This window comes from Rattus norvegicus, chromosome 12 (assembly GCF_021556685.1).
Source record: "Rattus norvegicus strain SHRSP/BbbUtx chromosome 12, alternate assembly SHRSP_T2T, whole genome shotgun sequence".
Taxonomy (NCBI): domain Eukaryota; kingdom Metazoa; phylum Chordata; class Mammalia; order Rodentia; family Muridae; genus Rattus; species Rattus norvegicus.
In genome coordinates this window covers 45,455,088-45,597,324 of record NC_141545.1, presented here as the reverse complement: position 1 = coordinate 45,597,324, position 142,237 = coordinate 45,455,088, and the positions used below count along the sequence as shown (strand labels likewise).

General features: G+C 51.4%; 2 protein-coding genes and 1 non-coding gene across 6 annotated transcripts; 1 reads left to right on the top strand and 2 right to left on the bottom strand.

The window, feature by feature from the left end:
• Positions 1 to 245: 245 nt before the first annotated feature.
• Positions 246 to 34,058, top strand: Tesc (tescalcin). Of its 4 annotated transcripts, none has more exons than XM_087578116.1 (9): positions 246 to 406; positions 18,159 to 18,228; positions 25,453 to 25,551; positions 25,672 to 25,752; positions 26,784 to 26,923; positions 28,341 to 28,402; positions 28,501 to 28,608; positions 31,482 to 31,529; positions 33,817 to 34,050. In XM_087578116.1, the coding sequence occupies exons 1-9, from the start codon at positions 349 to 351 to the stop codon at positions 33,892 to 33,894; spliced, it is 744 nt and encodes a 247-aa protein (XP_087434242.1). In that variant the 5' UTR covers positions 246 to 348; the 3' UTR covers positions 33,895 to 34,050. The 4 variants fall into 4 exon arrangements, with proteins under 4 accessions (XP_087434242.1, NP_001385541.1, XP_087434244.1 ...); XM_087578117.1 differs by lacking the exon at positions 246 to 406 and adding an exon at positions 17,853 to 17,967; NM_001398612.1 differs by lacking the exon at positions 25,453 to 25,551 and having other exon boundaries at positions 258 to 406; positions 33,817 to 34,058.
• A 4,755-nt stretch (positions 34,059 to 38,813) lies between these two features.
• Positions 38,814 to 129,421, bottom strand: Fbxw8 (F-box and WD repeat domain containing 8). The gene is made up of 11 exons (NM_001107145.2): positions 129,055 to 129,421; positions 116,336 to 116,440; positions 102,921 to 103,085; positions 99,067 to 99,155; positions 87,991 to 88,148; positions 71,832 to 72,028; positions 68,827 to 69,033; positions 52,912 to 53,039; positions 42,909 to 43,082; positions 41,214 to 41,324; positions 38,814 to 40,796 (listed from the first exon to the last, which is right to left on the bottom strand). The coding sequence occupies exons 1-11, from the start codon at positions 129,364 to 129,366 to the stop codon at positions 40,652 to 40,654; spliced, it is 1,791 nt and encodes a 596-aa protein (NP_001100615.2). The 5' UTR covers positions 129,367 to 129,421; the 3' UTR covers positions 38,814 to 40,651.
• Positions 123,283 to 123,388, bottom strand: LOC120096099 (U6 spliceosomal RNA). The gene has a single exon (XR_015634994.1). It is a non-coding gene; the product is annotated as a U6 spliceosomal RNA (small nuclear RNA).
• Positions 129,422 to 142,237: the final 12,816 nt, after the last annotated feature.

The window sequence follows — 142,237 nt, the reverse complement described above, 5'->3', positions numbered from 1 at the left end:
CACGCCCTTCCTCTGTCCGGGTCGCCGGGGCTCCGCCTCTGGACCCGGTAAAATGGACTGAAGGATGCCGATCTCCCTGCTCGCAAGCTTATCCCGTGGGGTTGCGGCAGGGGCATAACTGCGTCGTCTACCCCCACCCCACCCCCCGCTTCCCGCCCCCGCGGCCGCGAGGGAAGCGGGCGAGCGCTAGGACCGCGCCGCTCCGCCTCCCGCCGCTATAAGAGGCCGCTCGAGCCCCACGCGGAACCGGCTCCGTGCCGCTGTCCCCGCGTCTCCACCGGGCTCGAGCTCAGCGCAGCCCAGGCAGTCCCCGTCCTGCGTGGGGCGCCCGGGGCCCCGCGGCGCACCATGGGCGCTGCCCACTCGGCGTCCGAGGAGGTGCGGGAGCTCGAGGGCAAGACCGGTTGTGAGTACCATACGGTGGCTGGGCACCTTCGCCGGCGGGGACCGTCGCTTTCATGGCCCCGCTTCGCGCCGCCGCGCTGTGTGACCTTGGGCTAGTGGCTGGCCCTCTCTGTGCCTCTTTCTCCGGCTGCTTCAGATGGGTTCCCGCCAGCCGCTGTGCGGGCGACGCCGCCGGGAGGGGTTGGCGGGGACCCCGGCCTTGGTGGGAGGGTGGCCCGGGAGGCGACATGACCCAAGACTCTCCCGGGCCAGGGCGGAGCCGGGCAGGTGGCGCGGCTACCAGGGCTGGCAGCCCGGGAGAGCGCCGAGCGCGCGGTGCACCCGCAAGTCTGCGGCTGGGGATGAGCGGGGAGGAAAGTTTGGAAGTGGCGGGACCCGGAGGAGCCGCGCGGTCCGCGGTGACCTTAGGCGGGGGTCACCCTGCCGCCTCCCCGTGTGTCCCCGCTCCCCGGCTGCAGGCTTGGGCACTCTGCCCAGAGTCCTCCGTGCTAGCCCGCACTCCCCGGACCGCAGAGGCCGGGCGGGGCGCGCGTGGGGGAAGCGCCGGTCCGCCCCGCGCTTGACCCTGGGCTCGGAAGCGACGGGGGGACCTGGACTTGCGCGTGGGCGCAGCTTGCTTCGGTGGCCGGACAGAGCCGGTTGTTAGTTCTGCCAGGGCTGTGTGACCTTGGGCCCGTCAGTTCTGGTCTCAGTTTGCCTCCTCTGAGGAATGGGAGGCTGGCGCTGCCCCGGGAATGCTGCGGCAGGAGGTTGCTGCTGAGTTGAAAGACCCCGGTCAGCCCCACCCGAGAGGGGATCCGGCTGGCACCCGCCTCCCCAAAGCCCGGTGAAGTCATAGAAAGTCCCCAGCTGCTGAGTGTCTACACCGCGCACACGGTATGTGAAGTGTGCAGCGGATCCGCGAGAGTCGTTTGTTCGGCCCGCTAAGGGCGCGCGCCGTTGGGGCGGTCCCGGCGAGCGCCGACTGTAGGTGCGCTGCCGCGAGTGTGTGCGCACCGGGTGCAAGAGGAACGGTGTGCAAGCCCGGAGTGTGTGCACACTGTGTGCAAGCGGTGAGCGTGCACACTGTGTGGGAGACCAGCAGGTGTGTGTGCAGTGTGTGAAAGCTGGGAGTGTATACACACTGTGTGCGAGGTAAACAGAAGTGTGTGCACGATATGTACAGGCATGACTATGTGTGCACACTGTGTAAAAACCGGGAGTGTATACACACTGTGTGCAAGGCAAGCAGGAGTGTGTGCGCACCGTGTAAAAGCCGGAAGTATATACACATTGTGTGGGAGGCAAGCAGTGTGAGCACTGTGTTGAAGGCAACAGAAGTGTGTGCACGCTGTGTGATCGCGTATGCACAGTGTGCACTGCTGTTTGAAGCACGGTTTCACGTTGGGGCTCAGGCTGCTGTGATCTGGGACACGCCCTGCCTCAGTCTCCCCAGTTCTGGGACTGCAGGGCAGCGTCTTCCCCCTCCCCCTTTTGTATTTTCTCTCTGAATTCATTTTACTGACCACAAACCAAAAGTTTCATAAACCTGTCCCGAGGCCCACGTGATGGAGGACGGCAGGAGTCCCCGCCCACTTCTGACTCAGTTTGACCTATTGCCAGTTGCTGTCCCAGCTGGTGTGGGGAGAGCTGGGATTCTGGCCGCAGATTGGGTCCCCACCGGAGCAGCACCCAGGGCCTTCTGGGGGAATTCCAGCGGGCTGTGGGTTTGACAGTGACGGGCTGCAAGGCATGCTGGGAGCCTTGTCAGTTTCCTGGGCCCAGCCTCCCACGGTGACAGATGCTCAGGCTCAGTGGCTGCCTGGAGGTGGCTGGGGTGGCTTCTTCACTTGCTGCCTGGGCTCAGAATTCATTTCTAAAAGGAGTTGGAGGGGAGAATCCCAGGTCCCCACAACCCCAGGAACAGTGTTTCCTAGGGTCCCACAGGCCCTGAAGGTGGCAGGTATGGTTTGAGCACTTTCACCCATTTGGCAAATCTTTATGGACTAGAGTTTTTCAGGATTTTAGAGGATGTGGAGGTGACCCAGAGAAGTCAATATTCCCAAACAGGATGCACAGCACACAGATCCACCTCATTGGCATTAAGTTTCCAGGAACAGAAAACGGGGGGGGGGGGGGGGGGGGGAGAGCGAGGCGGGGAGGGATAGGCCGGTAACTAAGGAGCCAGTCATGTGACAGTGACCAGAACACTGGAGTAGCAGGTGCCAAGGCCCTGTGGCAGGAGGCAGTTGGTCAGTGAGATTGGCCGATGACACAGCAGTCCTTCAGGCTCAGGCTGCACTGCAGCCCAACATCAGGGGTCCCTTGTGTTCCTGTGTCTCAGTTTCCTCTCCTGTCAGATGGACGTAGCAAGAGTGCTTCCCAGCTCTCAGAGCCATATTGAGCTCTTGGTCCCTGTATCCCTGCTGTGTGACATTCAGCAGGTCACTGCCTCTCTGAGCCTCAGTGCCCCACCTGAGCGTCGTCTCTGAGCAGTTGTGTGGACCTGGGAGGTGACATTAGCGAGGAAGCTACTGGACGTGGCGTGGGATTGGACAGGATCATGATGTGAGAACTTTCGGACGGCCAGTTGGACACCACTGCTCTTGGGCTCGCGTGTACAGGAACCTAGAACTTTACACAACACCCAGTAGGTCTTCACCCACATCTTCCAGGAAGCAGATAAGGCCGTTTCCTCTCCTGAGGGGAACTGAGGCTCAGAGAGGGACAGCGTTTTGCTCACAGCACCACAGCTGGGAGTGGCGGGTTGGGAGAGGGAGAGTTGTCCACCATGTTGTGACCTCTGGGGCAGGAACCGCTGCCCATGATGCATTGCTCTAACTTTCCTCACCCCAGGACCTTTGCACAAGCTTTTCGCTGCCCCTCCACTCTGCACCATCTTGATCAATGTTTGCTATTTATATGGGAGAATCCTCCTGTTACCTCCTCTTGGGTTAAGATTTCAGGGCAGAGTTCCCACCACCATCTAGGGCCCTGAGAGAATTTGCCTCCTTCCAGAAAACTTCCCTGCTTGGCCGCTCCCATGCAGCTTCGGTGGATACCCTCAGACCTGGTCTCCCTTATCCCACGCATTCCTCCGCTCCCACCTCAGACCATCACCTGCCTCCCCCTAAAATGTGCCTGCCCCCACGGAGTTGCTGGCAATGAGACCGCGGGAGGCTCACGTGAGGGGAGGGGGTTTCTGAGCTCTTTATATTCCAGAAAGCATCGCTGAGACCAGGGTTGCCTCCCGCTACAGGCCTTGTCCCCGCCAGCCTGAGTCACCCCAGGGAAAACCTGAAGGGAGCTCAGGAGCTTGCCTGCCCCCACAGGGCACACCCAAGGCTCCGCCCCGCCTCCCTCCACAGTGAGAACTGGTTGACTCTTGTCTCAGGCCTCCCTCTGAGCACCCACCTAGATTGTTCCAGAGCAACTGAGGACCTCAGCCTCTTTCCATCTAGGAGGGACATCAGGTCAGGGCTGTGACCCTCGGGATTCTGAGCTGGCCTGGTGCTCCCTGCCCCCCCCCCCCGCCCCGCTCTACTCCAGAGCTCCTGATTGAAGGCAGACAGGAGGATGCTGGGAAAGGCAGGGGGTCCATCCTTCAGTCTCCAGACCTGCAGTGAGGCCAAGAAGCTGTCAGAAGAAGCAGAACCTTGGGCCGGAGCTCAGCCCTTATGGCAACATTGGCAACGCCATGCTGTTTGCCCAGCGCCAAGAGTAGCCCGGGAGTCAATAACTAGGACTTGTTCCAGGGCCCTGTGGGGATGCTGCTGGCCCATTGCATGGATGAGGTCATAGAGGCTCTGCAGATGGATGGGTGGGGGAGAGGAGGAGGACGGAGTGGGGAGAGGGAATGGGAGAGGGAGAGAGAGAGAGCTCGAGCGGGAGAGCCTCCTCTCCAGGGGAGAGCCAAGGACCAAGGACCACTGGGGGGCCTGGATCCTGCTTTTTTTTTTTCTATTGAGTTCTACCCTTGAGGAGGCCATAATCCTCTTTGTCTTGTAGAACTCTGGCTGGAACCCGGGGTCCTCACACGTGCTAGGCAAGTGCTTCACCAGTTAGCTGCATCCCTGACTCACCATTTTAAAATTTTTTGAGGGGCTGGGGATTTAGCTCAGTGGTAGAGCGCTTACCTAGGAAGCGCAAGGCCCTGGGTTCGGTCCCCAGCTCCGAAAAAAAGAACCAGGGTTGGGGATTTAGCTCAGTGGTAGAGCGCTTGCCTAGGAAGCGCAAGGCCCTGGGTTCGGTCCCCAGCTCCGAAAAAGAAAAAGAAAAAAGAAAAAAAGAACCAAAAAAAAATTTTTTTTGAGACGTTGTAGACTGGCCTTGAACTCAGGACCCTCCTGCTTCAGCCTCCCAGCAATGGCACCTGCAGCTTCTTCACTGCCTAGGAGCCCTATGTGTACAGACCTTGGATGGGGGGTGGGGGATGGGCGGGACCTCTGTCCCACAGAAGCTCGAGAGTCTGAGGTGCAGGGGGTAAGCTGGCACGGGTGGGGCTGGCATTTCCTGTGTTCTGCCCCCCACTAAGGCATGAGAGCGTCAGCCAAAGCCTCCTTCCTCAGCAGCAGACCCTCCCAGGGAGCCTCACAAAAGGGGGCTAACCCCACAGCTCTCTAAGTTCCAGTACAAGAACATGGGAATCCATCTGTGTCTAGGAGGTAACAACAAGCAGGCACCTGTTATCCCAACAGAAGGAGCATGAGTTTGAGACTGGGCTGTCTCTAGAAAATGGAGGAAGAGATTAGATGAGTTACTTTGTTTGTTTGTTTGTTTGTTTGTTTGTTTGTTTTTCTGGGACAGAGTTTCTCTGTGTAGCCCTGGCTGTCTTGGGAAGGTCTTTATAGACCAGGCTGACCTGGAACTCACAGACATCCTCCTGCATCTGCTTCCTGAGTGCAGGGACCAAAGGAGTTCCCCACCACACCCAGCAGCTTCTCTCCCTCCCCTTCCCCCTCCCTCCTCCCCCTCCCCCTCCTGGAAAAGTTCATGGAGGGTCGGGTCGGGATCCTAGTGTGACAGCCCATGGTCACATAGATGCTGAGTTGGAGTCCAAAGCAGCCCCTCTAGTGAGGTTTCAAATGCAGGGGTAGGGTGCAGCGGAAGGAAGGGAGGGAGGCAGAGACCCCAGAGGTAAAGGACAGAGCCTGCAACCACAGGGGTCCCTGGCATGCCCAGGAGAGACCTGCATGTTACAGCCACAGGCTGGTGTACTGAGTTATTCTGGGCCTCAGGGATGATAGCACCGGTTCTGAGGGATACGGAATGTTCAAGCGTGTTTAGTGCTGGGCAGTTAGGTTGGAGTGGGAGTCGCCCCCTCTGTCTCCTGGAGGCTTCCTGGGTGGCTTACATCTGCTTCAAACTTGTGTTGTCTGTGAGAGAGCAGGTGGCAATTGCTGGAGTTAGGGACCTGCAGTAATGAGTTTCCCGGTGTTCCTTCCCACACGGCCTACACACCCAGCCCAGTACAGGCATGCTATTTTGTTTTGAGCTGATGCCCCCACCCCCGGATGTAGCAGGGAGGTTAATCAGAGCTCAGGCATACAGCCGGCTGGGTGACACAGACCAGACGGCTAGATGACAGGCCAGACAGTGCCGTGAGCACAGATGAGCTCCAATATCCCCAAAGTACTTTGGTCTCTGGTGCCTTAAGCTAAGGGATGTGGGGTTTGCGCATCTCAGAAGGACCTGCTGCTCTAGGAAGAAGGCAGGCTAGGGCCAGAGGGAGGAGCAGGGGTACCAGACAGCTTGTCACTTCCTCCAACTTCATCATTAATTCATGAAGCCAGAAGGTCGACTGGGCATTTCCATCGGTGGCAGCCATTACCTTCCGCACTAGGACAAAAAGGTTCTTTGTTGTCCCCGCAACATGACCTTTGCAGACAGACGTGCTGTCAGCAGTGGCCTTCCACTTGCGAGGTGACAGGAAGTGTTCGAGGCCATGCCAGGGCCTCGGGTCCTCTAGAAGAGGAGGCAGGAGGCAGAGACACTGCTGCTGAGGCTGAGCCTCCCAGAGCCCCTTCATGAGGAGTCTAGCTGTGCCTCAAGGCCCTCTGTGGAGTATATCTTACCACAAGGGCCACAGCTGGAATAGGCAAGTGTGGGCTAAGTATCCATCTCAAATCTAGTGGGCTCCCGAATACAAACTTTCTGAGCACTGGTGTGATACCCCAAGTGGAAAATTCCTCCCCATCTCATGTGATAGATGAGCTCAAGACACATCAGGGAGACTTCATGGGGGAGCGCAGTGGGAGGGCACGTGCCTAACGTGGGAGAGAGTTTTGGATCAGTCCCCAACACCACAAAAAACAAAGTAGATGCCTTAAAAATAAATGCTGGCAGTGGTGGTGCATGCTGCTAATCCCAGTACTACAGAGGCATAGGCAGGGGGATCTCTGTGAGTTTGAGGCCAACCTGGTCTACAGAGTGAATTCCAGGACAACCAGGGCTACACAGAGAAACCCTGTCTTGAAAACCCAAGTATGGGCTGGAGAGATGGCTCAGAGGTTAAGAGCACTGACTGCTCTTCCAGAGGTCCTGAGTTCAAATCCCAGCAACCACATGGTGGCTCACAAACATCTGTAATGAAATCTTCTGGCCTGCAGGTATACATGCAGGCAGGATGCTATATACATAATAAATAAATAAACCTTTTAAAAAAAAAAAGAAAACCCAAATATAAACACACACACACACACACACACACACACACACACACACACACACACACACACAGTCTCAGCCTATGGCATGCCTGCTGAGCATGTATGGAACCCCTGGGTCCAATAACCCAGCACCAAATAAAACCAGTGTGGCGATTCCAGGATTTGAGAGGTGAAGGCAGGAAGATTAGAAGTTCAAGGTCATCCTCAACTACATAAGGAGTCTGAGGCTAGCCTGGGCTACATAAGACCCTGCCTGGAAACAAACTATTACATAAAATAACTTTCGTGTCTCCACTTGGGCCCCATCTCTAAGATACCTCACCCTTTCACAAAGTAGCACCTGAAACATGCACCTGAAAAAGGACGCTAAGGCTTTTAAATCATTGTAATTACAGGGTGATTACCTCTGCAGCTGGCCACATTCCAACATAAATTATATTTGCCTGTGCAGGTCAGTGCTTGTGTGGGTGCATACCCCACAGCACAGCTTTGGTGGCAAGAACCTCTACCCTCTGAGCCATCTCGCTAGCCCTGCGTGGCAGTTTTTACATCCAAACTCCATAATGTCCTCTTATCTTCAGCGTGCCAAAAGTGAGATATTATCTCTCCCATTGTGCTTAATTTAGTCTGGCTACCTGGTTTTATTTCTGAAGCCTGCAAGCTAGCTAATTATCCTTTTGGGCAAACATCTCATTCAATACATTTTTCCATAGATTTCCCAGCAAGGGTCTTATAAACTGAACTCTCCTCTGCTGGTGTCTATGAATGAACATTGGGCTGGGTATAAAATTTTAGCTTTCTAGGCGGTCCCCTGCTCCCAGTGTTCTGTTTTGGATTACTGTTGAGGTTTTGTCTAGTGGGTTTTTGTTGTTTGTTGTTATTGTTAAGACTTATTCTTGCTCTGTTTTAAAATTTGTGTCAGTGTTTTTTATACAATCGTGCCTGGGAATGGATTATGCTGTTCCAATCTAAAAAGGATTCATATCTTCATATCACAAAAATTATTGCTTCTCTATGAGTGATCTTACAGTGGTTCTTGTTACAAATATGTTGGATCTAGTTGTTGTCTTCTGAACACCTCTTGACCTTTTTACCTTTTTTTTTTCATGTTTTCTTTATTGCTCTGAGCCATAGCGAGCTTCGTTTTCTTTTCTTTTTTAATATTTATTTATTTATTTGTAAGTACACTGTAGCTGTCTTCAGACACACCAGAAGAATGCACCAGATCTCATTACAGATGGTTGTGAGCCACCATGTGGTTGCTGGGAATTGAACTCAGGACCTCTGAAAGAGCAATCAGTGCTCTTAACCACTGAGCCATCTCTCCAGCCCGAGCTTCGTTTTCTTAGGTTACCTTCTTCTCTCCAGCTAAGTTGTAGCCTTTACTCATTGTGCTGGCTAGTTTTAAATCAATGTGATACAAATCAGAGTCCTCCGTGAGATCTTGCTGTAAGGCATTTTCTTAATTAGTGATTGATGGGGGAGGGTCCCGCCCACTATGGGTGGAGCCATCCCTGGCCTGATCGTCCTGGGTTCTGTAAGAAAACAGACTGGTCAACCCCTGAGGTTGTACTGAAGCCAGTAAGCAGCACCCCTCCATGGCCTCTGCATCAGCTCCTGCCTCCAGGTTCCAGCCCTGTTTGAGTTCCTGTCCTGACTTCCTACGGTGATGAAGAGGGGTGTTGAAATGTAAGCTGAATAAACCCTTTCCTCCTCAAGTTGTTTTGGGCAGTAATAACTAACCCTAAGATGCCCACTAAAGTTTTAAAACTCTAATTACAAATCGTCTGCAGGCTCACTCTGTAGAGTTTGAATATCCTGCTTTGATTTGTGTGGTTTGGCCTGATCTTGAGTTCAGGTCCTGCTGGGCTTTCCTTCCCTCTCACAGGGCTCCTGTGTGTCCTGAGCCACAGAAGTAATTTCCAGGGTGCTCTGCACCTGTTAAGTTTCTCGGGGTTCTCACCAGTCTGCAAACATTCCCTATGTAGACTCAGTTTGGGACTGAGGTTGGGAGGTTCAGTGGAAAGTGCTTTGCTGCGTGTGCGCATGTGCGTACGTGCCCGCGTGCAGTCCGGGAATGTTTTCCAGCACTGTGCATTTTTTGACCTGCGTGCGGCACCGGCTTTGGAGTGGCGGAAACATTGTCCTCCGACCCCCTGGGTGTGGATGGCTACCTTTTGCATGTCAGTGTTTTGTGGGGTCCTTAAGTTTACCCAGACCCAAGGCCAGGTGGGTCTCTCAGTGGGTTTAAAGCCTCCATTTTCGGCATCAGAGCTTGTAGCCATTCTAACACTGTCCGGCAACTTCAGCTCATGACCCTGTGCGGTCTCAGTCTCTCCTTGCTTCTGGCCTTTGGGTATGTCCTCCTCCCTCCCTGTGACCGGTTCTTGACTGGCATCCTGAGCTGTCCTTGAACTGGAGATACTCCTGCCTCAGCCTCAGCTTCCTAAATGCCGGATTTATAGATATGTACAACCAGGCCCTGCCCAGGGAAAGCCGTTCCTTCTAAGCTTAGCGGGTTATGTAGGTGGGTACTGGTTTCCTCCAGTGGCCACGTGTTTGGAGTGTCAGGTGAAGCCTGTGCAGCTCTCATAAGCCCGGCCTGGTTCTCTGACTTCACTCTGGTTTAGGTTGCATGTGAGGTAAGTTACTGCCGCTTGATTCAGCCTCAGATAAGTTAGCTGAGAGAGTTCTGAGGGCGGGGCGCGGCTGTCTCCTGGGTGCTGTCACATTCCGCCCACTTTCTGAATGTCTGCATGGATGGAGGTTGCCCCCACCCTTCTGAATGGCTCCTTCGTAATGCAGAAATGTAATGTGCCCCTCGCTCTGGTGCTCTCAGCTTTTGGATACAGAGCGCAGCAAGCGGCAGGAAGAACAAGCCCTACCTGTGGTGTTCGGAGTCCTGTGACCCTCAGGGAGCCTCACTGCCTCTGGGACCCTGTCTCCTCAGCGGTGAAGTGGGTGTGCTGCCTGCACTTTGAGGAGAGCTTGCCTAGCCCTGGCTCAGCTCCTGCCTGAGTCAGGCTGTCACTCTCTTTATTCCTGCTATAAGGCAAAAAGTAAAGAGCAGAGTAGAGCTGGGGGGAGGCGGGCACACCCCAACTGTGGTGCTCGGAGCCGCGCTTTCCCACTCTTACAGCGTCTTGCATTGCTTCATCCGCTCAGCACGCAGCGAGCTCACCGGGCACGTGGCAGGACCAAGGCGGTCCACCCATCGTGTCTACTCCCCACCTCCCACCCCCAGGGATGTGTTCTGTACAGAAGAAGCCCACAGTGTCCCCAGCAGGACCCTTGGTGCCCAGAGTGACAGTGGAGGGCGTATCAGAGACGTCGTAGGCTAGGCCGGCTCTGCCCCGGGGAGTTGGTAGCTTTTGCACGGGCCCGAAGTCTCTATGAAAAGGGTCTGTGCTCCCGGTTGGATTTGAAAAACCATTTTCAAAAGGCCAGGTGCATCCTTGGTAGAATTTTGAGTCCATGGCAACTGGGTGGGCGCGACCGAGGCGTGGTTGCCAAGGCAGCAGGTGGAGGAGGGGTGCTCACAAGAGAGGGCAGCTGGCACAGGATCCCCTGCGAGGAGGCTCCGGAAGCCCAGTCTCCGTTCCTCCCTCCCTAGCTTCGAATTAGTCACTGCTGTGTCTGGAGCCCCAGGTGGCCTCCCTGTAGCGCTCCGAGCTGCTCAGCAGAACAGCCCTGAAGATTGGGGTTGTAGGGCACCGCAAGCCAATCATGGCCAGGCTAATGACTTGTTTCTCTAACCAGCTACATAGACGCTGATTTTTTTTTGTTGTTGTTGTTGTTCGTTTGTTTTTCAATTGGAGCCAAGGTTCATGTGACATAAAATTTGCCATTTTAGGCCCGGGGAGATGGCCCAGTCAGTAAAGTGACACCTGTGAGCACAAGGCTCTGAATTGAATCCTTGGTACTCATGTAAAATGCGGTAAAAACCTACATCTATCCGCAGCACTGGGGATGCAGAGGGGGAGGGGCCCTGGGGCTCCACGGCCAGTCCTCCGCTGACTGAATCTGTGAACTCAGGTGCAGTGAGGGACCCTGGCTCAAAACCCAAGGTTGACAGTGACAGAGGAAGACACCAGATGTTGACCTCACCCTTCCCACAGGCCCCCATGTAAACACACAAGCACACCCACATACACACATAAACACACGTACACACACACATACACACATGTACCTGCATATACACACACTCGCGCACACACAAGCACACCCATGTATACACATGCACACAGTTACGTATACACACGTGTGCACACACATACAGGCACATACACACAAACACGTACACACATATGTAAAGACAAGTACATACATGTGCACACAGTTATGTATACACATGTGTGCACACACATACAGGCACATACACACAAACACGTACACACATATATAAAGACAAGTACATACATGTGCACACAGTTATGAATACACATGTGTGCTTACACATACAGGTACATACACACAAACACACATATACACATGTATGTAAAGACAAGTACATGTGCACACAAGTACACCCTCTTGTATATGTACACACACATACATATATACATACTTACACACATATACACATACACACTCACCATTTTAACTACTGTGAACAGAATTCAATGCATTCAGTGTTCTAAACTACCATCTCGGTTTCCAGAACATTCCATCACCCCACCACCACCACCAATTAAACTCTGTACCCACCCATTACCCATCTTTATCCTCTCCTCCTGCCCCTTGCCCAGCAAGAGTCCTGCTCCATTCCCATGGAGTCACCTGGTACATCACTTGACATGTAGACCGGGTGTGGACCAGGTGGCTTTGGTGCTGGCTATGATGTTGTCAATGCTCTGTGTGCCAGTGAGGGTCCCCATGGCCTCTCTTGACTGTGAACAGCCCAATGCATTTCTCCTTTCATGCAGTCATCCACAGGAGACAAGGCTGTTGCCACCTTGGAGAGCTGTGAATAGTGTTTGTGACTGAGAGGGCATGTCACCACGGAGCCACTTCCCAGGAGGTGGGAGGTGTTATTGTTTTCTCAGAGGAGGCGGCGGCAGGCAGATCGGCAGAACGGAGCCTGCTTAAGGAAGGGGCTCAGAGCTGCCTCTCCTTGCTGCTGGCCTGGGCCTGGGCTGATCTCTACGTTCATGGAGAGTTCTGTGTGGGCAGAGTCCTAGCCTGTCTATGAGATACTGAATCACACAGCTCCTCGTACCCTGAGAGTCCCCCCTCGGTGTCAAACATCCATATATAGGTGGTGTGGCTGCTGGGCACAGCGGGAGGTAGGGAAGCTTAGGGAGCCTCTGAGGAGAGCAGGGTCAGGCCCCTCTGGCTGACTTGCCTCTCAGTGTTTGGCCCTTTGCTTCTCTCTGGGTCCGCTGCACCTGCTGCTCCCACAGTTCCTGGCCCTTTCTGGTTCTATACAGGTCTTGCCAGGAATCCTACCTTCCCTGAAGGTGAAGGTTCTAAAACTTATCTAATGGATGAAGCCAGCAAAACTCCCCCTGCCATCTCCCCACCCCCATGCCCTCATGTCTCAGGCTGCAGGGATCCCCATCAAATGATCCCTCCCACCCCACCCCCAGAGCTGGAAATACCTTTCCCATCACTCTTGTGAGGAGCAGAATGCACATGGCCTCCTGAGGCCTTGTTATTACGTTATGTGGGTCACATGTCGACTTGGTAGTATTTCAGATATCGTGAACTAAAGAAAATGTAATCCTAAAATTAATTTCACCCGCACGTGGGTCAGCTGTTATTAGAAACTCTAGGAAGCACGATTTACCACAAGCATGGTGGCCACACCTTTGAACCCAGCCCTTGGGAGGCAGAGGCAGGTGGATCTCTGTGAGTTTGTGGCCAGCGTGGTATGAGTTACATAGTGAGACCCTGTGTAGAGGGATTTATTTATTTATTTATTTATTTATTTGTTATGTATATGAGTACACTGTAGCTGTCTGCAGACACACCAGAAGAGGGGATCAGATCCCATTACAGATGGTTGTGAGCCACCATGTGGTTGCTGGGATTTGAACTCAGGACCTCTGGAAGAGCAGTCGGTGCTCTAACCACTGAGCCATCTCCCTAGCCCCAGTGTAGAGGGATTTTAATCCAGCAATTTGGCTGCTCTGGCCAGGGATCACACCCAAAGGCAGCCTAGGTCTGTGTGTTCAGGCTGGAGTACAGACACACCCTTAGTACATAGCTTTAATCCCTTTGACTAGAATACAGACACGGCTTTAACCCCTCTGGCTGGAATACAGACGTGCACACACCTTTAATCCCAAACAGTGAAGGTAAAGTTAGTTTGTAGAAGGAAGCAGCCAGCATGCATGTTTGAAAGTAATGTCTGATTGAGAGGCAAAGTGATGAATTGGAGAAAGATTTGACAGGATGAGTCAGAATACACCCAACTCTCATGAGAAGGGCACAGGAAAGAGAGGCTACTGAAAAGTGAGAGCGAGAGCGAGAGCGAGAGCGAGAGCGAGAGAGAGAGAGAAAGAGAGAGAGAAAGGAGAAGAGGAGAAGAGGAGAAGAGGAGGAGGAGAAGGAGGGGGGGAGGAGGAGAAGGAGAAGAAAGAGGAGAGAGGAGCAGGCATTGGGGGAAGAGGAGGCAGTTTTCCTGAGACAGTTTTACACTGACAGGTTGTAGGTAAAGAATGAGCCAGACACTGAGGAGGAGCCAGAAGTTCAGAACAGATTGCCAGACTTGTTTGAGGCCAAGCAGAGAGAAGCTAGGTTGAGTTCATCAGCTTGGAGAGGAGTTTTGAGCCAGAGCGGCTGAGTTTAACCAGCCAACCAGAGTTCAGAAAGAACTAGAAAGGGTGAGCTTATTCAGCAGCAAGTCTTCGAGGTGAAGATTACATCTAGCGAATACAAGTTACTGTTACAACCCTGTCTCAAATAGTCCAGGATGAAGAGCTGGGGCTATAGGTCCGTTGGAGAGCATTTCCCTAGCATGCATGAAGCTCTGAGTTCAGTGCCCAGCACAGCATTAACAGGCTTGGCAGCTCATGCCTGTAATCCCTGCTCTCAGGTACAGATGGGGGTTCTAGGTCATCTTTGGCTATGTAAGTGAGTTGGGGGCTAGCCTGGGTTTCCTGAGAGCCTGTCTCAAAGTGGGAGAGAGAAAAGGAAGGGAGGCATGTCCTTTACAAGACTACGTGTGCCCAGACAATGGCACTGAGCCAAGGATGACTTATTAATATTTTTGTGAGCGTCTGCTGTCCCATATGCCAGGTGCCAGGTGCCAGGAAATGTCATCACGGCTGATGCCTACGCACTGTACGGAGAGAAACTGGGAAACACAGGGAGGCTAAAGACAAGTCTCAAGTCCCAGCACCATGAGCTCCGTCACGCTTTTTTTCTGTGCACTTATGTGCATTATCCTCTTGGCTAGTTGGACTGTCCCCTTGGCACACTGGGAACATTAAATATTGACTCTTGATACTTTAGAATAGTTTTTCAAGGGCTGGAGAGGTCTCTCAGTTCGTAGAGTGCTTGCTTAGCATGCAGGAGGCACTGGGTTCCATCCCCAGAAGTACACAAGCCAGGTGTGGAGATGTGTGCTTGTAGTCCCAGCACTTGGAGGGTGAAGGCAGGAGTATTATCCTCAACCAAGGAGAGAGTTCAAGGCAGCCTGAGATACATAAGATTCTGTCTCAAGTTAAATTTTCAAGGCTGTATAGTATTCTAGATCAAGTGTCTCAAGTAAGTTTTCAAGGCTGTATAGTATTCCAAATCAAGGATGATGCAGGGTGACCGTGGTTTCCTGGGGTTTGGTACTTTCTCCATCGTATGGTTGTTACTAGCTTTTGTTACTGGGCAGGCAAGCTTCTGTGGCTGGCTCTGTATACTCATCCTTGCTCCTTGGGTTTGTTCTGCTCAGAAGAATGTGTACACCATCACCTGGTACAGATGCCACGCGGCACAGAATAAGCCTGAGTTTCTGGTAATTGCGGTGCAGCCCAGTTCTGCCCTTTTCAGTATGAGTGCTGAAGAAATGGCTGAAGATGCAGCTGAGGCAGGGGGATTATAGCCATGGGCTTTTCAACCCGTGCCCCAGTTCTCAAAATAACGACCCTGAGACTCTATATTTACAAACAAATGCCTAGGCCAGAAGTTTGGGCTTGTTCCCTGACTCGCTGTTCCTGGGCCTGACTCTATCCCAGGGTTCCTTTCTCCTTATGGAAACTCCCGCCTCCTATTTCCTGCGTCAGCTGAAGGCCATCGGCTTTTTATTGACAGGTGAAGCTTCCACACAGAACACAAGAGATTCTCTCTAAAGAGGACTGCGTGGACACAGTTCAGGGCACCCAGCACAGCAATAGACCACCGGGTAAAAGACGTAGCAAGTACAGATTTGGTACAGAAAGACATGTTGAAAACAGTCCCAGGTCAGAAGCACTTCCGGTTCTTCCCAAGCGTTTGGGCCAGAACGGTTGCAGGGTTGCCAGGGATGCTGGGACGAAGCAGGGATACACATGCGCATGCTCCATACTTGTTGGGAGTCTCACTTTCGGGACCCACACCTCCCTCCGCAGGGGAGTTCTGGATGGATTAAGGTTTTGATTGACTCATGGGCATCAGAAAACACACAGAGCATTGGGTTTGGGCCCCAGCTCCTATTAAATTTGGACGTGGTGGCACACACTTGTAATCCCCGTGCTCAGGAAGTGGAGGCAGGGGGATCAGGGACTTTGTCGTCATCTCTTGCTACAATAGTAAGTTTAAAGCTATCTTGGGAGAAATCGGACCCTGTCAAAAAAAGTGTCACCTTTTTTTAAAAAAAAGATTTATTTTCATGTATATGAGCACACTGTAGCTGTCTTCAGACACACCAAAAGAGGGTATCAGATTTCATTACAGATGGTTATGAGCCACCATGTGGTTGCTGGGAATTGAACTCAGGACTTATGGAAGAGCAGTCAGCGCTCTTAACCACTGAGCCATCTCTTCAGCCCCATACTCATCCAAGGAGACCCCTGAGTCACTCATACCCATATCAAGATATAGAATATTCTCTGCTCCCAAGGTCCCTCACACTCAATCACAGTACTCTGTGCCCTGGGGCAGACACTGCCCTGACTCCTAACCCCATAGGCAAGGGTTTCCCTAATATGAGTTTTGCTCGGGTAGAAACATAAACCCATGCCCTTTCATGTCCAGTTTTCATTGGTTCCACATCACATCTGGCACCAGTTTCATTACCAAATACAGTGCCATCCGCTAGGTTCAGAAACCTTTTGTACTTCAGTTGTTTACTGTGGCTGGGCATCGGGGTGGTTTACAGTTTATGACACTTTCCACAGCACAGCCACAAGCATCCTGTGTCCATCCTCCCCTCTGTTAGGTGCTCACTGGCTGGAGGACCCTGATCAGTTTGCTTGCTCTCTTGTGAGTGATACACATGGTTACATTTTTCTCCAGAAAGGAGAAATTGTCCTGAATGTTGCTTAGCCTTTCTGATCATTGGTGATGACATGTATCGTGTGGGGGCGCATCCCTGATGCCTGTGCTGTGTGAGACAGATGAGGTAATCCCTGGAGAGATGCCTGGCCCACACTGGCAGGATTCTGTCGTCTTCCCTGGTGAGCTGCAGCTGCTGGGGCAGCTTGAGAACTCTGGGATGAGTTCTTGAGTAGTCTAAGACCTGGGGTGGAAGGAAGGGAGGCTCCAAGATGAGGACCGTTAGGTCTCCGGTGTCTGCCTCTTCTAGAACGGCAGTTCTTAGCCCATGGGTTGAACCAACCTTTGCTAGGTATCACTGGAAAAGATCACAGCAGAAACCACAGATATTTATATTATCATTTGTAACAGTAAAAGATTACAGTTACAAAGTAGCAAGGAAAATAAACGGGACTGGAGAGATGGCTCAGCCATTAAGAGCACTGACTGCTCTTCAGAGGTCCTGAGTTCCATTCCCAGCAACCATGTGGTGGCTCGAAACCATCTGTAATGGGATCTGATGCCCTCTTCTGGTGTGTCTGAAGACAGCAACACTGTACTCATACATAAAATAAATAAATCTTTAAAAACAAAAAGAAGGGTTTGGGGATTTAGCTCAGTGGTAGAGCGCTTGCCTAGCAAGCGTAAGGCCCTGGGTTCGGTCCCCAGCTCCGAAAAAAAGAAAAAAAAAAAAACGAAAAGAAATAACCTTGTGGTTGAGGGTCACTACTACACAAGGAGCTGAATTAAAGGGTCGCAGAGTGAGGAAGTTGAGAACCACTGTTGTAGAATAAGAGGTAGGGGCAGGGAGGGGCGGGGCCGGGGATGAAGTGATCGCAGGTGTCCCGTCGTCACTGTTTGACTGACTGGAGTTGAACACGGTCCCTAGGAGGACTCGAAGGCCCTGAGCCTCAAGCATCTGGGGTACATTGGTGATGCCCTGTGTGGGAAGGACATGCTTTTATCTGGCTTGCTGTGGCCTCCAGCCTCTGAGTGTTTGGTAAAGTCAGAGGTGACCATAAGGACCACCTCTGGTCACTCAGCACTCTCTCTAAAGTGGGGGGCATTGGGTGTCTTCGGGGCTCCCTCTTTCTTCCACGCCCACCCTCTCTCCTGTTTCTTCCTGCTTTCCCACCCTGCCTTCCCGGACAAGACAAGTCCCCACAGGCCAGTGTGGGGAAGAAGGGTGGGGGAGGGGTGGGGAGTGGGGGAGGGGTCGGGGAGGGGTGGGCAAACTAGCAAGTCCAAGTTCCTCTTTCATGGGGGGTAGAAGGACCTGGGCGAGTGGCTGGTCCCTCGCTCATCATCATCAGCTCTGACTAATGGCTGCCCTCTTGCTAAGGTGAAAGCCCTGGAACTGTCCCCAGCAGGCAGAAAGCGAAGCTCTCCTGTGTCCCTCAGTCATGGTTTGGTGTGGTCAAGGGAGACGTCACCATGTCACAAGAAGGATGGCGGTGGGCAAGTGAGGAGGGGGGGTCACAAGAACACTGCATCCTTCGACCACTTCAAGTTCAATGTCGATGACCGATCTCTCTCTCTTTCTCTCTCTCTCTCTCTCTCTCTCTCTCTCTCTCTCTCTCTCTCTCTCTCCCTCTCTCTCTCCCTCCCTCTCCCTCTCCCTCTCCCTCTCCCATTTCCCCTCCCCCTCTTTAGTCTCCTCGGACCAGATAGAGCAACTGCACCGGAGGTTCAAGCAGCTAAGCGGAGACCAGCCCACCATTCGGTGAGACACGCAGCCAGCCTTGGGCTTCCAGTCACTTTCTGTCTCTTTATCGCTTACCCTGGGTATGTGTGGCTCTGGGCCGGCTCCAAAGTCTGTCCCAGTTTCTGAAGCAAACCTGTTGTTTGAATTCTCCTGGGTCTTGTCTGGTAAGACAAGAGGTGGAGGGAGGAAGGGGCCCTATCTAGTTTTACAGGAACAGACACCTGCAGGGATAGCCAGGGAAGAGACAACCAGCCGCCCGGCCCTGCCCCAACCTCTTTATGTCATGTGTGTGATCTGGACTTGTCCTGAAATTCCCCCCACATTGAGCGCCTGCTGGATCCTCCCTGATGCTGGGAGGTTGAGGGTCAACTGATAAGAGCTCTGTGCGGGATGCTGGTGTCACTCTGATGGGCCTATCTTTAGACTTTACTTCCTCTGGGTCATTCCAGCCTTGGGCAAGTCGAGCCTGTCAACAAGGAGGGGTCAACTTCCTGTTAGGGAAGTAGATAATTTTCTTCTCTGGGTCTCATGTTTACTTTTTTTTTTTTTTTTTTTTTTGGTACTGGGGTTAAATGTGACCGCATATATGCTAGGCAGGTATCTTGCCTTTTTCCCTTGAGTGTACCACACTACGTTGCCCAGGCTGGCCTTGGACTCACTCTTTAGCCCAGGCTAGCCTTGGGCTCACTTGTCATGGCCCTACCTGCTGAGCAGTTGAAATGGCAGGTGGGAGCCTGCAAAGCAGAAAGACTCCTGTCACACACTTTCTAGCAGACAGCAGTGTCCTCAAACCCACACGGGGTCTCTAGGTGACCTCTCACTGTAACACAGTTGCAAACCTTGTACAGACTGCAAGAAAGCTTCCTTCTTTACAGGCCGGCTTCGTTCTGCCCTTTGAGGGAACCATGTTCACACACACGTTTCCTCGGGTCCTACACAAAGGCACACTGTTAACTAGAGCATCACCCGGAAAGTTTCCCCGTCTCCATTTGCCTCACACACTATCAAAAACAGGATCGATCTGTGCAGAGCCAGCCGTCCTACCCTTGAAGGCCAAAGGAAAAAGCTTGGGCACCTCTCGAAGTTGCCTGGCTTCTTACTGGCTCTCATGGGCTCAGGTGTCATGGCCAGCAGCCAGAAACAAACTGTTTGCCTTATGCACTGTGAAGGCCGCACTGTGGAGGCGTAGATTCTGGAGTCAGACTCAGTCTTACCTGGCTTTGGGTCAGATTCCTTCTCTTTGGACTTGAGGTGCAAGCGAAAAGCCTGAGAGACAAACTTCATGAACCTCAAGCCGTTGGCTGTGTGGCTTTGGGCCAGCACCCACCCCACCCCATTTCTTAGAGCCAGCCTTCCGTGTAAAGCAGGCCATTTCTTTGGGCTTGGATCTGCGCATTAAGCCTCAGATGTGTACCATTGGTCCCCAGGTACTTGTCAAATGGGCCAGGTTATTGTGCCCTGCCTGAGATGGGCAACAGAGGCTGGTGATTGTGTTTGGAGGGTGGAGTCATCCTGTGGGGGAAAGGAATGCCTGAGAGGTCCCATCTGCACAGAAGTGATCAGAGGAAGGGGGATCGTTAAACGGTAAGGTGCGAGTGGGTGCTGAAGAACTCCCATGCTGTGGGCTGCACGCTGCCTCTTAGCATGGTCAATAGCTATGGTTGGTGGTCTCAACCCATGAGTGTGCTCACACAGCAGGTGTCCAGGGCCTCTCCAAGAAGGCTATAGTATTGTCTTAGGGTTTTACTGCTGTGAGCAGACACCATGACCAAGGCAACTCTTATAAGGACAACATTTAATTAGGGCTGGCTTACAGGTTCAGAGGTTCAGTCCATTATCATGAAGGTGGGAACATGGCAGCATCCAGGCAGGCATGGTGCAGGAGGAGCTGAGAGTTCTACATCTTCATCTGAAGGCTGCTAGGAAAAGACTGGCCCCTAGACAGCTAGGATGAGGGTCTTAAAGCCCATACCCACAGTGACACACCTACTCCAACAGGGCCACACCCACTCCAATAGGACCCCGCCTACTCCAACAGGGCCACACCCACTCTACTAGGGCCACGCCTACTCCAGTGGGACCACACCTGCTAACAGTGCCACTCCCTGGGCCGAGCATATACAAATCTTCACAAGCATCTAAACCAACCCGTGTGTATCATGAACAGGGTGAACAAGTTGAGTTCTGTGGTGCTGTAGTGCGGACAGTAGCCTCAGGCTGTGTTGTCAGGAGAGAGGTTCTCACCCTCAACTTCCCTAGAGGAAGCTGTGGCTTGAAATGTTTCCTGTGTGCCTCACCAGGGCCTCAGCCCAAATGTTAGGACACATGGCAGCTTCTCGGTGTCCCAAGGTCAGACCTCAACCCTCCCAGATGCTCCTTGGTCGTAATGAATGGGGCCTGCCCTTCTGTTGACCTCTCCCTCCTCTGTCCCCACCCAGAGCTGCCCTGTCCTCTCTATCTCACTTGCTTCTGGGCTATCAGAAAGTGCTCGACTCTCGAGTCTGGGGTTGCTGTCCTGTCCTCCTGTCCTCCTGTCCCTCTGTCCATCTCACTCAGCTGTCGCCCTCATGGTCCTCTCCCATCCTCCAGGCCTGTGTCGAGCACTGTCTAGGAAGACATTTGTTCTGTGAGACCTGGTTCCTTCCCTAAAGAGTCCCAAAGAGGCCAACCCTGGGTGCTGGGAGGACTTGGCAGAGCTGTGCACGTGAAGAGGAGAGACCACAACAGCCTTTCAGGACGGCCCCTCAGAAACCAGAGTCAGGCAGTGTGTGACACAGGGCTCACCGTAAGTTCTGCTCTGAGGCCTGACAGAGTGACTTTGGCAGCTGAGCTGAGCCTCAGAAGCCACCGGAAACTAGCCCACAGCCCTGCGCTTGCAGAAGGGGCCAGCCCAGCCCTCTGAGGTTTTCTTGGTTTTGTGTGTCCTTTGTGGGCTGAATGCTTGTCCCTCTTTGTGAGTCCCCAGAGGGGTTCAGGGTAAACCTGGGAAGGATTTGGGTTCTAATTCTCTCTCTCTAAAGCTAAAAGGTACAACCTGGAGAAAGGGAGCGGGGCTCCCTGGTGCCTGAGCCCTTCTGCTAGCCCGCTGTGTGACTACAGCTTACTGGCTAGTCCTCTCTGGGCTTCAGGCTCTTGTCTATGAAAGCGGGCCCACTGCTGCTGTCACCATTTGTGGGTGTGAGGTTCATTGAGCCTCACAGTGTGTGGTCTGGCATGGGGAAGACAGAATTTAGGGGAGATGGCTTAAACACCCCTCACCACAGGCTTCAAGCTGCCCTGGAGGAGGCAGGGAAGGTGGGATGTCTCTTGGGGCTTTCTAGTGGCCCTTCTTGCTGGCCACTAGGGTGGCAACACTGACCTGATGGTAAGTGGGTCACTTGGTCCCAAGGGCAATGATCTGCAAGCAGCCATGGCCCGGGGTGGAGAAGGGCTGGTTGCTCCTAGAGCTGAGCCCTAGCAACAAAACTCAGAAAGGATGTGGCGGGCATAAGACCCTGCGGTCACGCCACTTGGCCTGGCCCAGCATTGGCCACAAGACTTGCCTTCTATTCGTCAGAGTAGGGGGCAACAGAAGTCAGAGGTCTCTGGGTATCAAATGGCTAGACCTTCCTCTTGTGAGTGACTGCTTCCAGACCAAGACCTTTGGGGCAGTAGCGTTATCCCTCCTTCTCTCCCTCTCCCTTTTTTGGGGCTTTCCACAAATGCTCTATACTGAGCCACATCCCAGTCCCCTTTCTACTTTTGAGACAGGGGCTTGCTAAGCTATGTAGGCTGGTTTCAAATTTACAATCCTCCTGCCTCAGCTCCCTAAGTACCTGGGATAACAGGTGCTACCATTCTGGCTAGGGGGCAGTTTCTCTTCCGACTCCCAACCTGTTTGTCTAAAATAGGCTAAGTGCCTTCCCAGTGGGTGTTGTCCTGGGGGTGGGTTCTTCCTCCTTGGGAGGCCATCACTAATAAATATGATCTCTGTCATTAGTCTACGCTGCCATGGCGTCCCAGTTCCCATCAGTGTTCATGTGTGACATTCTTATTCCAGTGTCCTGAGTATTCCCACAATCCCTATCTTACAAGTGGGACATCTGATGCTAGGGGCAGGGATGCCCCCTTTCCCCTAGACCATGTGCTGCAGAGGGCTGAGCCCCACTCAGCACCCACAGTCTCTCTATTCCGCCTATCTCATGGGCCAGGATCACAGAACAAGGCGTCTGAGGTGAGGGGGCGGGTAGGATAGTAGAGTGGAGGTGGAGGAGAGTGGAGAGGGAGGTGCCAGGGGCATGAACGTGACTTTGCCCTGCCTGGGTTCCAGCGTGATTTGCCACAGCTGGGTGAGCCTGGGCAGGTGACTGGCCCTCCGTGTCACATTTACTTCAGGGATCACAGGAGCCCCATCAAGCTTCTCTCAGGTGAGGTACAAGCTTCGGGCTTCAGAGCTCACACAGCTACTGTGACCGTGACTGTCATCCGAGCAGTGGCCAGGAAAGAAGAGGGCTTCCGATGATCTGATGGTGTCCGTGGTAACCTTGGCTCTGTCTGTCCAGGGTTCTGGTTTCCCTTGCTTCTTCCTATGGTTGCTACGGGGCTAGCCACTGTGTGGGGGTGGGACAGAGCCCTGTGTGTCTGGCCCGAGGCTCGTGTGTTCTCTTAGTTGCCGGTTGCAAGGGCTGTTAGTGGTTATCCTGTGTGGAAACTCCCTTTGTGGAAATGATGGCGTTGTGCTTCTTATTGCAAGGAAACCAGAGGGAGAGTTTTTAGTAGTTTGGGGGAAGAGGTCATACCCGTGAACAATCTAGCCATTAAAACCGCACTGCCACTTTAAGTGTCCCAGAAAGAAACCCTCTCCTGTCACCCACCCGCATCACCCTGGAAACCAGACTCCGTGTGTGCACGCTTCATCCTGAACTCGATGTTCTGGATGCTCAGTAGCACAGTGTGTCCTTGTCTAGTTAGGGTCTCGTCAGACAGAGCCTGCGTGGGTCTGGAATGGCCTGGAACTTATGATCCTCCAGCCTCAGCCTCCTCTTCTCTAGGATCCCAGGCATGTACCACCACCACGATGTTGTTGTTGTTATTATTATTAGCTTTGTTTTTGAGACATGGTTTCTCCATATAGTCCTGGCTGTCCTAGAGCTCACTCTGTAGACCAGGCTGGTCCCAAACTCAGAGATCCACCTGCCTCTGCCTCCTGAGTGCTGGGATTAAAGGCATGCACCACCACACTTGCCTGGATATTTTTTTTTTCTTTGTTTTTGAGACTCTCTGTGTTCCCCAGGCTGGCCTCAAAATCCTGGGCTCGGCTTCTCGAGTCCCCGGGACTTTGGGTTGAACCGCTCTGCCCACTCGACTGGATTCCTTTTTAAAGATGTTACCGTGTGTTCCAACAACCTTGTGGAGTTGGTTCTCTCCTTCCACATTTATTCGACTTCCGGGAATTGAACTCGGGTCACCAGGCTTACACAGCAAGTGTCTTCACCCTCTTGGTCATCTCATTAGCCCCACAACTCCATTCCTTGTGCCAACTCCACCCTGTCCCAAAGCTTGCTTGCTTTTTTCTCTCTTCTCTTTGCTTCTCTTTCTCCCTCCCCCACCCCTCTCTCTCATGGTGGCACCCAGCACACTCGGACAACTGTCCTAAATGTGTCCTTCCAAACTGGGCTCTGGTGAATGTAGAGCTGTGACTTGGCTATGCCCAGTCACCAGCTCCTGTCTGGCTAGATGCCACCAGTCCAGCCATGAGGGAAGGGCAGGAAGCCGCCCAGGGGCATCGGGAACAGGAGAGATCCGGTCACCTGGTCCTGCTCCAGTCTGGAGCCTGAGGCTCCTCCTGTGAGGTAAAGCCAGCCAGGGCAGGATAAGGGACTGTTTGTAGACCTCCCAAGTCAAACAGCCTTGACTCGCCTGGCTCTCGCCCAGGTCTAGTCCAGTGTCACAACTCTCCCTAATGTCCTCTTTTTTTTTTTAAATCAGCCAACCCCTCCCCCTCCTGAGCATTCATTTTTGTCTCCTGGAGTACCAGACTAGGACGGAGGTCCCTCAGAAGGTCATTGCTATAGGACAGGCGCAGGCAGCCTTAATGGAGGCTTTGGTCCTCCTCCGAGGATGGGCAGCTGAGACTGTGTCTGCATCCCCTCTGCTGGGACCCATAGCTGCTGGTAGGATGAATGCCTTTTCTGAATTAAAACTCACACACCTTACAGCCCAATTGTAAAAATGCACAGCAGTGCCAGTGTCTCTGCAGAGCGAATATACAGAATATTTGTCACCTAAGAGAAGCTTGTCCCCTTAGGTGTCTGTCTTCTGGCTCCCTGAGCCCTGGGCCATCCCCCTCCTGCTTTTTGCTTCAGCCGCTCAGCCTGTTCTGGACACATTTAAATAGAGTCATGTGACTTTTCACTGCCAATGCCTTTCCAACACTGTCAGTTTTCAGGTTCATCCTCCTGCAGTGGGTATCAGTGTCCAGTTAGTTCTTTTCCTGGCTGTATAATGTTCCCCTGGGTGGACAGTCCTCAGTTCAGCTATTGATTTACCTGGGAGCAGGCACTGTTGGCCTTTCTGCAGTTCTTACGAGCCTTGCTCCCATGGAGACTGCCTGTGTGTGCTGCAGTCTCTTGGGTGCATGCTAGGAGGCACCATGTCATGAGAGTCCATTTCCTTGAGGCCTGTCTTAGGGTTTTACTGCTGTGAGCAGACACCATGACCAATGTTAGTTTTATAAAGGACAACATTCAGTTGGGGCTGGCTTACAGGTTCAGAGGTTCAGTCCATTATCAACAAGGTGGGAGCATGGCAGTGTCCAGGCAGGCCTGGTGCAGGAGGAGCTGAGAGTTCTACATCTTCATCTGAAGGCTGCTAGCAGAATACTGGCTTCCAGGCAGCTAGGGTGAGGGTCTTAAAGTCCACACTCACAATGACACACCTCCTCCAACAAGGCCACACCTCCTACGACAGGGCCACACCTCCTCCAACAAAGTCACACCTCCTCCAACAAGGCCACACCTCCTACGACAGGGCCACACCTCCTCCAACAAGGCCACACCTCCTCTGACAGGGCCACACCTCCTCTAAGGCCACACCTCCTCCAACAAGGCCACACCTCCTACGACAGGGCCACACCTTCTAATAGTGCCACTCCCTGGGCCGAGCACATACAAACCATAACAAGGCCCTTCTGGCTTGTATCCTGCTGGTGGGAGCCCAGTGCAGCCACTGCAGGGCTCCCCTTTCCACTTTCCCCCTTTCCAGACTCTGCAGCTCTCGTCTCTGCAGTGTGAGGAGTGTGAGTGTGCCACCCACCTCTCAGCTTCCTCTAAGTGTCAAGCTCCAGTGGCGCCCAGTCTGTAGGCAAGAGGCCTGAGGAGAGGGTGGGGCTGTCGGGGATGAAGGGATACCTCATGGCCTGTGTCAGATGGCACTGATGACTGTCGTCTTGTGCTTTCTCTCTGTGTGTGTCCTGGAATACAGCAAGGAGAACTTTAACAATGTACCTGACCTGGAGCTCAACCCGATCCGATCCAAAATCGTCCGTGCCTTCTTCGACAACAGGTGCGCCCCCTCTCCTGGTCAGGCTGAGGTGGCCCACCTCTTCTGTCCTCAAGCGCAGAGAATGGGTGGGGGTGGACGGTTCTCCTGGGCTCCGTTCACTTCTCTGTGAGTCACTGCTGGCTGCGTGACAGACGGCTCCCAACCCAGCAGATGCTTTGGGTTTTCTTCACATTTGCCCGTGCGCACATGCCCGTGTGCATGCAGGTACACATGTATGTTTGTGTATTCGTGGGTGCCGGAAGTCAACCTCAGCTGGCGTATCTCAGGTTGTCGGTCTCATGGGCCTAGAGCTTGCCAATTTGGCTAGGCGGGCTGGCCAAGGGAGCCCTGGGGATCCTCCTGCCTCAACCTCCCCAGAACGGAGATGACAAGCACATGATCCCCCTGCACCCCAGTCCTTATGCTGGCTGGACAAGCATCACACCTGCTGGGCTAGCTCCTAGCCCCACTTTTTGCATTTTATCCGTGACTCTGGAATGGAACCCAGGGCCTCAGGTGGGCAAGGCAGGCAGGGGCTCTACCTCTAGGATCTGCTCCAAGCTCAGCATGGACTTCTTGTGGCTTCTGTGGGCTGGAGAGTTCAGTTTCTCCTCCCACCTGTGGCCAAGGCAAAGAACAGGAGGTACAGTGGCGCTCATGGGCTTGCGTGCAGAAGGCATCATTCCAACCCCTGGGCTCTAGAGAGCTGATTGGATGATAAGGGCAGTGGCCTCTGAACTGGTGGGTCTGTCATGGGTAACTAAGGAAGTAACTAAGTAACTAAGCTAGGCTGAGGTCTAGTTGGAGGAGCCAGGAACACCATGGGGTAGGGGATGGAGGGCTCAGGCACAGATTCTTGGGAACATGTACCCAGAGGGCCATGTTGTCTTGAGATTGTCTGTGTGTGTGTATGTGTGTGTGTGTGTGTGTGTGTGTGTGTGTGTGTGTGTCTGTCTGTCTGTCTGTCTGTCTGTGTAGCACTCTGTACATGCGGAGCCATCTCAAGAGATGTTTTATGTACTGAGGCCCTCCCTCCCCCTGCTGCCCCTTAGGAACCTGCGTAAGGGGTCCAGCGGCCTGGCCGATGAGATCAACTTCGAGGACTTCCTGACTATCATGTCCTACTTCCGGCCCATTGACACTACCCTGGGTGAGGAACAAGTGGAGCTGTCTCGGAAGGAGAAGCTGAAATGTACGTGCCGAGTCTCCGGTTCTCCAAATGCGGGGGATCCCCAACAGCAGGAGGCTAGGCCATCTGCCAGAGGGAGGAAGACAGTCAGGGGACATAGCCTGTGTCCTTACACCATGAGCCCTTTAACAACAGTGTTGGGGTGGCGTCTCTGAAGTTGCACCTTGGCAGCAGTCTCATTAAAAAGCCCAGCAGCTTCTGACCTCTCCAGACAGGAGGGGTGGGATGGATGGAGATACGGGGTGTGGGGTGATGTATTTTGAAGACCTGGGTTTCTCTTGAAGTCGGACACTCAGCTGCGTGACCTTGAACCTGGGGATGGTGTATGGACTGTGGGGCTGAGGACTCTGTTGCAGACGGAACCTTGCATCCAGAGCTGGGGAGCCCCTGAGTCTGGGTCCCATGCCTGTTCCCCCCATGGCATGCTTGGAAGCACAGTCTATGGCAGCCTTCTCCTGAGGCCCCACCTTAGGTTGTCAGCTCTAGAAAACATTCAGTGGCCATCTTTGCTAGATGGCAGCACAGAGCAGTGGTCCTAGTCACGTCTCCTTTTTCCCCAGTGGTCCTTTCCTGACCTTCCTGACATCCCACCCCACCTCCTCAGGCTCTGACTGCTTGGCTATGTTTAGCTCTGGAGTGTATGTGAGGAGCTGGTGAGAACAACCGTCCTGAGTATCCCCTGGGCCTCCTGCGTCACTGTTTAGGACATACAGTCCCAGTGTTCACTCTGAGGGCTGGGGTGAGGATAGTGAGATCAGAAGAGTACAGGTCTGAACCAGTTCAGGACCGATGTCTTAGCACTTAGGGGCCTTGACAGCCCATCTGTGAGGTGGGTGTGGCCACCCTGATCTCATGGGGTCAGTCAGGACATTGTGACCAGGAAGTACTTTGCATGGTTCTGGGCACTTATTTCCTGACAGACGCCAGAACAGAGTGCTGGGCTGGTGGGGAAGGGCCACTCTGCACTTCATCTTTGTGGACTGTTGCTAATCCTGAGAGAGGCAGCCAGGCCTTTCCACCCTCTGGATCCACCTAGGACCAGCCAGCCATCAGGATGTGGGCATTGTGGTTCAAGACCTGGCATTTTAACGTGATACCTGAGAAGCTCTGTGCTCACAAGATACCCGGTCCCGTCACACGTGTCTGAAGTGTAGTGGGGTTGCCTCCAATTTATGTCTTAAGAGATGGGAGACTGAGGCTTAGAGAAGTCATTCACTCAACGCATCCGACTAGCTAGAGAACAGTTAGGTCCTGTGCCCCAGGCCCTTCTGCCCCAAGGCTGTGGTATCTGGATCTCGCCATGATGTTTTGCTTTTCGTTTGGTATAGCTTCAGAGTGGGGATCTCGGGGAGGATGGGACCCGGGTCCCACTCCTGGCTTGGCCTAACCGGCTCCTACCTACATCCTCTGTCGCCCGCAGTTCTGTTCCATATGTATGACTCGGACAGTGACGGCCGCATCACCCTGGAAGAGTATCGAAATGTAAAGTATCCTCTCTTGGCCCTGCCTGGGGCTCCTGGCGTCTCCCCCTTCTCGGACTGTCGAGTCCCAAGATCACCAAGTGTCTGCCCCACTGGCAGGTGGTGGAGGAACTGCTCTCTGGAAATCCTCACATCGAGAAGGAGTCAGCTCGGTCCATCGCCGACGGAGCCATGATGGAGGCTGCCAGCGTGTGCGTGGGACAGATGGTAAGAGCCCCTGGGGTGCAGGGAGGGAAGGGTGGCCAGTAGCAGTTACACCAGCAGACACAGCCCATTCTGCGGCTCCCCAGTGCCTTCCCTGTGGCTGGAGTCTGTGCCACAAGAAAGGGCTTAGTGGCAGGAGCCAGGTGACCTGCTCGCTGCTCTCACCACAGCCTGTCGTAGAGCGAGCAGAGGTCATAACCCAGTGCAGGTTCTTCTGCCTCTGGGAGACTGCAGGTCTGGAGATCTGTGGACCTAAGGAGTACCACTGTGCCTTCCTTACCCCTGTCCTTACCCCTGAGGGCAGCACCGAACACAGGACCCCCATGTGCTCTGCGTCCTCACTGAGTGAAGTGGAGGTGTTCTCAAGCCTGGACACTGGGGCCAGCACCTTGCGTTTGTGAAGACCATTGGTGTCGAGGGTGGGGTGGCAGCTGAAGGACTTGAGTGGGGGACTGCAGAACAGGCATTTTCTATATGTGTCAGACATGTGTGACAGGACTGGATATCTCATGAGCTCAGAGCTTCTCTGGTATCACCTTCAAATGCCAGGCAGTAGGTGTACACTGTTTCCTGGCTTCTGCCTCGTTCTACTGTTGGGGAAACTGAGGCTCAGCTCTGAAGATTTCTTTGGAGCATGTGACTTCCCTGTGTGGGGTCTCTCTTGCAGGATGGGGTTGTAGCCCATCAGCCCCTAGGGTGGGTAGGTGGCCACCTCCACGGACAGGCCTTCCAGCAAAGCTCTAGCCTCCTTGTCTCCTTGTACCTGGCTCATATCTCTCTGTGCTTTTCTCTCAGAGAGGCGACTGGCCCTGGTTTGGGGTGGGGGGCGGGGAAGCCACATTGTGCATGCATGTGAAGTGCCTTAGGGCCCTGACCTGGTGGAGAATGGAGCTCCCCTTGTAACTTGTGGTGAGCTAAACACCCATTGGGCTTAATTAAACTCTCCTTCCCTCAGTGATACCCAGCCCGCTTCACTTTCAATTGGTGGTGACTTTCCCTAATTTGCTGTAGTAAAATTGCTGGCAGCTGGTGCCTGCTGATTTAAATCAAATCTGCTCTGCCTCCGAGGTGGGGGCATCCCCAGTGCAGATCCCTGGTGCTGTGGGGACAGAGCCACCGGGGGAGCTTGTCGTGTGTGTTTACCTGTGGAGTGCACACTGCCTATCAGCCAGATTAACACAGACCCCAATCTGCCCGCCCCCCGGGGGGGGGGCTGAGCTGTGGGTCAGGGTAGCCACTGGCTTCTGGCGCTGGCTAACACTTCTGACCACACCTCTCACCAGAGAGCCACCCGCCTTCTCTACTTTGATGCTGTTCCAGAGCCACTTCCTGACTTGGGCGGTGACTCTCCAAGCACCATCTTCAGGTTCTGTCTGTGCAGGGCTTCTGGGTGGGTGAGGGTGGGGTTGCTGGGTTAGCTCCATCCTGGGCGCTCTCCCACTCCCGGCCTTCTGTCCTTGCCAGCACACACCCTCCTGTTCCACTCCTCACAGTGGGGCCCGAGTCTATAATTAGCTCCCCTCACCCAGCCTGGGAGTCTGGTGCCCTGGAGAGGCAGGGACAGAGGAAAAGCCCTGGGGACAGACAGGGCAGGCCCAGGCCAGTGGAAAACTTGGGGGCTTTTGTGAAACATTTTAAGAAACAAAGGGACATTAAAAGGGCATTGACCCTTGCCTCCAAGAGCAGCAACAGGGAGAGAGTGAAAGGTCACTCCCTCTCCATCCCCATTTTAGGTCCTGCCCTGTGGAACCACCCTTGGGGTCCTTTTCCATGACGCCAGCAGTGTGTGTCTTTGTTTTGTTGGGTCTGGTCACTTGCATTGTTTTGAGTTGTGTGTGTTTGGGTTTTGAACCCAGGATGTGCTAAGCTCAGGTTGTACCCACCGAGCTCTAGCCTAGTCTAACTCCAATCGCAGTTACACCAGCCGGCCTTGATTGGCCATGGCCTTCTTTCCCCCTGGCAGAGACATGTGTCCAACAGGTGGGTGACACTGCCTCAAGCAAGGAGCTGCACACACTTGCTCCTGTGTGTCTCCTAGTCTTGGCTTTGTGTACATCTCAGGGCCTTTCCACACTTAAGAGGCTAGCCCCTTGATAACCATGAAGGGCAGGATCCTGGTGAAGGACTCTGAGGCAGGGCAGGGGGCCCTGCACTGCTGGTCACTGTCACAGTGAGCTGCTGGGTGAACTGTTTTTGAAGACTTGTTTGGCAGTGTGTGTGCGATGCCTTCTGTCCCCATGGTAGGAAGGATACGGCTGGAGACTCGCTTGGTCAAACATGCTAGGCCCCTGGCTGAAGCCACACTGTTCCCTTGTTATCATGGTGACTCATGGGCACGAGGGTGGACACAGAGGGCCCTCCATGCCCCTCCCTTTACCCTAGTGTAGATTAGCCCAGAATAGTTCTGTTATCAGGACCTGGGCTGACAGGAGGTATCTTGGTGGCCAGATTTCTAGAGACAGGGTAGGGTGGGCTGTACTAGGAAGGAAGGCCCATGTCTGGAGGTCCCACTGTTTCTTCCCCTGACATGTCCTGGGGGAGTTCGGTGGGAGACACACAAGGAGCGAGTGCTGTGCCTTAGTGTTGGGGTTCCAAGAAACTGGCCTTGGCTAGAAGCAAATGACACCGCTTTTGTTTTTTGTTTTTTTTTTTTCTTTTCTTTTCTTTTTCCCAGAGCTGGGGACCGAACCCAGGGCCTTGCGCTTGCTAGGCAAGCGCTCTACCACTGAGCTAAATCCCCAGCCTGACCCTGCTTTTCTAACTCTGCCTCAAAAATGCTACCTCTGTGTGCTCTGGGTGTTGGAAGGAGAGGTGGACTGTCTCACAAGACCCCGGGAGACTCTCTGGCCATACACTAACTGCAGTCTTGTCCTTAGGAACCGGACCAGGTGTACGAGGGGATCACCTTTGAGGACTTCCTGAAGGTGGGTGCCAGAGGGGCAAGATGGGGACTCTGGGCCACCATGAGGATCTTGTGGAGCTGTGGCCATTGGCAGATCCCCAGTGCTCACCAGGGCTGTTCTATAGGAAGAAGGCCTTGCGAGCCATACTGACTGACTTGCTTGGGTTTGTGGAAAGGGTGGTGTTGCTGTGTGGTCTGTGACTGAGTGACATACAGGTAGATGGGAGAAGTGAGTATCTCCTATCCTGGGACACTGGCAACCCTTCTTGGGAGCAGTTGCTTTTTCACGGTAGAACAGAGATTCTGTAACATCCTGAAAAATTCCTGCACCAGGACGAACACCAGGATTCTGCAAACGGACTGGAGCAGGCGGCATGCTGCTGAGTTCTGCTGGGGGTCATGAGTGGTCACCCACTCGTCTGTCCCCACTCCAGCAGTGGCATCTGCAGCCAACCTGGTGGACAGCGGTTACTGTCACCAACACACTCTAGGGCTGGGAGTTAAGGCTGACTCCTGGTGGATGCAGTGACCAAGGTATCTGGAAGCAGGAAGAGGAAAACCCTAAAGTCATGTCTCCGAGGCCTCCTGGGGATGGAGGTCAGGACGTAGGAAGACCTATGAACTCCCGGTCCAGTTTCCCAGCACACAGGCCTCGCTAAGGCCTGTGCATGGGGGAGGCCTGGAGCGTCTAGGTTGTTTGCAGAGCCTCTGCCCACCAGGGGGACGCCGACTGCAGGCAGGCAGGCAGCATAGCTCCAGCCTCTCAGGGAAGGAGGCAGAGGTCAGCTGCTGCCCGTCACACCCAAGGCTACACAGGGTGTGTGGAGGGGGAAGCCAGGAGCTGTTAGTGGACAGATCTGCTTCGGCATGACTGGGGCCTGTTCATCTGGGAACACGATGCAGGATACCAGGACAGCAGGAGCATCGGGAAGAGATGCAGTTGCCCTGAGCATGTCTCGATGGCACACAAATGCAATGTTTGCCCAGGAGGCTGAGGCAGGGATGTCATGAGTTCAAAGCCAGCCTGGGCTAGAGTAAGACTCTTTTTTTTTTTTTTTTGGCTCTTTTTTTCGGAGCTGGGGACCGAACCCAGGGCCTTGCGCTTCCTAGGTAAGCGCTCTACCACTGAGCTAAATCCCCAGCCCCCTAGAGTAAGACTCTTAAGACAAACTAACCCCGCTGCTTCCCTCTGGGCTCTTCAGAAGCTAGCTCCCCACTTTGTCTCTTCTGGTGCCCCAGTGTCTATGCTCTCTCCCAGAACTTGACTGAACTCATCATGGAGCCTAGGATCTTTCTCAGAGAGCATCTTGACCTCCCAATAGTTGGGGCTGCTCTTTGCGAAGTGGAATAGGACCAGGGCAGGGGACAGTGGGTAGGAAGCCCAGCTCCTAGGTCTGTCTCACCCTGAGAAGCTCAGGAAGGGCATCTCTGTAGATGATTGGCAGCCTGGCAGTGTGACACCCCAACATCACAGAGACACACGAGGCACCTGCCTGTTAGATCCCTGTCCTTGCTTCTATTCTGACTCCCTACTTGTAACCCCTGCCCTGCTCATAGCCAAGGAGCTGGAGAAAGGGTGATCTTGGGAGGGACAAGGCCTTGTCCTGTAGGCCAGTGGCCTCATGACCTGAATGTCCAGGCCCTAACTGGCTAGGGTTGACAGTTCACAGCAGCATCACTCTATTTGAGCATAAGTTGGAAGCAGATGAACTCTTGTTTTGTTTGTTTATTTGTTTTTTCCTCTTTGAAGCTGAGGACCAAACCCAGGGCCTTGTGCTTTCGAGGCAAGCACTCTACCACTGAGCTAAATCCCCAGCCCTGCAGATGAACTCTTATCCCACCAAGGTTATGGTGACCAAGCTGGCAGGTCATTTAATGATGGCTGTCTAGTGACACCTGCCATGGGACGGCCCCCAGGCATCTACACTGTGCTCTGTTGGCCCATTCTGAGTCTGGAAAGTGGGCAGCATGATGAGGAAACCCTGGAATTGCACTGGGGAGAAGTGGCTGGAACTCGTAGAATCCATGGGAGTGGGTGGGGGAGTGAGATCGTGGAGCCCATTGAGCCCTCGCTTGGATTCAGGACTTCATCCTTACTCCACGGTGACCATCTCAGCGAGAGCCTGAGGGTCATAGCCAGGGTAACCAGCAGACACAGGGGCTCACTTAGCTCGGCCTCAGAACCATCCTTCTTGTGAGCAAACAGTGGTTCAGTCTGTGGCAGGGGCAATGGGTGGGCAGGCTGAGGACCTGGTTGGGGCATCTGGCAGTGGTGGGGACGCCTGCTGATGCCACTCCCTCCATTCCAGATCTGGCAGGGCATCGACATCGAGACCAAGATGCACATCCGCTTCCTCAACATGGAGACCATTGCCCTCTGCCACTGATCGTGCAGGGGAGGGGGTGGCTAAGGACCGAGGTTCAGCCCTTTGTCTGGGCTGCTGTGACAATCAGTAACCCTTCAGTTAGCCTCCTTGTGTGGTGTGGCGTGTGGGACTCCGATGTTTTTATCTCTAATGGTGACAATAAAGGTTTCCTAATGAGCCCGGCATCCCCATCTGTCCCTCACACCCCTTAAAGGAGCCTGGTCTCCAGTGACCTAAGACTGATTCCGAGGGGCAGGCAGACTGGTGAGGAAGACCCTCTGTCCTTTCTGCTGGTCCTCCTGTATCATCTGTTTCCTCCTTGAAGGACCAGGCATCCACCTGTGGTCTCCACCCAGGGGAAGCCAGGAAGTGTCTGTCTGTCTGGGCAGGCTTCTGGAGACCTGGCATGTAGGTAATGGGGTTTTCTCAGCACCATCACGGCTGGCTGGCTGCTGACACCAGCTCCTGATGGTGGGTACCTGCAGCTGGGGCTACCATGGTTCCTGACAGCATGGACCCAGATGTGAGCCCAGAACACTCCAGCCCCCAGCACAGCCAGCAGTGGAGACCAGAGGAGCCTCCGGCAGGTAAGCAGCTTGTGCGGCTTGGCTGGTCATTTCAGGATGGGTGGGTGCGGGGCCCATAGAGCAGAGCCCCTCACAGCCTGTGGCTCAGTGGTGTTTTGCTCTCCAGCTCTCTCAGGTGTTGCTCTGCAGTGCGTTGTTCCCTCTGTTGACACGGAGAGGTGCTTTTCTAGGCTCCAGAAAGTTCTTTGGGTAACTGGCGACTGCTGCTGTTGGCACACTTAGACATCTTGTTCTGAGCACGTTTGATCTCATTTGTGTAGTCTGTGAATGGCCACATCATAGGTACCTACAGCCGGGGCTCCCTTAGGCCCAGAGAGCAGTCATGATGTATCCCCACTCAGTCCCCTGCCATGTGTGTGTAGGTGGATGCGGCTAAACATGTTTTCTTTAAATTTTATTGTTACTTGTGTGTGCATGCATCTGAGCATAGGAGTGCATGTTGGCTGGTGGGGGGCGTGTGTCAGAGCCTTTGGAGCTGGAGTTAGAGGTGTGGCTTGTTCTGTGGGTACCAAGAGCCAAACTCTGGTTCTCGTGTTCTTAAACACTGAGCCACCCCTCTAGCCCCCCCATTGTATACATTTTAAGTTGTTACTATCAGTGCGTGACCATGGGTGTGCACATGCTATGGTGTGTGTGGAGGTCAGAGGACAGCAGGCCATTCTTGCCTTCACCACACTGAGGCACTGTGGCCCAGGGCTTTCCCAACATCTGTGTACTCCAGGCTTCTGGCAAATTGTTCTGTCTCCACTCCCATCTCACTGGAGTTCTGGGATTATAGATGTGGGTTACCACATCAACCTTTTGATGTGAAGACAAAAGGTATATGTGCCTTTGTACACAGGAGTGTGGGTGCCCCAAGCTGAGGCTGTCGCCTCTGGAGCTCATTACAGGCAGCTGTGAGCTGCCCGATGTGGGTGCTAGGAACTCAACTGTCTCTTCGGCCCCTCCCCCCCTCGTCCACTGGGCTCTAGGGTTCAAACTCAGGCTGTCAGGCTCTTGCAGCAAATGCTTTGACCTTCTGAGCCATCATGCCGGCCTGGCACGTGCATCTTAGCTCTGCTGGTTTGGTGAATTGTGCTGTCTGCCATCAGTACTACTGCCCAGGGGACGGTGACTCACGCCTGAACAAACAATCTCGTTGCCAGAACAGAGCGGATTGTTCTGGTCTCAGCAGAGACCCCTGCAGCCTCCTCTTTGCCTGTGGGTGCTTGTCATGACTGATGGCAGGCTCTGTCTCCATGGTGATGTGCCAGATTCAGTGGCTTCTTCTATGGGTCCCCTCCATGCGGCCATCCCCAAGCAGGCTGACTGGGGTGGTTCTGAGTGGTGGATGGATCTTCTCATCAACACGTGTTCTCCCTGATGTGCATGGATTGGGGGAAGGTAGCCTGACTAGAGTCCTGGGTTACTGCCAGGGATGGGCTCAAGCTAGTAGTATGCATTACTTAAAAGCAAAACACGCTATGTGGCCATTACAGGAGTGTGCAGGGGCTGCTCGGGGGATGTACACACGTGAGAACGTGTGTATGTGTGTGAGGGTGCTAGATTGGTTACTGTGTCGGACCCCAGGGCAAGTGAGGAGCGTAGGGGTCTGCAGGTGTTCTGGGCAACCACTTGGCAGGCAGGGCCGGCCTGTGTTCGGCCTGCGATGGATGCTGGCCCACAGGGCCACCCACCACCCGCTCTTCTGGACTGGTGAGGAAGAGAGGTCTGAAGGCACTGCCAGGGCCGTGCTTCCCAATGCAGGCCTCAGTTTGGCGAAGGCTTCAGGAAAGCAGCAGGCAGGAGCAGATGTTGGGGCTCCCACCTCCCTGCTCAGAGCCAAGCAAACTGCCAGCTTTGGAGAGAACCCCACAAAGGTAACCCCCACAACTTGGGAACTTCCTGGCTTCTAGGTTTCTCCTGGCTCTAGGGCTCTAGAAAGCCAGCAGGTCAGCACGGGGACTCAATGTGTAAAGTATCTGAAGCTTGGCTTCCTGGACTTCCTGGTGCTCCCTGGCATGGGGAGGAGGGGGCTGCAGACTCTGGGCAGCCGGCACCATGGCATCTCCCGGGCCTGGGTCTCGTGAGACTCCCAGTTTGTTTCAGTTGTGTCCTTCTCAACAAAGGCAGTTCATGAATGTAAAATGTTTTTATAAATAATGGATCGCCTTCCCTCGGCTGAGCCCGGAGGTCTAGCTGGGGAGATGCTGGGATGGGCCCACATCAAGCGTGCTGGCTTGTGCTCCCCTTTGAGGGCCTGCTAATGTCTTTGAAGCTCTGGGCAGGGCTAATCCAAACAGCTAATTAAAACGAGATTGACTCACTGGGAGCCCAGTCCTCCAGGCCCAGAAGCAAGCTGGTTTGAGCCCAATGGCTACGCCAGGCTGCGTTCCCACTGTAGAAATCACCTGGAGCACCTACTGCTGGGCTCCCAGCATGCTCTGCAGCGGGCAGGCAGGATAAGGACCATGAACTGGTGCAAACCTGCTCCCAAGGAGTACAGACTATTTCCTTAGTTTCCCGTGGGGCTTCTGGCCTTGGAGCAACAAGGGCTGAAGGCTACTGCCCTGGGCAGCCCCAGCTGGGCTGTGTGACCTGCAGGGCAGGGAGGAAGCAGGTATTGTTTCTTACAGGGCTGTGTGTAGGTGGGTGGTACTCCACACGGTGCAGCCAGGCCTCCCGTGTGTGTGACATGAGCCAGATGAGGTGCCTGTCAGCAGCGTGAAGCAGGGTTTGTGCTAACACTTATTGTGGGACAGGTAAGTAAGGCTCTCCACCGGTCACACTGGATAGTGACCTTCAGAGACCCAAGCTGACCAGGTGGCACCTAAGGCTGCTGAGGAGCTCTGAGGCCCCAGGGGTGTGGGTGAGAAGCAGGTGGAGTCGGGTTCTCAGCAGCTGGGTGGAGGTCAGGAGTGCTCTGTATTCTATAGCAAGTTGACGGTGGGATCTACCCTATATTATCGTCCTGTTGCCACCTTTTGTTTCTAGAGACAGGTCCTCCAACTTAAAGTCCTCTTAAGTGGTGGGATAGCAGGTGGGAGAAACTATGTTCTACTTATAAAGATGCCCCCACTCTTCTCCCTCCCCCTCCCCTACCCAGTTTGGAGGTGGTTTGAGGCTGATGTTTAACCTGGCACATTTCCCAGAGGGCTGTGTGATACAAACCTCATGGCCCGATGGATTCCTGCAGCCTAGTGACACATAAGTCATGGGTAAGAAACGGCAAGAGCAGAGCAGCCTGCAAGTCTGACCCTTGGCAAACCAGGTTCTTCAAGGCTTGAACAAACCCACTCTGTGAGGCTCTGGTTCATACTCCTGTGCGCTGTGCTAAATGGGGGAGAGAGGGCTGGTCCTGGATCCTGCAGCTGACCAGGCCAAGTTCCACTGTGCTGGAAGAGGCCCAGGTTGGTGAACAGAGAGGCAGAGTGCAAGTCACCTTGAGCTTTGGCAAACACCTGCCATAAAGACTGTCCTTGTATGCCGTAACCTTGAGGGAGCCAGTGCCGGAACTGGGCCACTCCCAAAGGCATCAGTGGCACCTTTGTCTTCACTGTGAGCTGGGCAAATGCCAACGGGGATTGAGGCAGGAACATGGCCACAGGGGGCTCAGAACTCTGGCTAGGGAAGGGTGGCAACACAGTGATGCCAAGCCAGCAAGGGACAAGCTTGTCCCCACAGGGAAAGTGGGGGTACTGCAAGGGCCCCTGCAGCCGTGAGGCAGTTTGTTTGTCCTAGGAGGGGCAGCTGCCATAGCACAGGCTCAGCTGGGCACAGGCTAGAGCTCCCCCGTTCCAGGGAGAAGTTCCCCAGTGCACAGCAGCAGCGGAGGCTGAGCGCAGGCTGCTGCCCAGGAGGGACTCGGCTACCGCGCACACGGGCAATGCTGGCCAAGTCGCCGCAGGCCTGCTGCAGTAGCCAGGTAACCATCTGGCCTGGCTGTGTGGCTACAATGCCACGGCCCATGCCATCTGCTGCTTCAAGCAAGAGCTCATGGGTAGTGGTGTCTCCATCAGAGGCACTGGCGTGGGGCAGTTATCACCTGAAGCCCCTCACCAGGGGAGACCGTTCTGAACTCCAAGCAAACAGTGTGTGCTGCTGCCCTGACAAGTGGACTGGGGCACCCACCTCATACAGGGAACCAAGTGCTTCCTCCTTCGGCTGCGGGGTTTCCCATTCAGGAAGAACTCAAAGGCCCCTGCTGGGAAGGCTGGCAGTTCTGTGCCCAGCTGTAAGCCGCACAGTAACCTAGAGACTCTTTCCACGGGAGCTGTCTGAGCTTCAGAAGCATGTCACCTCCGTGGACAGACAGCCAGTTGTCATGTTGTGCCCCCGCACCCCCAGCTGTGAGAAACAAACCAGAGCTACACGTGGCGGAGGAAGACTTCATTGAGTCCAGGATCAGCCCTGTGCACCTTACAGGAGCAGCAAACAAGGCCGTAAGTCCAGAACTTTTAATAATACAGCAGACGTGGCCGCTTAAGGCAAAAGGCAAGCTGTAGATGTGTGACCACTTCTGGCTCCCAGGGACACACCCTGGTGTCTTGTCTTTAGAGGCAGCACAGGGAGCTAACGGAGACCACCTGTCCCCGACCCTGTGAGCAGGTGCAGCGGCAGCAACCTCAGGAGTCAGTGAGGACAGATCTTGGGGGTAGATCGGATGCTCTGTGGGGAAGGGGTGTCTTCCCGGAGGCTGACAGCAGAGAAGCTCGGTGCTTTCCTAATCGGGGCAGGGGCTGAGGGGCTAGGAGGGCACATATGCTTAAACTACTCTAGTCACCTCTGCATCTGCTCTTAAAGCTCTTCAGTGGCCTTTCATGGCTGTGAAGGCCAGAAGGGAGCTGACCGCACAGCTGATTTCTCTGACAGAAGTCTCTCCAGTGACCTAGCTCCAGGGTTGGGAGAGCTCTAGGGAAGATGTAGCGAGACCAGGCCAGCAGGGGGCGCCAGCACAGCAAGAGGGAGGCGGGCTGCTCTGGGCATTTCCAAGTGCTGAGGAAGGGTTCTGCAAGGGGAGAGGCCTCAGCCTCAGCCCGCTCTGTGTCCTGTGTAGCAGCAGACTGTGGACCTCTGAGGCCTCAATGCTGTGATCTGAGAAACCCTCATGCCACAAAACCACACCCTGGTTGGTGGTGTGGCTCAGTGGCAGAGGCCTCAGACCCCATCCCAGCACTGGAAATGAGCAGGCCACTGAGGATGATTTTCTGCTGGCTCCCAGCTCACTGCAGCTAAGAGCGGTCAGCCCCTTCCCTCGGAAGGTGCACACCCTCTCAGGCCCCCCAGCACCTTTGTTTTGTTACCAACTTGGTCTCCACACCGTGGAGCCCACCCCCCATCCCCCTTCTTTGGGCTCTCTGCAGACCAATGTGGGGTTTCCCGGCCCACTTGTGTTTTGAGCTGGTATTTGCCGGGAGGAAGACTCTGCTTCCTGAGACCTGGTGGCCTGTGCTCTGTGCAGGCCTGTGAGGGGCCTGGTCTGTGGGGATTTTGAGGAGCTCTGACTGGGCCTCCTGGCACTGTGTGGGGCAGACTGGGTGAGCTACACTGCCTCAGTGTGTGTCAAGAGCCCAGCAGCTGCTGAGGGAAGAGACACCACCAGCTCGGAAACTGACCCAACCCCATCCCTGTGGAATGGCCCTTCCGCTCTGCAGGGAAGAATGGCTGTCTCCTTCATAGCACATGTACAGGACAGAACAGCAAGTGATGCAGGACACTCCTCACACAGGTAAGGGTGCTCTATAATTATCAACAGTGTGGACTGGGGCGGGGTCAGGAGACCACTGTGAGCTGGAAAGCAGCTTGGAGGCTGAGCCTTGCCTGCATGTGCGAGACTCTGGGTTCCGCCCTCAGCACCATACCCAGCAGAGCAGCAGGAGTGAAGGCCTGGGTGTCCCCAGGCTGAGGGGGGTTGAAGCCACCCCTGGAAAGGTTAACTCTGAGTCATCAGCCAGTCCTACCAAAGCCCTAGGAGGGAGGAGGAGGAGGAGGAGGAGGAGGAGGAGGAGGAGGAGGAGGAGGAGGAGGAGGAGGAGGAGGAGACGGCAGTGGGCTCTGGCTCAGGCTCTGTACAGGTGCTGCACGGGGTGACAAGGCTGTAGGGCCGCAGGCACACAGGGCACTGCCCCCACACTTCCACTATGTACTGCAGAGCCTCCCTCCAGCTCTGATATTTGTAGGTCGCCCTTCCCACTTCTACATGAGGTGACACCCTAAATACTGTCATAGGGGAAAGACAGGGCTAGGTCATAGCTGTATCCAGCCACGGTGTCACGGGGTAAGCGGCAGATAGGAAGAGGGCTCTGAAAGGCCAGCTGGTCCACAGCAAATTCATAGGCATGGATCAGGCCGCGGTGTCTAGAGGAAGCAGAGATAAGCACAGTCACCAAGGCTGCTGTGGGAGGAGATGCAAAGTCTAGGCTAGCCCTCCACTGTGCTCACGTGCTCTGAGGCCATAGTGTGTCAGATATGCAGACCCCAGGGCTGAGGCGAGTAGGGACGCCCAAAAGACAGTGCTTATGAAGAAGCATCTGAACGGACCTCAGCGCAGTCTTTTCTTGTCAACTGACATTGTATCTCTGTGTCCCCAATGCCAGGAGCAGCTGCAGAACACTGCAGGCACTCAGCATATGCTCCTGCTATAGCAGTCACTGTGCTCCAAATCTCTACAAAACCAGGACAAGGCTCATACCCTGAGAGGACGATGTGGCTGGGACGGAGCAGGGAAAAGTCATTTCTCAGACGCGTGCGGACTCCACCCAACCCCACACTGACCTCCTGTGACAGGCAAAGTTGTCCAGGTCGGAGTTTCGCAGCACCTTCTCGTAGGGCACATTGGCGGTGATCAGGCTGTGGCTGTTGAAGGAGATATAGCGCACGGGGTGCCTGCGGAGGTAGGAAGAGCACTGTAAGGCGGGAGCAGCCTTCCTTCCACGCTGTGTGCGGCAGAACCTTCTGGGCACTTTGCACTATGGAGGACTGGGCCCAGCTTCAGCTCCCAGAGCAGTCGCAAGCACGGTCTCCTCTGGCAGCGTGCCATTCTGCAGACACACTCCAGCTGACTGCTTCAACAAGCTGGTGTGGGCTATAAGAACACTCAACCTGAGACAAACCTATGACGTGGCATAAAGATCTGACAAGCCGCACGGGCGACCTCTCATCCTCATGAGGGGTGAGGCCCCAGTCTTGATGGCCACAGATGACAGCTCCTGTGCTGTGAGCCAGGGGACAGCAGAGAGCAGAGCTGGGTGCTCCCTCTCAGAGGCTCCAAACTAGTGGGACGGTAAGGTGCTCACCTCTGCGAGGAGGAGGAATGCCACACCATACTAAGTGGGGCTGGCTGAGGCCACTAGGAAGGGAGGCAGCGGCCTGTAGCAAGAACGGGCTTTTGGGCAAAAGGACACAAAAAGGAGGGAGCCTGTGAGGGGAGACGGGTGGTCAGACAGCAGCTGTCCTAGACAGAGCTTGGGACAGGCACGGGGCACCTATGAGAGAGGGCCTGGGGGGAGGGGCTGGGCTGGACCTCACTTCCTTAGCCTCCCCTTGGTGGTGAGAAGGTGTGAGCCCTGCAGAGGCCCAGAAAGGCTGGCGCTGTCTTGGACTCCAAGTACCAGCTGCTCTGAAAGCTCAGGCCAACACTTTTCCGAGTGGAGCTTTTGCTTTGCCCTGTGGCACCACCTGGTGGCAGCATGGTGTATCATCGGGGAAGTTAGGGAAGGGCAAAGACACAGAGTGTGGTAGGACAGGGGGTTCTGATCTGATAAAAGTTGCTAACCGAGTACTCACTACGCTGAAGGCCACGAGAGAAACTAATTTTACTTTGCTGCCTTTGGAAATGTCTGTGGAGCTGTCTTGACTTTGTATAACAGCTCCCGAAGCTTCGTACCCTTGTCACAGAGGAGCCAGCGTTCAGCTTAGAGGGCAGACTCTGCCACTGAAGGCATACGACCAAGGTGGGAACTCCTGGCGGATTCTAAATTCAAAAGTGAGGCAGTCTCACACGAACAACTTCACAGGATTGCTCCAGCTCGAGAAGCCTGGGCCTGGGTCAGGATCCGCACCTCAACACTCCTGCTCCGGTTGAGATGAGCTCCCCTTAGCTGAGGCTTGCCCGTCTCCATACTTAGGTGAGGTGCGAGCCACACAGAGCACACGAGGACACAGAGTCTGGCACATAGAGTGGGGCTGTGCCAACCCTTCCACCCGCACACTGGGGATCCGTCTCCCCACGCTGGCTTCTTCCTTCTGGGAATTAAGGTAAAGGAGTTCACACAGTAACCTGCACAGTAGTTGTGAAGCATTCAGTGATCCTAAGAACTGGCTGTGTGTTACTGAGGGCAGCATTACTGGAAGAGAGGAGCTCAGGTCTCCAGATTGGTGCCTTTCCAAGCCGAGGTCACCTCCCCTGCAAAGTGCTTTCAGGAAGGCGCAGCAAGGGCACAGGTGGCCTGTATCCAGGAGCCAGCTTACCTGGAGTGCACCTCCCACAGCTTCTGGTTCATGCGGTAATCCCACACAGACACCAGCCCCTCCTCGCCTCCACTAACAATCTTCCAGTCATCCATCTGGACTGCAGACACCCCCAGCTGATGGGCGGACAGCGACAGGGCAATCTTATCGGTGCGGAGGTCATGAAGCCTCACTCTGGAAGAAGAGCACGAGGAGAAGGGGGTAACTGAGGACGCCTGCAGGCACCAGCACCGCAGCCCCTAGAATGTCCCAGTGGGATTCCCCCATGGGGAACTCAGAGAAGCAACTCGGAAAAGCTTTGTCTTGTGATCAGAAACAAATCTGACAAAAAGCCAGGGTGAGGCAGGAGCAAGCATGTGCTGTCCCAGACTGCACCCACACAGGAGCCCTAGCCGCGTCCAGGGGCCTGGGATGACTTGAACCTGGAGATTATGCCTCACTCACTCCCCAGGCCCTGTCACTGTGTAGTCGGTCACCAGGCACACACGGGACAAGGATGGATGTTGCAGCTCTGAGCCGAAGAGCTGGATTTTAGGGCAAATTTTACCAAAAGTTTGGCAAACTTGCCCATGGGGAGCCAGAGCCAACACTATGGAGGACTAAGTTAGTCTAAGTTAGGTGTTTGACTCCATGTCTCTCCTGGTCTATGCCCTCTCCAGGTTCCTGGGTCCCTAGTTCTGCCCAGGTTTGCCGCTTGAGCTCTGCTGTTGTTCAGTTTCCAAAATCAGAACTTTGATGAGTAAGTGACGTTTTAGGGAAAGAGAAAACCCAAAGAGCTTAAACAATAAACAATAGTCACTCCCTACACAGCAACAGGCATGGCCAGCCACGTGCAGAGCAGCCCTGCTGGCTCGGACCTCAGGAAGGGAGGGCAGCTCCATGCCCAGAAAGGTAGGTTGGTAACGTCAGGCTGACAACAGGAGCAGGAGGAGCCCCTGGAGACTGGTCAGTCTCTCATGCACTGTCCATGGAGGAAAACTGCCGTCAGCTCCAGGGGGCTGAAGTAAGCCCCTGCTCTAACAGGACCCTCCAAACAGCCAGACACCTAGCAGCACTGTTTCTGCCAACTGTCAATCAAAAAGGATACCAGATTTAAGAGAAACAGAGCAATTTATCAATAATACGCCCAAATCAACAATGACATTTAAAAGTATGTTTATGTGTGTTTATCTGCAAACCCGGGGGAGGCCTCAGATGGATCCTGGGGACCTGGAGTGGCAGCTGTGAGCTGCCATGTGAGCGCTGGGCTTGTGCTCGGAACCCATGAGCCACTTCTTCAGCCCCAACTGCTCCAGTTTGTGTAAACGACCACTGATTGTAAGACACACACTCGGGGCTGGAGCCAGGATCCACAGGTAAAAAAACATGGACTACTCTTGGAGAGGATCTGAGTTTAGGTCCCAGTACCCACATCAGACAGACCACAAATACCGTACCTCCAGCTCCTGGGTGGGGATCCAGATGCCTCCTGGGCTACGTGGGCACAATCTGATCTTAAATGCATCTTTAGTTTTATGATAGCAGTTAATGTTAGTGTATGCTGTGCTTTCTCAACTTGGAGCCAAGTTACATATAACACCAGGTACCTGAGAGGCTGAGGTAGGAGGGTGGCAAGTTCTAGGCCACCCTCAACAGCTCTAATCACATTCTGTGTCACATAAAAATGGGCCTGTGATATAGTGTGGTGGTAGAGCCCTTGCCTAACATGGGCAGGATTCTGGGTTTACTCAGGAAGCTGAAGTAGGAGGACTGCTGAGAGTTTGAGGCTAGCCTGGGCTACATAGCAAGACCTTGTTTCTAATAAAGAAAAACCCACAGGCTGCCCTAAAAAGACTACACAAGTCTGTCAGATGATGAGCAGCGAGCAAGTCTGAGCAGCAGCTCCTCCTCCATAACAGGTCCCTCCAAGTGAGGACACAGAGAAAGGGCAAGAAAACCCCACGGGAATGCCTTAGGCACACCGCATCCAGTTATAAACACTGTAACGCCCCAGGTGGGGAGGCGCATGACTGCTGCACCTGCAGACCCTCTGCAGGGACTGAGCTCAGGCTCCCCAGTGTGAGGCGTGGGCTGGCAAGGCAGAGAAGGCACTGCTGCTGCATGCTTCTGGAGTGGACAGGAAAGGCGTCCAGCTGCAGCATGCACCCTTTCTCCTGACTGCAGATGCAGCGTGATCACGGTCTCCTCACATTCCAGCCTTCAGTGACGCCCACGATGAGGGAAACTCGCTCACCTGCCTGCTTGGTGGACAGTCAGGCTATCAGCCACAGGGCTGCATCAGTAGCACAAGACAAGCACAGAGCCTGATTCAGAAACCTGGGCAGCTTTCTACCACACACCATCCCCCCTGTCCTGCAGGAGCACAGACCTTTTAGACTCATCTTTTAGACTCAGAGCAGGGCGGCTGCCCTCTATTCTCGGTGCAGGGGCAGTGAGGAGCCATGACCACCTTAACCCCTGCTCACAAAGATGGTTATCCACCTTCCAGAATAAACACAAACTTCATGAAAAAGCAGCAAGGATTCCAGCATGGCAGACAGCAAGAGGTGTGGAGGGCAGGGGCATCACACCGAAAGGCGGTCCTGGTGATGTCCTGGGCTTAGTGATCGGTGAACACTGGCCAGAATAAAATACACACACTGCAGAATGTCCCCTTAGAAATGGAAGCATACAAGAAGCCTTTGGCGCCTAAGGGAGAAGGGAGTGCCAGTTAAGGAGTAATCATTAGGCTGAAAGGGAAATTAGAGGCAGCTTAAAGATGCTATGCGTGTGAGTGACTGGAGGGGAGGGGATGTCATTATCTGTGCACCACTTCAGGCAACCGTAGGACATGCCAACGGTGGACCGTGGACTCCCAGGAGCCGATGAGTGGGTGCAGATGGAACCATAGGGACAAGAACTGCCCAGCTGTGACAGTGATCATGCACTAGGGTCAGGGATGAGTCCTCAGGAAGAGAGCAGTGTGTGGGGACAGCCAGCCAACACAAGGCTGCGTACAGGACACTGCACTGGCTTCTGGGTGCACAGTTTAGAAGTTAAATGCTAACAGCAGTTCCTTGGGAGGGGAAATGTAACCAGAGCCCTAAGGGAGGTTTTTACTTTACTCAAGGTTCTGCCATGCTGTTTAAAAATCAGGCCTCAGGGCATGCTGGCTTGACCCTGGCATGCACGCACCCAACTGTTTCAGACAGTTTACAAGGTTCATGGCCAGTGTGAAGTGGGTATAATGTGGGAGAGTGGGACCTGGGATCCCAGCACAAGGGAGTGAAGGCAGGAGGACCAAGAGTTCAAGGTCATTCTTGGCTATGAGAAGTTTTAAGAAATCCTGGTGTAAAAACACACGAACAACAAAATAACACATGACCACATGGCAAGATGGGGGAGAGTGTAGACTCACCCCCAGCCTCACTCAGTGAGACAGCCTGCCTGTCTTCAGGCCCCTATAGACAGAGACCCAAGGTCGTGGGGGAACCAGGAGGGATCCTCCAGCTGGAGCCCTGAATGAGATCTCCTTCATGCTGTTAGTCGGATCTACCAGAAACCCTCTGTGGGTGTTTAGTGTGGCTGTTAGGAATACAAGGGCAAACCTTTGGTCCATTAGTTCAAAGTTTGTCGTCTGTTTCTGTGCTTACAACAGCACAGCACGCCAAACAAGACAACACACAGCAGAGACACAGCGGCTCAGGTTTGCTAATGACTCAGAAACCAGCCAATCAGTAGAACCCAGTTTTGAGACATCTGGCTTGTCTCAGGCAGAACTGCATATACTGCAGTGTCCTGTCCACTCAAAGCATCAAATTCATATTAGGAAGCAGGTATCGATCATCCCAGAGCATCTGACAGTGTGCTGTACTAACCCACAATGCTGCAGCTCTGGCAGAGCCGGCAGCCTCAGCACCCAGCTAAATCGCACACTCCGCACTGGGAAACAGGTAGCCCAGCAGATGGGCAGAGGCACATGCCAGGTTCACTGATTCCAGGGACAAGCAGGGGCCAACAGTAGGAACTGCGAATCCTCATCTAGTGAGTGTCACCACTTTGCCTGCTGAAAGAAAAGTAATTGGTCTGAAAGCTATAATTGTCCTATGTTTAATATTCATGGATGGGCTTGGAGGACAGCCCCAATGCTCCCTTCTCTGCAGCCCTTGCTAATGAAAACCGAACCATAGGAGGCGGCTTTAGCCCGCCAATTAAAACAAAAGACACCAGAACCTTCCAAAGACTCCAGCAGAGGAGCATCCATCTGATGGGCAGGGAAACGCGCTGGAACAGAGAGGGAGGCACGCTCTGGTTGGTCCTGTGTAGAGCTTTGAATAACTCATTATAACACTTGCTCGTTCACACCCTGCACGCTCCCTGGCAGCAGGCAGCACTCATGAGCACACTACAACTCTCTGTGTGCTGGGCTGGAAGGAAGCGAGAAGACTCTTTAATTGGGGGGTCACACCTTGGGGCGTGCTTCCTGTTGGTTTGAATTCAACAGTGCTGCATGGTAACAAGCAGACTGAGGCAAAGCTGGCAGGGTTTGGATGCTGGGCTGGCTGCATTTCTATCCAGGAACTAAAGGTGATGTACAGAAATGTACGTGGGAAACGTGTTTTGAAAGGGTCAGCACACACTGCCATTTGACCAGGCTGTACCAAGCTGTGGAGCTGCACACAGTGCATGCGGAACCCACACCTCACCCACACAGCACCCCAGCCTTCCCAGAAGGCTCAAGTCCATAGCAACCAAACACTGTGTGTGCAGGTGGACCTCGCCAGCTCTGTCCGGCTGGGCTAAGCTGCAACCCAAGGGGTGATCCTAAGCTCTGAGCACCTGATTGCTCAGGGACTCTACTAACCCCCAAACTCCATGGCTCAGGAAAAGCCAGCCTGGGACACTGCCCAGGACAGCACTGCTGGACAAAGCAGCAAAACGGGAAGCATGGACGCTTTTAGCTTGGAAATGGTGCTTTAAGCACACGAGCTCAGCAAGCTGGCTCGGCAAGGGCAAAGACTGCAGCAGCCTGGTGACCTGAGTTTCGTCCCTAGAGGCTTGGTAAGGGTGGAAGGAGAGAACCAACTCCACAGTTGTCCTGGGACCTCCAAATGCCCACTGTGGCCGTGCACCCTCACCAGCATGCATGCACACATTTAAAAACAATAAATTTGAGACTATAGATAGTTTGCATACCTATGTAGCACATTTTTGTCTTGTTCTTCTTAAGATTTTAGTTCTGATTGTGTGTCTATGTGCATTTATGTGCACATGTGAGTGCAGGTGCCTACAGAGGCCAGAGGAGGGCATCTGGTCCCCTGAGCTGGAGTTGCCTTTTGTGGCTGCTGAGAATCACACTGAGGGCCTCTGGAAGGGCAGTGCATGCTCTGAACAGCTGGCCCTCCTTGCGGCCCACTCTCACAGACAGCCTCACTGTACAGCCCAGCTGTCCTGAGACTTGCCTCGTCCTCCAGGTGACTCTCACACCCAAGCAGTCCACGTCCATCCCCAGTGACCGAGCACTGAGCAAGGCTGGCTTTAGAAGGTACCTCTCCAGTCCACCTTAAACAATCTGTGCAGGAAGCCCACCCAGCTGGGGAGACGTCGACGGGCGGAGCGAGAGCTGGCCCACACTGGTTTACAGTCAGTTCAGGTAAGGACAGAAAGAGCAGTCTTGTCAACAAACCGCACCGAGACAACTGAGTGCAAAGCTAGGCTCCGCCTCACACTGAACCCAAATCACCTGACAGCTAGGTCATGCATTTTAAATATAAGATTAAATTTTTTTTCTTTTTTTCTTTTTTCTTTTTTTTTTTTTTAATTCCCCCCCAAGATTAAATTTTAAAAGTCAAAAAACCAGACTGACAACCCTGGACTAAGGAACTGTTTCTTATAAATAAATGCTAGCACAAGCAACAAAAGGAAAATCAGATAAATCACACTGAACTAGCATTTAAAGCCTATGCTGTGGAGAAACTGTTAGCAGTGAGAACACCCTTCACACAAGGGGAGGAAAGGCTTGCAGAGGACTCATCTGACAAGAGATTTGCACCCAGAGAAGCGAAAAACCTGCTACAACTCAACAATAAAAACCTCCATTGAAAATAGGATTTGGAGCAGGGCAGTGGGGCGGGGCGGGGGGGGGGAATGGACACACCTTTAATCCTAGCAGGCAGAGACAGGAGGCTCTGAGTTTGAGGCCAGCCTAGTCTACAGAGTTCCAGGGCAGCCAGGGCTACCAGAGAAACCCTGTTTTAAGAAACAAAAACAAAACAAAAAACAAAATTCGTACCAAATGTTACACAGCAGGCGCTAAGCCAGTCGGCTACACAGTGAAACCATGCCTTACCCTTCCATATACCCACAGTAGGATTTGGACAGACACATCTCCATGGAATGTATAGACGGGTTCAGGAATTGGGTCCTTAGACATCAGCACCAGGGCAATGCAGATCAAAGCACAAGGAGACCAGTTGCCTGCCACAGAAACTGAGGACTGCCCGGGGCCAAGGACAAGGAGAAACTGGGCCAGGGCAGGCAGGATGAGCAGCTACTCCAGAAAGGCGTGACAATTACCACTGAAGCCAGCAACTCAATTTCCAGGTGTCTACATTCATACGAGAACTGAAGATACACAAAACATTACACATGAATTACTATAATGGTCAAAACTATTAAGAGATTTAATTAACTAAAGCACCCACATGTCCACTGGCTTAGAGATGGACGGATGCTGTCTGTCCAGTGATGGGCACTACCCGGCCATAAAAAGGGCAGTGTTATGATGCACACTAACACATAGCTCACCCTGAAAACATGAGACTACATGGCAATCAGTCATAGGAGGCCTCGTGTCAAGCATGTACATAGATGTCTACAGGTAAGTGCACACTGAAGGAAAGTCAGCTAGTGCTACTCAGAGTGCAGAGCCTGGGCGGACAGGGACTGCTCATGGCGCGGGGCTTCTGTCTGGGGCACTATTCTGAAATTGTCTGTGCGTTTAAATTGGCGGGTTACACAGCACATGAACTCCACCTCAAGGAAGAGTTTCCAAAAGTGAACTTCTGGTGGAGATGACTTCGTGAAAATGCTTGACAGACAAGAATAAGGACCTGAGTTTGGGCTCACAAGGCCCAGGTAAAGCTGGACACAGGAGCACACATCTGTAATGTGGTAGTCGCATGATGAGATGAGAGGTAGAGTTGGGGGGGTCCCCACAAGCTCCCAGACTAGCTAGTCTGTACACACAGCCAACATGGAGGAGGCAAGGCCTGAGATGATGCTGTCCTCTGATCCCCGCGTATGTTCTGCAACATGCACTCTCGCTCTGTGTCAAACAAATGAAATCTAGGAGGGTGAGAGCGCGTGGTCCAAGCAGTGTATTAGCATCCCAACAGCTGCGCTCAGCTCCACATGAGTCTCTGGCAGCACGTGAGAGTGCCCTACTCTGGTCCCTGGCTGTCACTGGCAAGGGACTAAGGCACACAGGGAAGGGCTCACTGGACACAGCCCTGAGCCAACAGCTACAAGCGTCTTCCACTCACCGACAGACATGGAGGCTCTGGTTGTAGTTTGCTGCCCTCAGTCTCACCACCAGCAAACCCACAGATGAAATAAGAAAACCAAGCCCCGAGCTGTGACGGAAGTCAGCCTGATGGACTGCAGCAGACACTGGGGAAGTGGCTGTGCCAGGCTTCACACCATCCCGGTGTTTTCTTGTGGCCCTGCCCTGAACAGGGATTCCCACTACAGAACTGTAGGGTGGGGCAGGAGGCTGTAACCACTCTCCTGGAACTGAGTGAGCCTAAAATACCCTGCTCTTCCTCAGGAGAAAAGAGCAGACTAGTGACTAATGGGAACAGTGTGTCCATGTTGTATGCCTAGCTGTTGGGCAGGCTGCCCTAGCAGGGGCTAGCCTGGGAATGTACCAATAGGGGCTTACATATGTTTCAATTCTTCCATAGAGGGAGGGATTGAGGATCTTGACTTTTAGGTGAAGCAAGTCTTGGCTTTTCCTCCAAAGGCTAACTGTAAGCCCTCACTTGGGATGCAAGCCCAGGCCTGTAGTCTGGGTTTACTGTCTGGGTTTATTCTAAAGGGTAGGGGTATCCAGGGCTCTAACTCTGAGGAGCTCTGCCCCTGCCTGTCATCTATTGACTGATGCTGTGCTGAGAACCTGTGACCTCCCTGTTTTATTTAAAATTTTCAATTCCACTACATTCTAATAAATTGGATTTCTCAAAATTAAACTTGGGTTTCACACAGACCAGAGGGCCTTCTGAACTGGGCAGACGGTGCCTCATCAAGTCATGGTGCATGAGGAGGCGGGTATCATCAATCCAGAGTAAAAAAGGCAGCTTTACCGAGAATACCCACATGTCCCAGATGACAGCTTTCGAGAGTCAGCTGACAGCCAGCAGCTGTGACATCCTGGAGCTATCTGGGCTAAGGTCTTGAGACACAAAGGGTCCTCTGCTCTGGAGCAGGGCTCTGACTTCCCGCCAGCACCAAGAAGCTCACAATGCACATACACTCCAGCCAGGGTCCACAGCTCCAGGCCTGATTTGGAGGTCCCTAAGAGCCCCTGATGTCTGCTCCACTAGAAAACGGCTGCGACCGTCAGCTCAGATCACGGACTGATCTGTGTCCCTGGTCACACACTAGAGCTACCTGCCTTGGTGGTGATGGTTGGTGTGCCTGTGTGTGGTGTGTGTGTGTGTGTGTATATGTGTGTATGTGTGTGTGCACTTGGGAGCAAGGGCATGAAGAAGTCAGAGGGCAATGCCAGCTACCCTCAGTTGCTGTCTTCCTCATCATTTGAGATACCTCTTTTAGTTGTTACTATTTTATTTTTAGACAGGGTCTCCCTATGTAGCCTTCACTGGCCTAGACCTCACTATGTAGACTAGCTTGGCTTTGAACTCACAGAGATCCACCTGACACTGTCTCCCAAGTGCTGAGATTAGAGGTGTGAACCACCATGCCCAGCTTGCCTCCTTTTTATTTTAAATATGGGTTCTGGGATCTACCTTTAGGTCACGTTTGCCCAGCAGTCACTTACTGACTGAGTCATCTCTCCAGCTCCCCAAGCCTTAGCACACCAAACTCAGAGCTCCATCTGTAAGCCTTTGTGAGACAGAGACTGAGTGCCTTTCCTTGGGCTCTTTTTCAGTAGGTGGCCATGGGGCTAGTGGGTGAGGTTCAGGGGTTGGAAATAGTATGTGACCCAACAGTGACTTGGGCAAGCTGCTGCTCTACTGGGACAGAGCTTTGGGATGTGGCACAAAGAAATGCCTGCCTCAGAGCTGATGCCCACAGCCAAGGAGCCCGGCACCTGCAGCCTGGGCTGGGCCCAGGGCAGGGGCCAGCAGCATTGGCACCCATCCAGCCTACCTCTCTCTGGGGCACTGGAACAGACACAGCAGGTAACTAGCCAAAAAATCAGAGAGAAAGCAAAGAAGACAGGACAAGGGGGAGGAAACTACAATGTGGACAGGAAGGGTCTCTCAAACACTTTAATCCTGCAGTAAGAAAGGCTGGCACTGCCCTGTGCGGGGGAGGCGGGGAGGGGGACTGACTCCCTCAGCCAATGTGTTAAAGAGAAAGCCACTAATCAACTAAAAACAAACTGGAATCTGTTCCCATCAAGTCTCTTTCCTGTCACCAGAGGGACACACAGTCTCTGAAATACAGTCTTGGCCTCACTTGGCAGACAGCCCTATTGTGCTGAACACAGCCGTCCCTTAGGTTATTGTTTTTAATGTTGGAAAGTGAGTTTTTCGGTGCCAAACAAATTCTGCAGCAGGGGACAAAAGATATTCCAAGCGATCGCCCTGGACTATCCACCGACTGCCTGACAAGAGAGCTGTCCTGTCAAGCTTCAGAAGTGGAGTGGATGCACAGCAGGTCCAACCATTACCTAATGTGTGACTGTGCTCCAGGTCCAGAGGATGGGGGCTGGGCCTGCGGGCAAGGCTGAAGCATGAGGTACTCACAGCTCGGGGCCACGTCAGCCCTGACCTACCTCCTGTCCATGTTGCCGCTGACCATGAGGTTGGGAGGGCTGTCCCGGATGTTGACACAGGTGAAGTCTCCAAGTGCATTGCCCAGCTTCGAGAGGCAGCGCTCTGCTTCCAGGCTGTACACCAGGATCTGAGGGGGAAGAAAGCGCAGGGTGTCAGTCACATCTGTCAGGACATCATCCACTTTCCACTGTGCCACCCTTGAGGAGTGCGCTTCCCTCTGTCTCCAGAAGATGCTTTGCTACCCAGTAGCTTGGACACTTGCAGGCCACTGAGAGTAGAAGGACATGGCCAATCAAGTGGCAAAAGACCAAAGAGTCTGGATGAGCAGCAGTCAGACAGGGAGCTCTCCCCACAGCTGACCTGAACCTGAGTCCACAGAGCTGCTTTCTGGATTTGTCTGTCTGTTGGTTCTTTTCTTTTAAGAAGTGGAAGCGACAAGCACTAGCTTCTGATCTAGGGTTAGCTGCAGAGCTTACAAGAGCTGAGGGCAGCCGTACTGTAGACACCACAGCATGGCGGCTCACACAGAGCAACACTCCAACAGCATACTCTCCCCACTCTCCCCTTGGGGATGGGAATTTGGTGCTGGGTGTCAAAGCCAGCAAGCAGATGCCTGCAGGCTCCAGATACTGTCAACCTCCTAGATGGCTGCACCTCTTCCTCAGCAGAGGAGAGTGAAGGACAGATCACAAACATCCCCTGGAGTCAGGCCCTGAGGCAGGGTTTGGGTTTGGATTTTTGTTTTTTGGACAGGGTCTCACTGTGTAGCTCTGGCTGTCCTGGAACTCACTCTGTAGACCAGGCTGGCCCTGAACTCACAGAGAAGTACCTGCCTCTGACTCCTGAGTGTGTACACCACCATAGCTTGTTGTCCAGTCAGCTTTTTAATGAAAGACATTTCTAGCTCCGCTGGGCAGCAATCAGTAAACAGTGCACAGCCTTCCCACCCCACTGTACTGACGTCTGCTGAGCACACGGTGAGCATTGTGGGTCTGCAGAGTGACTCTATGGCACGCCTACAGAGGCTGTGCCCCTCTGGTTAGCCCAGACACTTAGCACTCCGTAGTGGAGCTTCTTGTGTCAGTCCTGAGAAACTCCTAACACTCAATCATCTCCACTGTGGGAATCATCGATCTCAAGGTGGCACACACTTCTAACACATGAATCTTCAAGTCTGTGGTAGTCTAACACCACAGTCAGGGTAATTAACTACTGTCGAAAGTCAGAGGCAGAATCCACAACACCTTCTCAATGCCTAATCCACAAGACAAGATGCAACGGACAAGAAAAGTTCCGGACAGAGAGGTAAGTGTGCTTGTTTGTTTGTTTAATTTTAAAAAACAGGGTCTCACTGGGTACTGTTAGCTGTCCTGGGACTCAGTATGCAGACCAGGGTGGCCTCCAACTCAGAGACCCACCTGCCTCTGCCTCCTGAGTGCTGGGGTTAAAGGCGTGTGTCATGCCTGTCTCCTGACAAGACTGTTTTAGACAACTTAGTAATAACTAAGATGGTGCTGTCTCCAACACTGACGAGATCAAGTCTATCCTTAGCAGCTGAGCTGGACACTATTACGGTGGCCTCTGGAAGGGGAGCGGTGAGAGCCGGCCACCGGATGGTGTCTGGAACAGGGTCCCAGCACTAAGCAGCAGCTCCACGGTGAAATGCTCCAGTGCAGGCCCTGTCCACGCACGCACAGATGCCAGCCACAGTAGACCCTGGACAAGCACAGCTTCTCTGTAACAACCTAAAAAGATCTACTAACGTTTTAAAAAATGAAGCCATTTTGGACCTAATTATCGTCACAGAGATTTCAATACTTTGGACTGACATTTTTATTTCTACACTACATTGGTGGGCAGAGGAGAAACACAAGAACTAGGCTCACACAAGCCAGCGGCAGCCTTCACTTTCTTTCAGTTCCTCTTTGACAAGTGGATGAATCATCTCTAAGTGATGCAGAGAGATAACCCCGCCAAAAAGACTGCAAATTCATCATAAAGACATCCAAGTCAGCAGTCAAGTAGTTCCAAAATGTTCAATAATTCAACGGATCAGAACTATCCAAAGAGAACCTTTACCATTGCGTTTAGTTAAAGACCACAGAGATTGGAAAACACATTACCATCTCCAAGGCAGGTCTTCCACACTACAAGTCCCTTAACGACCTTTACCATGGCTCCCTCCCTCCCACACTCTCTCTCTTTTAATAAGGTTGAGCAAATGGGACTTCATTTGATCTGATTGCCACAGCCTAGTGACATCAATTATTCATGCTCACACCCCCTCTTGTTAAGACCATGCATTAGACTAATTTTTCTCTTTATTGCCCTGGTTGGGTGAGTCTTAACCCACGACCACTTGAGTTGTTCTCAGAGGTGTTCAGAAATGCTTGAGAGAAGGGGAAACTCCCCCCAGCTACAGTGTGGGAGCAGGTGCTCTACACTAATGTGGCCGCCGAGTCGATAGATTAGCGGAGCATCAAATGCAGGTTCAGCAGTGTTCAGCAGTGTTAGCAGCAACCACGGCGCAGGCAGACGTGCGCTGCCATCCGCTGAGTCTCCAGCACATCTGCGGGCGGCGTGAGTGCTGTGAGCTCTCATTCTCCCTTCTGAAGGGCAGGTGGATCTGTGGGACCCTCTGGGAATGAGAGCTGCATTGTCACAACAGGCCAGGCAGCAAGTTTCCTATTTGTCTACTTCCCCCCCCAGAAAGATTAAATTGTTTCTGATAAAACAAAGCTTTAGAATCCCAGCTTTCAACTATTCTGACTGCTCTCAATTCTACTTATAAAGGCATGTTTTAAATATAATGCCTCTTATAGTAAGTTTTAACAATAAAATATGTAACAGAAGCATGTGGTGGCCCACTGAGGCCCATCTCCAGGAACAAGCCACCCTGAGCAGTCTGGTTAAAAAAAAAAAAAAAAAAGCATAGATCTTTAGTTTGAAGGTCTGTCTCTCTTGCTCTGTACAGGCAAAAGTCATCTCTGTGTGAGGGTAGTGTTTTACAGATGTGTCCCCACTACAAGAAGCTCTGGGTATTTTGAATGGCTAGGAGAGCTTCCATGATGAATACATAATTCCATTCTGATAAATAAGTTGTTTCTATCTGGTTTTTGATAAATCATTCAACAGCCGGGTGACAAGCATTTACAAATCTTCTTCTGTGTAGCGGGCACTGGAGTGAACGGGTGTGGCAGCCAGCGTACTGCCAGATGAGAGAGACATATCTGTGCCAGTTGCTGCTGGCCCAGCTGGCCCACTCTTCCCCACGTGAGACCTGCCTCCTCTGGGATCATGAGCCATCGTAACACTGTGTCCCAGCAGCTGATGTCTCAAGCAGGAGGGCTGTTGTACTGGCCATAGTATTAAGAAGGAGATGGCCACAGGTCTAGCATCTGGAAAGCATCAGCGACTACTCTAGGTGGGGAGGCCTGCATCTTCTACGTGTGACCAGGTCTGTTGAGAGTGCCTAGAGGTTATGGCTTTCCAGACAAGTCCTGACAGAAAGGCCAGAAGGTGCTCACTACCCCTCATAGTGGGGTCAGCTGGAGCTTGCCACCCTCTTCTCCTTCTCCACTCCACTCCGAGCTCTTTTAAACCTGGGGCTGACATCACCCATCTGTAAGCATGAACCACCAACAAACAGAGATGCCTTCGAAGAGCTTTGCTGACAGAACTATGGTTGTGTTCTGATGAACAAGACTTTAATTTTACCAAAACTTTAGAGAGTGGCTGGCTCATCTCCTTGGAGCCTCAGGCTGCCTCACCAGTGTGGTCAACAGTGAAGATGCGGCTCTCCCCACAACAGCAGCATTGTAAGAACCCTTTGAATCAAAAAGAACCTGCCTGCTTCCCTTTAAACAAGGGGCACGCCGAACAGGGATGGAGCGCATTCCAAAGACGTGGAGAGAAGGCCTGACCCAAAGTCTTGGAGACTGCAGACACAGCTTACCCTCTCCCTCCCTGCTACCTGGCCTCTCCCATCACTACCAAATACACTTTGCTCTTTGGATGAAAGGCCGGGGCAGAAGCCAGTTCTGAACAGTGAAAGCCAGCCTCATGCTCTGCATCTGCACCCAGTCAAGGGTGCTCTGCTCTCTCCATCACCCTCGCCACACATGCGTGCTGCATCTTGTGTTCCTGAGTGCCACCCTGTGTCATCCGCTCACAGCTCTCAAACACTGAGGGTAAACAGTCCCAGGACTATCTGCAATGTCAGGTGCAGCCTTGTTACCTTGCACTTATACCATGGGAGTGCTTCCTTAACTGAGGAGGGGCGCTGTATGCTCCCTGGAGCAGAAATGCTGCTGCCCTACCCTTGAGCAGCGCTCAGCATGACCAGCAGATACCAGATGTCCTTATGTGGGCCTGCATCTGGCTAGCCGCACGCTTTTGTATTTAGTGATGACTGGTGCAGACTAGGGACCCAGCAAACCTAGAATTCACTACAGTTTTTCCTTTACTGCGCAAGTCTTCCTTTCAGGGCCAGGTGACCTGAGGTCTATACAAGAGCTGCAATCCTGCCTAGGCAGAGGCCCCAAAGCACAGCAACCCTGTCTGTGGGTTCTCCTGCTGTTTGATGAGGTGGCAGACTGGAGTGCCTGACAGAAAGCTTCTCAAGGGTGCTACTGAACAGGCCTTTGCACATGCCATTCACCAGGGAAGCAGCACTATGCAGAGGGGCCCAACGTGAAGGGAGCATGGAAATTACAAAGGCGTGCGGGGCCTGGCTGGGGCTGCTCTGGGGACCCTACCCATGTCAGGTGGGGACCCAGCACTGTCAGCACAGAGGACATCACACTGAGATCTTTGCATAAAGCTGAGCCTGTGGACCTTACATAGTGGTGGGGTGAAGGTGGGGCCCTGCTCTGGTGCAGCTCAGCTCAGTTCAGCTCAGCTCAGCTCAGCTCAGCACAATGCTCCCACACCAACTGGAGCCACCCAGACCTCTGTGGTACTTGAAGATCAATAGCAGCTGCGTATCAGCTCACGATAAAGGAGGAATCCTGGACACACAGAGAGAAGCAGGGATGGTTTCAGGTTAAGGACAGAGTCCTCTGCATCCAGTCTGGGGGTCGCATGTGCAGCCACCTACTGTGTGGCCCAGCAGGCAGCAGCAAACTGAGTACATTTGAGAAAGTGAACTCAGAATTTCTAGGATTCACAGTAGATGGATGAACTAAGCAAAGACTGAGGGCAATCCAGGGAGACCCCATGAGCAAGAAGCTAGAGCAGTTCCTCAGAACACACTGCAGACACACAGTTGGGACCGAGGCCGGATTCGAACACTGGTCCAACACATACCTAACCTGAGCTCCACAGAGTGAACAGAGAAGCTTGCAACAGGTGCTGCCTGAGTGTTTGCTATGGCTGAAAAGAACCATAGGAAATCCCCAACAGGATAAATGAAAACAAATCCATACAAGGACATTGGAGCAAAACCACAGAGAATTAAATCCAAGTGATGATCTTAGAGGTTCTGTCCTCTGTTTTTGACAGAGGGCTCTGTTGGGTCCCAGGCTAGCTTGGAGCTGGAGGACCGGATGTTCCAACAGCAAAGGGAAAGGGTCCTCAGAGGGACGAGCAGTCACAGCCACAGCCAGTTTTGCACCAGTGTCAATGGATGTCGGAACCAGCAGGATCTTCAAGGAACCGAGCGAACATTGGCAACCTAGAACCACAGATATCTGGCCAGGCTGGTCTTCAAGAGGGCCAGCGAAATGAGGACATTTCAGGTAGAAAGGCAGCCTGGGCTTCACTGACAAAGTGAATGGACTGAAAAGTGCTCCAGAAAAAGTGTGAGTGGTTGGGAGAAGTGACTCAAGTAACCACAGAGAAAGAATGACCCTGACCGCACACAAAGAGGTGTCAGCACTGTGGGCAGTAACAGAACAACTCCAGCTCCTATTCCAGCCCAATGCCAGAAGGGAGGGAAATGTCCCATAACCACCCGATGCCAGCCACACAGGGTGAACATGGGCCCACGTCTCTGAATTCCAGAGCAGTGCCTGGCTGTGCCCCAGATGAACCAGACGAAGCGTGCAGCCCCCACACACTGTCTCTCACAACATGGTCACGAGCAGTGCTGTCTCAGAAAGACAGGCTTTGAGTGTGCACAAGCACTCATCTGCGGTCCACCCGGTGGTTCTGCCGCACGGTGCAGCTCTGCGGAGATGGCCGGCAGCACTCAGTTTTGTGAGTAGAAAACACAGGACGGGAAAGGCCGTGCGTCCTAGTAACAACTCAGACATTTCACCACAGAGCAAGGTGCGCATGCTGCTTCATATACAAGGCTAAGTGAGTGGCCCAGGGAATTCACAGATGAGCTCAGATTTAAAAAAAAGGAGGAGAAAGATGGACAACTGGGGAGGGCAAGGAGGCTGGGGAAAGTAAATCACACACAAAACAGCCGATAAAAAATAAAAAAGCAGTTAATATACATGAATAATGGATGTCTGATTTAAAAGCAGTTTACTCTGATATGATGTAATTTTTGACAACCAGCCAGAGAGACGATTTTAAGTCCTTGCCAGAGATAAGTCATAGCAGGAGGCCTGGCGCGGCCGTGTCTGTGAACATGTGGAGAATGACTTTCAGCACCGTCTCAGAGGTGACTTAACTGTTGGCAAACAGAAGCTGCCTCTCAGGTGCCCTGAGCAGCACCCTGCATGATGCAGCGCTTGAAGAGATGGCTCCCTGACATGAGCACAGCTCCCTGAAAACAGCCCCCCAACAGCTTCCATGACAGGCTCTGGCACTGTCCACACTCCCTCACACAAAGGAGAAGCAGCCTGGCCGCTCTTGTGCGTAAGTTTTAATTGGAGCGACAAGCCCACAAGGCCAAGATACTTCAGGGATGGGACGGTGTTGCTGAGCGTCGCCAGGCACTGGGTAGGCAAGGCTTCCACACTTCCTCCCACGGCCAATGCACCTGCAACCCTGCTTGTTCCAGGACTGGGCTCTTCCTGGGAGGCAGTGCCAATCACACAGACTGTGCCAGGCTTGGGGCTTTGTGATGTGGGCAGATGTCTACAAAGGACCAGACCGAGGCCAAACCAACACCTACTGTGACCCAAGCCTGAAAGAACTGAGTGAGTGCATCCTGTGGAGTCCCAGGGCTCTCGGGTCCCTGTGTGCCTCCTTACACATGCCCAGGGTGGTGAAGGTTTCCTTAAAGCAGTGAGCAGAGGCAGCTTGTGCCTGCTTCAGCTACCTCCTTACTTGACCATCTCCCAGGGGAAGAGGGGAAGGGGGGAGGAGGGGAAGAGGAGAAGAGAGGAAGAGGGGAAGGGCACGCCCACCGTGAGCACTGAAGCAAGCATGAGACTGTCGTCCAGAGCAGACCAGAGTCACCATGCAAACATGCCTGAAGCCTGAGGGCCTGTGTGCTGTGCCTCATCTACACATTTCACAGGTATTAGGGACACATGCCACATGGGCCCTGTGAGACAGTGTCAGTGCTTGCACTTTGTAGGGAGAAATGGAAGCTGCACTCCAGGCACAAGCTCTTTAAACTGAAAATGCTAATGTGCTGGCTGGTGCTATGTCAACTCGACACAAGCTGCAGTTATCACACAGAAAGGAGCCTCCCTTGAGGAAATGCCTCTATGAGATCCAGTTGTAAGGCATTTTCTCAACTAGTGATCAAGGGGGGAAGGCCCCGCTCACTGTGGGTGGTGCCATCCCTGGGCTGGTGGTCCTGGATTCTATAAGAAAGAAAGCTGAGCAAGGCAGGGAAAGCAAGCCAGTAAGTAACACCCCTCCATGGCCTCTGCATCAGCTCCTGCTTTCAGACCTGCTTGAGCTCCAGTCCTGACTTTCTTTGGTGATGAACAGCAGTGTGGAAGTGTGAGCTGAATAAACCCTTTCCTCCCCAATTTGCTTCTTGGTCATGATGTTTGTGCAGGAACAGAAACTCTGATTGAGACATCTACATTGTCTTCAATGGGAAGATGACAGGGGAAGAGTGGCGATCAGAGCTCTCATAGCCTATAGGCCTGATTATCCTTTCTTTCGACCAGCCTGACTTCTGTTTCAACCCCAAATCAGACCAGACGGCAGCTCAGAGGGTGGACAGGCAGATGGTCCCTAAACATATGGCAGCTGAAGGGGCTGAAGTCAGTAGGGACAGAGACTTTACTGTGGGTGCACAGTCCACAGACAGGACACTTACTTACTATATACATCCCCAAAGCACAGCAACCTCTGCTCACTGTGCAGTCCGCAGTGCTGTCTTGGGGACCCGCAGACCAGTGTGGCACTTTCTCCCACAAGCCCTGAGTCTCACTCCCGAGTCTCAACCGCCACTTGCACTTAGCCACCAGGAAACTGAACTGAAAACCATCTGAGATGGCTTGCCACACATTGCCCAGAGACCAGTCGGGAAGCAGGCCAGGCAGAGTCCAGCCCTTCCTACCCCAGGTACCATACTGGAGAGCCCCTTCCTGATCTCAGCCCAAATGGCTGTTCCCAAGAGCCAGCACAGTTCTGTGTGAAGGACTCCCCTGTGCCTGCTGTTCATCTGACCCTAAAAACTGCCGCAGGATGAGTTTTTCTCACTTTTCTCACTTCCTATAGAGAAAAGGAGCTGACAGAGGACACATCTCCATCCAGCTAGGAAGTTCTGAAGTAGGCTTCACTGGAAGCCGGCCATCAATGTTCCTGCTCTTGAAACCGCCACTTCAGGACACTCCAAATGCAGTCCCGGCAGGAATGCCAACGGTAGCCCTGGGAATGCCACACACTGACCAGGCACATTCACCAGCAACTCTGCTCCTATGGGCCAACCTCAGACCTGTCAGACCTCTGTGCTCCAACTACCTGTGCTGCTGCCCAGCTGTTGCTGGCTCCAGTGTTGGTTAGCAGCATGGTCAAAACGTGAGCTGTGGGTTGTTCCTGTGCACTGAGGTCAAGGGAGGGATGACAAGGCTGAAGCTGAGGCCTATGCTTCTGGAAGGACATGAGGAGAAGAGACGGGAGAGGGAAAGGAGGCATCTGCTAATCTTGGGCAGGAAGGAACACCACACTAGAGAAGTGAGTACCTCTGTGCTACACAGAGAGACTCGCCATGTAGGTGCGGACAGAGATTTGGAAGCTAAAGTAGTTTCTGTGGACTTCTGAAGGCTTTGAGAGCCAGGCTACAGGCAGGCAGTAGGGCCTGACCCACAGTGCTTGGCATGGGCTGTTTTTCTGATCTAACTGGAAATAGTTGGTGTATAAGTGTGTACCAAGGAGTGCAGGGTCTGCAGGGGCGTAAGTGTGTGCCAGAGAGTGCAGGAGTATGGGTAAGGGTAAGGGTAGAGGTCCAGGGGTGTGTGGATATGCCAGGGAGTGCAGCGTGCAGGAATGGAAGGATACAGTTCTGGAGGCATTTTCAGTGTGCATGTCAAATTCTCCTGTGAAAAGATGTATGAGTTCCTGACCAAAGGAAATGGGGAAGTGGAACCCTAGCCCACTGTAGGAGCTCAGGTCGATGCCTCAGCCTAGACTCTAACAGGGATGTGAAGAAAACTGGATATGGACCTGGGTTACGTACAGCAGGTCGACCCTCATCAGTGCCTTGCGAGGAGGGAAGTGGTGGCTAGGTCACGGCAGGGCTGCCTCTTACAACTAGCCTTCAGAGGACTTGCACCTTAACACTCAGCAAACCTTATCATCCTGCCCAAGTGAGTCCTGTAATTGGCAAGAGACTGCTCAAGTGTGAGCTGAGCTGGTTTTCCTCGGCCTAGCTGCAAGGGACTCCATCCTGCAATCAATTGTAGAGGGTGCTGTAAGGAGTTTGGCATCCACTAGAAGAAGTACCTGTGCAGCTCAGCAATCGGTGTTAGTGCTAACCCCACCCTAATCTAGGACCTTACAGAAAACAGGCATGCGGGCCACTGTAATGAAGCAGTCTTCCAGGGGCTGGGGAAAAGCCAAGTCCTCTACTTTAACTGCTGCCTGTTATCTGAAATAGCTGGGGACTGAGCCCATACAGGCCATGTGCTGTGTGGTTTTACTTTCCCTCTCCTTCCCTGCTCAGCTGTCTGGACTGTGTGGGAATATACCGCTCACCCCAGGGTCACTGTTTTCACTCTTGGAAAGAGGCAAACATTTCCACCAGGCCCCCTCAGATCCTGAAAAACACTGACAAACCTAGCTGCTCTCTGGGTAATATTTACCCTGAGATTCATGTGGCACAGAGAAATCAAAGCCATCCCCATCTGTTGTGCGGAAATGATCCCAACAGTCAACTCCAAGTCCACTCTCCATGTGTGCAGGATGGTGGACCAGGGCAGGAGTTCCACCATAACCAGGGAAGCCATGGAAAATCAGACCCTAATAAAAATCTAATTTTAATTCCAAAGCCTAATAAGAAAGGGCAGTGGCATCATATACATCAATGTAACGCCTTGTAAACTTGGTCAATGTCGTCAGAATACTGATAACTTCATTTAAAAATCCAGAAATATTACAACATCAGTGGCATACAAAACCATGCAAGGTGTGTGCAGACAGAAGCTATCTGAGGTGTAGTGCCAGCCCTGCCAGCTAGGCCTTACAGTGACTCAGCACCCATACCAGCTCCCACATCAGCTCCGCACAGCCCTTTCCACTCAGGCCTCTTTCAAAACCAGGCTCAGGAAAAGACTAAGCTCCTGGGTTCCCACACCTCCCAGGGAGCACGAGGGCTCCGGCTGGCCTGGGCCACCTCTTCCCACAGCCTGTTGTGTCTGCCTGCACAACTCCAACTTCACCCCAATACCAGTGGGCACAGAGGCACCAGATGTGCAAGCATCACCCCAATTTCTGAGCTGGAATATCAGGGCAAGTAACTTTATAAAGTTTATGACTGAGAGCCCTGTTCAGCCCACTGGTCACACCTGCCATGTCACTTTATGCTCCTGAGAACCGCAGATCCTAAGTCACACTTACCTCCCCCAAAGTAACAAGAACAGCTTCCATAGAGCCCTTCATGCTTCATGACCTTAGAGACAACGCTCAGTTCTGAGTCCAGAGGCCGCTGAGCTGGGGGGAACTGACAGTTCCAAGTGACCCTGGGGCTCTGTGGAGACGTGTCAAGGTCCCACCAAAAGTTAAGAGTGTGCCACCATTCTCCTTTCCTTACCAATAATGCCAAGAGTAGGTGCTGGCACGATTTTAGGAGCAAAACCTGTGTAAAGCAGCTTCAGATCTCATTTCTTTGGTTATCTTTGAGAGTTTCAGCGCTCTGGAATTCCCAGAGTTCACCGTGTCTCCCTCACAGGGCAGAGCCTCTTCACTCCTGGTCACAATTACCGAGCACGGGCTGAAAGCAGAGAGAAGCATGCTTGACTCATCGCTCTCCAGGACTCATGGGATCGTGCTCACTGATGTGACAGAATGGACCAGTGCTGGGCCCTCTTCCTTCTAGAAAACTGTCTCCAGGAGTTAGCCCTCAGTGCCCCAACAAAGAAGTAAACAAGACGGAAAGTTTTGGAGAGCATGTGAAAATATATTACAGACTTTCGATTTTAGCTTGCTTGTCCTGCATGTGAAATATCAAGTCTTGATTCTCAGAAGCAGAAACCTCAACAGAAGAAAAGATGGCTCTCGGATTCTGGCAGACATGGCAGAAGGCAGCCCGTCTGCAGCACGCTCTGACCCAAGGCTCCAGACAGACGCTCACCTTGTGGCCAGTGCAGGCAACCAATCCCAAGTCTCGTCCTGGCTGCACATGGACAGTCATCAGCTCAGAGTCTCGGGCAATTATTTTCTAGCGTGATGTAAGCTGCGGCAGCCCAAGCCAGCCTCCCTGCCCAGCACACTCCAGCCTGCGATGACTTCACCCGTGCCCTGATTAGAATGCACACCGCATGCTGCTTAATACAATCTGCCATCAAATGCCAAGAGCGTCAGAACCAAATTGGGAAATATGTCCAGACCCACAGAGCGAGGCTAAGAGCACTAAGTGGGCTCCAGCTCCCTTTATGAGACCCAGGGCTCATCGACAGCATGGTGTTCTCCCATGGCAGCCCTGCCTCTGGCCATCCACCCTGAGAGCACATTCAGGCAGCAAAGGGATTGATAAAGGTAGTGTGCTGCTAGAAATGCTTACAGAAACAAAGCTGTGTTGCTGAGTTCCAAGCTATGAGGCAAAACCAAATCCTAGCAGGCTGCTGGAGCACCAGCGTCATGTGGAGGGCTGTGTGGACACAGTGCAGTGTAAGGTGATGTGGTCAAGACACTTCTGTTTCTTCTGCTGTCAGCTGCCATTCAGTGATGGCTGCCTCTAAGACATTTACACTCAAGTCTGAGAACCCAAGATCGGACTCAGGATTCTTTTCTGCTGTAAGTTAAAGACCTCCGAGCAGCCTCTCTTGCTGGGACTCTCCCCTCCATTCCTGCCCCATCCCTCCTGCCTGGTGCAATGAGCATGGCCCTCAGACAGCACACAAGCCTCGGATGATCTGCACCGCTCACTGACCCAGCAGTCACGGTCCGTCCCTCACTGCCTAAGAGAGGCCAGACAAGTGGTTCAACAGAATCATGGACCCCACGAAGGAGTACCCGCACGCAGCGGGGAGGCACCCAGCAGTGCATGTCCCTACTCTGCAACATGACACTGGCCTAAGGGAGCTGCCAGTCCTGCCATGTGATCCAGTCAAGAAATACAAAGTATGAACTGAACAGCAAAGTCAGGCAAAGCCCCACTGTCCTTCCCAGCTGCAAAGCCTAGAGAAGGGTCATCCAGGAAGTCCACGGGGTGGTTGCTGTCACCCTCCAAGAATACCCTCAGTGCAGCAAGGCTGTCAACGTCCTGACAGAGCACACTGGTTTTCCATATCATGGTTGATCAATAGTGACTGTATCAGGTACAAATGAAGACAGATCAAACTCTGTTCTCATAAAGCTTTCATCTGAGTCCTAGCTATAGGGGCCAGAAGTACAGATGTAAGTTCCCATGTGTGCACAGCTCCAGGCAAGCCTGTTGCTATGCGGCTCACAGCAACGTAATAAACAGCGCAGGCGCTTTCACTGCCAAGCTGAATGCACATGGCCAGTTCAGAGTTCACAAGCAAGGAGTCCCGAACCTCCAGTACGTGGCTTGACCAACACAGACCAGCAACGGTGACTGACATGCGGCTGCTCTGAGAAAGCGGAAGACACAGTGAAGATGAAGGCTCTCTTGGTCCCCGCCTGCCTCCCTCCTGATGGAGAGCCATCTCCATGCTGGGTTCCGGCAACTGGGAGACTGTGCAGCACTAACTAACATCCGCCTGACTGAATGCCTGCCGCTGTCAGCATCTGAATAAGGCCTAAGGACATCCTGCCGTCAGCACCCTCCACCTTCACCACAAAAGAGCAAGTCATCCAAAAGCAACGAACTGGTAGTAAGTTATTTAAGGTTCAAGGCATTTCTAAGCATTAATTTCAAAAGAATTAATGTCTCATTCAGATGAGCATTACGATCAATTCTTTTCCCTGGTTGGGAGCTTGAGAGCATTAGAGGAACCTATGCACTGGGTAAGTCAGGGAGCAGGGCCTGTGTGCAGAGAGGAGCGAAGCATCGGACACAGCTCAGTGGCCCAGGCAAGTGAAGTCCTAGGTATCTAGAGAAAGACTATAGTGTTAATGTCACCATTACCCGATGTCTCTGAGAACTCTAAAAACAAACAAACACAACTGCAAAGACTAAACAGCAACCAAGCCCTTCCACCAGGGACCTGAGTCCTCCCAGGTGAGGAAGGAAACCTGTCAGAAAGCAGCTCCCTCCTCGCCCCTTTCAGGGAAGTCACTCTGGTATCCTCACTGCAAGCTTCCCAGCTAGGGACATGGCGCTGCTGCAGCCCACAAGTGGACCCCAGCACAAAGCGCTGCCTTCCAGAGAAGCTTTGCTGCCACTGACCAGTCTTCCTGTACCACTAACTAGAAGCTAGGATAGTTACGTTTTTGAGCATAGCTCTAATATGTGTGGAAAATGAAATGTGCAAATGGTCTCAGGATCTTAGAATCCACATGTGAGCAGCAGATGAGAGAAAACATACCCGAGGGCTAAGGGAACAGCAGAAATGTCAGCAAGGGCACACCTCTCACCAATGTGAACCCTATAGGGCACACCTCTCACCACTGTGAACCCTATAGGGCACACCTCTCACCAATGTGAACCCTATAGGGCACGTCTCTCACTAATGGGAACCCTACAGGGCACGTCTCTTCCACGGAGCTGAGGGCACTAATTAGCCCAAGCTTATTAACAGTACTGTCAGGAATTGTTTACAGAAGAGGGAACAGGAAGGGGCTGGGGACACTAAGCAGCCGAAAGCATGTGCTGCTCTTCGAGAGGACCCAGGTTCGGCTCCCAGCTCCAATGACGACACTCAAGGGCACTTGCATAGAACTCCAGTTCCAGGAGATCCAAAGCCCTCTCTGCCCTCAAGGGGCACAAGGTATGCATGTGGTGCCAAGACACACATGTAGATAAATGAGTCACACACAAAACCACAAAATACTAATCTAAAAGGTTTTTTGTTTTTGTTTTTTGTTTGTTTTGTTTTTCTAAAGGAGGAAGAGGATCAGACAAAGGACGACTGAGTAACTTGTGTGAGGTCACACAGGGTCATGGGAACCGGGTGGGGCAGTGTAATCTCCAGGTCACATAAACACTATGTAGGAGAGGGAGCTCCTTCCCTGGGAGAAGGGACCTTTGGCTCAGGTGTTCCTTCCTAGAAGACTCCCAACTGCCAATGGGGTCAAGAGCAGGCAAACTGGAAGGAACCTAAAGCCAACGAAACGTCACCCCTCTCTCCTGAACCCACCCGAACGGAGTGTGCCCTGTAAATGCGCTTCAGGACTGAGGAGCTGGCCTGCAGTCAGGATGGCAGGAACTTGCAGCGGTAACACAGTAATCAGCCACGGGCTGACGAACGCTATGCTCCTGCCCTGTCATGCACCGCTGGTGACGGCAGAAACTATGATGGGAACTTTTCATTTTGCTTCCTCATTTTATTACTACATTGTTGTGTGTGTGTGCACACATGAATGGTGGCAGGGCACATGTACCAGGACACATGTGTGGAGATCAGAGGACGGTCATCAGGCTTGTGCTGTAACCATGGTTCCCTGCTGAGCTGTCACCAGCTCTGCCTCCCTCAAGTGTGGCTCAGCAGTGACCACCAGCACATCGACGTACCTCCTAATGCCAGACTGCACAGGAGCTGTGTAAGTGGCAGTGTGTGGTGCAGCCTGGCTGAGAGGCCCAAACAGTGAGGGTGGCCCAGGACGTGCCCACCAGTGAGGACTGGCTACACAGCCTGTGAGCTCTAAGCACAAACTGCAACCCTATGGCAGGGAGCTGGGGACACGAGAGATGGAACACTGCCTAAGGTACACTGCTCATCAAACACTAGGCATGGAACAGGTCACATACCTGAGCCATGTCTGCAAAGGTCCATCCTAGTCTAAAGGTGTGTCTGTGTATGTATGTATGTCTGTCTCCTACATGGACATCTGTGTGCAGTGGAGGAGGAACTCCGTCTCGCGCTCCACTCACTGCTCCGACGGCCCTGAAATGCTCACACACTGCCCTGATCCAGCTGAAAACACACTCTATGTCCTGATGCACAGGCTCCTCCCAGCACAGCGTGAGTTCAAGGCCAGTCTGGGGTATGTGAGACCCTGTTTCAAACGACCAAACCAAACCAAACCAAACCAAACCAAACCAAACCAAACCAAACCAGAAAGAGCTAAATTTTTTGGCTGCTTTAAAAAACAAATCCACGGGGTTGGGGATTTAGCTCAGTGGTAGGGCACTTGCCTAGCAAGCGCAAGGCCCTGGGTTCCGTCCCCAGCTCCAAAAAAAAAAGAAAAGAAAAAAAAAAAAAAAACCAACCAAACAAAAAACCAAATCCACACTGTTCCTTGTTAATGCACACAAACCACTGTTTCCATACCTTGTTTCCCTCATACACCCATCCCAGGCTCTTCACTCCAAAGGCGACCTGGCTGGCGGAGACATCCAGACACGTGGCAGGCTGGCCGTAGACATAGTGAAGGGTTCTGGCCGAGTCCTCAGCCTTCAGCAGGTACACCAGGTCCCCGGCAGTGGCTATTGCTACAGGGTACCTCCCAGTGTTCGGAACTATTTCAAGGTAGTCAACCTGTGGAGAGAAGAGTTGTTCAGTCATCTTGACTTGGTCTGTGCACAGGCCCAGCTTACAGAAACAGTTGAGCACAGGGGCCATCTGCAGGGATGGCCATGGCTCCTGCCCAGTGAAAAGACGCCTTTAACAGCGAAGACAAAGTGCACTCTGAGAAGAAAAGCCAAGTCAGGGAGACACCATCTTCCACTTGACAGCCCCAGGCTCAGGAAGCCTGAGGACACAGAGCTGGAAGTGAACAGGAAATGTGATCCAGTCCAACTTGTCCTCAGGCAAGAATGGCAGCCCTCAGCATTGGTGCAAGCTCACTGTGACCCAGGAGGGTCTATCAGTGCTTACAGACACCTGCCCGGCAAGGCTGTGCACAGCGCTCATGAGGAGCTGTTCCTGTCAGTGTGTACACAGCACAGTCACCCCAAATGCCGCACAACCACCGGAGACAACCTGAGGTCTTCCCTATGGCTAGGGAACAGAAGCCCCAGTGGGCTTCCCCTTCAGGGGACTAGGCTATGAGATGGCGAGACAATTTCCGGCTGTCTTAAATCCTAACTGTGGCAGTGGTTAGCGCCATCTTTACTTGTTTTGTTGTTTTACTAGACACTGAAACAGTGAGACTGCCCCAGTTCCAAGTGAACAGAGACATTTGTGTGAACATCAGAACCAACACCACAAGAGCCAAACTCTGTTCTTAGCTCTTTCCTGCCTGCCTGTCAGCCAGTGACCCTGCGACCATCTGAGGACAGAACAGCACAGACAAACACACTCTTGTCAGACCTTCTCTGAGTGCCTGGTGGTGGGCACACTCTGAGTGATCCACTTCTCCCCAGCGCAGTGCACACCCGTGCACCGCTGAGGAGTCACAGACAGTGGAGGCTGAAGGTGAGCTCCTGAGGAATTATGGAAACCCGTGGTGTAAAGGACAGTACTGAGCTGACTATATGCCAGAGGCGCTCAAAAGCCTGAGTTCTGCAGGCTGCCCTGGGGAGCTGAGCACACGCAAACATCCGGTGCCTCTGCTAATCCTGGGCCCAAATCCTGCTGAGCTGCCCAACATCTTGGGCTATGGGTCCATCCCAAAGGCCAGCTGCTCCAAGCTAACACTGTGGACCTGGGAACGTTGCCACAAGTTTTATTCAGGAGGCACAGCTAGGGAACAAAGATGGTCCAGCTCCATGGGCCAGGGGTGCCTGATCCAGGGACGCATAGCACACACTGGTAACTTGGCACTCAGACAGGAAAATAATGCTGGGAGCTGACCTGCCCCCAGCAGGGCTACTCACCCTGTCTCTATAGAAACTCACTTCTTACTCTCCTAAAACACTCCTTCTGGTTGCCCATTTGACTTCATCTTCCGGATGGGTTTCTAGCAGGCCAAGAGACTTGGACTGGCAGTGGCAGCCATTCACTGGGAGGTGTAGATGACCTCCAAAGCTTCCAGTCTGCCCCAGGACAGCACCTGACTGCCAAGACGGGATTTACACTTCATGAGGGGTTCTCGGCTCGGGAAACTGACTGGTCCACAGAACAAATGGAAGCCCTGCACCCCAGGTCTCTACAGCTGAGTGTCAGGTAGTGTTAGAGGAACACTGTGAGCACTGCAGAGCTGATCTGAAGCAGCAAGCTTAGGGAGATGAAGCTGTGACCCCAGGTGTTTGGGGCTTGGTATTCAAATCTAAAGACACCACAGGGAAAGGGAGAGGGGGCCCCCGTTTCAAGTTGCCAAACCTCCTTGCTCAAGGCTAGCTCCCCTGGCTCATGCCAAAATTATGTGTACTCAAATTAAATACAAATTCAGCACAGCTGAACACTGCTGTATCACCAAACCATCTCTGCTTGGTGAACAAGACTGGGGACAACTGTCAGCCTTGTGCAAAGCCTGATCTGGCTCAGCTTCCTGTTGGCACCCTAGAGCCAAGCTCCCACTCCACACTGGCTTCCCTGGACCTCCTCCAAGGCTACTCTCAACTCTAGGTGGGACAACTGTGTGGGACGAACGCTTTCAGTCACACAAACTGCAGTGTACCACTGCTGTCCACTTAGGTATTGGCCAGAAATGAAGCCTGAGCTCCTGGGGTGGGCCTGCACACTGGCAGGAAGGAGGCTGGACCACGGTAAGAACAAACTCTGGGGCTGGGGATTTAGCTCAGTGGTAGAGCGCTTACCTAGGAAGCACAAGGCCCTGGGTTCGGTCCCCAGCTCCGAAAAAAAAAAAACAAAAAACAAACATACATTTAAAAATCATTCAAACATAGAAAACAATTAACTATCTCATCCTAATGTGGGGTTTCACCTTTAAAAAAAAAAAAAAAAAAAAAAAAAGAACAAACTCTGGCTCTGAAGCCACCTCAGTGTTTGCACGTGCTGATGTGTTGTTTTGTTTTAGAGGCTGGGGGTGGAGAGATGGCTCAGCAGTTAAGAGCATGGACTGCTTCACAAACGTCGGGAATTACATTACCAGCTCACGACCACTTACAACTCATGTTCCAGGGGCTCCAACACCTCATGAGCACTCAAGAAGAAAAGGAAGGGTGGGGGGGTGAGGATGAAGATGAGGAGGAGGAAGAGGGAGGCTGGAACCTAGGACTTCATGCACACTAAGGGAAGATTCTATTAAGCTGTAAGCCCAGGAATTGGACTGAGTCATAACTTAGCTTGGAAAACAGGGGAAAGGCAATTCCCTATTCTGACTTCATAGGGAAGGAAGGAAATTGTAGCCGTGTGTCAGCGGCTGTTGGGACCGACACTATTTCTGACAGGGATCCTCTGAATGCAAACTAACAAGCACAGTATGAGCTCACCAGTTTCTGAACTTCAAATTCCGAGGCTACATGCCAGTTCCCCTCCTCGTTGGGGTACAACATCACAACGTCAAAAGCAGAAGCTGTGGCAACCACGGGCTTTTCCTGGCTGAGCGCAAGGGCTTGTATTCTTGCATCGTGTTCAAAACGAAAGATAGGGAACCTCCCGGTTCTCAGGTCCCAAACGTTAAGAATTCCTAGAAGAAGAAACGCAGAGAACAAGTGTAAAGCTGGTCCGCAGACACAGAGCAGTCTTACAGTCGTTTTTCAGATTACTGTGCACGGCTCTTGGTTTGAGCCTGTGCCACTGTCCTATTGCAGGACTTTAGGGCTCACTCCAGGAGCCTCTGACGAACGACAGCAGTACTCACAGGACTACTGGGCAGGCCATGGGCCCAGAAACAATTCAGATGATTTCGCCTGTGGCTCCCTCATAAAGCTAGGGCTACTTCTGACCTTCCTACTACCAACACTGACATGATTCACTCTTGGTCTCTATGCAGTCCACCGTCTTCATCTCTAACTGAAAGTGCCTGAGTCCAGATTCTTGCTCTGACATAGCAAACTGCACACAGTTAGATACTGCAAGACTTTCAAGTGGCTGCAGCCCATAGCTGCAAACAGCAACAGAGATCTCTCTTCCACAGAAAGGCTTAAACACGCATGCACTTGTCTAAGAACTATGATCAAATAGAGGACAGGCAGGGCACAAAAGGCTCCATGACGTGGTCCCCTGGCATATACTTTGGTAAACTCTCTCTATTCTGCCTCAGAGATGCTGTGCTACAGAAAATGGGCCCACCGGTTGAATAGGAGCTAGCACCTCCCCTCCAGGAGGCCTCATCTTGACATGACCTCTTCCAAGTACTGCTGCTCTGTGTCTGTTCCAAGGTGTCATACAGTGGGCACCGCTATGCAGAGCCTCTGGGTACTCAGTACCTGCTCCAAGGCGTCACACAGTGGGCACTGCTATGCAGAGCCTCAAGTTCTGCTGCTGTGTCTGTTCCAAGGCGTCACACAGTGGGCACTGCTACAGAGCCTCTGGGTGTTCAGCATCATATGCCTCCTCTCTGTGTTCTCCATCGTGAGAAGAGCAGAGTTACCCCATTCCACACAGACGGGACTGCAGAAGTCTTAGGTGGCTGGATAACTGCTTCATGATTACTCACTCTGTGACAGCACTGAGCTTGGCAGGGACTAACACACCACTGAAGTCACCCATGTTCTGGTGTGTCAAGCTGTGTAAGCTGTTAAACACAGTGCACCCTTGCACACTTAGACTATGGACACAGCATTCACTTTCAGTTGATGACTGATGTAACTGGCATCCTGTCCTCCACAGACCTGGATGCAGCAAACACAGCTCAGTGCAAAGCAAGCTCCGACCGACTCAGACACTCAGGGCCATACCTGACTCTCCTCTTCAGTTACATTCGCAGCCACCGCTTGTCAGTGGCAATGGTGCAACCACAGTCCCTAACACCAATTCTCGTGTACAAGCATTTACTACTCTTAGGTTTTTGTGAATTAACTGTCTCTTCCCCCTGTCCTGTTAGCGTCTCTGCTCTGAAGTCCACTTTGCCACTGACCCAGCACTTTGGCTTTCTCTGATTCGTATTAAATCAAGAAGCTTCCACAGTCTGCTTATTTTGCTTTGTGTCTTTATCTTTAACACGTGATTCTTGGAGCCAGGCATGGTGACACACACGGGTAACTGCAGCAACTGGGAGGCTGGGGCAGCAGCCTGGCAGCCTGAGGTTAGCCTGAGGTTAGCCTGAGCAACAACAATCGCTCACCCTGGACTTGCTGTGTTGTTGCTCAGTCCAGGGTGAGCGATAACTCGTCTCTAAACGCATAACACATCCAGTGGATTTTCTGGAGACACCATTTATTTGGTCTTGTTTTAATACAAACTAAGACTACTTCCGTCTTTACATCTTCCGTTTGTAACTGTGTGCGCCTATGTGTACCGAATGAGTGCAGGCACCCCTCAGGCCGGATGCCTGGACGCCCTGACGTTGGAGTTACAGACGGTTGTGAACTTTGGGAACCAACCTGTGCAAGGGCAGCAGTGGTCTAACTGCTGAGCCCCGTCCAGCCTCACGACCCACACAGTTCTGACCTTCCTCCAGACGTAGGTTTGGATTATGTGCTTACTCCATTATGACTCCTCTGCTGCCTCCTGGCCAAGAGTCTCCCTGCAATCACTGGGCAGCTTCCTCAGGACCTCAGGATGCATGCTTAGGTCAGCATAGCCAAGACTCAAGGGATTCTACTGACCTTCCCTGAGTACAAGGAAGCCACACAGCCATTTTCCTCTCCTGACCTCTGTCCTACTTGGCACATGTGCTTTTGCAGAAGTGGGTGGGGCAGCATCTTTTAGAGTGCTGTAAGTAAGGAGAGACACTTCTGTTTCCCTGTGTAATCATCACCTCTGCTCACCAACATCACCTTCACCAACATCAGAAACCAGAAGCTTTGCTAAGAACACAAAGCAGCAGCTGGGCAGTTGGGACAGAGTATCCACTCAGCCTTCACCTTGACCCCCCCCAACTTCTGCACACACATCAGTAAAGGGGCGGAAAGCTTAAGGGAGAGACAGGCAGACGCTATTTATCAGTGAGCACGGCTCCATCACAGTACTTTGTGACCTGATAACTACAGACTTGAAGAGAATGAGAATGTTATTAGAGCGCTCCATGCTACTGCGGGAGGTTACCATCCCGAAGAAAACAGTCTATAAATTCACACACTGGGCAAGTGCTCGCCAAGCCCTGAGCAGCATCCAGGAGCCCTGTTAGCGCCATGCTTAGGATGATATAAAACAAAGTTCCTTACTGCATGGGCCGGATTTCTGATGGCATCGACAAAGCCACTCATGAAGATTAACTGTCAACTTGATACAGCCTAGAGACACGGGAGAAGTGAGTCTCAATTCAGGAACTGCACAGAGGGTGTAATGGGAGCGGGTGGGGATGTTTTGATTGATAATGGACATTAGATGGCCCAGCCCACTGTGGGTAGCACCATTCCCTGGCAGGCAGCTCTAGGCTCTGCATGAGTGAGCCTGTAAGCAGCATCCTCCATGCTGCCTTTTCCTCTTCCCTAAGTTGCTTCTGGCCGTATTTTGTCCCAGCAACAGAAAGGAAGCCATAAGCTTAGTTCAGACCACACATCCACACCCAAACCCACCCACACATACACCCCTACCCACACTCAATCTGTCCATCTGTCCTCACACCCTCACAAGGAGCAGCTGACCTTTACAGGCACTGAGTTGAGCTGGTCCACGTTCACCATGTGACTATTAAAAGAGATGCCAGCAACAACTGTCAGAACCAAAAAAATTCAGTTCTCAAACATACGATAGTTAGAAGTCTGATGTGGACGCAGGGTGGACTTGGCTTCTGGCACTGGGTGACATATAAAGAGGCGGGCTATGTGCTGGGCTCCTGCTCCCCCAATAGTGGGTCAGAGGGAGTAGTGCTATTAGTTGAGCCTGGCTAACACGCACCTCCTGTTCAGTAAGAAATGTTCAATGGTAAGAAAAAGACTGGAGTGGAGCTCCACAGAGTGGAAACTGACTAGACTAGCACAGGCTGTGTCACACAGGCAGAGGACAGGACAGGACAAGCTGACAAGGGTGGAACCAGCTACCCAGGCAACACTAGGGATCAAGGCCACTTGTGCATGCCACAGATCTCACTGCTAATCTCTACAACTGCTTCTCCTTCCGCCTCTGCTGTGCAGCTTTCTCTAAAGGAGCCAGCTCCATCCCACAATGGCTTCTAACCCAAGCACACAACAAAATGTGAGCCCAGGTCCATGAACAGGTCCCCATCCCGAGTCTGACCAGCCAATGCCAAAGACATACTCAGGTCCTGTAAGCCTGCCCACCCCTCCGTGCTTGGGTGAGGAGCATTTTCTGCTGCATCTCAGGCCCCACACGAGGGTAATAAAGGAGGGTAAAAAGGCAGCAGGGGCCTCCCCAACACCAGCCTACTCAGCAGAAACCTGAAAGGGTGCAGACAAAGAAACACTGTGTCTTTCAAAGCACATCTGAGCGGGAGAGGATAGTGAGTGAAGGCCGAAGCCCCCCAAGTAGGCAGGGGCGGGACCTGGCAGCTTCGCTGGCTCCCTGCTCAGGGCCTCCACCTTGATGAGCAGCAGCAGGGCTACTGGCATTCACTCAGCACTTGCCCCAGACCAGGAAGTCATTAGCGGTGACATGAGTGACGAGGGCCAGGCTTTGGAGGAGACAGAAAGGCTGCTAAGCAGCTGTGCATGGGCACCCATGCCAGTGTGCAGCACGTCCCTCCCCTCCCAGAGGAGGCCAGCCAGAGTGTGGTAATGAAACTGCACATAGTGGAAATGGGATCTAAATGAGTTTAAGCTGATTTATGTTAGCTTTTGTAAAGATCACTCGTATCTGGAAAGTGCTACCCCTGTGCGATAGTGACGATGGTCCTTAAGAAGGCCGCCTAATGGTGCTTGCGCACAATATTTATATTCCTCGGCATGGGAACAAGGACCATAATGGATACCATTTTTGTTTTATTAGGGATGCATATTTAAATTAATCTGCTATTTGCCTAAACAATTAGCTGCTTCTGTTTGTGTGCACAAAGCCAAAACTGCAATTAGGCTTCCATCAAAAAAATAAGTCCCAACTAAAACTGTCCCTGCAGGGCCGTCAGAGCTCAGGGCGGAACTTCCCCAATTACTTCTCCGCACCACGGTAATTACCTTAATTGCTTGAAAGGTAAATAACCACCGAACTGGTTTTGGAAACACACACTGGCCTTGCCCCTCCCCTCGGATCTGCTCTATGTAACTATGGCTCAAGAAAGGCTACAATTTAGACAGCCACACACTGGCCCTTCAACCACCGAGTATGCCGTGGTCTCTGGAGACTTCTTTGCGGACACACCCTCTGAGCTCCAGCCTCTTGACTTACAGGGTTAACACCTAAGCTCGGTCCCAGCATCATGACAGCTAAGCAGACAGGATCAATTAGCTGTGTTCAGAGACACAGAATAAGGCTGACTATTTATACAGACAGCTGGCAGGCCCCGTTCCCACTATGGAAATAAATGCTTTTCTCCAACCAGTTAAGAAGGACGCAGAAGGAGTTCTACAAGGGAAAAACATTTTAACAGAAATTTAAAATGCACCCATAGCAGTCACTAAGCATAAACATGCACGTCTTCATCGACTGCCATAGCACACTCAGCTGAAGCTGCACACATCATCAAGTCAGAGGGCAAGCGCTGGCTCGCGCGCGCGCGCACACACACACACACACACACACACACACACACACACTAACACACACACCCCTGCTCTCTCTCTCTACCTTGTGTGAGGAGATCTCTCAGTGAGTCTGGAGGTTACTGCTCTGGCTAGGCTCCTGCCCACTGGGGCTGGGGTCACAGCACACGTGAGAACTGCACAACAAGCACCTTACCCACAGGGTCACCTCTCAGATCAGGAGTTCTATCAGTGTAAGCCAGAGCCCTGAGGGCTGCTTTGTCCGTAAGTCTTGACAGAGAAAAGGGCAGGCTGAAGGAGACTCCCCCCAAGGCTGCATGCTGCTGCCTCCAGAGGAAAAACCCCAAATCAGAAATATTCTGGACAGTGCATTGATGAGATTCTGAATGGGCTCAGGGCCAAGGTTAGGACAAAGGAGCAGAGGCTGAAGCCGAGATAACCTAGGTAGGCAGAGGCTCCAGGAGGGGGAGGGGAAGATGGGTTACTACGAGCTCTCAAGCCCACGCCTGGAGGATGCCAGACCAGAGAGACCCTAGGAAGGCTTATGACATCTAAGGCACCAAGAGAGCTTCAGATGCTGGCCCGAACCGGTGACTGGGACGCTCAACAGCACCCAAGACAAGCAAGCCTGCCATCACTCACACTGCCACAACACTTCAATTCTCTTCACATGCAGTGTCCTGTAAAAAACAAAACCACCACCACCACCTGTTGCTGGAGGCCAGATCCAGCAGTGTGTTCTGGATCCAAGGAGGAGATGTGTGGTTGGTGACTAATACAAGGCAGGAACACAGGCACGCAGGCACACACACACACACACACACACACACACACACACACGCACGCACACTCTCTTACACACACATACACACACACACATACTCACACACACTCTCACACACACTTGAGGAAGCAAAGCGCTCCAACAACTTTTCCTCCCACAGCTTGCATCCCCCAGCAAAATCTTTCAGGCAGTATTAAAACTGCAATGTGGGGGTTGGGGATTTAGCTCAGTGGTAGAGCGCTTGCCTAGGAAGCGCAAGGCCCTGGGTTCGGTCCCCAGCTCTGAAAAAAAGAACCAAAAAAAAACAAAAAAAAAAAAACAAAAACCCAAAAACCAAAAAAACTGCAATGTGGTTATAGTCTACTTTTCTCCTAATGAGTGATTACAATAATTAGAAGTAAACAAACAAACAACCCTGTACACTCCCCAATATCCCTCCATGACTGTGTTTTCTGTATTACAGGTGAGAAACAAATCCTTCCCCAGGACCCACACACACTCATGTTGAGGTAACTTGTTACAGAATAACAAGGTGTGAGCAAGCAAGGTCTTCTCAGCCAGCTCTTTACTGGCAGGCTACATTTTGCAACAGCAAAGGAAAAAAAATCATTTTACTGTTTATCTTAAAATGTAATCTTATTTTTTAAAAAATCTTAAAAGAATCACAAATGCAAGCTTTTATATAAAAGCAATCAGTCATCTCTACTTTAAGTCCTCAGGATGCACACCTACCCATTAATATTTTTTATTAAATCATATCAGAAAGCCAAGGGCAAAAATGGGTACAAGAATTAATCATCACCTTGGTCACCAGCCCAGCTTTAGTAAGAAAGGCTTACTACCAGCAGGGCTGCCAATGTCTTGTCCCCTGATCTAAAAAAAAAAAAACCCTTGCTCAACTACCAAGAATGCGCTTTTCGGAATTTTAAATTGTTCCCCAAGATTTTCTACAGTAAAGCCACTGACAAGGACATCTTCACCCAGCTATCCCAACAGTCCCCAGCTCTTAGTCCTTTCTGCGGCTGGTAACTGAATCACTCATCCGCTCCAGCCTAAGACTTGGGAAGTCCATCACTATTTAAGTTCTGGTGACGCTGCCCAGTGAGGGCTCAAAGCTCCTTAGAACTTTCAGAGCTCAGAGATGATCATGGAGGGACCAGGTGATGGTGGTGCACCAAGCCCAGCATGAGGTCCTCAGGACACTGTCCTCGGGGTTCTGCCTGTCTCCAGTTTCTTGAGTTCCTGCCCTGACTTCCCTTCATATTCAACAGAATATGACCGGAGTCACTTTCAGTCATGACATACCAACACAGAACTCGGAACGCTCTGAGTGGAGAGTATTACAGGTGTAAGGGTGTAAGAGAGGTGCCGACAGCTCCTGAAGCAGAAGACAGGGACATGGGCTCACGACACTTTCGTTTCTATTTTTATGTTAAACTTTTCTTAAGAGGCCTTGGGATTTTCATGTATTTGCATGTGTGACTATGCACTTGTGTGCTTGGTGTCTGCAGGGTCAGATCCCCCGCTCTGGAGTCACAGACGGATGTGAACTGCCATACAGGTGCTGTGACCTGAGCCCGTCCTCTTAACCACCCCTCATGTTCAGCTTTTAGAATAGAATTTTATGCATAACTTCTAATAAAGTAAAAACAGAAGGCAGGGCATGGTTGCATGCGTGTACCTGCAGCACTATGGAGGTGGAGGTAGGAGTTCAAGTCCCGGCTAGGGCTAAACAGCCAATCTGGAGCCAGGTAGAGCGGATAAGGGTGAGTTTACTTCGGCTGTTGCTATTCATATCCCTCTATGGAAACACGTTGCCTCTCCTTGAAGTGGAACACCTTACTCGCATCAGCCTAACTCTCGGAGCATAAACTAGAGTTTGGCTATCGCGTGAGACTTTAGTTCACCCCGGTTTTAGGCCTCATCCTGTGTTTTTACCACATAGTGGTATCTTCAATACATGAGGATTTTCAATTCTGATAAAGTTAACTTTTTTCTTTTGTAATTTGTGGTTTTTTGTCTAAGGAATCTCTACCCAGACCAAGGCAGGAAGATTTTCCACAGTTAAAAGCTTTACACTTAGCACTACAGTCTACTCTGAGCAGCTTGTCTGCAGCATAAGTGGGGATGGCAGGTTATTTGGGGGAAGGATATATGGGACAGTGTGTACTTCGTGCTGTCTGCTGGAAAGCCAAGGGCTTCACTGAAGTAGCCTATAGCCTTTGGGAAGGGTGGAGACACCAGCATAGTCCACCACTGTGGACTTCTGTGACCTTCTGGTGCCAATGACACTGTCTTCATCACTGTGGTTTTAAGTGTAAACCTTAAGAGTTAAGTGCATACTCCAGCTTGGAGCTCTTTAGGCCCTACAGCGTGGTTTTTGTTGTTTAGCGTTAGTGCATCCATTTTCCCTTAGCTTGCCTGGAATCTCTATCAGTCAGGTGAGTGGGCTCTATTTCTCTGAGCAGGGCTTTCTTTAGTCTCTCAGCATATTTCACAAAATTGCAGCACAGAAATCTTACCATAGTTTGTTGAATAAATCAACTCCTCACACATTTTTTCTTGAAAAACATTTTTTTATATTGTGATCACATTTTCTGCAGCCAGTTCTTTCTAGATCTTTCCTACCTTCTTATCCATCTATCTCTGCTCCCCCTCCCCCATATTGTAACAAAACCACTTTCTCAGTGGTCAATGCTAACTTGAATACAACTAATTTTTACATATTTATGCCAGACCCAGGATCTCGGCCACACATACTATATGGGTTTTATACATAAATTATCTATGGGGTTTTTACTTCATTTCTTCTGTTTCTTACACATTTTCTTGCAGCATGTAGGTCTATACAGCACCAAACCAGCGTGTAGCAGGGCCTGGTTTTTGAGAAGCCACTGCTGCACACAATCGGTGCTGCACTGGCAAATGCTCTCTCTTAAGCACATAGAAACTTTTTTCTGTGTTAGTAAAAGATTTTTTGTTTTTTTTTTCCCAAGAAAAAAATAGCTTCTACGGGGGCTGGAGAGATGGCTCAGAGGTTAAGAGCACTGACTGCTCTTCCAGAGGTCCTGAGTTCAATTCCCAGCAACCACATGGTCGCTCACAACCATTTGTAAAGAGATCCGATTCCCTCTTCTGGTATATCTGAAGACAGCTACAGTGTGCTTATATATAATAAATGAATAAATAAATCTTAAAAAAAATAGCTTCTACATATGTTCTACCCCATAATGCTCTGCTGTTATGGTGCACGAGGCACCTACTCACTCTTTTTTTTTTTTTTTTTCCTTTTCTTTTTTTCGGAGCTGGGGACCGAACCCAGGGCCTTGCGCTTGCTAGGCAAGCGCTCTACCACTGAGCTAAATCCCCAACCCCGCACCTACTCACTCTTAAAGAGACTGTTAAAGAATAAAAGTAGCTTCACATCCCTGGGCTAGGCAGGTTTCTGTCCACCATGCATCCTGGAGCTCTCACCGCTGTCTGCTAACCTCATGGGCCCACACATACAGTTCCCTTGCCTTGTCCGCTGCTGCTGACTGCCCATGCACTAGTGCAACTCTGGGTCTCACCTTTACTCTTTTCTAAGGGACAGCGATGTTGGAAACTCGAGGCCCTGAAGCACATATGCTTCATTCTTTTAATCGATGCTACTCTTTGGGGCTAAAGGAAGTTCTGCTCTTGTGCTTGCCATAGTTTTTGCATAAACTACTTTTTCTTCTGATCTAGTTATCAGTCACCAAACCCCAGCATGGTTTTACTCCCAGCATCCTGTGTGCTTAGGAGCTGGTGCTCCCGCTTACGGTGTTCTTGGCCTCTCTTCTTACTCCTCTCTTCCATCACAGAAGACCGTGGAGTCCCATTAACTGGGTGGGTTGTCATCTGTTGCTGTCCTTACTCATGCTGGTGGCCAGATCTGACTGACGGGATCCCAAAAGGCTAGCTCCCACGTTCACTGCATGAGACCCCTCCACAATCCTCCTTCCTCCCCCACACACATTCCACAGCTGGCTAGTCCTCCCTGCAGCTGGCTCGTCCTCCCTGCAGCTGGGCTCAAGAGCAGGGCTCAAGCTGTGGTCACTGCTGCTGGGCTGCTGACCTTCCAGCCATGGCTGTTCTGGTCCCATCTTTGCCGCTCTGACAAAACACTGATCAAATGGATAGGCTTGATTTCAGCTGCAGCTGGCCACTACACTGAGGGAAGGCAAGGCACACGTAGCTCCTCCCTCCTCAGTGAGAAAGCCAACATGGGAGACAGGCAGCAGCAGGGGTAACAGGAAAGCCCCGGGTCTTTATTCAGAGTTGTTTCAAGAAACATTTTTGCATTTACCTTGAGTAATATATTCAACAACAAAAATCTGATGGGACAGATGGTTCTCTCTTATCCTGAAGCGTCAATGAGCCCTCTTGGCCAGAGACTGAATTTTGCACTTCTCAGAGCTCCAGAGGCAGAGAAGAATAGAAGTAGGTTTCCTTAAATGGTTTCCTGAACCATTCTCTTCTGTGGGAAATCTGCCTTGGCCCATCATCCCGCTTTGCTGACACTCTAGAAAGGGTAAACAGCAGAAAGAAGACAGCAGGAGCAGGTCCTGTGTGTGCTGCTATCTGTGGGGTGAGCATGGGAGACCAGAGAGCCCACAGGGCCATGCCCAGGCAGGGCACCCTTACAGCTCAGTGTCAGGGAGACAGAGGCTCAGAATGTGGAATCAGTGTCACTGCTGCTGGGGACATGGGGGTCCTGTCAGACACCTGTGACCTCTTCACTGAGAGTGAGTGACACAGCACATCTGGAGTGACTCTGGGCAATGTAGTTTGATTTACTATGTGTTCTGAGCTACTAACTCACTTCAAAAAATTGGTCAGAATTAGCCCTGCTGGCTCCCTGCCCCAGGCACACACAGCAGTGGTACTGAGATCCCCTCATAAGAGGCAGGAACACCTCAGAGCAACAGTTTGGTTCAGCAGCTCAACATGTGACAGTCTCCACAGCTTGTCAAACAAAACTAAAGGTCCTGGAATGTGCTAGGTGTCACATTAAAGTCCAATGTCTCAGAGGCCTGTCTGCTCTACACAGAGAACTTCAGGATAGCCTAGACTGCACAGAGACACATGGTCAGAAAAACAAAAAAGTTCAATGTCTTAAATACTTCTAAACCATTTCAGCTCTGGACTCTCACTTAAAATTTTTAATACATCGTGTGTGTGTATATGTGTGTGCGTGCGTACGCATGTGTGTGAGTGCAGGGAGGGGGGTAGGGGGAGAAGACAGCTTGGACTTGGCTCTCTCTGTACCCACATGGCTCTGGGAAGGGTTCAGGCCAGCAGCGTGGCAGTAAACACCTTTACCAGCAGTTATTCCGCACCTAAGTCTGTTCATTTCCCATGAATCTGAGAATACCGTGAGCATCCCTACTGCTGTGCGACAGTTGTGACTGAGCAAGTGTGTCCTGTCCTCTAAAAGGATGGTGTCTGGCAGCTCTCCCTCTGTGTTGGAAAGGAGCTTCAGTTCTGCGGTCTGCTCCCAAGCCTCAGGCAGTCGGGATGGCAGGCAAGAGCTGATTACTCACAGAGAAAAGTGACAAGAGAAAGGCCTGTGGGTAGAAAGAAAGCTTCTCCACAACCCATGGCCAGAGGTGGCAGGCAGCTGGTAGCTCACACGAACCTCACAATAATTTTGCTCCATTTCTAAAGCTTCAACACCGATCAAAGAGAAGAAGGGAGCTGCACGTTAGATTCAGACATCACCATCAAACACACGAGCAAACCATCGGACAACTCTCTGTGTTAAAACACGAGCCTAGGCGCCGAGTCCCCAGAGCTGCTGAGGAAGATAAGGTCGGCCTACAGCTGTGGAGCTTGCGGACTCCACTGGGTAACGAAGTGGTCGCCAACATCCAGCCTCACCCTGCCTGGCAGCACAGAGAGCTGCACTGATTCATCAAGGTGGCGTGCTGGTGCCCCCAGGTCTCGCCTCCTCTCTACCTCAGACAGACAGGCCAAGAACCTGCCCTCATGGAACAAGCATTTAATCTCACCAAAGACTGAGCTTTGAAGAGAGACTCAAGTGGGGAACGGGTCCCAGCTCACTACCGTCCCTTAATGCCGTGGCTTGAGGCCAAAGGCAGGCAGGCATGGAGCAGATGGAGTCCTGGCAAGGTCCCCACTGTCCCTGCACTAGCAGCTGCTCATTACTCAGAACCTTCACTTGCTTTAGCTAATGCTCCAGGAAAAGCATTTTGATTTGATTCATTTCGGGACGGTAACGTGCAGCACAATTAGTGGTAAAATCAAACTGGAGGGTGGCCAGTGCTGACAATTGGAAACAAGGCACAAGAAATATGAGGCCAGTGGGTTGGAATTCAAAAAATCACAACTGTGGCTCGCCCTGCCAAGTCCCAGCCCCCAGGTGCGTGTGTGGGGTTCCTCGGGGCACAGCTCCAGAAAGGACACGCTAAAGGGCTGGCTTTCTCCTAGAGTCCTCCTGCAGGGAGGCTCCTACTGAGGAGAACATGGCAGCTTGAACCAGGGGTCTGAACCTCGATGCTTCAGAGGTGCACTGAGGCAGCATGGGAAGGCTGGACATCCCCTCTACAAACTGCACACAGCAGACTGCACAAGAAGCACCAGCCACTGCTCTTGGAACGGAACAAAGGAATGTGCACTTGATATGGGGATCTGTGAGGCCTGAGTTGCTCTTTGAGAATATGTCAATCTGTCACCCAAGTGATTCTGAGGACAAGGTCACCTGAGTTGGGAAAACGACCAGAAAGTGCCATCTTCCACAGAAATCCTGACAACCTGATTCTGCTGAGAAGACTGGGAGAGCCTGCTGGTGCTTGAGGAATAATGGTCTTCACACCTAAGACACAGTAAAAGCTTTGAGGCAAATCCCGAACCGTGGAAGGACTGCAGTTTACCTCACAGCCAAGTGGCTGCCCACCAACATGACCTGAGACCCTAAAGTGTAATCTTTGAGCACTGACACCACACAGGTCAGCAGTATCCTGAGCAGACCTGTATCACAGTGCCAGAGACCACCAGTGCTCAGGTCTACTTCCTACTAACCCACAACGGGCTCTGTATTGACAAGGACTTAACTGGGACACAACCACAAAGGAAACACAGGGACCACAAGCGGCAGGTGTGCGTAAGAAACTATCGGCCTTCCCACTAGGGAAAAACAACCACATTATGTGCTGCTCCCTACCAAATCCACCTGAGAACAGAGGGGCGGCTACACCTGCTGGAGAGCAGACACAGGGCACCTGTGCTCACACTCCTACCTGGAGACCCTTCCTATAGGAGACGACTTCCCTGCTCACACGAGAGGACACTGGTACAAAGCTTCTCACTACAATGCTGCCTGGGAGAGCAAATGCAGAGACACAGCCACAGGCCTGTACAGAACAGCGGGTCACATAGGTGTGGAAAGGGAGCTTTAAGGGTCACTCCATCACAGAGCCAAAGAGTGGGCACTGGAGAGGTGGATCAGTTGTTAGAGCACTGGCTGCTCTTCCACAGAGCCCTGACTTGATTCCCAGCATCTACATGGTGGCTCACAGCTGTCTGTAACTCCAGTCCCAGGGACTCAATGTCCTCTTCTTGCTTCTGAGGCACTGCATGCAGGTGGCGCACTGCTACACGCAGGCAAAGCCTACACACATTAAATAAAACAAAAAACAAAAGCCTAACAACTGACAGGGGCACTCTTGATGACAATTCAGCAGCCTGCATGACGCGACACCTGCAGCCCAGCCCCGCATGGCACCACAACACTGAGGAGAGTTAACAGGTGTGTCACTGGGGTAAGAACAAGACACGCAGAACTGTACAGAACTGGCCTGGGAAGAGGAGAGGACCTAGAAGTTGAAGGACACTTTCAAGTAGTTTTTGTTTTTTACCATGTATACATACATACATGTGTACACACACACACACACACACACACACACACACACACACACACACACACACCCCTTTGTTGTTTAAATACATTTTAACTTGATTTTTTTTTTTTTTTTTTGAGATAGGTCCTTACCATATAGCCCCAGTTGGCCTGAAACTAAATAGACCAGGCTGGCCTGAGACATGGAGCACCACCTGCCTCTGCCTTCCACGTGCTGCTAGTAAAGATGTCCACCGCTTCTGAATGAGGGCTTTTACACGGCACATGTGAGCTGTTCTGAACACCCCGATTCAAATGTTTACCATCAAGGAAGCATCTGCATTGCGCCCACATTGCTATGCAGTGACAGTGGCAGTGGGCTGAAGACAGTCTCGGCAGCGCTGAGCGAGCACAGTGGTGGAAGAGCACTACTTAGCATGCACATCCGCGTGCAGGTCTGTGCACGTGCATCTGTCTGTCCGTCTGCTCACCTAACTTGCAGCACACTTTACTTTCCCCTCGAGCTCTTGTGTAAGCTGGTCAGATGTGGTGAGCTGGAGTGGAAGCTTCTGCTTTCTTTGGAAAGTCAGTTATGTCAAACGATGCTTTGCTGGGCAGACGGGTGAAAGGACACTCTGCTAAAGCAAGCACGTGAAAGGACTGCTGATGAAGGAGTCTTTGTTACTGACACGCACACAGGTACTGGTTGGCCTTATACTTAGTTGCTGGGCTCCCCTTATGGTGACGCCAGAGAGACACTGTAGAACTCCTTGTAAGAACTTCCTACAGCTTCTTCCTGCTTCCTAGGACCAGGAAGCATAGTGATGGCGCTGATACAGACGCCTCTCGTGGAGTTTTGCTGAGGCAAGCCCCTTGGGAGGACTGTCCGTGATGGTGGGAGGGAGTATAGACAGGACCCAACAGACAGTGACTGCGCTTGCATAGCCAGCTTTGCAACACTTCATTGGCCTCGAGTCTCCGGCTTTGCTGATCTTCACTTCACTGAGAGGCACTTGGAGAACTTCTCCTGGCCTCCCTGCTGGTCCTGGTCCCTCCTGCTGACTCCTGCCCATTGGCGGAGGCCTGGCTGTGTCTGCTGAAGTCGTGGCACTGCTGCTGATCCATGTTTCTATCCTGATACTACTGGACTGGACTGCTGGTGTATCTGTGCCGTGTTTGTGAGTGGATCGAGCTGCCTCTGCTGACTTCTGTTAACTGAACTGATTTCCTGACAATGCAGATTGGAGTTGCTCCAAAGAATTTTTAAAACAAGCCCACTTCTCCTGTATCCTAATAGCCTTTCTTCTCCACTACCTCTGCTGGGTGGTGGGCTAGAAGGAGGTTAAAGCATTTAAGAACCCTTATTGAACGTAGGTTTTAAAAATGTCAAACTACGGTGAACCCAGTGCTCACTTTACAAGAGTCTCCATGTTTGTTGTCAGGGACTCTGCTCCAGCAACACTGGGACTAGGAGACAAAACTAGCTATGTCATAAACACCTTTTATTCTCCAGCCTTCAGTTTCCCCACTGGTGAAAGTGTCTGTGTGCCAATCAAGTATGCAGGAACGGAAGTGCTGTGGGAGCTGTCCAAAGCTACGAGCCCAGTCGGAGACGAAGCAGCAAGCACGCTCAGAAGGAGGCTACGCTGAGTATCTGATCAAGCAGCACACACGGGAAAGCCTAACCGTCGTAGAAGCACTGTGCTGCTGCTGCTGCTGCTGCTGCTGCTGCTGCTCTGCACGGCGATGCTGAGGTTTGCCCTGGCCTCATGTGTGGCAGGCAAGTACTACGCTGAGCCACGCCTCCAATCTCAACTTAGCTAACAACCATCTGTGGTGTCTACTATCATTAAACCACAAGAGCAGAGTAGAAATAAAGTTCTGCTCAGCTTTTAAAATCCCTACATTTACTCTTTTAGCTCTGAATTCTCACTGTTGAGTAGTAGGTGGTTACAAAGCTCCAACAGCTCTGTAGTTCTGCCCCCTACGCCAAACAACAGGACGCTGCCTGCCAGATTCTTCACCTAAAAGCAGGAGGGAGAGCATGCCCATGTGTGAAGAGGCAGAGGTGTGTGTGGATGCATAGATGGACCTGTGTATAGGAGGCAGGTGAGTGGTTATGTGGGTGTGTGCATGCTTGGAGAAGGCAGGGGGCAGTAGCAGCTACCGCACTGGGTGAAGCTTTCTCGGATACAGGGAGGAGGGAGGACTGAGGTACTCACCATCCTCGTAAGCCGCCACTGCCAGCGAGCTGTTGATCCTCACAAAGGAGACATATGGCTGCATTCCAGGATCCTCCTCCTCAGACTCAGACTCCAGGAAGGGGGCCACATAGTCCCAGGTGCGGGTGTCCCACACCCTCACCTCCCCTGACGTGTATCTGGAAGAGAAGAACAGTCTTGGTTCCAAGAGAAACCTGGAGGCCATACACGGTAGCATGTGGGCTGCTTGGAAGGCTCTGTTCCTATATAGCGGTTTGAATGGCTTAATGAGGAGGTTGTCAACTGGACCACAGAAGGATGTGGGCATAGCCCACACTGTTACAACACAATGGTGACCACCTTTAAACCCTGCACTCAGGAGGCAGATGCAGGAAGATCCCTGTGAGTTTGAGTCCAGCCTACACAATTCCAGGACAGCCAGGGCTTCACAATGAGATCCTGTCTCAAAGGAAAGAAGGAAGGAAGGGAAGGAAGGAGAATGAGAATGAGTGACATGATGTCCCCCTTGCACCCTCAGAACCAAGCTATTACCTTCCCCCTCCCACTCCAGGAGTCACAGAGAGAACCATGGAGCAGTGCTGGCATCGCAGCGCACATGCATGCAGGGACACAGAGAGCCAGCAAGCTCTTCACCCCTCCACCAGGGGCACAGCTGACTCGTTAGAGCCCTGAAGGACACCGAACCTGCTCAAATGACTCCAAGCAAAGCCAGCCCTGCCCTTTCTGTGAGGAACACCTACACTGCCCGCTAAACAAGCAGGGCCTGGCTCTGGCCTGTGGCTCTGACCACTTCCTGGATGACCCACTCTGTCTTAAGGCCCTCAGGATGGTGGGGCAGCCAAACAAAGACGTGCCTAGCCTGTTGCTGAGAGTCCACAATCCTACTGCTGAATCCCTCGGGTGAGGAGGGTGAGGGTTGAGGAAAAGGAGCTGTAGGAGCTGCTTGAGGAGTACAGAGAGGCAGGGATCCCAAGGAACAGTGTTCCTAAGACCCTAACCACACTCCCTCAGAGCCTCATTGCAGAGACAAGACATCTAGTCACCTCTGAAACCAAGGGCATGGTCATGTCTGACGCAGCTACAGAAGGTCAGCCTCAGGTGAGACTCCACATCTATGTATTACTGTGCACACGCATTGGGGAGGAGGGGCGCCTGTGTGCAAGCGAGGACACGTTGGTGGAACTGATTCTCTTCCCACCGCGGTGCAGGTTCCAAGGATTCACTCAGGACACCAGGCTTTCAAGACAAGTACTCATTATCCCTCAACCATAGCAACCACCGAGGGCAAAGTTGCTTTGTCTTTTGTTTGTTTGGTTGGTTGGTTTGGTTTGGTTTGGTTTTCAAGACAGGCTTTTCTGAGTAGCCCTGGCTGTCCTGGAACTCCATCTGTAGACGAGGCTGGCCTCGAACTCAGAGATCTACCTGTCTCTACTGGAATTAAAGGTGTGTGCCACCACTGACTGGAAAGATTTTTTTCATGAGACAACTGTGAGTGCCCTGACTCAGGGTCATTTTCTTTATAACACACTGCAGCACGCCCTCCCAACTATTAATCTACAGTAAATGTGTAGGTTATGTAGCCCACGGGTCATCCTGTGGGCGAGCTCACTCTGCAGGACAGAGTCCAGACAGCATTCTGTCAAGAGGGGCACAGTAGAGAGGCTTCCCCACACTCAACTGCCACTGTGGTGATCACTAACCCTCATGACTGTCTTTAACTGTGGCAATGCTTAACCAAAGCCGCACACTAAGGTGGCCCTGATGGATCACAGCCACAGGGTCCAGGCTCTTCAGGAAGTGCTCTGGATGACTCACTGATGAGGAACCCCACAAGGAGCTGCTCCTCACAGCTGCACCTAAGCACCCGCTTGGCACCCCAGCCTGGCTCAAGCTGTTCACTGGGACAGGCCACTTGTGTCCACTACAGAGAGACAGGAAGGTTGGAGCAGGAGTTCAGACTATGAGTCTAATCTCCAGTCAGTCCCACGTGAAGTGAGGGAAGCACAGCTCAGGAGAGTGCGATGAAGAGAAGCCATGAGCTGTTCATGCTCATGACAGACCTGGCTGGAGTCTGTCAGCACATCCATGGTTTCCAAGCTATGTTCTGAGATGCCTTGCTGGAGATAACAGTGGGAGGAGCAGGGTGTGGGAGGGGCAGGGTGTGGAAGGCAGGCTCTGGGGGACCAGGGCTCCAGCTCACTGCCTTCTCCAGAGAGTTCTGGGGCAAACCAGCAACAACCACCACAAGGAAAACATGTTTCACCTTTGAGCTGCACAGGGGTGTGCAGTGCAAGACAACTACTGCTATGTCCTCATCTGAGGAGTAAGCAGGGGAGAAGGGCAGGGACTCACAGGATACTCCCTGCAAGCACACTGCCCTGTGCACCAAGACAGGCCCGCTCCCCGAGCACTGGCCCGCACGCTCCCCAGCTTCTGCACAGATACCTGCCTTGTCAGTGCTGTCAGCAGTCCCATCACAGGACAGACCAGTTCCCCACACTTACTCACAATCGTACTCATTCCAGGAGCCGCCCGAGGCTCCCTGCTCATCCTGCCTGCAGATGGCCTCCCTTGCTGGCTTAGGGCTATGTGCTATTGCCATTGGCCATCCGTGCTGGCCCGTCCTCATCAGCCCACATCTCTGCACCTCATGCACAGCTAATGCTATAAAGAAGTGGTGTCTGGAGAGAGTAGGTCACCGGCAGCGCAACTCCTCGCTCCCAATCAGCAGCTCCTACTACCAATGGGGAGTGAAGTGCCCAGAACACAGGCGAGCTCCTCAGACTTCTGTATCTCTTTCCAAACAGACTAAACTAGCTCTGGGAGACACCAGGCAAACCCAGTCATTTGCATAAACATGGAATTTTGCAGACAGCCACTTGAATTAACTCTGTTCTTCAAAGCTAAAGAAGCGTGAGAATCAGGCGTGTTTGCTCTGATAGGAGCTGCAAGACCTATACGCAGGCTCTGACAGCTAAGGGAGAGAAACCACAGTAGAGAACTGGTGCTGCTGAGCCATGCTGCAGACAGACAGGCATTTTCACCAGTGGACAACATTGCTAAGCAGAGGGCCCTGCACGGACTCCTAAGCATGGTCTAAGTGCGCTCACTTACACTGGCCAGGAAGAGCTAAGGAAGCAGGGATGAAAGTGGAAAAGGCTCCAGATGTCTCCATCTCTGTCTAATGACAATTACGCTCAACCAATTAAGACATTACTATGACAGACAGATAGCGGCACTGTCAGGAAGCCTCTGGACCTCAGTGTTGATGGCTGTAATCATAGCATGCACAGACCAACTACAGTCCACTCGCTGCTGCCATAGGGGCACAAAAGAACGTGGGTGGCTTCTGCACAGCGAGACACAAAGGACCCAGCTGCACACAGGCCAGGGACATGAAGAACCATGTGTTTTCCCAGTCAAGCTACACCTGGCAAAATGGAGGTCAGAGGTGGCAGCTGACTTTGTATTAAAGGGTGGCACTAGCTCCCAAGCCAGGCTCCTCGGCACACCAGGGCAACTGCCAATTTAAAAAGATTACAATTGAAGAGCTTTCTCTAATGTGTGCTTCTGTGAGCAGAAGATGTATTTAAAGCAAGAGGTCACAAGAAAAGGGGGGTAGAGGAACCAGTCCCAGCTGACATAGCCGTCCACTCCCCTCCCACATGGCACCCAGCAGCAAAGGGCCAGTTCTTAGTCACTCAAAACAAATGTGTTCAAGGTCTTCCAAACCACCTGGACAAGTGGAGGAGGGTTTAATGAAGAACGCTTAAGGCACAGAGTTAAATGGGCTCCAACTGTGCCCAGGTCTCCCTCAGTCTGCTGCCAACAAGTTGCTCCACACCGTGAAACTACAACTTCCACAGACACTGCTCACAAGAACCAGCTCCACTAAGCGAAACATAAGGAATTCATGGTTTGCAGTGTGCTCAGCTGGGCAGGACATAGCTGCCCCACACCTCCCCAGACTCTATCAGTCCCACCCTGTATTTCATGGGAAGTCAGATTCCAGCAAGCAACGCCCCAGAAGAGGGAACTAGAGCAGAGGGCCGGGCTGGCCCAAGACCACCTCCCACACTCAATTTCATATCCTGGGAAGGAATGTACAAAGATCAGTGGAATTGGGCTGGAGAGATGGCTCAGCAGTTAAGAGCACTCACTGACTGCTCTTCCAGAGGTCCTGAGTTCAATTCCCAGCAACCACATGGTGGCTCACAGCCATCTGTGATGGGATCTGATGCCCTCTTCTGGCATGCAGGTGTACATGCAGACAAGCCCTCATACATACATAAATACATCTTTAAAAACAATCAGTGGAACTTCTTCCTCCACAGGACACTGTTTCTGTGCCTCCCAAATAAGGTCCCAGCTCTACTGCGACCAGGCCTCAGCAGCACACAGTTCATGGTTCTGAACACTTGGGTCCCTGTGCCAAGGACCCGGCAGCTGTGCTCTCTCCAACTAGGAAGACACTCAGCAGTAGATTACTAATGACTGGTGTTGCCTAGAGTGCAGAGGGACACCCCCTCCCCACAATCGAGCACTCCTAAGTGTTGACAATCCTTGCGAGAAACCTGGCCTGGAACTGGGCCTATCTGGGATGCTCTCCATGGTGTCCTGGCCCCCATTCCTACCACCCCACATCTCCCATGCTATTCCACAGCCGCCAGCAGCTGTAGCTTTTGTTGGCCTAGGAAGCCCTCCTGTGCACGGAGTGCTGTGAGCAGTCTACCAATGGGAACTGTGACGGGAATGGGGATCTGCTGGCTCCAACCTGGAAGGGAAAGTTGCTGGGAGCTGCTGAAGTGCGGCTCCCACATACCCAAGGATACTCATACCCTCGGCAAACGGAGGTTTTGAGAACTTGTCACTTGCTCCGTGCTTCTGTCATGATCAATAAAATCCAGAGTATTTACTGTTTTCTACAGAACATGACTGCTGTATTGCACAATTAACAAAATGAACTCGGCCCCACAGTGCAGCCACTCTGTGGAAATGCACTAGAGCAAACATCGAGGGGAGCGTAAGACGTAGCAATTGAAAACTAATGAACATCTTAATGGCCCTTGTGCGGTACATGCTCTGCACACTTACAACTGCTTTCCATACATCTTGGTTAATGACAATCAATAGAGTCAGAGTCGATGATGATTATGCAGAGTTATTGGAGCTGTGGCCCTTCCCATAATTCCCTGGAGAAGCAGAGATGGATAAATGCAGCCATGAGTTCATCAGTATTTATTAAGGACATTCTGGAGCGCCTTCATTAAAGATGTAATAAATGCGAAGCTCTCCTCCAGTCGCGTATCAGCAGGTTACCTCAGACTTATTTACTAGAAGAGCACGCATGGCTCACAGCAGAAAATAAATAAATTTCAAAGTATTTTTAAAAAGCGGTCCCTAGTGGGTCGTGACGGAGCCCCTTATGGGAAGCAGTCCAGAGCCATAAGCAGCAGCACAAAATCCATACAAGGCAAAGGAGGCTGAGAGGAAAACTGCCGGGAGAAGGGTTTTGAGAAGGAGAAAGCTGGAATGCATGTCCTTGTTAAGGGTAAGTATGGGTGACAAGGACGTAAGTGCAGACCCTCAGTGCCAGTCTGCACTTAACAAACCCTGCTGTCCCAGGAGCCTTCTCAGAAACCCCCAGAGCACTGCCACACCCCAGACCTTCAGTTCCTGAGCAGAAAAGATTTCAAAATTTAGGGCAAATGCACACTGCTTTAAAACACAGCCTCTGTCAATGCTGGCGCACAGTCTATGCAAAGGGAGATTTCTAGTCACCGAGAAACTGGAGAAAAGATGCTGGTCATTAAGTTCCATTAGCTTACCTTGGCCGGCTGTGTTTAAATGTGCATTTCTAAGTATGTCTCACTGGAAACATTGCCTAAGACAGGTGACACCAAACAGCGATTCAGACCTCAAAGCCTGGGCACAAGGAAGCTCCAGGCCCAAGAGCAAACATTTAGATCCCAGATCCTGTGGACAAGTGACAAAGCAGACCGGCACCAGGCCTGCAGCTGAGAGACAGCTAGGGTTCACTGGGCTGCTGGAAACCTGCACTATCTCCTAGGCATCTGCTCTCATGATCCTGACTCTAAGCTGTGGGTCGTGACTCCACTGGGGGTCACACAACAGGTATCCTGCATATCAGATACTTACATTATGATTCATAGCAGTAGCAACATTACAGTAATGAAGGAACAACATGAGGGTCCCAATGTCAGGAGGGCTGAGGACACTGACTGAAGGGATGAGATGGAACAGGACAGCCGAGCACTTCTAGGTAAAGGAGAGTTAACTTCTTTTTTTTTTTTTTTTTTTTTTTGGTTCTTTTTTTCGGAGCTGGGGACCGAACCCAGGGCCTTGCGCTTGCTAGGCAAGCACTCTACCACTGAGCCAAATCCCCAACCCCGAGAGTTAACTTCTAAGCACTGACTGACAGTGTTCCTCCAGCCCCATCTGCAGAGGAGAAACATGGACACACAGCTGCGGCTTCCTCCAGGAAAGGCAGGTGACCATGGGAACCATGGAGAAGCACCTGGGTAGACTGAAACATCCCTCAGTATACACAGGGGCTCGATAGTTTGAAACGTCTGGGGGACCCGGTGCTCCAGTGTGAGCAGGAATCGAGCCAGCTGATGGACGTGGTGTGCTTCAGCCATGTGATACCGAGCGGGAGGGGCAGCTAACTGCTCACCACCACACACTCCTGGGCATGGGTAAAAGCTTTTGGTGAGCTAATGGCTTAATGGCAGCAGGCTGGCATGGGGCCTCAAAGGAGCCTAGGCTTGACTCCCCAGACCCCCAGGCCCTACCTGGGAGGCTCTTCACTAGGTGGCTCTCCTGAAGCACTTACAGCAAACTCCACTTGGCTTCACAGCTTGCCGTAGTGTTGTGACCTTTCTGAGCCCGTGATGTCATCAGTTTGCGAGTCTTAACTTGCACAGGCCACCGGGGAGGAGTACGGCCCAAGCTCCACAGAGCAGGGTGCTCTCATAGCTCTTTGCTCCTATTAATTCTCCTCAGTGAGACAGATACATGGACTGTTACTGATGTGCTTTCTTTGTGCTAGAGATTGGCCCTAACACCTTGTGTTTCTAGGCAAGCAGAACTGTCCTGAGCTACACTTCGATTTCAACATATATAAACCATAATTCCTTCATAGAATTATAAAGTCAACATCCTAAAATCTTAAGTCTTGTCACCTACGAAAGTCAAAATTAACAGAGAGAGAAAGAGAGATGGAGAGAGAGAGGGAGAGAGAGAGAGAGAGAGAGAGAGAGAGAGAGAGAGGAACAAAGCAGCAAAGCAGACATTTCCTGATGCACTGCCACCCAGCACTACAGACAGAAGTGTGGCGCAGAAGGCATGCTGCAGTCTCCCAGGCAGCGCTCTAAGGGCAGAGCATGAGGATACGGGTGGACATTGAGCTCAGGACAGAAAGGGACTGCATTTGGGGGGAACCTTGAAAACCATTTCTTCCTAAGAAGTGGGAAATGCTGTCCTGGTGGATGAGCCTCTGTTGGCTCTCACACTCTCTGGAATGCCATCTTGTGGCTGAGTGACCTATGGAGACTCAATAGAACAAGGGCAAAGGCCCCAGGGAGAGCAGAGGAGGGTTTAGTAGCTCAGAGAGACTTCTGGGACTTTGGGACTTGCTCTCAGAGTCTCCTGGGTGCTAGGTTCAAGCAGGTTCTATGGGGCAAAAGATGTCTACACATGATCCCTGCCATCTCAAGGAGGGCATGGTCAACAGGGTCAAACCATCAAGAGGCTCAAAGGGCACACATCAGTAGATGCCCTGAGGGCAGCCATGTTTCTGGCAATGTTATGGAGTAGGGAGCTGTGTGCAGGAACAAGCTCAAGAGATGGTTTAGGGACTTCAAATCACAAAGTTACACTGGAACTACACTGGGCTACGAAAGAATTTTCAAAGTTTCTGAGTCTGGAAGATACAAAATTCCTCTAAGGGATAGAATATCCCACAGAAGGGAATCCAGCTAGAAAAATAAGAACACAGCAGTGGTGGCAAACTCTAATAGGACACACTATTTATAGAGACCATGAAGTTTCTGCAGTAGCCTCTGCTTTTTAAGTTTAAGACGAACTACGCCACCAAAACAGAAACAGAAAAATCTGCAGACCCAGCCACATGAAATAATGGTAACACTAACACAATCACATGCCACAGAACAGTCAGGTCATCAGCATACACAACTGTGTTCCTCCTAGGACACTGTGTAGCCTAGTGACATCACAGCCTTCTAACCTGGGCATGTCCGTTCTACAATGTCATACTCCAACCCACTTCTCAGAACATCTAGAAAACAGGAAGTGACTTATTTATTGTCTTCTGTTGGGTGAACGAAGGGGGAAATTAGGAACTATTTGAGAAATTTTATAATAAATCTAATAAAGTAATGAAAAGGTGCATGGAAAAACCGCACTGAAAGGAGGTGCTCCCTAGTCAAGGGGACTTGGGAGGCAGGGAGGTAGAACTAACCGGCCCATCAACACTAGGACTGGGGATGCTGGATGTGGTGGCACTCAGGAGGCAGAGGCAAGGGCATCTCCGAGTTTGAGGCCAGCCTGGTCTACCCAATGCTTGGAACGCGTATCAGTTGTACAGTCTTGCAATTACTAAAATTCACTGAGCTTGATACTTTCAAAGAGTGAATGTCATGGTATATTTACTAGATCTCAATTTTCAAACAGATGTGGCCAGTGACTCAACAGAGTGTGGGCAAACACAAGGAGCATAACTTGAGGTAGCCACAGACTGCAGAGGTCTAGGTATCCGAAAGGTGACTAGTGAGCACACCCAAGACAGAAAAGGGGGCAAGGAGGTGGACAGCTTTGTGGACACACTGCACATGGGGCCCAACCCAGCCAGGAAGCCCAGGAGCAGGCAGTGACTTCACAATCACTCTCCTTTTACATGAAAAGAGGAGTCAAAAAGAACCAGGCCTGGGTCAGTCCATAAGATGCTGGCCTAGGTGCACAGAGAAGCTACTCAGGGAGAAGCAAGCCTGCATTCTGACCCTGAGGGGCTTATCTATCTCACAGGCTAGAGGGAACATGGAACTCAGCCTTTCGGTCAAACAAAGAGAAACAGGAAGAATAAGAGAGCTGGCATGAGTGAGAGCAAGAAGAGGCGGTCCTGTCTCTTTAAGAGGCTCCTTGGAGATGCTCGACTGCAGAAAGCTTGGAGAATACAACATTGATTGGGAATGAGGTAACCACAAACACCACTGTCTCAAATGAAAAGGGATTCAAGAGCTGACCTAGAAAACAAGCATCGTAACCACCAGATGAAATTTTAATGATAAACACAAGATGTTCTGCATACAAGCAAGATGGCAGGGTCTCAGACTGAGCCATCAACTGGAGCTTCTCTCAGAGAAAGGAGCCAAGGAGCCTCTCTGACCTACAGCTCAGGTTTCACACAATCGATCCCAGAACACTGGCATCGCTGGGCCTTTGGTGGCCTATCTAGTGCTGAGCAGATCCCCAGAGAGAAGGCGGTGGGGGAGAGGCAGCTGCCTTCAGAGCTGCTGGCCTGTGTCCCGCTTTGGGGCTCCATGCTCAAAGATGTTCCTAACTGGACCTGGGGAAGGAGTATCCTCCATCTGTAATCTCCTAAGACTCTTAGGCCCATCTCAGCATCACAGCCTCCGGCACCGTCTTCTGAGTTTAGGCAGAAACCTGATGTGGGAATAAAGTAACCCTGCTTGGTTACCACCGGTCCTCAAACACGGAATAAAGCACTCTGCCACGCCTCACGATGATGCTGCAGGCCTGACAGCATCCTGACAGACAGACGGACAGGTTATCCATGGAGATGTACAAGCTGAGGCCAGGGAACCGAAGCTAAAGAAATCTGGCCCTCCTGGCCAGACTCCCTTAAAACGGAAGGGCCAGCAAGTCTGCTCAGCAGGTAAGGGCAGCTGCCACCAACCTGACAACCCAAGTGGAATCCCTGAGACCCACAGCTGTCCTCTGGCCTATACACATGCGCTGTGGTACTTGTGTACCCTACATACATGCAAACTCCAAACAAGAACGAACGAACGAACGAATGAACAAACACAATTTCTTATGGAAGAGCCTGCTATAAAGTACTTCAGAAACCAATCTGGATTCAGTTCAAAGGTGCTTTAACTTTTTCTTTAATGTCTCATTCATTTGGGGGTGCCATGTCACATATGGAGGTCCCAGAGCTGGCAGAAATTGGTTCTCCTTTCCCTATCACAAGCGTGGGCTCCAGGGTCAACCTTGGGGCTAGTCAGCTGTGATGGCAGCACTCTGAGCCATCTTGCCGGCCGGCCTTCACATGATGCTCCTGAGTAATGCTGAGAGAGAAGCTAGAGGAAAGGCCCGTGACTACCAGCTGTGTCCAGGGTTCCCTTACTTCTGGTTTCCTCACGGCAGCAGCCCTGAGGTGGATCCCACAAAGCCATCGACCCCGGCTTGTTCTCTGGCACACAGCCTGCACATTATCTGCATCTATCTGTCACACGGCAAAAATTAAATATTTTGAGACATTAGCTCAAGAGACAACCTAACCCTAAAATAAAGTTGACTTCGGGGCTGGGGATTTAGCTCAGTGGTAGAGCGCTTACCTAGGAAGCGCAAGGCCCTGGGTTTGGTCCCCAGCTCCGAAAAAAAGAACCAAAAAAGAAAAAAAAAAAAAAAGTTGACTTCATTGCCCAATAAAGCAAGAAGTGCATATCCAGATCTCCGTAGTTACCACCACGAAGAACTCTTGTTGGTGGGTTCTTGAACAGCAGCTGAGGGAACTCACAGGCGCTGCTGTTAAATTTCTCACCCAGGAGACACACAAATGCCCAGCTGCAGGCAAGGGAAAGAAGACCTGTGGCCTCAGCCTTGCTGGGAGTGAAGCCTTCAAACCAGAGAGTGAAGCAGGGTCTGTGTGTGCCAACACTCACTGTCCCCACTTGACCTCTGACCTGCTCCACACAGCTCCTGCTGTGAGGCTGAAGATGAGGTGCTCAGGCAGTGGGCAGGGGGTGAAGATGAGGACTGAGTGACAGGAAGGGACACGGCTTTGCTTACCCTGCGATGACAACTCCATCGTGAGAACGCACGTCACACAAAACAGCGTCAGGAACGTGTTCCAGCTCGCTCACGGCACCTTTGCGATTCTGTGTGAGGAAAAGGGGGTGTGGTTTATACTCTTCTTGGGGTAGGCCTCCAGTAATGTGCTCTGCTCTCACCTATACACTGTAACCATCTTGACTCCAGTCAGTGGTCATTCAGAAGGATAAAACTGAAGCACCATGCATGGGGAGCCTGCCTAGGTCAGCCTCTAGAGCATAGGCAATGCGGTCTGTGTGCAGCAGTGAACATGAAATGCTGGTCTGTCATTGGCTTTGGGTTGCTCCTTGGGAGCAGTAGGTGGGATGCTGAGAGAGGTGGGATGGGGCAGGCTCCAGCTGTGTGCCCGTGTGGCTTCTGGGCTATTTCTCATGATCACGGAAATGGAGTTTATATTGGTAACTGTCAAGGGCTGTTTGAACTCACTGAGAAGCTGGCTCCTCATTGTAGACTCAAGCATGGCTCTGGCTCCCTTGATGGAGTGGGGAAGGCAGAAAGCTGCCAAGGCATTTAACAATGAATCCTGAAGCTGGGTGTGGCAGTGCACAGCTTTAATCTCAGCACTTGGGAGGCAGAGGCAAATGGCCCTTTGGGAGTCTGAGGCCAGTGTGGTCTGCACTACAAGTTCTAGGATAGCCAGGGCTACATGATAGACCTTGTCTCACAAAAATAAAAGCAAACCCCTTTCCCTTGGGCATTAAGGAGTTACTGGCTGCATGAAGGTAAATGACCCCACAAGGCCACACAGCTCACTTTCCTATGGCATAGAAGCTCTGGAAAAGAGAAGCTAGGAGTTCATCCTGGACAGAGCACTCTGAAGGAAAGCTCACCCATGCAGACAACTCCCGCCAGGAAGCCCAGCTGATGACCATGACTTCCCAGGCCATTTCTGCTGGACATTTTAGGCAGTTGCTGCTGCTGCCATCACCTCTGCTAGATGCTGTGAGCACCCAGCTCTATGTCTTGCTGTCTGCTGTTTCCCTCTACCCACCATGTATTCCTTTACTACTGCTTGCTTAAACGTGTTCATTCGATATCAAAAGGATAGCTATCATGCACCACTCACCACTGTACAGCTCAACTGTCATCAACACAGAAAACATATCAGTTATTTAAAAATAAAAACGAGGGGACTCTGAAGGAATATTAAGTATGTCCGTGTAGGGAGCAGAACACAGTGACAGGTGAGCTCCAAAGGAAGCACAGACAGCAGACATGTTCAAGAACACTACCTCATTTCAACTGTCACTTCTGCTGGCCTGGCCCAAGGATTAACACCAAAGTGCAGAGGCACGGCTCCTGGTTGGTAGCCACGGTGACTGATATGCTATTAGGAAAGAGATGATCTATCCCAGTAAAGCCACCAAGCAGCTATGCCCTTGAAATTGGACAAGAGAACTTACACAATGACCCTAACTTAGTCCTTAGGCCAAGCCTACAGCTCAGGGGCAAACATTCAGGGGTGTCAGATGGAGCTGAGCTGAAGGAAGGGAGGACCTCAGTAACCTGGGAGAGGGGACCAGAAGAGCTCTCTTGAGGGGAAGGCACTGGAAAAAAGCAGAGGGCCCGAGATGAAAGCTGCATCCCAGGACTTCACGAGCTAAGTTGCTGCCTTCCCACCCTGGGCTCCAAACCACGCTATTATTGTCACTCACGACAGACCTTAGAACACCAAGGGTAGCAAACACCAGAAGAACAGCATCATGGCTAGCTTACCCACCTGTCAACCCATTTCCAGGTCAGCTCTGAAGTGCAGGTCCAGGCAGACATGCATTCACAGCCCATGTCCTCAGAGGAGGTCCTCAGAGATCTAGGGTCCTCTCAGGGGTTTCCAGACACTGACCTAGGAGTCACCCAGCCAACCGACCGCCTGCCCAACCCCTCCTGAAGTGGATCTCAGTTAGGTCAGGATCACTGTACCTGTGATTGGCAGAGCCCTGAACACAGGCAAGCTGCACAGGCAACACGTCAGGCCATCCCTAGCGCTACCTTCCCTCAACCACAGGCCTAGGAACAGTGCTACTGTGAGGCACCCGATTAGAAGGGAGGCATGCGGAAGTCTCACATGTGCTGTGATGCCCTTGGCATGTGCTCATCAAAGTTGGTAAAACTGCAGTTTAGTAAAAGATCACTTCAATGTTGCCCAAGCTGTCCTCGCTGGTAACAGGTCTGGAAGTGGGGCCCAGGATTCCAGAAGCCCCTCACACACTGCTGTCCATCTGCTGGGTCACCTGACAGACGAGTGCACAGCACGCATATCTGATGGACGTGCACTGGCTACAGACAGTGCACAGACATGGGGTTACCACGTCATCTCTGTAAACTATTCCAGGGCAGCAGATGCTCTTCACTTCCTGCGTCTGCTCTGCGTGAGGACATCCTGCCCTCCTCCCCTGTCCTTCACACATGCACACGCGCACACACGCGCGCACACACACACACACACACACGCACGCACACGCACACGCACACACACGCACACGCGCACCAGGCTCCAAAGCATCAGCACAAGCAGAGACATTGCTTCCCTCAGGCAGACATCTCCAGTTTCGAAACCAGGACAAGTTCACTCTCCTGGCTCCTTCCTCTCTGGACGAAAAGGTAGGGAAGCCAGCTCTAAGCCTCCCTTCCCTCCACTTTCACTTCAGGCCTCTGGCTCCTTTGAGCAGCTTCTGTCCACAGATCATTCTGCCCATCCATGAGGGTCTAATCAGGTGCACAGGCTGCAAATGAGCCTATCTCCCGTTACCTTCTGACATCATGGCCAGCTAGATCTGACTTAGCTGGGAGTGTCTTAATGGGCTAAAGCCAATTCTCCAGTGACGACCAGTTCTTAAGTAGGAGCAATTTTGCCACCAAGGGACACCTGGCAATGCCTGGAGACATCTTGTAGTGCCACAATAGGAGCAGAGTGCTACTGACATCTAGTAGGGATCCTGGAGCGCTGCCGGCACCCTGCAGAGAGTGAGCTGGTCTCATGTCACCATGTCACCAGTGCTGAAGCTGGCCATCCCACAGTGGGAAGCCCTGCTGCTCACTGATGTCACAGATCCAGTGCACTGGTCACTAATCAGGTTACAAGGTGACTGGGGACAGACATGCACTCAAGCAATGCTCTGCCCAGCCACAACAGGACTTTGTTTCAAAGCCTATTCACACCAACCTTTAAGTAGGAGAAGGGCTGAGCCCCGCCCCACCCGCTGCTGCCTGGGTGGGGAAGCAGCTTGGCCTGCGAGCACCTTGCTGAGCCTCAGAGCCTGGAACACAACTCCTGACAGCTTGCTCCCCACAAACACTTCTCTGCAAATGCTTAGCTGTGATCCTATGTTTCTGCAGAGCCTCAGAGTGATAAATGCTGGGGCGGGAAGCCAAGGGTTACATGAGGGGAGAGCAGACAGCACTCGGCATCACTCCACTTCTCCAGCAGCAGTTCCTGGGTGGGGTGGCTCCAAGAGCTCCCTGGCCTGTGTGCATGGGGCTGCTGCCTTGTCAGCCCTCTGGGAAGGGAAGAAGGAAAGGGGAAAGGGGTTGAGAGAGCAAGACTCCAGTGACCTGAACCAGCCAGGAAAAGGGGTGTCAGACAGCCCACCTCAGTCCCTTTCCTAGGCAGCAGGCGGAAGCTCTAGGCTCAAGGCTGGAAGGGGAGCAACTCTAAGGCAGATGCTGAAATCGGCAGAGTCCACAGGGTCTGGGCTGCTCCGCATGCCTGCTCCCTCCACCCTCCACTCTGGGAATGAGCCTCAGGCCTCAACTGCAGGCCTGCTCCCTCCACTGCCTGCCTGCCTCACAGGATGCCACCGGCCATGGCCTACCTTCCAGTTGGCTCTTAACTTGTGTTCCCTGGCGAGGCACTCTTGCAAGATGAGCTTCCAGCAGGTGTAATCGGAGAATCTGCTGTGGGGAAGGTGCCCCTCCTGTCGGCACAGCCGGTACCACAGCACCTCGTCTTCGGCAATCACCTTCCATGTCTTGCTCACCTAGAACAGCACAAGTGATGCAAATGTCAAGATCTGCAATTAGAGAGGCCTTGCCGTCCAAAATCAATCAACACCTAGAGCACAGCCCCAGGCTCATGGCAGCATAAAACACCTCATTAACAAAACACTCCGAGGTGGAAAAAATACGAGCAAATGTTTCCAGTTTTATCTTTCAAGATTTCAAAACTGTTACACCACCATACAACGTCACATTTTAGATGGCATGATCAACTGTCATCTAACAAATGAAAGAGAAAAAAGCACCAATATGTAAAATGCCACACAACAAACTGAACACAGTAGGTAAGTAAGCACACCGAGCTTTGCAGAGGCCTCTGAGGGTCTGCGGAAAGCACTGGCATGGCCATCTTACAGAGCGTGCATGAGTCCAAGGGCCTGTGATGTGCAAGGTCTGAATAACCTGAATTCCTGATGGCATAAAACTAAAGCTGCATGGAGAACTCTAATATGCACAGATTAAAAAATAGTAATCACATTAATAACACTGTCGAGCTGCTGAGCAGGGCGCGGTATGTGTTGGAGAAATGATTGCTACAGCCGGCACAAAGCTCCAACCCCAACAGTATGCAGGATGCTGTTTTCCAGCCTCATTGGTGGTGCAATGGGCTTACTTCATCACAGGACAACATCTGAAGCTGGACAGAGTTCTCAAGGACCCACAGTCATAGCCAGCCTGCAGCATGCACTGAGAAGCAAGATGGAGGCCATGTTTGCTTCCACCCTGAGGCTGAAGTTCACCCTGGTAAACGGTGGGGGGCGGGCGCGGCAGAAGCTTACAAGCTGTTAACACTCTTGGGACCATGTCAGAGCTCGGAGGAGGGAAGAGAACACAGCTGGGGTAGAGGTGTGAAGATGTCTCAAAACCTGCTGGCTGGGCTGGGGCTATAGCTTAGTGAGAGCGTGCTCAGGTAGCATGTGTGAGGCCTGAGGTTTGATACCTTTTACTGCAGAAGGGAAGGAAAGTGGGTGGAGAAAATGGGTCAGCGGGTCATGTGTTGCAGCAGTGTGATGACCTGAGTCTGCATCCTCAGAGTCCAGATAAAGCTGAATACAGCAGTCTGTCTCCCGTGGAAAGGTGGGAGACAAAGAAAAAAAGGAGAACCGCTGGTATCCAAGGGCTACCTAGCATACTATACACAGTGGTGAACAGAGACTGTCAGTGAGACAGCTCGTTGGTACAGTGCTTGCTACACAAGCTGACAACCTGAATTCAATGCCCAGAACCCACAAAAAGGTGAGAGAGAACTCACTCTACAAAGCTGTCCTCAGACTTCTACCTACACACGCTGTGATGCACACACACACCCCATACACTCATACTCACCATACACACAAATGTGCATACATGCACTCGCCCCTACCTGGAGGTGGAGGTTGCTCTCTGACCTCCACGTGTGAACTGTGGCTTCCATGCACCCACACTAAACCTGCAGCAACACAGCTGTTACTGACTTTTTCAGAATCTGGGAAAGTAATGAAAAGCTTGAAGCCTTCTAAGGCCCAGTACTCAGTAAGCAGACTAGCTATCAAGGATGAACGCAGGGCATGGTGGTACACACCTTCAATCCCAGAACTCGTATGTAAATTCAAGGCCAGCCTGGTCTAAACAGTGAGTTCCAGGCTAGCCAGAACTACACAAAAAAACAAAGAAAGGCTGGATTCAGTAAGAGGTGAGGCACTAGCCCAGGAACCTGTGCTACCTTTCCTCTTCTTCCAGCCCCTTGACATTCCTAAGAGCTACACACACAGAGAAGTATTGGGGATGGGATCATGGAACAGGACAGGAAGACCATCTGAGCTTACCAAACCCAATTCCTAACGAGCTGCACTGGCAGCACTGCGGAGGCTTTCTCTGATCTGTCTTACCTGCAGGGAGGCTATCCCAACAGTAAGTTCCAGAATGGTCACACCTGTACTGCCAGCACTCAGGAGGCTAAAGCAGAAGCACTGCTGTGAGACCAAGGCTAGCCTGGGCTACACAGTGAGTTATGGGCCTGCTAGAACAACATAGCAAGCCCTTATCTTGGGAGGAGAAGAGTTGCTTTAACACAGCTATTTGAGAAGAACTATGTTAGGACTGACAAGATGCCAACCAAAGAGCTCAAGAGGGAAACTGGGGAGTGTAGCAAGCCACATACATGCAGGGCATGTTGTGCACTAAGAAAATCTAAAAAAAGCTATGACTGCTAGATCCCAGCTCCTCTGCACAAGCATGAAGCAAGGGACAAAGCAAGAAGAGCTGTGACCTCTGGGATGGGAAGGTGTGTCCCAACACACTATAGGCCCTCAGCAGAGACTGGAGGGTCACTGGATCAAAGCAGTTAAGAAGTCTCCACTCACTGCTAACCTAGTGGGACTTGGTGGCCACAGCAGAAAGCAGACACTACTTAGCCCATCCCTTCTGCAGAGGCAGGAGCAGCTTTTTCAAATGTGGCATCTAGGCACAGGCCCTGCCCCAGAGCCACAGCATCTGCCCTACTGAGGGAGAGGGATGAAGAGCACCAAAGATGATGAGAAAAAAACTTAAAATGTTAATACATGTTTCCTTAAACTATATAATAATTTAAAGGAATTTATGCCACTAGAAAGAAGGATGCTGTAAACAAAAAGGATTAAGTACATATAAGCAAATATGAGAGAGACCCTAACACCAGCAAAACAGCAGCTGGAAGACACTCTGAAGACCAGCCTAGGGGAAAGACGCCCAGGCAGGGGTCGGCATCATCAACAATAACTGGAGAGAAGCTGGGAGGGAGATGGCTCAGCATTGCAAACAAGTAAGTGCGGAAAATGCAGAAAACATTCACTAGAGGGCTCACTGGCAAATCTGAGTGTTAGGAGAACCAGGTCAGCTGAGATCATCCACTCTAAGGAAGAGAGGAGCAAGGGCTGTGGACAGCACCAGCAAAGTGCACAAAAATCTGCAAACAGCGGGACAGGAGTAGAGGTCTGAGGAGAAGCCAGGCTGGTGGAGCACTCCTATAATGCTCGCAGAGGCAGAGGCAGAAGGATCTCTGCGAGTTCCAGATAGCCTGGTCTGCAGTGAGACCCTGTTTCAGTAATAGTGATAATAATATAACAAAGAAAATACTCAAAACTGTTAGTAAAATGGCACATTAGAAAGTATGTTAAAGTCAAGAAACAATGGAGGAATAGATGGGCAGAAATGGGCAGGGCTGGAGAGCTGATTCCAGCACGGCTGCCCGTGCAGAGGAGAGGAGCCAGGGCCAGTTCCCAGCTCAGAGGGCTCCCGTTCCTCTCTAATTCTAGCTCTAAGAGATCCGACACTGTCTTCGGAACTCCACGGGCATCAGGCACACAAGGGGTGCTCAACAGGCAATACTCATACACACGAATAGGAGGCAGAGGCAGGTGGATCTCTGTGACTTCAAGGCCAGCCTGGTCTACTATTCCAGGACAGTCACTCAAGAAGAAGCTAAAACAAAGTAAAAGGTGGTGGAACTCCATGAGTTCAAGCTATCTCAGCCCCTTGGTAGCCATTACCACAGCTTTCTCCACTCCTGGAAGCACTCCAAGTGCCATGAGCAGGACAACACTGGTGCCACAGCACACTTCAGGCTTCACAACTCCAAAACTTTCATAAGTGAGTGGACTGCATAGAACTTTCTTATCGGTACAAGTGCATTCGACCCAAAGCAAAAAGTGAGACCAAATGACCAAGAAGTTGCAAAGCTCCTGTCAGTCTTCTGAGCCAGAGACATGGGCTATCGCTGAGAACTAAGAGGAGCTGTGCAGACCAGCTATGCACACCCACTACAGGAAGACAGCCGCGTACATCCTCGGCTGGTGGGGGTCCAGGCGATAGGGAGCACCTCTTACAACAGTCTGGCTCAGCCTGCTGAGCCACCCTCCCCTGCCTGTCCTTGAGGACGGCAGCTCCTGCCCTCGCTAGCCCACTCAGCATTCCTCTATAGTTTCACCACGCCCTGCCATTCTTTCACTAGGTTCAGCATTGTCCTTTCTCTCCCTTTTCCTTCAGCCATTGTCACATGACTGGTTTCCATAGCCACCTCTCAGAAACTACTTTTCATCTGCGAATCCAGACTACTCTTCTTTGACTGAGATACTCAAAACGGAGTAGCCCCCTCTCCCACCAAACCATGTGCTGTCAGGTGCCATGAACATGACCCTGAGACAGGGGCTTTGCTATTGTCCACAGCGCTGTTAATTAGTGGAGGAAACATGTCAGGCTGGTTTCCACCCACAAGGCACCCCAGACCTCAGACACTAGTCTGTTCATTCATTTACAGACAGGCCATCATGGCTTCTCAGAGAGGTGTGCTAAAGCCTCTGGAGCTGTTAAATTCACTCAACGTTAATAAAGGCAGACTTTTTTTTTTTTTTTTACGGACAGCCTTGTACTTATGCCACCTACTTAAAACACTGCTAGGAGCTTCCAGTACTACAAAGTCTCTCACTGTTCTTTCTCGTTTTCCCATCAGGAAATTCAAATTAGTATTCATCATTCTTTAAGGTCTTTCAAAACATGAACTAGAGTTCAATTTTTACAAAGTTCCAAAGGGCATGTAGGGCTAAAGAGATGGCTCAGTTGTTTAAGAGCTCTGGCTGCCCTTCCTTTCAGAGTTCAGTTCCCAGCACCCACAAGGTGACTCACAATGGCCTCTAATTCTAGTTCTGGGGATCTGACGCCCTCTTTTGGCCTCCACAGGCACTGCATGCACTTGGTGCCATACACACATGCAGGTAAACACTCATAAGCACACAACAAATACTTTAAGTTCTAAATATGGCTGAAGAGACAGCTCTATCACACAAGCATGGGGACCTGGCCATGGTGGCATGCATTTGCAATCCCAGTGTGGTGACAGGGCAGAGAAGGAAGAGAATCACTGAAACTTGGAGAGCAGCCAGCATAGAGAGCCTAGTGAGTCCTAGGCCAAGGTGACTGATGAAAGAAAAGACAGAGAGGGGAGGGGAGGGGAGGGGAGGAGAAGGAAGGAGAGGAGAGGGAAAGGGAGCTAAATAGAGTGGCCAGCACCTGAGGACTGATCCCACGCTGGCCTCCACATGTATTCATGTGCAACATGCACCTCATCCCTCACACACACAGAGTTCAATCTCTCACTCCCACAATACTCTCTCCAGTCCTAAGTTCTTACATTTCTGAATACCCTACCTATATCAAATGCCCTCTGCCCACTGTCCACACTCCTCAGATAACATGAGCCCCACTTGTGTCCTCCACAGAAAAAAACTATTTCTCACATGCACCAGCCAATGAAAAAATGTGAACTGTGGGTCTTTGTGTCTTGTTTTTTGTTTTGTTTTGTTTTTTTTCTTTTTTTTTTTTCTTTTTTCGGAGCTGGGGACCAAACCCAGGGCCTTGCGCTTGCTAGGCAAGCGCTCTACCACTGAGCTAAATCCCCAACCCCCGTGTCTTGTTTTTAAAAGGGAAGAATGAAAGGAAGGCAGAGCTAACCAAGAAAGGGCTGAACCAACCATGGACCCCAGCCCACAGCCGCCTTAGATACATCATGCAACCTGAGCTGACACAGCCACACCATCAGTCACAAAGCCACTTCACCGCACTGTCGAGCCACACTCCTCACCTCAGCCATAGGCCCACATAAACCCTCATCTGAGCACACATGGTCAGGCTGTAAAGAGCAGGAAAAGACCCAGGAAAGAGGAGCCCCCAGTTTTTACTAGACAGAACACTGTGGTTTTATTTCTGGCTTGTTTGGTCCACAGCTGAGCCTACCCATGACTCTACCCAAACAATGTCTGTTCATCTGTCTATGCCAGGATGAGGCTGAACATGAGAGAGAGACGGAAACAGAGGCTGTCACAGAGTAGCCATGCTCAACTCCAGAGTAGAAGGTGCTTCCCTTTCAGGATACTAGAACTCAGGATCTCAGTGGTTAAGAGTAGCAAAGGCTTGGCTCTCCAAGCCTATTAGCTTAGCACAAGGTATGAACTTTGATCCTCAGAATTCATAATCATCTTTGACAAAAAAAGATCTAAGCAAACTTTTATGAGAAGTCTGTGATACGACTACTGTAACAAGACACAGACTCGGGTTCATCCCTACACAGGCACGCCCTGATGCTGACAGGCGCAGTGCAAAGCATGGCTTCTTGGAGTGTTGGCACACTTCTGAGGAGAGATCCCACAGTGAAATGAGTTAAGAAAAGTCTGGTTTGAGTGACAGACTCTGCTGGGACTCAGGGCCTGCGTAGTCTGAGTTTCCCACACCCATCTGTTCCTGGACACTTCTGCTTCACGCTAAGCATGCCTCAACCCTGGCTCTGCAGCTTAACCTGAGGCAGCAATCTTCCCCCACCTCCTAGCTCCACTGCCCAAACTGGGCCCTCTGCAAGTGCGTGCTGGCTGCTTCTGCCTGCCTGGGGAGGTTGAATCACAAGACTAAAGCAGAGGAAGGAGCCTTGAAAATTAGTAACCAGGTCACACTGCTCTTCCTCAGAGGCCTCAGTGTCCAGAGACTGCAAAGGGGAGAACTGGTTATGTGAGACAGTCTGAAGCTGCAGTCATGAGAACCTGAAGGATTCTGGAAGCCACAGCAGACTTTTATAACCATCTCAAAGAAAAACACCAAGGTCCATCAGCAGTAATGGAACAGAAACTGAGAACACAAGGATGCTTTGTGTCTGTTCTGCAAGATGAATACTCAGAATGAAGCTCCTATTCTAGATACACACACACATTAAATTAAATTCTAGATGCACACACACATTGAATTAAATTCTAGATGCACACACACACATCTCTTGGAGGATTCATAAAAGAGGGGTTAGGAATGACCTCCACAAGGGTCTCAACTGTTCCTACGACCAGGTATTACAGAGACAAGCACCAACAGAGCCATCAGGAATATACAAAATAGGGGGCTTCCTCTTTTTAAAGAAGAAATGAGAGACAGCCTTTGAAGGATTTAACTCAGGAAACAGAAGGATGCAGTTAAACTTTCACAAGCAAATCTGAAAGGGTCCCACCAAAGAAAAGCCTTTCTAATGGTTTTGATTTCTTATATCACAATCCAGCAACTTTATAAGCCTGAATTTCCGAAGGTCTAATGGTCTTTAATAGCCCAGGATTGGAATACCCAGCTCAAAGCCCCACTGAGCGAGCCTCAGCTGCAAGAACTTGCTAATAAAAGTGGCTCCAGCATTTTGCTTTATAGCACCACTGTGAATTACCACATTGAGGGGGAAAGAGCCCTTGGCTAAAAACCTGGCTTTATTAGCTGTGCCTGGATTAGGCTTACCAGCAGACAGGGAGTGTGGCTCTCTCCACAGGGCCACACTCCAGGTGGACCTGGGCAGGGCACCATGGAGCACGGCCATTCTGTGCCTCCTCCTTTCAGCTACCTACCCATGTGCTCCTGACCCCAGGAGCTGAGCCCCTAAGACACTGGGGTCACCCCTCGAGGGGGCCAGCACCTCTGGTCATTTTGGCAAACAGCAGCCCTTTAGTCCTTCTGCTGCCCTGAAAGCCTTCCTGCCTCAGTGCCAGGCTTGTGTGGCCCCAGCTGGCAGGCAGCAGCTGTTTTGGAAGGTGAGGAAGCTTTAGGAGGTCGGGTATAGCTAGAAGTAGTAAGAGCCTTGGGGTTCACAGCCCAGCCCTTTTCCTACCCTCTCTGCCCCTGCTGCCACAGAGCCACCTTTAGTCATGCCTTCTCTGTAACAAGGGTCTCATGCTATAAGCCAAAGTCAACACTTTCTCCCTAGATGGCTTGTGGAGTATTTGGTGACAGGGACAAGAATGGCAACTGAAATGCTGTCTTCTTCCTTCCTCACAGATGAGCCCTCATCTCAGCACCTTCCTGATAATCACCCCACCATCTCCCTTCTCTTTTGTTCTCTGGCCTTAACTACCACTGATGTGCTGAGAGCACCTAGGACTTAACTAGGGACTCAACTGCAGCCTCCACCTACTACTGGTCATCCCCAAGCTTGCTCTGAGGAAACAGCACTCATGCTCCCAGCCATCCTAACTAACCCTTCCTTCTCCCTTCATCCAGCCCACAGGCAGTCCTGACTCTACTCACTTGTACTGTTTAACTCCCATCAGATCACCATGTCCTCTCCCTCTGCAAGATTCTATAGTATCCATCCCCGGCCAAGCTCCTGCCTTTTACCTACACTAGCCTGTCCCCATCCAGGTATCCATGGCTACTTTCTCTCATCGGGACCCCTGTTGAGCCCCACCAGCAAAGGCCTCTTACAGGGCACAGGTACAGGGCAGCCCCAGTGATGCCTTTGTAAGAGGAAAACATTAGCAAGCCACTGTGCATATACCACAGCCCAGCCATTTTGACTCCTTTGCCACTCCTCATCCACAGGAGGCTCTGCAGGACAGCCTCAGCTGCCCCTGCCTCAGGACTTCTTCATGGCTTCTCCCTCCCTCCCCTCTTCATTCTAAGGCCCCCTTCTCGGTTCTCTCCAGCTCTACCCTGCTTAGGAGGTGCTCACTCCACAGGACTAACGCCTCTGCAAAGCCGTTTGTCACTCTCACTCTGGCACTTGCTGTCAGGAACCTGGCCCTCAGCAACTCCTCTGAATGCGAGGAGAGGGTAAACTCGACTCCCCAAAAGCCAACCTTTAGACAAAGAACTGCTTTTGTTTTTATGACCCTACAGCCCCCAACATGTACTGTGCCCAGGAGGCTCTGACTTCCTTACTCTCCTGCCTCCTATATTCTCTTTCTAATGTTTCAGTTGTAAAGATTTCCTGCACAATGGTACAGTCAACAGTCCACAGGCTTTCCAGTACTCACCACTCAGCCCACTGATTCTGTTTCCTGCAGCTCAGGACCCTCCCGGAGTGGCTCCGCCTTTCTCTAATCCTCTGTGTAAAGACAGCCACAGAAGCCAGGGGCTGGAAGTGGCTCCTGCCACCTGAGCTGGGCCAAGAGTCTGCTTAGCCTCACTTGGTGACAGATCAGGGACCTGCAGAGACTTCAAGATCAGAGCTGCGCTGTAAACACGCAAGGATTAGCATCCTGACATGGACGTCTGGCCAGCTCATGACATAACATGCCCACGAAAGCTGATAGCTTGGCTGTGACACCCTGGGCTTCCGCTCTAGAATGACTAGCTTGTTTTGGTCCTGCCCGCCTCTTGCTCACTGGTCCACTGCTGCATCTTCCCTTCCTTTTACTGGCTTGAGCCTTAGCATGTAGCCCAGACTGGTCTGTGACCTACATGGGCTTCCTGCCTCAGCGTCCTAAGTGCTGGGATGACAGGTATGTACTGCCATGCCTTGATCTCCATGTGCAAGCTCTTGCCCTTGAAAGTTGTGGCATTCCTGCATATGCAGCTCTACCACTAAACTACACAGTAAGACATAGATACACACAGCTAGAACGTTTGACCAAAGGCTGCAAAGGGCTGCTGGGGACAGGGGTGGAGAAGAGGCGGGGGCGAGGTTGGTGTGGCCGTGAAGGGTACAGAGATCCCCTGGTGAGCCCTGTGTGTGATGACAGTGGTGGGAGCACTCACATCTATGCCCACAGTAAGAAATAAGGGAAGCAGGAATACAGAGCGGAGCAGGGAAAGCAGGGAAACCTGAGTATGCACCAGGAGGACAAGTACCAAGTGTCCTTGATACTACTGCTGCTGGGCACATAAGGGATCATTCAAGGGAGGAATAGACACAGTCCCACGCCACTGCCTGCATGCCTGTCTGCAGCTTCCTGTGGACTTAGAATCACTTTCATATTTTTAAAAAGAATGTTGGAGGGGACTGGAGAAATAGCTCAGCAGTTGGGAGCACTTGTTGCTCTTGCAGAGGACAGGTAGGTCTCTGTTCTCAGTGCCCAAATGATGGCTCACAGCCGTCTGTGACACCTTCTGACTTCAGCAGGCACACATGTAGTGCATGTAAAAGCAGCAGCTAGGACACTGTGCATACACACAGAATACATCAGAAAACTGAAGAGAATGCTGAATTGGGCATGGTGGTACACACCTTTCGTCCCAGCACTCAGGAAGCAGAAACAGGCAGATGTCTGAGGCCAGCCTGGTCTACAGAGGGAGTTCCAGGACACCCCAGGAAAAACTATCTCAGGGGTAAAGGGGGAAATAAATACCCAAAACCATATCCCCCCTCAGAATTATTCATGCTGCAATACAATAGCACTTAGTTTTCTCATAGAAACGAAACAATTTTGTAACTTTAAAATTAGCTAACTTCTCAATATACATGGTAAAATATTACCCTTTAGGGGCTGGGGATTTAGCTCAGTGGTAGAGCGCTTACCTAGGAAGCGCAGGGCCCTGGGTTCGGTCCCCAGCTCCAAAAAAAAGAACCAAAAAAAAAAAAAAATTACCCTTTAAAATGCTAGGACCCCCACAGGCATGGGAAAGGACGGACACAGAATTATAAACAGCGCAGTGTTAGAGCTGTCAGACTGAGAACATGTTCCTGAAGGCCTGCCGCTTCCCTGACCTTCTGGATAAAGCCCCCCCCAGCAGAAACAGTGCCCACACAGCACCCGGGGGTCAGCTGCTGGCAATGGTGGAGCGTACGGCAGTACGCAGGCTGCCAGCTGAGGGGGAAACACTTTGGTGCTGAAAGCCTGGGACCCAGAGAGCAGAGAGAAGAGATGTAGGGGGAGGCAAAGTCTTAGCAGAGGGTGGGCATGACATCTCTGAGGCCTCCCTCACCAGGTCTCCTTACAGTTAGTCCAAGAGCAGCTTGGCATAAAGAGCTAAGCAACCAGTTTCTCCACAAGCACAAAACTAGTTCAGGGTGCCCATTCCACACAGCCCAGTCCCACTTCACTAACATCCCACGGTGCCTAAGATTAGAGAGAGAGAGCAGAGGGAGCCCATAAAGCAGCAGGTTCCCACTCAACAGAAGGACTTTGTCCCTGCTGTAAAAGCAAACACACCACAAGAGCAAATGAAAACACTGCTTATATTTATTACTCTGTAGTTTATTTTAACGACGATAGAAAGCAAGCCAATCCTACAGACTACGGGCCGTCCACTGTTGTCATTGTGTAAAAACTGTTAAAGCTCGGCTTCCAATCATAGCCAATCGCTGTGCCATGAAGAGGCTCTGGTTAAGAACAGCTTCCGTGGGGCTGGGGATTTAGCTCAGTGGTAGAGCGCTTACCTAGGAAGTGCAAGGCCCTGGGTTCGGTCCCCAGCTCCGAAAAAAAGAACCAAAAAAAAAAAAAAAAAAAAAAAAAAGAACAGCTTCCGTGCTTATATGTTACACACACTCACACACACAATATATTCATGTGTGTGTAAACACTCACCCACTGACTCACACATGCACACACACAGGAGCCAAATGGACACTGGGAAGCAGTCTCGTGAGATCTAGACTAGTGTGCTGCAAATTCAGTAACTCACACGTGCAGGGTAATTGCCCAGCACAGCCCATCTCTCCTGAAGTGCAACCCCACTGTACCACAGGGGACCTCTCCCACCTGACCCTACTGTGCCCTGATAAACTCTTTGGACAGAAAGACAGAGTACTTGAAGGTCGTATGGCCCTCCACAAAACAGGAAAGCAGAGCTTTTGACATGAAGGCGTCGTTCCTTCAACAGGAGCCACAACCAAGAAGGTAGATCAGAGCATCCACTGCCCACTGTGCAGGGCAGAGCTGGCAAGAGAGGGTCCAAGGCTCCTGGCACCAAGCTGATCTCTCTCTGCCCTCATTCTCCACTCTTGGGAGCAGAGCCACGCGTGAGCTTCGTTCACACTCGGAGTGTCAAGGTCTCCCTGACTTCCCCACTTCCTGTGGACACTGCAGGAACACATGCTGGCTGGCGTCTCTGCTAGGCGATCACATACTGCAGGAGCACGGCATCTGCAAACATGTGACGAAGCACATGCTTGTGGGCAGCCTTCACTGGGAACGAGGATACTGGATGCTGAAGCGTCCCGAGTGCTTGCTGTAGCCACTGAGACGTCACACACTCCTTGACTCCCACGCTAGCCACGCTGACCATTTACAGATGCCCACTGGATGATTTTTATTTCTGATGAATTTAAACCCAGGGCCTCACACTAAAGGGGCATCATTAGTCAAATGCAACTCTGTTTCTCTTTCTGGTGGTGGCACTAGGGATCAGGCCTTGAGCACTCGCTCAGAGTTAATGGACAAACAGATTTTGACAACTGAAAAAAAAAAACCTGAATAGGTAAAAAGGTAATTTAATTACATGCTTGTGGCCAAAAAGGTGAGAGCAATTTTAGGGGCATAACCCCAGCCTTCCCAGTGCGTACCTGGTCAAAAATAGGAACCACTGCCAACCCCAGACCTTGATGGTACCCTGTAGCAGAGCACTGCCCGCTAAGCTGACAACTGACCACTGGCAGGGGCCTGATCTGACCTACTGACCTCCCTCAGTGACAGTGGGGTGGGGACGGTCAGTAGACGCTCACTGGAGGGTCCTGCTCCCCACGCACCTCCCAGCCATGAGTATATGATTCTGTCCAAATGGTGAGTCTCCAGGGAGCTGGAGTATTAACTGTGAGGAGCTCCATCTATGCAGCTGGGGTGCACATCCATACTGGGGTGAGGCTTTCTGGGTGTGGTGCTTTGGGACCCCTACACTTTACAGATCTGCCTCACCCATGCTCTGTAGGGAAGCCCAATGCACTCACAGGCTCCCTGGACAACACTTGGGTACAGTTGTACTTTGGCTTGTCATTCGTGTCCTGATATTTGTTTATGTCTCCCCAGGGAAAGACTTCCCACAACACCCGCACATGCAACCAAGCTAGCCAACGTTCCATCCCACAGGCATGCGCTCAGTCGGCATGACACGCTCCTGTGCAGTTCCCTCAATGTGCGTCCCTTCTCAGTCACCTGAGGAATGGGGTTCTGCTGTTTAAACGGTAATTCAGACTATTTGTCTAAAATATGACCTCACCAATCTGTGTCCCTGGGCTGACCCTCAGCTGCCACCCTAATGACTAGTCTGATTTAAGGGTTACATCTTTGTACTAACACATGTGATTAACACTGGCTGGCTTGCCGCAGGCAGAGCCCAGGATTTCAGCCATAACTCAGCCTTGGTACAAAAGACGGTCACCAGAAGACAGGAACCAAACGGGAATGTGGAACAAGAACCTGGGGTTCAGGCCGGCCTTCCTTAAGGAAGCTGCTCTGCAGCTCATCACTTCTGTCACTGTGTGAGTCTGCAGATCCACTGTGCGTGGGCAGAGCTGAGGACCCTGGGACACGGGTGAGCAACAGCTTACCTGAGCACACAGCCCCAGCTCTCTTCTGTTCAGATACTGAAATATATTGATCGCCAGTTCATAAGGCAGATGGACATCAAAGAAGGGCACATCATCCATTTCATTCTGTGGAAAAAGAAAGAAGTTGTTTAGGGGGAAGCTGAGAGCAGCTTGCGCTTCTAGGCCTTTCCATCACTGGCGCTCTTGCTGGTGACCACAGCTGCCGCTGTTTCAGGGAGAACCTGAAGGAATAGGGTCTCTGGCCCCCACGTCACCCTCCTTACAGTCACCGTGAATCCACATGACTATTTCCTACGATACACCAGGAGAATCACAGACGCTATGGGATTGGGTGCGAAGGCGTGTCGGAAACCTCCTGACTTCTAAGGGAAGACGCTGAGGCAGCAGATTCGGAGAGAGCTGGCCTGATTTCCAAAGGGGTGGGGGTGGGGAAGTACTGACCAGGTCACTAACGTTTTTTGTGAGGAAAGAGCAGGGCGGAGGCTGCTCGGCTAGAGGGCAGGTCCACCTCTCCTCCAGAGAGGAGTTCATCTGGTTAACCTGAGCTGTCCAGTACAAACAAAGTCATTCTCCAGTGTTGTTTAGTAATGCACAGTAACAAGAGCTCGCCTGCCCTAGGGTAAGCAATCAGAGATGAGGTAAGAGCTTCAGCTGAAAGATAAGGTCAAGCCGATCCCAGCACACAAAGGAAACCAAGAGGGCTGGGGAAAGGCCAAGCGTGACATGACCACGCCCAGGTCCACCTGCCACCCATCGGGGTGTTGCTTCTCAGCTGCAAAGTATGCCCCTTGTCCCAACAAGCTGAGCTTGGGAAGGAAGCTCATGTTTAATAAGCACTGGCTGACATCACGCACTTGCAGGCTGAAGCACGTTGCTAGTTCACCGCTCACTACAAGTTTCCACACTGTGAGGGGCCACTTCAGGAAACATCTCCGCTGCACTAAGGGATGTGAGCGCCAGTCAGACTGAGTGTAAAGAATGCTGGAGAGTCATGTTGCTCATCTTGGAGTCTCAGCACTGAAGGAGAATCTGGAGCTTTAGAGGAAACAATGTGTTTGGCTTCAAAAACAGGGTAAGCACATAGGCCAAAAGGCTCTCCCTGGAAAGGATGCTGACAGGTCTCTGTGGACAAAAGAGGAACAGAATGTTCACTCAGTGTAAGGATGCTGGCTGTGCAGAAAAACAGGAAAAAATCTGCAAGGATAATTGGAAGGCGTGAGTCCTGCCTGCCTAAGAAAACAGTTGCCAGGACTCATGTCAGGAAAGGTCCTTGCCTGCAATGACTACCTTAACTCACGGTGAAGAGTACCACAGACAACCAGATGCAACTGGAGAAGCCTCAAGCACCTGTGGGAGTCACTGCTGGCCTGTGAGTAGCAGGCGCACGCAAGGGAAGAGGTTATCATTCAGAGCCACCCTGGATGGCCTCCTTCCTTTTCTTCTACAGTATTGTGCCTGGCCACATGGTGAAGAAACAAGAGGAAAAAGTCTCCTTATCCTCACACAAACAAAGCTAGAGCAGGTGAGGAGGGGTGAGGCGTGCTCTATCAAGCTGCGGGCTTCTTCACGGTGGGCTGCACTAAACACTGGCCTTGAGATGAACATGAAGTGCCATCTTTTGTTTTTATTCTGGGCATAAATCACAGCCTCCCAACAAATGCCTATTTCCCATGCTCAGCACAGAAGACAGTCCCACTGCAAAAGGCCTGCAGAGCCTGGGTGTCAGCTCCTTTCTCTTCCTGATGCTATAGACCTCCCTGTCACTCTTAAGGCTGCCTGTTGGTGGCTGACCGCCCTTACTTACCCACTGTAAGCAGACGCTCCCAGCATCGACAAGAGGACTAGAGAGTGAGACTAAGTCCACACAGTGGAGGACTCAGACAACACGCAAAGCAGCATCACCTGCCCTAGGGCACCTAACTACTGGGAAGTTTGCTCTGACGCATGGGGAGAAGATGAAGCCCACAGGATGCAGTGACACTAGCACTGTCTGTGTTGGGCCGTCTGTAAGGTCTGGAGGCCGGCACTGTTTCCAGCTTGAACTGTAAGAACGCAAACTACACTGCAGGGCCAGAGTTTTCTTTTAAATCACCATTCTCAGGATTGCCCCTAAACTCTAAAAGGACTAACAATGTCAGTTCAAAACAGTCCCCTCTCCCGCTTCCATGAGGCTGAGCTTCCCCGTCCCACTACTCGTTAGGGAATGGCAGGAGGGAAAAGGAGGCCAGGCACCAAAGAGGCACCAGCAGCTCATGACACACGCACAACCACGGTCAGGAGTCCACACGCTAACTTCTGTGCAGCTGGACTGCTGTGCTGACGGGGCAGAGCCACTGCAGTCCCCCAGATGAGAGAGAAGGCTGCCTGTCACTGGCTCACAGTTGAGCCCCATCCTTGATGCTGCCTCTGGCCCGAAGGGCTGCCTCACCAAAGTGCCATCCCCCCAAGAGTCTGCATTGAGGACAAGGCCACTCACCTCACTTCTGACCTGGATGGCCAACCCACTAAAGCCATACGTAAATCTACACCCGAGAGCTGACTCTATTAAGTCCAACCTCCCCCAGTCAACCGGAGAGTCCATGTCCTATGCGGAGTACGAGCAACCCCAAGGGTTCTTAGTGCACAGCTGCAGAGAGGAAACCACCTTCCGACATGCACTGAGATGAAGAGCACGCGGGTGAAGAGGGATGCTCTCCTACGCTCCAACAGAGGAAACAGCTAAGTGCCTGGCTAGAAGCTTCAGCATGTCATGGTGTTTGTCCACACAGGAAACACCTCACCAGAGACTACATTACGAGTTTGGTCAACCCTCTGGCAGGACTCAATGACACTCTGACCCAAGCTGTAGCTCCACAATTACTCCGAGCACTTAGCTGCTGAAGAAGGGTCCTACGATAACACCAAGCCACTCCTCCCATGTGTACAGAGAATGTGCAGACACATACTGCCTGTATTTGTGTGTGTGAAGAAAGCCCTCAATACTAAGGATGCTGCCAGGCTGCCACCCAGACACCTGGAGCACATTGCCAGCCAGAAGTCACAAGCCACAGCAGGACAACCCCATGACTGACAGACAACACGCATGTTCTCAGGAAAGAAGGCACAGAAATATTGAAGGCAATGTGACACTGTAGGACATGAGCTGACAAGGGTGGAGTGCGGCTCTCTAAGCTCAAGCTCTAGACAAAGGAAGAACCTCGCTGGTGAGGCTGCACTTTATGGCTTTCACCACCGTGCCAAGAACCAGCCTCCACCTTAGTGACTCCTGTCTGACACTTAAATCACACATGGCTTGTTTTAATGTTCAGGGCACCTCCTAGAACTAGTGCCCCCAAATCCCATGGACAGGACTCATGGATCTTTCTCAGGGATGCTTTATGCAAGTTACACGTTGAGAAACACGGCCCTAAATCATGAGCAGATAGAAAATCCAGAGAGGAATCACACAAAGGGGCTGTGTTACGGCTAAGGTCAGTGCATCCTGATTTTCCCAAAGTCTATTGGCCTCACTCCAAAAAACGCTGAGACAAACTGTGATGGGATCTGTCCCCAGAGAGGCTAATGTCCTCGTGTTCTACTATAAGCCTAACTCCGTAAATGGACAGCCTTTGTACTGTTGTGTTAGAAACTTAATCTGCCTTCTCCTGTTCAGCAGAAGAGGAGTAACTGTAATTACTAAGACCAAATCAGAGCAGGGGGAAGAACCCGACCCGACTCCAAGATGCACTGCACTTCCCAACACGTGTCTCTGGGGCAACCGCCACTCGGGCGTGTTCTCTCTCTCTCTCTCTCTCTCTCTCTCTCTCTCTCTCTCTCTCTCTCTCAATGGTGCTTAAACAGATCTGCAAGGCTAACTCAGCTGACCCTGTGATGGAGAGACCTGCTATCTACACGGTTTATCAACCCTCCACACTGCACAGTCCCACCGCAGGGATGGATGGCGTCCAGTCTCACTGTGGCTTGAGAAAATCAGCTGGTAGACTGGGGAAAGTCACAGCCACTCTCGAAATAGGCACTGTTCTGTCTTGAAACACGTTTGCCTGCACAAGCAAACAGGAAAGTCCAGTGCACCAGACACCAACACAGGCAACACTGGAGCTACCTCCCCCGCTTCTGCTCTTCTAAAGCCCCACACATCGGTACAGGAGGCACACATCGGTACAGGAGGCACACATCGGTACAGGAGACACACATCGGTACAGGAGGCACACATCGGTACAGGAGGCACACATCGGTACAGGAGGCACACATCGGTACAGGAGGCACACATCGGTACAGGAGGCACACATCGGTAAAGGCAAACACCACCCAGCTTAAATCAGTGCGCGAACTGTGAATTCAGGGACATGCCTAGTGCTGGGGGGAGGGAGGTGCTATTAGCAAATGTATGAGAAACGGCCACTATATTGAAAGAGGTAAATCTTTTATGGAGATAAATCATCGCATATAAAGCAGAATAAATACAGGAGATGGTCCCGGAGGTATCCCAGCCTCATTAGTAAGTCAGCTACTTAGAGCTTAGGAATCCTTTCTCTTGCTATAAAGAGAGGTTAAGTTCCTAAGCAGTGCACAAAAAGCTGATTTATCTCTTCACAGTGAACGTAATCCCAAGCAGAAGTAGTCAATCAAGCCGAGGACTGCCCGCAGAGACAAGCCACCTACAGAAGCTAACCTGCCCAGTACGTCACACTGTCCACGCCTGGGAGACACCTGAAATTTACTTATTTAGAACTGGTTTCAAAACTGCGAGGTACACTCTAATTCCTCACGTGCTGGTGATTTCCCAGGAAATCCCTATTCTTTCCAAACACACGAGACTGTTGTCAGAGTGGCTGAGACTTTCCCCAGTCTACCAGCTGATTTTCTCAAGCCACAGTGAGACTGGGCGCCATCCATCCCCGTGGTGGGACTGTGCAGTGTGGGTTTCTCCATCCCAGGGTCAGCAGAAGGGAGGTAGAAAGGGCAGTTCTGAACTCCCAGGAGACTGGGCGTGGCACTGAAGACAATCTGTGTGGCAAACAGGCCGGCCTGTGCTTTCAGAGCCCAGCCGAGTCAAACTAGGATCCGAGATTGAGCATCTGGACTGGACAGAAGGCAGAAGAGGCACTCACAGGAAGAGGGTTCAACTCAGGAAGTGCTGGGGAACTGTTTGGTAAATACAGCACAGCCCACCATCAGTGTCTGCTGTAGACTATGTGGAGCTTGGTGTGAGAACAAGTGAGCTAGGGTTCCTGAGACAAGAGAACTTTAACAACTGCGGGGCTGCAAATCAAGGGAACAATGATGATGATGATGATGATGGTGGTGGTGGTGGTGGTGGTGGTGGTGGTGGTGGTGGTGATAAATTGTAGGGGCTGGGAAGGTGACTCGGCCGGTGGTCAAGAGCAGTTACTGCTCCTGCAGTTCCTAGCACCCATGTCAGATAGCTCACAACCCCCATAACTCCAAGGAACCTGATGCCTGTGCTGGCACTGTGCACAGACTGACATATAGATACATACATCATTTAAAATAAAGAACAATTGCAAGCATTAAACTAAGTGCAGGGTATGACCTATGTGACCACTCAGCTTGCATAACCATGAAGCCACTGGCACCAGAGAATCTCTGCCAGCCCCTCCCCCAGTCCTCCGCAAGCAGCTTGGCCTTCCAGAGAGCCTTGCAGGCAGCAGTGGGTAAGACTGAGCCCCTCTCCTTGAAAATACTCTCCACGCTGCCTAGGGCTTCTTCTCTCCAGAGCACCTGTTTGCCCGGCAAGTATCTACTCAAATAGGCCAGACTTTGTCTTGTTCACTGCTGTATCCTCAGAGCTCAGAATAGTGTCTGGTGCTAACGAGCCACTTAATGAATATGTGGATCGAGGAGAAAGATAGATAAGTGGGTAGATGTGTGTGTGTGTGTGTGTGTGTGTGTGTGTGAGTGGATGGGTGTGTGTGTGTGTGTGTATGTGTGGATGGGTATGTGTGTGTGTGTGTGTGTGTATGTGTATGAGTGGATGGGTGGGTGGGTGGGTGTGTGAGTGGATGGGTGGATGGGTGGGTGGGTGTGTGAGTGGATGGGTGGATGGGTGGGTGTGTGTATGAGTGGATGGGGTGGGTGTGTGTGTGTGTGTATATGAGTGGATGGGTGGGTGGGTGGGTGGGTGGGTGTGTGAGTGGATGGGTGGGTGGGTGGGTGTGTGAGTGGATGGGTGGGTGGGTGTGTGAGTGGATGGGTGGGTGGGTGTGTGAGTGGGTGGGTGGGTGGGTGTGTGAGTGGATGGGTGGGTGGGTGTGTGAGTGGATGGGTGGGTGGGTGTGTGTGTGTATGTGTGGATAGGTGGGTGGGTGTGTGAGTGGATGGGTGGGTGGGTGGGTAGGTAGACAGATGAATGCATGGATGGACGGACAAAGCCCATACCTCTTTAAGGAGCAGAACCTTCCAGTAAAGACATTCAAATTTGTTATAGTCAATACAGAGAGATCATGAAGAAAGGCCCCCCAAGCAAAGGCCTGATGGTTCATGAATAACTAATTATACTAATTCTTTATTCCATCCAAAAATAAAAGCATAAACATACTTATTTTAATTATAAAATCAAATCAAAGGTTTAACAGAGGTTTTGAACTGAGAAGAAAATCTGGGTCTTGGTTCCGAGCACTGCACACAATACTCTCTATAGCTCATGGGACATTAATTTCTAGTAATGCTGGAAAGAAAGATGTGGGACAATCATCTTGGTCTTTCAATGTTTCTCTAATTGTGTGTCCTTTTTCTTCACATTTCAGCTATGAGAAATGTGTCTCTACATCACAGCTCAATAAAATATATTTTTCTTTAAGTGCAACATTTCTAACATAGTCTTCAAATGTCTCTATCTGATTTACTAATAACCAGAGATGCCAGATAAAAACATGACCTTCTCATGATTTACTTCAAAAAAAAAAAAAAAAGAAAGAAAGAAAAGAAAAGAAAAGAAACGCTTCAAGAATTTGCACATCATCCTTGCACAGGGCCATGCTAATCTCTTCTGTATCGCACCAACGTTACTACATGTACTGCTGAAGTGAGCACACTGAGTAACATTCTTAAATGAATGGCATTGATATAAGAACATTTTAGTTATAAAAGAAATTCGGTCTGAGGGGATTAGAGCTAATACAGTAAATGCAATTAAACTGAGCCTTAATAGGAAGATAGAGAACAGCAGAGGTGGGGAATCACTCCAGCCTACACCAGGAGAAGCCAGCAGTGGGGTCTGAATATGAGTTGGGCTTGCCTCCACTAACACCAATCTATCAGTCAAGGAGCTGGAGAGGCCAGTGTAGAGTCCAGGCTGGATGCTGACTCCCCAGCTCTGGCTCAACAACGAGTACAGACCTGCTGGGTGAACAGGAGTGAGCACGGATGCAGATCTGGACCAATCTCAATCAGTAATTGGCTTGAGATGGCTCAGATGACCCAGTCTGGACCAATAAGAACGCAGCTTTAGCTGCGCCCCACAGAACAGATGCTGAGCTCGCCCAGCACTGCTATGCTGGCAGATCACACACAAGGCTGCAGCTGCTAGCCGTCCTCTCCTGGAGAGAGAGGGGGGGGGGGGAGCCAATGTCCCATGGAGAAAGCCAGCAGACAATCAGGACTGGACCACAAGGTCCCAGCTGGGAGACACCACTGCCCAAAATGAGCATCGCCTCCTGGACACGTCCATGGATCCAAACACATGGGTCAACAGATCCCAGTGGGTGTTTTTAGGCCAGTTTGAGTTGGGCGTCTGTGTCTTTGTGGATCAGATGTGATCAACCACCTAAACAAAATTCCACCAAGCAACTGGCAGTCACTAAAGAAGCTTGAATAAGCGTAACTAAAATGCCACCACTGTCCACAAGGAACCTGGTTTTGGAGGGGGGCATGAATGACAGTAACTACTGCCTCGGGGATTCGACATCCCTTGTACTGGCCCACCCAAACCTGCCAACTGCCAGTATGAGTATTCACCAGCCACTCCCATAAGCGAGCTGGCCAAGTGCTGCTACTAAAGCTTCTCGTTAAGAAGGCAGGGCTGCAGAGAGGCGCTCCAGTTTCACTCCAGCTGTGCTTGTCCATCAAAGGTTCTGGCCTATATCCAGCCAAAGATACTCTGACGCAGCTGTGCCCAATGGAGAGCAACTTTCCTCTTGGTTGCCCTCGCACTAGTGATTTTGCAGTGAAGACAACGCCCCCAAAAAATGACAGGGGCTGGAAATGTAGCTCAGTTAGAGGAATGCTTGCATAAGGAGCTGGGTTCAACCCACAGTACCTTGGGGGAGGTAGAGGCTGAAGAATCAGAAATTCAAGTTTACCCTCAGCTGCAGCATGTTCAAGACCAGGCTGGGCTACAAGAACCCGTCTCAAATAGGAGGTCTTAGTGTGGCACAGCAATGTGACAAGAACCAGCTTCAGGTTTGCACACTCTGCCTTGGCTGCATCATCCTGTTGGTTCAGGAATCCCAGGGGAACCCCACCTTCCTTTCCGGGAGTTACTCCTTCTTTAGACACTCTGGGAGAAGCACACGATATCAGATCCTGCCAGTGTTTACCTTGCAGTGCTGGCACACTTAAACCATTGTTGCTATTGTTCTATTTAGTACCAACTGGTAGACATGGGAAGTCTGCAGGGTGGACTGCTCTAACTATGACCTGTACGCTCACACCCCAGGATTCTACTCCTGAGCAAATAACCAAGAGAAACATGTACACATCTCAAGGGTCAGACGAAATGTTCCTGGCAGCACTATGCCCCAAGCCATCTACCATCTAACCAAAGTTATCTCAGTGTTGGACAACTTGTCCTTAAGCTCTGCACAAGAACCCAGACTCGAGTAAAGCTGCCTGATGCCACTGCAGAGGAGTCAAAAGTGGAGCGAGTGCTCAGGCCCTGTGGATGAGGAGACAGTGAGGAGCATGGTGCGGACAGCTAGGACCCAGTCCTGTGGTCTGCTGTTTCAGATGAGCATATGCACACATGCTAGAGAAGGTGTCGAGCTGTGCGGTTAAGGTCTGTACCTTAGAATGACTACTAAAGTGTCCAAAGACAATTTTCACAAAAGACTTTTCACAAAAGTCTTTTCACTTTTCACAAAAGTTCCACCGAGAGAACACAATCAAAACCCACTTCCCAACACAACAACCACATCTTCAATTCCAGAACTGACAGGAGGATTTGAGTCAGAAGCCAGCCTGGTCTACATAGTGGCTGGCACCTGTGGGGTGGTTTGAGTGAGAATGGCCCCCATAGACTCATGGACTTAAATGCTTGCTCCCCAGTTAGAAGAACTGTTTGGGAAGGATTAGGGGGTGTGGTCTTGTAGGAGGAGGTGAGAAGCCTTGTCAGGAGGAGAGGGTGGGCTCTGAGGTCTCTGCTGGCAGATCAAAAGGATGCAAAGCTCTCAGCTCCTGCTCCAGCACTATGCCTGTCAGCTTTCCACCAGGATTATAGACTAAAGCTCTAAAACTGTAAGCAAGCCACCAATTAAATGCTTTCTTTTATAAGAGCTGCCTTGGTCGCAGTGTCTTTTCACAGCAAAAGAACTAAGATACCTTATTTGTTGTTGTTGTTGTTTTTTAAAAAAGGAGAAAAAAGCTCCTTGATGTAATGTGTACTTTGGCCAGTGACCACGCTGGGATACAGAATGGTTTTATTCAGATCATGTATAAACTTTAAGTAAAGAAAACTGAACAGTTGGAAAGAACACCCTACACTACCCACCATGTTTAATATCTAATTTTGGTTGCCACTATAAAACGAATCATCACAAAGCTGTCTCGGAAGACATGGAACAAAATTCCTGATGAACTAGGCAAGACCCCCACACCTACACAGTTGCCCTCTGACCCCATGTGCTGTGGAGCTCACATTTACTGCCACAGGGAGCCGAGGTTCTTAATAAACATCACTGCCATCTCTTAGGCTGAAGATACAGGATGAGTTCACTGTCCTTCAAAACCAAACCTACCTTCCTCCTGTTCAGCTACCAGGACACGTAGAAGACAGCCAAAGGAGAGGGTTGTTGGGAATGATGAAGATATTGTCTGTGAAGCACTGGGCAGCCAGCACTGTGACCACAGCCCTCGGGAAGAAGAGACACGAAAATAAAAAGGCCAGGCCAGGGGGGAGGAGGCTCAGTCAGTAAGGCACTCGCCTTACAAGTGTAAGGACCCTGCTTAGACCTCCAGGACACATGGAAAAAGGCAAGCATGAAGACATATGCCTGAGATACCAGAGAAGGTGGGAAGAGAGAAGAAACAAATGTCTGGAAGTGCAAGGGACAGCTAGCTTGGGCTTTGTGACAACGCTCCAAGCCAAATAAAATGTGGAGGTGCCTGAGGGTCAACATCCGGGGCTGTCCTCTGCTCTCCACATGCAGGCTGAGCGCACAGACATCTACAGGAAATCTCAACCACCCTCCTCTCTCATACACACACACACACACACACACACACACACACACACACACGGGGGTTGGGGGGCAAAGAAAGAATCTAATGCCAGTCTAAGGTACACAGTGACACCTTGATAGTTAAGAGCAGAATCTGTCATCCAAGGGTCCCAAATTCTATTCCTAACACCCATGTCAGGTGGCTCAACCTGTGTAATTCCAGTCACCTGAGCACACAATGACCCATGGCGTCTTCTTTTGTACAGATGTCACTAATTGGAGAGCTGGCTGCTGCTCAGAAGAAACCAAAACAGTTCCTAGTGTGGTGCTTCTGGCTGGGCAGAGGAGCCTACTATCATTCACCCCTGGGACAAGACACAGGGAAGGTTTTTGCCAACTCCATATGAAACTTAAGAGTCTGGTATGCCCTGGACCTTCCTCCTAGGTCCCTGACACTTTATTTCTGATTCTGGAGTGCTGCCTGAGTGTGAGGCTGGAAAGTCTTGTGTATTAGGATTTCGGGTCTATCTTAGTCAAGGTTTTTAATTGCTGTAATAAAAACCATGACCCTAAACAAGATGAGGGGCGAAAGGGATTTACTTGGCTTATATCTCCACATCATAGTCCATCACTGCAGAAAGTCAGGATAGGAACCTGGGGCAGGAGCTACTGCAGAGGCCACGGAGAGGTGCTGCTTACTGGCTTCCTCAGCCTGCTTCCTTATGGAAACCAGGACCACCAGGCCATGGGTGTTTCTACCCACAATGAACCATCCCCTCTCCCACCAATCCCTAATTAAGAAAATGCCCTACAGGTTTGCCTACAGCTCAATCCTACGGAGGCATCGTCTCAGTTGAGGCTCCTCCTTTCCAGTCACTCTGGCTTGTGTCAAGTTGACGTAAAAACTAGCCAGCACAGAGGCTACACAGCTGACGGTATCTAAACCCCCACGGGTTCTCAGTCATCAGATGAGCTACTTCCCCAGGCTGCTGCTTAGCAGGTCTGAGAGGACTCAGGAACCTACACTAAGGCCAGGGGGATGGGGGTCGGGGAACTCAAGCTTCACTTGGTGAAGTTAAAACACAGGAATCCAAATTCAATCCCCAGAATTTCTCAGTTGGGTAATTCTAAGCAAATTGAAAAAAAGAAATAAAATAAAATTTAAATAAAAATACCATTGCCTTGGGGTCCGTATGTAAAAGGAAATAGTTATCTACCTCATATTATGGCTACTATAGAATCAAGGCAGAGCACCAGACACTCGTTTAAAAGAAAGATGGCCTTAAAACTCAATGTAGAAGCATTTAAACAAAACTTTCCATTGCATAAAGTTAACCATTTTTAAAAAAGTATGTGTCTGTGTGTGTGTGTTGGGGGGGGGGGGCTGTACTCATGTGTGCAAGTGTCCATGGAAGCCAGAGACATTAAATATCCTGAAACCGCAGTTTCAGGAAGTCGTGAGCCACCTGACATGGGTACCAGAAACCCAACTCCAGAAGAGCATATTGCGCTCTTAACTACGGAGCCATCTCTCCAGCTTGATCCTGTTATTCCTCTAAACAACTTTCACTCACGGAAAAGTATTCCCTACTGAACTGTAGAATTGTTCTTTGGCACAATAAAATATAATAAACTTAAAAAAAAAGAAAAGAAATGTTCTTTGAACCTGGTTTGAGTGAAACCATTAAAACCTTCTGTTCTGACCTAACTCTTAACCTGAAAGCCATGGATCCATGTTAGGGGTTCTTGATTTGATTCTATCGACTTGGTAAATGAGGCTGGGGAAAAGGGTTTCCTGATTCTCCAAGAGACCCATGCCCTCCAAAGGCCTCCTAAAAATGCTGACCAAAGGATTCTTCTTCGCCATAGTCCTTTCGTTCCTTCTGATTTATGGTTGCTATTTTTCTTTAAGTAACACGTTACGTTAGGAAAATCAAAGAATACAGAGAAAAGTGAGCATAATTTCCGTCCTCTGCTTTTTCTTAACCTCCCTCTCCAGAGTCAACCTTTCTGACAGGTTAAGGACGTTTCTAGGGCAGGATTTCTCAAACTCATCCGCAGTCCTTTATGGGTGGATTCTCTTTGCGGGGTGGGGAGAGGGTGTCCTGAACATTGGTGTTTGCGAGCATTCTTCTACCCTCTTGCAAGCCCAAGACCGCGCGCACACCTACTGTCAACACCCTAAAATGTTTACAGGCAAAGCTGCCAGAGGAGAACCACTGCTTCCAGGGATTACCTGGGTGTGCAGGATCCCTGCTGTACCTGCGCCCCTAACCCCACAGGGTGGGCCACAGGGAAAGCCATCTCGCCTCTGTCACTCACCAAGTCGCGGATGAGCTGGTCCACCAGCGGCTCGGGCTCCGCGGCGTCGCGGTCCGGGGGTGAGCGCGAACGGCTGGACACATCCTTCCTGTCGGTCCGGCCGGGCCTGGGCGCCGGGGGTCGGCCCGCGCCCTCCAGCAGACCCTGCGCCAGCCCCAGGTACCCCGAGGCCGGCTCGCCGCGCGCTCCCGCCTCCGGTCTCCGGGGCCGCCGCTCCCCAGCCTCGAGCCGCCGCCGTCGCCTCAGCGCCTGCGACTGCGCCAATTCCTCCTGCCAGCGCTGGCGGAACTCCTCCAGGTTATGGTCCTCCATGCTTGCCGCTCCCAGGCCTACGCGTCACCCAGGGGCAGCCAGCTGTGGACGGACTGTCCATCCGCCGGAAGTGTCCGTAGTCGGCTGGAGACTTCCGGAACCGCGGCTCTTAGGTTCCGGGCAGCCACGCCCCTCCGCTCTGCTATCCCTGGCTTTTGCCACCTTTGTACCAAGGAAGCATTTTTCCTTCGTCCCGCAAACCTGGTTTTAAATGGCTGCTGTATACATATTGCAAAGGTAGCATTTTTAATGTAGTAGTTTTTATTGCATTTTATTTAGAGTGTGTGTGCGTGTGTGTGTGTGTGTGTGTGTGTGTGTGTGTCAGAGAACGACTCAAGGAGTCGATTCTTGCCTTCCACCAAGTGGGGTCTCAGAGATTGAACTCAAGTCGTCAGGCCCGACATCAAGCACTCTTTTCTGCGGAGCCAGCTCATCCTGAAGTAAGCATTCACATCTACACATACCACACACAAATAAATATCTCTGCCTTCTTAAAAATTTACATTCACATAAAACAGAGGTAAACATTTTTTAATGGGCTTGTCTGAATCCGCGGGTAAGATTATATAGAAATATAAGAAATAAGGTCAGATAACAGCGTGATTGACAGAGGGAGGAGCCAATTAGTGATGAAGGGTAGTCATGAAGGTCTCTCTAAGGAAATGCCGTTCTAGCTGATAAACAGAAAAACCTGCCATGGGAAATTAGCAGAGATTTCCAGGACTACAAATCCAAAGGCGGTCTTGGGGTGGGGGGAGGATCTGTGAAGGAACGTTCTGGAAAGAACCTCTACCTCCCACTGAACCTTCTGCAAGTCTGCTTAACTGATCAGAATTTCAGTCACTGTGGGGAGGTTGGAATGTTGCTAGTCCAGAGTATATAATTATGGTTCATCTTGGGCTATCATTAGCGCCCCCTATTAACCATTCTGTTCCCACCTCTGTGTCAAACCTTTTGCTATATTAGCTTGGTCGACTCCTGTCTTCCACCAACCCAAAAGTTCAGAATGTCACCAGATAGTGCCTGATCCTACAACAGTGGGTCCCCACCTTGCTTCTTTTCATGAAACCTCTGCCACATTGGAGTGTGGGATTGGGGTGACCTAAGTCCACGTTCCCAGATATGTGTTGTGAATAGAAAGACATAAGGGCCAGTTTAATGTGTCAACAACATGGTACTGATGTGGGCAAGGATAGCTCGTGCTCAACGTGGGGTGAGGGGTGCTCTGAGTCAGCATAAAATGGCTGACATCAGATGTCCTGGGAGCCCAAAAGTAAACGGTGATGTCATCTGTTATACAGCCACTTCTGTCAGACTGCCACTTTTATGTGGACTCTATAAATACAGCCTTCAGGTCAGAGGCCTGAGCCTTCACTAGAAGGCCTGTGTGTGTGTGTGTGTGTGTGTGTGTGTGTGTGTGTGTCTGTCTGTCTGTCTGTCTGTCTGTCTGCCCCTGTGTGTGTGTGTGTGTGTGTGTGTGTGTGTACTTCTGTGTGACCTGCATGTCTGTCTGTAGACCTGTGTATCTACCATTGTGCCTGTATGCACCTGTGCACCCGTCTCTGGGTGGCCTGTTTGTGTCTGTAGAACTATGTGTATGTATGGTTGGCTGTAGGCCTGGGTGCCTATCTCTGTGCAGCCCACATGCCAATCTATGTATGACCTGTGGACATCAGTGTGTGCCTGGGTGCCTGCCCGCAGCGGCTGCTTGATTGCCTCACCACCCGTGTGCTGGTTAATACACGGCTGACCTCTCAGCTGACCTCTGCTCGTCACCAGGCCTTTAACCTCCAGCCTCCCCAGACCCCTCTTCCTTTCCTGGAATCAGACGACGGTCCCCCCACAGCACAGTCACTCCTGTTTGGCTCCAGAATAAACTATGTACTTTCCCCTTTGAGGTGAGAGTTGGTTTTATGTTGACATAGTATAAGGTGGCACCCCTCCCCCATCATAACTGTGAGGCGCAATGACCCTTGCTTCGTAATAACAGCACTGGAGAGTCAAGGCAGCGAGAGTGTCCCAGTTTGACATCAAGGCTGGGTGTGCTGAGTGAGCGAAAAGTTTTTAAACCTAAATGCAAGCCTCTTCCTCCTTTTCCTCGTTGGCTGGGCACAAGCTTACATCATCTAGGTTTTATGTTTCCTTCTGTTGCTTCCACCGACTTTTTTTTTTCCAGAGCTGGGGACCGAACCCAGGGCCTTCTTAGGCAAGCACTCTACCACTGAGCTTACTCCCCAACCCCCCACCGACTTTTTATCAACAAAAGCCACATGTGGGTCATCTCTACATTTTATATCCTGTTTATTTTAATGCTCATCCACCCATGGCCTTCCAGGCAAGCTTGGCTGTGAGTAATTTTCTGTTCTAAACTTCTAGTTTGTGTTTGAGGGGTGGGGAATCAAGACTAGCAGGGCTCTAGTCACAGGACTCTAGTGTCGTCTGCTTCTTTGTAGTGAAACCAACGCTGCTGTCTCCAGGCACCTTTGAAAATGAACCCAGCAGATGTTATTTCTTACAGGAATGCCCAGCTCCTCCCCTGCCCACCTCAAGGATATCTCCTCGCCGTGGCTTGGTGAGCACCCACTCACACATCTTCCGTATCTCAAGTCACAACTTGATTCTTCTGAATCCATCACATCTCCCTGATGCTCATCCCCCAGATCATGTCTGCCCCGACACAACACGTAACACAGTTGGTGACTTTATATTAGCACAATTTGCTGGAGCTCTCTCTCCCTTCACTGGCAGATAGATGGTTGGTCGTTAGCTTGGAAGCTGGTGACGAGCAGGCAGCAGGGTAGCAAGTTAACAGATGCATAGTGACTTGTTAGAGATGAGGAAACCCAAGAAGAGAAGTCTGAGTAGCACGTTCCAAACTACATGACTGGTAATTTGCAAACCCAAAAGTTCTACCGGTGTGTATGCTTGTTTGCTTCTTGTCTGTTCGGACTCAGAGGACAGTGATCCATCCAGTTAACTGTTAAGGCGCTCAACCCCTATCTAGGCAGGTAGGAAACTAGATGGCTTTCTCTACCATGTGTTTGTCTGCTTTCTGATGGAGTGATATTAGCAGCCCCATCAGGGACCTGGAGAGGAGGCTCAGTGGATCAAAACATTTCTGGTCCTTCAGAAGACTCAGGTTCCATTCCCAGGACCTATGTCAGGCTGCCCACCCTGGCCTGTAACTTCAGGTCTAGGGGATCTGGTGCCCTCTGGCCTCCAGGGGCACCTGCAGGTACTTGGTGCACATAAACTCAAAGGCATGTAGAGACACAGGGAAAAGAAAAAACTAGTAAATCCCTTTTCTAAGAAACCAGGAGGGGGGCTGGAGAGATGGCTCAGCGGTTAAGAGCACTGACTGTTCTTACAGAGGTCCTGAGTTCAATTCCCAGCAACCACATGGTGGCTCACAACCATCTGTAATGGGATTTGATGTTCCTTTCTGTTGTGTCTGAAGACAACTACAGTGTACTCATATACATGAAATAAATAAAATAAATCTTTAAAAAAAGAAAAAGAAACCAGGAGGGGTTGGGGATTTAGCTCAGTGGTAGAGCGCTTGCCTAGCAAGCTCAAGGCCCTGGGTTCGGTCCTCAGCTCCGAAAAACAAACAAACAAACAAACAAACAAAAACAAAAAGAAACCAGGAAGTTACAACAGACTGATTGGACACAGACAGACCAACCGAAATGGTCATCCCAACACATCATGGACATATGTCCACTTCTTTTGAAAGAGCCACAGTTCGAGCCAATCTGAGGCCAATGGGAAAATTCCCACCACAAACCTCCAAGCACAAGGCCCCCTCCCTTCCAGGAAGAAAAAACGCTGGTTTAGTTCCTGGAATAGCTGCAAGCCAAACTGTCACACAAAGCTACCTGTTACTCCCAACTGACTCCCCTTGGAAAGTCCTGAATGGTACACTGAGTCTGATCTGAAAGTTTTTTTGAGCCACCAAATGCACAAAGTACCCTCCCTAGTTACCATTGCGCAAATTCTGTACCAATTGTTTGAATTCTGCCCCAATTGTTTGCAAGATATATAACTCTCTGTTAAAGTCTGCTCAGGGTCATCTCCCCTTGAAGTGGGATGACCCCAACATGTTGGAATTAAACTCCTCTTGCTCTTGCATCGATCACCACCTCTGTGAGTCTCATTTAAGAGGTCCTGGAAGAGGCTCAGATTGGACCTCACACTTTCAGCCATTCTAATTCCAAGAAAATAGAATAAATAAATAAAGAGAACACCAAGGGTGTCAACATCAAAAGAAGATTAACCTCAATCCTCACAGAAGCATGAATAGAAACAGAAAATTAATCAAGTGATGTAAAGGCCACCACGGGAAGTTTGTTAGATAGGGCATCCTGGTTCAAATAGAAGGATCTAGAATTCCAGTTCCATGAAACCACAGAAAGGATCCTGTTCCTTCATCCTCAGCAGTGGAAAGTGTATCTGGGAGGGACGTGGCAGATGCCATGTATAAGGATGCCGTGAGTCAAACTCTGGGAAATGTCTGCATGCCACCTGAATGCAGCTGTCCCAACCTTCCCCACACTGCCACCCTCCAATACACACACACCATGAAATTATTTCATTGCTACGTCACATCTGTAATTTTGCTACTCTTACAAATCATAACATAAATATCCGATACATGGGAATCTCTGATACATGATCCCGGTGAAAGGGTGGAGAACCAAAATCTTAAGAAAAGATGTGATGGGGTTGGGGATTTGGCTCAGTGGTAGAGCGCTTGCCTAGCAAGCGCAAGGCCCTGGGTTTGGTCCCCAGCTCCGAAAAAAAAGAAAAAGAGAAAAAAAAAAAAAGAAAGAAAAGATGTGATTCTGGATCTGGAGAGATGGTTTTTTAAAAGCACTGGCTGCTCTCCCGAAGGACCTGAACTTGATTCCCAGCATCCACAGCTCAGGGGATCCAGTGCCCTCCTCTGACATGGCAGAGAGGGAGCACTTGAGTCTGCAGACGTCCCTTCTGGTCTCTCTACTTAACCACCTGGTTCAGTCTTGGGGGCTCCACCCTAGTGGCCTTCATTGTAGCTTCCTCCCTGTGATGGTTTGCATACGGTTGGCCCAGGGAGTGGCACTATTAGAAGGTGTGGCCTTGCTGGAGGAAGTGTGTCACTGTGGGGGTGGGCTTGGAGACCTTCCTCCTAGCTGCCTAGGGATGCTCAGTCTGTTCCTGGCTTCCTTTGGGTGAAGATGTAGAACTCAGCTCCTCCTGCACCATGCCTGCCTGGATGCTGCCATGATGATAAAGGACTGAACCTCTGAACCTGTAAGCCAGCCCCAATTAAATGTTGTCCTTTATAAAACTTACATTGGTCATGGTGTCTGTTCACAGCAATACGACCCTGACTAAGACACTCCTAAAGCCAAGCCTCAAAATAGCATAGTCAGTTAAGTTTCCAAACTGAATGTGGGGATTAAATTCAACACAGGAAGCCTCGGAGGGACACTCATATCCACACCTTAGCAATACACTGTCATGTTCATTGTGAAAAAAAAATTTTTTTTGAGCTAGAGTTCCTCTGTATACTCCAGGCTGGCCTTGAACTCACAGAGATCGGCCTGCCTCTGCCTCCCGAGTGCTAGGGTTAAAGGTGTGTACCACCAGTGTCTGTTGTAAATAATAATAATTTAATTAATTAATTTCCCCCAGAGGACCTACTTTGAGGGTATTTTTAATTTTTAAATGTTTTAATACAATGTTTTGGTCATACTCTTTTCCTTCCCCAACTTCCCCCAATCCTCTCTCCCTGTTCATCCAACTTCAGCTTCATATTCTGTTTAAAAAACAAACAAACAAACAAACAAACAAAAAACAGAACTGGGTCTGGAGAGATGGCTCAGCGGTTAAGAGTGCCCCACTGCTCTTCCAGAGGTCCTGAGTTCAATTCCCAGCAACCACATGGTGGCTCACAACCATCTATAATCAGGTCTGGTGCCCTCTTCTGGTGTATCTGAAGACAGCTACAGTGTACTTATACATGAATAAATAAATCTTTAAAAAAAAAAAGCCAAAACTAACACAAAAAAAGCAGACAAAAAGGCACAATTCACACACACACACACACACACACACTCACACACACACACACACACACACACACACACAAAACAAAACAGGGGCACTGGAGAGATGATTCAGCAGTTAAAAGAAGCACTGGATGCTTTTCCAAAGGACCCAAGTTCAAATCCCAGCACCCACATGACAGCTCACAACTGTCTGAAACTCCAGTTCCAGAGGATTTGGCACTCTCACACAGATATGCAGGCAGAACGCCAATGCACATAAAAATAAATCTTCTTAAAAACAGGGGTGGTGTAGTCCAGTTTATGTTGGTTCACTGATCCTAACCATGTAGCCTGCCCTAGGGTATGGTGGACATACCCAGAGTCACTCCATTTAAGTAAACTGATTTTTTTTCCCTCTCCCAAAAGCTATCAATTGCAAACATTTTTTGATTAGGGGTGGGGAATATGCCTACTTCTTCTAAGTGCTGGGACATTATGCTGTTGATGGCGTGTGTGTGGGGGGTGAGTTGAAAGGAAGGAGGGGAGGGAGGAAGAAAGGGACAGAGGGAGGGAGAGAGGAGGGAGGAGGGAGGAGGGAGAGAAGAGAGACGAGGGAGAGAGGAGGGATGGAGAGAGGATATATACCCAAATGCCAACAGAAGGACTTTTCAAAGAGGACAGAATTAGGACTTTGTGATTGTCATTTCTGAGACGATGGCTCACTCTGTAGCCCTAGTGGCCTTGAACTCATGGGGATCCCCCTGCCTCAGACTCTCAAGAGCTAGGATTACAGATCCAAATCTGCATTCTTTATCATGTGTACATGTAGTTTCCCACAATGAACATGTCTTGAATCAGTCCTACTGTGTGTGGGTTGAGCTCCAGCCCACTAGGTGCTTTAAGGATGCCCGAAGAGCACAGTGAGGTAAGAGCTAGCTATCCAGAGATTCCCTTCCCACTCCAGCCTGGCGGGGCAGTAAATGGGTTGCCATGGGCACCCATACCAATACAGTAAAGATGTCCTGGGGCAGAGAGTAAGGGCCACTCCTCCCTGCAGGAAACGATAAAGACTGTCAGCTTGGCCAAACTCAAAGCTGGTTGCTGCAGCAGTATCTACAGCACGTAATGCTTTCCTTCGAGGATTTTATTAGTCACAGTAGGAGAAAGGGCTCAGTCCTGGGCAGCGGATTGGCTTCTGGGGGTCAGGACCTTTGTGGTTGTGCTCTTGTTTCTTCTTGGTACAAATGCATGCCCCGCCCTTTCCCGATGAACATGAAAACCCACTTGCCTTTGAGGAACCAGAGCAGCTCCAAGGCATGCCACCAGGAAGAGGCAATGCCACACCCTCTCCAGAGACATCTCAAGTGACCCCAACTTAGCAGCTATCACAGAGGCTACACTTGGGCTTGCTGGAGTCACTCTGTGGTCCTTGTTGGGTCCCATAGTTACCTCGAGGCACAGAACCATGTGGCTTCCTGGTGTGCAGCCAGTGACACAGTAAGAATGAAATGAAGCCTGACGTGAGGGCTCACCCGTCACTTATCATGTTCAGGGGTCTGAGACAGGAGAATTGCAAGTTTGAACCTAGCCTGGTATAAATACGGAGTGAGAGGAAGAGTGGAGAGAGAAGAAGAATAGGAGAAGGAAGAAAAGGAGGAGGTGGGAAAGGGAGGGGAGGGGGGAGGAGGAAGGGAAGAAAGTTAGAAGGAGGGAGGGAGAGGGAAGAAGAGAGGGAGAGAGGGAAAGAAGGAAGGGAGGGAATGAAGGAAAGGAGGGAGGGAGGAAGGGAGAGAGAAGGAAGGGAGGAAGCAAGAAGGGAAGGAGGAAGGGAGGGAGAAAGGAAGGAAGGAAAGGAGGGAGAAAGAGAAGGAAGGAAGTGAGGGAGGGAGGGAGGAAGGAAGGGAAGGAGGGAGAGAGAGAAGGGAAGGAGAGAGAGAAGGGAAGGGGAGAGAGAAGGGAGAAAGGGAGGTAGGTAGGGAGGGAGGGAGGGAGAGAGGGAGGAAAGACAAACTCTGACCCATAAGTCTTGGCAGACAGAGACATCATCAACCATGGGTTCTGTGGATGCCGAACCACATGTGGTGGCCACATGGCTATGTGGGCCACCTTCTGCCATACTGGGCAAGCTTCTTAGGAGCCTGGACTTTCGTTCACAAGCACCAGACCCCAAGCCTTGCTGCCTTAAAGACCAGCTGAACTGGAAGGATGACTAGGAACATCAAGCAGCTCCTCTGGAGCCAAGCTTAAGAGTTCAGCCCTGAACCAGCCCATCCAGGAAGTCACTGAGCTCTAGCTCTGTGCAGCCGCCTCAGGCCAGAGATGCGTCTGCAACCCCAGTGGCCTCCAGATGGTTCTGGTCTTCAGTACAGACTGCTGCCCTGAGTCACATGGTCAACTTTTGACCTGGTAGGGGCTGGGGGTGGGGCTGGGGACTGAATGTCCAGATGTGCTTAACATAGAGGAGACAGAGTATCACCCTCAGGCAGAGTGATGGTAGGTTTTGTTTGTCCCCTAGGCTGTTGAAACACATCTCCATAGGTGTGGGAACGACTCCAGATAGGTCTGACACATGAGACTGTGGCTGAGGTAGAGGGAGCCTTCCATAAATGGAGACACACTCTTCCAATGGGCCGGACAATAGAGGAAGGCCACGCACCCATGAAAGCAAGCCCTCTGTGGTTCTGAGCCAATGTGCCTCCTGCCGCTGCCTGCTCACGTCAGACCCCAGCTTCTTCAGCCTTTTACATCAGACTCCGTACCAGCAACTTTCCAGGCGGCCTTCAGCAGTGGGTTGGAGCTGCCGAGGAGTCCGGCTTCTCAGACCGAGCAGTCAGGCATTGTTAATGGTCAGCCCCACCTCACCAGCCAACCAGATCACTCGTCTTTGAAGCATACACGCAGCGCGCTCTGAGTCTGGCTCCTCTCGAGAGCCCTGACACAGAGGGAACTCTTGGAATGGAGCCGCAGCCTCTCCCTGGTCAGCAGGGTCTTCTGGGCCCACTGTTGATACTGGCGTGCTTTCCTAGGAACCCCAGCTAGTTTCTGCTGCTGCCCCAGTCGGATGACTTAACATCTATCCATCATCCTCCCCGACACACACACACACACACACACACACACACACACACACACACACACACACACACCTTCCTCTGTTTTCTAATCCTCAAAACTGTCACCCACTGGACTGAAGAGGAACAAGAACCTTTCTATGTGGTGACAGGTATCACTCAAACCCCAGGGCTCAACCCTGCTGTGCTCCCACAAAGGACCGGTCTTACAGGCGTGTGCACCAACATCTAGCTGTCTATAAAATTAATATTTTTTTTGGTTCTTTTTTTCGGAGCTGGGGACCGAACCCAGGGCCTTGCGCTTCCTAGGTAAGTGCTCTACCACTGAGCTAAATCCCCAGCCCCTAAAATTAATATTTTTAATTTTATTCCTACTTATGTGTGTGTGTCTGTGTCTGTGTCTGTGTCTGTGTCTGTGTCTGTGTCTGTGTCTGTGTCTGTGTCTCTGTATGCATGAACATGGGCCCAAGTGGGCAAGAAGAGGATACTGGGACGCTTGGAGCTATGGTTACTAAATGTAGCTATGAGTCTGTTAGCAAGGGCACTGCGGACTGAAGTCTGGACCTGAGAGAGAGCAGCAAGCACCCGTAACGGCTGAGCCATCTCTGCCTTCTCAACACCCCGTTTTTTAGGTGGGTGCCGGAGACTCGAACGCTGGTCCTCACGTTTGTGCAGAGAACACTCCTACTCATGAGCCATCTCCCAGTCCCAAGGCACTCTTCCCACCGTGATGTTCATCCAGACTCTTAGGTGAAACATGTCTTCTTCTTCTTCTTCTTCTTCTTCTTCTTCTTCTCCTCCTCCTCCTCCTCCTCCTCCTCCTCTTCCTCCTCCTTCTTTTTTTCTTTTTTTCAGAGCTGGGGACCGAACCCAGGGCCTTGCGCTTGCTAGGCAAGCGCTCTACCACTGAGCTAAATCCCCAGCCCCAGTTTTTCTTCTTTTAAATTCCAAGTCGCCCCAACTTTTCCTTGCTCCAGACAAACCCTCCTTACCAACAGAGATCTCTGGAACCTTGTCCGACATTCTCCTGTCTCATCAAGCAATGGCAGCAGTCAGGTGCCTTAGGCAGAAACCTCTCTGTCCACCAACCTCTCACACTGGCGAGCCCTGACAGCCAGCTTCGATGTGTACCTGGAGTCGGTTCACACCTCTTCCTCTCTGTATCACCATCTTGATCCAAGGGGGTCATCAGGATTAAAACAGGCTCGCAGAGGATGCCGGGTAGGACCTGACCCCTTGAAGAGATCTTAGCACTGCACGCTCCACCTTCCTCTGAGCCAGGAGTCGACAACATTTCCGTTTTTTTTTCTGGAAAGAGCCAGATAACTAACAGCTTCTTGAGCTGTGCGCTACCACGAAAGGCTTCGACTCTGTACGCCCCAGTACGGAGACGCTGAGCCACTGTACAGAAATGGATGAATAGTTGTATAAAACAAATGAATAGTTTTATAATAAAACTATTATAAAAGCAAGGCGAAGGCTGGACGGGCACACAAGGCCCCTTCTGCTGAGGTTGTCAAGTGAATAATAGAACGTCGTCTGATTGATGCTGCTGCTTCTAGCACCAAATACATGCTGAGCTGAGCAGCCTGCCCGGTGGGTGGGTCTCAAATGCAGTGTGTTGACATCTGGGGGCCATGGGATTTGTTCTCTGTGCACAGCGGGGTGTTCGGACGTTGCTTTGGCCACTGACTGCTAGATGCCAATTGGCCCTTTAGTTCCTGTCCCTACTGGTCTAGACTGAATATCTAGGTCAGAGAGGTCTGCGTTCAGTCCCTGGACAGTTGGATGACAGTCACCCTCACTTATCAGCTTGAGTCTATGTCACCTCAGGAAGGTGATGATTACCTGAATGAGGGGCAATAAGGTGCAAATTTCACAGCATGGGATGGGGTGGGGTAGTCGGATCAGCCCTGTATCTCCCGACTTCTAATCAAGGAATTAGGCTTTCTGCCGTAATTGGTTAATTTTGTGTTTCCCCTGCTGTGGCTGTTCGCCTGCTCTGTACTTTCAACAAGGCGTTCAGGGGAAGGCACCAGACCCCCGGAAAGGGTTACCCTATGTTCTCAGGATACCCAGGAAGGACAAGAGCCATTATGCTTCCATTGTCAGGTGGAGGGGGTGCTCCTAGGAGTAGCTGTGAGGCAGAGGATCCAGGATCTCCGAGAACTGACTGATTTTCCTTGTTTTCTCAGTGGGGTTGGGTCACAGTCCCTATTTCGTTCCTTAAGTGGATACTTACTAGTCCCAAGACAACCACAAAGGCCACAAGTCATTTTTCGCGCCAGTCACATCATTAACTCCCTGTATACATTCTCTGATTCAGTACTCCCAGCCATCCCAACGGTAGGCTTGGCATTCCCGATCTGTAGATGGGAAACCCAAGGCCCAGAGAGAGGAGCAATTTGCTAAGGCACCCAGCTGTCATTTAGTGTGGCCATGACCCAGCTCCCTCCGGCTCCCCGACTTGAATCTATCACCCTGCTCTCCCCAGCTTCAGGTGGAGAATGCAGGGTCCTGTGAGCTGGCTCCTGGCACCAGAGCTGGACTTGGCACTGACAGACGTCTTCCAGAAACACAGCTGTGTGGAAGAGGCAACGAGCTGTCCCTCCAGTTACCACTGACACAGCTGCACACGTTAAAACACCTGAGGAGACGCTCCCTGACTCTCAAACACCAGAGAGAGTAAAACATGTATTAATCAAAGAAAAGAACTATACAACCTTTTCCAGCCCCCAAATAGTGTCGATTTCTGTAAGAAATGAAAGAATGACCTGGGCCATTGTATACATACAAACATACATCTACTTATAAATACATACATACATACACCATTGTATGTTATTTTTATAACATCTCCACACTCATCATTGTGTTTCCAGACTTTTAAAATTGTGTGTATGTATGCGTGTATCTGTGTGTATGTGAGTATGTATGTGTATGCATGTGTGTGTATGCATGTGTATGTGTATGTGAATATGCATGTGTATGCATATATATGTATGTATGTGTGCATGCATGTGTATGTACATGTGTATGTGTATGTATGTATGTGTATATATGTATGTGTCTGTGTATGTGTGTGTTGTATATTATATATGTTTATGTGTGCATAAATATATGCCACATGTATGCAGATGTTCACAGAGGCCATAAGACACTGGATCCCCTGGACCCAGAGTTATAGGTGATGCTTAGCTGTCAGATGCCGGTGCTGGGAACTGAACCTGGGTCCTCTGGAAGAGCAGCCAATGTTCTTAACATCTGAGCCGTCTCTCCAGCCCCCACATCATATGCTAAAAGAGAAAAAGACCAATAAAAGTTCCTTTTTAAAATTTATTTATTCTATATAAGTACACTGTAGCTGTCTTCAGACACACCAGAAGAGGGCGTTGGATCCCATTACAGATGGTTGTGAGTCCCCATGTGGTTGCTGGGACTTGAACTCAGGACCTCTGGGAGAGCAGTCAGTGCTCTTAACCGCTGAGCCATTTCTCGAGCCCTAAAAGTTCCTTTTTTATCCCTTCATCCATCCATCCGTTTATTATTCCAAATTATTCAGTCAGAGAGTCAGCCAGTCGGTCATCCAGTCAGTCTGCCACTCATTCATTCACTCACTCACTCAGTGAGATGGTCATCCATTCAACTAGTCAGTCTTTGTCTTGACCAGTATTTACCAGCTACACTCCCTGCTGGACAGATGAGGAATCTTCTCAGACTAGAATCTCTACGTTCTGTCTTCCTCCATGTGGAGCGGTTTGTACTGCA

Excerpts from the sequence above, each read along its gene's own strand:
- Tesc (XM_087578116.1), top strand. The coding sequence starts at position 349 with ATGGGCGCTGCCCACTCGGCGTCCGAGGAGGTGCGGGAGCTCGAGGGC. Across the intron at positions 18,229-25,452 it reads GGAGACCAGCCCACCATTCG|ACTCTGCAGCTCTCGTCTCT; the intron begins GTGAGACACGCA and ends CCCCCTTTCCAG. Across the intron at positions 28,609-31,481 it reads GCGTGTGCGTGGGACAGATG|GAACCGGACCAGGTGTACGA; the intron begins GTAAGAGCCCCT and ends TCTTGTCCTTAG.
- Fbxw8 (NM_001107145.2), bottom strand. The coding sequence starts at position 129,366 with ATGGAGGACCATAACCTGGAGGAGTTCCGCCAGCGCTGGCAGGAGGAA. Across the intron at positions 103,086-116,335 it reads AGCTGGGGCTGTGTGCTCAG|GTGAGCAAGACATGGAAGGT; the intron begins GTAAGCTGTTGC and ends GTGCTGTTCTAG. Across the intron at positions 99,156-102,920 it reads AGTTAAGAGCCAACTGGAAG|AATCGCAAAGGTGCCGTGAG; the intron begins GTAGGCCATGGC and ends TTCCTCACACAG.